Below are 144179 nucleotides of genomic sequence, written 5' to 3' on the forward strand. Positions count from 1 at the left end.
TTGAGATTTCAAATGCCTAAAACTCAATTTTAAACATTTTGAACAATTTTTATTTGGAACCAAATCATTTTCTACAAAGAAAAAAACACAAAAAGCTCTAAAAAACAAACATAAAACACTAATAGTTATAACAGGTGGCGAAGTCAGGGACCAGTAAGGGCCTAAAACGAAATTTTTTTCATTTAGGTTCTTTTATAATTTATAAAATTTTAAATAATAGTAAAATTATACTTTCACCTTTTAAAAATAATAAAATTTAATTTAATTCTTTAAAAATTATAAAAATATAAACTATTAAAATGATAAAATAATATTTTTATTATCATAAAATATACAATTTAATTCTAATCCCAAAAATTTTCTATACTTCTATAACAAAAAACTTAATCTCTATTATCTCAATATTTTATCCAAAAACAATTTTATGATAGCACTAAGGTCTTATGAAGATCTAAATGATTAACATGTGGTCTCATAATACATTAAATAATGAGCCACATATGAGATGACATCTTATTTGTTCCGAATACTTTTTTGAAGCGTGGTCGACGATGAAATCTTTGGTTATCCTAAATGTCTCAATAAAGTTATAATCTAGCTTCCTATAGGAAGCAATTTTATTTGATAATTACATTGTTTGACTTATAAGAGTTCGTGCCATCCATCCATCCATTTATTAGGCTTTATATTTCTGTAGCTTATCATTCAAAACCATTTAGCTGTGTTTTCTATGGGCAGATGCGTGGGGCAACCCTATTTCTTATTATTTTGCTCAATAAAATTTGGTTTAATAGCCAACCATTTTCTCACATGTGGATCTATTCACTCTCTCTCTTCTATTATTTCCATATTTTTGTAAGAAATTGATGAACATTATTGGTTTATTGTATTCCGATTTTGAAGGTTTTTAAACAACTATAATTGAGCTATTTATGAATTCTTTATAGTTGTACATACGTGGCATGTAATTGCAATCCCCCAATAATGCAAACATTAAGCATTAATTTAATATGATTGTTATCCATTAATTGCAACATTTTCTTTTCTTTTATAGTTAAATGAATATATTCGCAAACCTCAAATGAATAGTTTGTGAATGTTAATTAATGGTAAAAGTATCATGGAGGCTCTTGTATTGGGAGTCGGATTATATTTTAGTTTCTCTACTTAAAAAAATGGGCAAATTAGTCGTTGTATGTTAGATCAAAGAGTAAATTAATCATTTTGTTAAAAATTTCATACATTTCTACTGCTAAAAGTTAGTTTTTATATGTCAGCATGAGGTACACGTGACATGCCATATGAAGGGATGAAATTTTTAGTAGAAATAACTAGTTTGCTCTTTGATATAACGTACATGGACTAATTTGTCCATTTTTTAGTAGAGAGGTCAAAATACAATTTGACTCCTAGTATAGGGGCCTTCATGGTACTTTTACCTAAATTAATATGTTGATGTCCATTAATATATTTATAAATGATAAACAAAGGAATAACATTTGATGTGCTGTCGATGCATGAGTCCCATTCAACATTGTGAACAATAACATGATATATCATCGTTAAATTAAATAAAAAATATATGGAGGACTTGTAAATAAATACTAATAATTTTACTTAAACATAATTAAACATTAACCATAACTATTACATAAACAAATACTAATAAATCTTAGCTTTAGGATCTTGGGTTTAAGGGTTTAGGGTCTAGGGTCCCAAGTTTAGGTTTTAGGATTTTAGAGTTTTAGCATTTATTCATAATTAATTATTATTTAGTTATGTTTAAATAAAGTTATTAGTATTTTTTAAGCCTCTATTATTTTTTATTTTATTTAATTATAATGTGTTATGTTATTATTCACTGATGGTGCATGGGATTTATGCACTGACAATACATCAGATATCCTCCCATAAACAAATAAATAATATCTTATTGCTTTAGATATAAAATAGTTGAAGATAAATATTAGTAATTATATTAATTTATAAATATATTTAGCACATAATTATAATAATATTATTTATTATATAATTTAAACAATAAATCAGCTTTAAATTATTTATGTTGGTTTTATTAGGTTGCCAAAATAATAGTAAAACCAACCAATTGGTCTATTCATGACTTATAGTTTTGGTCGGTTCCTTTCATTTTCTTTGGTCAACACCAAAGGCTAAATGAACGATTTACTGATAAATTTTTAGTGACGGAGAACCGTCACTAAATGTCAATGTAAGGCATGGGAATCAAACGTGTCACGTGTTGGGTAGTTGATCTATCTTTAGCCACGATTGAAAATACGACCGTCCCAAAAAACCAAAAGCTATCCTAAATATAGTATAATACAACATTAACACATAGACAAAAAAGAAAAAGGAAAAAGAAAAAGCTGAGTTAGATGAGAAAATGAGTCTTTTGTTTTTTCGTGTAATATATTAATTTATTGATATCTATGTTAATTAGTTTTCAATATACAACAAAACAAAATTACATTAATTTATTAACAAGGATGAATTATTTATCCATCCATTATTAATAAATTCATTGAATACCAAAAAGAAAATTCTTTAAAAATTAAATATTCATAAAATTCTAAAACTTCCTAAAATAAAAAAAGAATATATATATAAATTGAGTTTTTTAAACTATTAAATTCTAAAATATAAAAATGCAGAATATCCATTAAAAACTATAAAAAATTAAAATTCTAATAATTCCTTATAATAGTGAAATTAAAAATTTTAAAAATAAAATTTGCATAAAATTCTAAACAAACATCAAAATTCCAAATCAAATCATAAACTAAAATAAACTAGATGAATACATGATATTAATGTCATATTTTTTTAAAATAAAACTGGAATTATTTATTAATGAAAACGGTAACGTATCATATAAAGATATCGGCAGACTGCAAATAAAACATCAAAGAAAGCCCTAAACTAGAAAAAAGATAATACTTACTACCTACCCACAATCAAGGTAAAACCGAAAGAAAACCCAACCACTTTTGTTGAGTCCCATCCCCTTAAATCAATGAAACTTTTGAAATGCCCGATTTCAAAGTAAAAGAAATCTTGCTATCGTATTCGTTGACAGACGAGTTAAAAATTCATGTCTCTAATGATGGTCCGCTCAAACTGAGCAACGCATCCAACTAAACATCACCCAAATACCTTGATGGTGTAGGAAACGATGTGAAACTAAACATGTTTTCGTCCATATTCATTTTGATTTTATAATTTGATTTGTATTGAACCATATTAATATGTTGATAGGCCCCAAATACTGCATGGGAATAAAATGGTGCACGTGTTTGAAATGTGGTAGGTGATCTTTCTTTAGCCACGATTGCAAATACGACCGTCCCTAAAGCTTTGAGTTAAATGAGAAAATGAGTCTTTTTTTTCTTCATTTGTTTAAGTTTATGTAGATTTATATTAATGTTTTTGACCTGATTAGTTGATTGAATTGGATAAAAAAGAAGAAGATAATAATAGGTTAAATTAGTCTGAAAAAATTAGAAGAAGATTGAATTGACATAAACTGATTGAATTGATAAAAATTAGTTGAATTGGATAAAAATTGGTTGAATCAAATTTAAATTAATTTAAATATTTAATATCATTCTTATAATCTAGAAAATAAGTGTTTCTATTATTATTTATTTGTATTTATTAAATTTTTTCTTATGTTATTATTCTTTTCTTAATTATTTTTGAAATTTTAAATTTTGTAATTATTAAACCGACAATTGAATCGAAAATCGAAAACCTGATCAACCTCTAATCTTATTCTTAAAACATGGTAGGTCTTCCATTTTTAATATACAATAAAATAAAATGACATCATTTTATTAATTTAAATATATATATAAGCACGAGTTTAAAGGAACTTTTGAATTGACCAGAGTAACCTTTGTTGTTAATTATATTACTAAATTGACATTAGGATAATAATTTATTAGTCTTATTATGTGATAATAATAAAATTATTATTAATTAAATATTAATTAATATGATGGTATATTAATGTGGAATTAATTAATTTTATCATATCTTTTAAAAGTTCTACTTAAAAAATATCAGATTATACTATTAATTAATAAAACTATAAATCTATAAAATCATTGAATATAATTGGATAGATTAAAATAATAAAAACCAATTTTTAATTAAATAAATATAAATAAATATAAATAATATTTTATTTAAAATATGAAAATAATTAATAAATATAAAATAAATTTTTACAATTAATAAAAATTAAATGTGTGAGATTAATATTGTATATATAAAAGATAATATTTGGAAATCTAATCTATAATGGATAAATTTATTATTTCTTAAAAAATGTATAAATATTATTAATTTTTTTATTCTCAATGTAATAGTTATTATCACTTAATTAGATTTTGGATCCATAATAAATTAAACTTATTATGTTAAATTAATTCTCACTTAATTAGTGTTACAATTATGTACCAATTAAAATTAATATTTAACACTATAAATATATGCATTACCAAGACATTTCATTATTGCTTAAGATTTTTAGTTATCATTATTTGATTTTAATAAAAACATAATTGTGAATGCAGTTTACCATTGTGTTACTGAAATATTATGTTAAAGGTAATGAAGTATTAAAATAATAGTTTTTATAGGTGAAATTTTAACTCATATTTGAGTGACAAGTTATCTTATTAAAATAATTAATATTTTACTATCGATTGTTTCTCTCTTTTTTTCACTACTTTTAAAATGTTAATTTATTCTCTCAATTATTTTTAAAATTAATAAATTTTATTACAAATTAGAGAAATTCTTATTTAATTAGTAAATATATATTTTAAAAGTATAAAATATATTATTTAATTAATTTAAAAACAAACACATCAAATTATTTAATTCAACTTATTAAGTTTTTTTTGTCAAAGATTAAAACTAATAAATAATATTAGTTTCAATACTGATCTAAAATCCAAATAAAAAAAATTAAATTTGTAGATAATATGACTTTGACACAAATAATGAAGGGAGACAAAACTATTAGAAAATCCCCTTAGCCGACCTTAATTAGTTTCCTAACCTTGGTTACCAAAATTCAACTTCCCCAATGTTAGAGGACGTATATATAATTATCAATCATTGATATACACATGGTCCTACAATTTAAAAAAAAATTGGAATAATAGCCTATCAATTAGGGTTTCGCTGTCATTTCAGCCCGAAATGGGCTTCAGCTCATCTAACACACAATTAATCAATTAAGCATTATTACCAAATGAAATCAAGAAGATACGAAGGGAAAATGACATCTTTTATAGGAAGGATAATAACTCATGCAACTTGGACTGCTTATGATGCCATCTTTCATACTCAGAAATTACATTATTCTCCTAAACCCTTTTTTAATCTTTACTATTTTAAAGAGGAATGTCATACACTCAACATTTATGCTTCATTGGGGAGAACAACAAAAGGGGAAGAGCAAGGAGACACATTTATGGAATCAACTTCTTTGTTGATTTTATGAACTATGGACAATAATTTTTTTGAGTTTATAGTTATTTATCTCATTAATTTCGTCTTTAAAATTTAAACATAAATTCTAATTTTAAAAATGTAATATATTTTATTATTGCACTCAAAATTTTTTTTTTGTCATTTTTAAGAGTGAGAATCACTGCAACTTTTGGAAGTTTTCATGGGAATATGGAAGAGAACGAGATTTTATTAGTTGATTTCTTTATTAGATGGTAGGGCTGGTTTTAAACAGTTAATTTCAATTTTAAAATTTTTTAATTTCAATCTTTTGAGTAAGATTTGGATTTGAGTTGTTTGAAATTTAAGTTATTTTAGATTTGGATTATTTGAGATTATTAGTGAATTTTGTTGAGGATGGTCATTTCGAGTTTTGATAATTTCGACTGTCATTCATGGTTGATATTAATTTTTTTATCGAACTAGTGTTATTTAAATGCTAGACGAGAGTTTTAACCATAATTTTCAATAAGTCCTGACATAATTGACAATTTTTTTTTATGTATGACACGATTGGTACTTGAACTTAGGTTATTTCAAGTTATTTGTTTGAGTCACTTTGAGTTAAAATCATTTTTAATTCATATAATTTTCAGGATAAGTTGATTCGAGTAATTGATTTTATAATCAAATATGATATATTGAATCATATTTGGATTCGTATTAATCACATAAATTTTTATTTTTGATCGTTACTCTCGTTAAATTTTAAAATTCAAGTTAGATTTTACATGTCTATTTATTAGTTTATCAATATGTGTATTTATTAGTTTATGTATTATAAAAGATTGTTTATATTATTATTTAAGCGTGTAACTGCATTAGTATCATAAGTTAACTCGATATAAACTAAGTTAAGAAAATGAACATAATCAAAATAAACAAACTATACGCTGATCGAAAAAGCTCAGTATTGCTTTCATGATTCGAGTCATAAAATGAGCATAATCACAATAAAAATTCAATCAATGTATGCTATGATTCAACCATGTCAATTTACATGTTCATTACTTAAATGTCAATCTCATACACTAGCTTATTTGATAATCAATTGAAACATTCTTTACCATACTTTCTATTAACAAAGATACAATCAATTCCATTACAATTTCACACACACATATATATACACATCTAAAATATGGTATTCAATTCTCATTTTCAACCAATGTCATCTAATCTTTCATTTCACGATTCAATTATCTCTCTCAAGTCTATTGACTCGTTCATATTCAATTTGGCCCCCAGGGCTCGTTTATAACCGGATCACATGATCTTTCACATGTTGTCTTTAGTCGCATTTCACATTTATACACATATGGTACTGTTTCATATTATCATCTCAATTCAATATCATTTATCAAGTTCATATTTTATAATTCCTATTAACCTAACTCAGACTCGGGACAGATATGTGGATCATCCAACCAACACACCAATCTGACACCTAGTGCCTCATCAGAATGTCCCTAGTATACATTGTGCTCAACACTCATTGGTATAACTGAAGTAAAAGTGTGCTCAACACTCATCGGAACATTCGAAGTAAAATGCGCCCAGTGCTTATCGGCATATAACCGAAGTATAACTTGTACACAATCTAATTCTATGACATGCCAACTATATCTGACACTGCTCAAACAATTAATAAAGTACCCATGATCCAATTACATGATATAACTAATTCACATATCGTATCTCATTTCATTTCATCATCAATTCACATAATAAGCCATAATCAATTTCATATCATATTCAATTATGTTATGCACAACTTAACTGAGTTCTTAACACATTATCGTTCAACACCAATCAATTCGTACAACAAGCATAAGTTTACCTTGATAGTTAATCATGCAATCAACATGCATATGCATATAAATATAATGATCTTGAATCATAAAGGTACAAATTGATATTGCCCGCTACTTGACAACGACTCTCAACTTTCCCTTCTTCGATACGACTTGATGTCGTCTTTAGCTACGTTTGATAATTCAATACTAAAAACATTATTAGTTTACACTCAATTCACATCCAAATACAGAGCCACTCATATTTTACATTTTATTCAATTTAGTCCATATACTCGAGATATGTATATTTTTCGATATCTAGCATCAGATCAAAATTCGGTTTCACATTTTTTACTAGGGACCCTATATTTTTCATCTATAGCATAATCTCATGATAGTTTCTGATTTATTCAATTTAGTCTCTAATGTTATAAAGTTATCTAATAAGCTTAATTTAATTTCCAATTTAGTCCTTATCATGATCTAAGCTTATTAACTAACAAATTCAAGCCTACATCAATTTCTCTCTAATGGCAACTTGCTAAAAACTTAACAATTGTACAAATTGATACACGAGTTAGCTAAATCAAACTCCCATGATCATAAATCTATAAAAAAATCAAGAATTTAGCTTTGTTACCTATGTAATTTGCTTGGCCGAATGCAAGCTTTCAAATAGAGTTTTCTCCTTTCTTTTTGGATGGCAAGGAAGAAGATGAAGTGAATTTTCTCTTTCTTTTCCTTAATTAACTTTGTTTAATTAGTTAATTTAAGCATTATTATACTTAATTTTTATTAATTAAACTGAGTGGAATTAACAATCATCATCCACTAATTCATGTTAAAAAATGGTTAAATAATCATTTACATTTTAATCCTTGAGATTTAATTAACTAATTTTCTCGGTTAAATTATTTAACTGAATTTTAATATATTTTCATACTAACTTCATTAATTTTTATATTTCATATTTACGGGTTCAATTTATGGAAATGAGATTTCAAAACAGTATTTGCACCTATAAAAATCGAGTCATTACTCTTTGCCTTCAAGTGGGACTTTGGAAAAGGAAATGAATCCCTAAACCAACATCTGAGATATGCCAGCGGCATGATGAAACTATTAAGCATCTTTTTGGATGTGACTGGGTAAGTTTGATTTGGTTTGAAGCTGTATATAGTCTACAAATTTCTGGGGAAAACATTAGCACCTTTGATTGTTAGCTGCTTTCTACTGCTGGAAACATCGAAAGACTAGAGATCCAGAGAGATGATTTATTGGTTAGAATTTGCTATGCAACTTGGTATATATGGAAAATGAGGTGTGAAAGAGTTATGCAGGGGAAATAGATTGATATTTGGAAGATTATAAGAAAGACACAAATTGCGCCTAAGGCGATGATGGATTGTAGAGAAGGAAATGAGGGTCAGACCAGACTGTCAAAGGCTAACTCAATTGAGGTCACATAGGTGAAACTTGAGGAACATTGGCTGAAACTTAACTGTGATAGGGCTTTTGATATTAAGGTAGGGAAAGCTGGACTTGGGGTTATTATTCGAGATAGTATAGGGACATTGGTTGATAGCACATGTTTGAGTACTCTCTGATTCTCCAAAAATGACTGAAGCATTGACATTAAAATTGGTTGTTGAATTTGCTAAGAAAAGGAACTTCGAAAAGATTATCATGGAAACTAATTATCAAATTGTGCATAATGAGCTTGTGAAGAAGAAAGGGAAGGATAGATGGAAACTAAGGCCTATCATTATCATGTTGGATAGGTTGATCAAAGAGATTCCTCATGAGGGAATCCAACTGATCAGAAGATCTGCTAACCAGGCAGCTGACTGGGTTGCTTCCTACTACAAGAAGGAGATGAGCATAGCAGACTAGGTTGCTCGAACTCCATCTTCTCTGGTTCATATCTTGGGCAATGATGGACTGCCTGCCCCTCCAATATAGATTCCTTCTTTCCTAGATAGTTTATGAGGCAATTGTGAAGTTCCCCTGACTCTTATCTAGGATATAGTTAACCTTTCAAGATAGGATTTTGTTGAGAGTTTTGTTTTATGAGTATGGTTATATTTTTGACTTTGAATCTTTGATGATATGAAATGAGGTATTTGTTGGAAAGAAAGAAAAACCATAATTTTTCTTTAATTATATTGAGAAAAATATATTTAATGCAATTTTAAATTTATTTTATTTATTATGTGTTTGATTGAAATGTTAGGAGTTAATTTAACACTGATTCAAATTATAAAAATATTAAAAAAGTTATAAATTTTAAAATTAACAAATTTTATTATAAAAATATTTATATCTTTTCATAATTTCTTTTTAAATTGAATAGCTTAACTTCATCCTTAAAAAAATAAAATGATTGAGTGGCTATCTTGATATTGATTTTCTATAAATACATCCACCTGCCTTTGCTCTCATTGTGCCACCATCACTCTCTTTTCTCTCCTTCGATCTGCCACCCTTTTCATCTTGAATATCAACCAATGTCCCTTCCTACAACACAAGGGAAAACCCTCCCCGATGCTTGGGACTACAAGGGCCATCCCTCCGAGCGGTCAAAATCCGGTGGCTGGACCAGCGCCGCCATGATTCTAGGTGTTGAGGCATGTGAGAGGTTAACAACTTTAGGTATCGCTGTTAACTTGGTGACATACTTGACGGAAACCATGCATTTAGGCAATGCTACATCAGCCAACATCGTTACCAATTTCTTCGGCACATCTTTCATGCTTTGTCTACTCGGAGGTTTCGTCGCCGACACCTTCCTCGGCAGGTCTCGTCGATATACTTCGATTTCTATTATACTGTACCCATGCGCACACACACTTCTTAGTTCTGTTTATAACATTTTATCTTTAAATCCACAGATATCTCACTATCGGAATCTTCACCGCCGTTCAAGCAACTGTAAGATAATATTCATTTCCCTTTTGACTTAAAATCATCATCTTCACTTTACAATTGAAAATCATTTGCATAATCGTTTGCAGGGTGTCACAATCTTAACAGTTTCCACAATAATCCCAAGCCTAAGGCCACCCAAATGCACCAGGGACAGCACCACAATATGCATCCCAGCAAGTGGCATACAACTCACTGTTTTCTACTTAGCCCTTTACCTCATAGCCCTTGGGACTGGGGGTCTAAAATCGAGTGTTTCCGGGTTCGGGTCTGACCAATTCGATGAGTCGGACCCTGAAGAGAGATCCCAGATGAGCAACTTCTTCAACTGGTTCTTTTTCTTCATAAGCTTAGGTTCACTTTGTTCAGTCACCATTTTAGTTTACATCCAAGACAATTTAGGGCGTGATTGGGGTTATGGCATTATTGCTTGCGCTATTGTGATAGGGTTAATGGTGTTTCTATCGGGTACAAAGAGGTACCGGTTTAAGAAACTAGTGGGGAGTCCATTGACCCAAATTGCTTCAGTGTTCGTAGCTGCTTGGAGAAAGAAGCATTTGGAGTTGCCATCGGATCCATCGTTGCTCTTCAATATTGATGATGTGGCTGAGGGATTAAAGATGAAGACGAAGCAAAAATTGCCCCACACCGAACAGTTCCGGTTAGTCTTCTATTTATTTTACAATATTGGAGAGAAGAGTAGGAGAATAAAAAGGTTTAAACCCGTGTGATTTAAATGTTAGAGAAAGCTTTATCGAGTGCTGCAAGACTAATACAAACACTACTATCAATAATAATAGGAGTTGGAAGAAGGTAAGGTCTAATTTATTTATATTAGATAAAAATGTAAATTAATTCTTTCTATTAAAAAATTATCTATTTGTATTATTAAAAACTGGACGGAATAACCAGATGTTGACATGTGATGTGCCACATCTATGTCATACTAATGTATAGAAACCAATTTTAAATAGTAAAATAGATATAATTTTTAATAGAATGAACTATTTGCTCTTTAATCTAACGTATAATAATTAATTTAACCATTTTGAGTAAAATGAGTAAAATTTAATTTGATTCTTATTACAAGGACTCCATAATACTTTTACATAGTAAACCCAATAATTTTAATTAAAAATGTTGATGTTAAAACCCAATAATTTTAATTAAAAATAATGGAATATGATGGAGATTCAAGATTAAGAACACATGCATCTTAATGCATGTTCTCAAAATAAGGTTAGGTGCTTTCTTGATGGGTCCAATATGATAAATTATTCTTTTATCCTTTTATTAATATTTTATGTCATCTTATTGATTTCAAACAATTAACATAGTCATTGTTTATTTCGAAAAAAAACTCAATATTATTTATTTAACTTTTAATTATTAGTTACTTAAAAGAACTTTTAATTATTAGAATTATCCACTTTTTTTTAAATATTATTATTTCTCAAAATACAAAATCTATATAACAAATATTTTTTGACATAGATATATGAAATATTCTTTAAAAATAGAAAATTTCTATATCAAACACTTATGAAGAAAATTGTATATATAATATTAAAATTTTCTTGTATTTATATTTATTTGGCAACCCTATCTCTCCTCAGGACAAAGATGTATATATATATATGTATATCAATAGTCCAATTCATGAATCCAGAGACAACCCTCTATTTCTTTGGCTTCTTCTTACTTTGCCTTTTAGTCTCAGATTCAAATCAAAGTTAATTTTATGAAACCAGATATGTAATTCGACAAACATGTCTGTCTGTCATTTTTTATGTCCTCGATTGAATTGAAAAACAAAACACAGGCAACGAAATTTATACCATAAAATATTTATGTGGGTGTTAAAGATATTAAAAAACATGGGGGGGGGTCGTGTATATGAATTGGCGGTGAATTTTTTTATTATTATTGGCTTAATTTTTTATTGGTTTTGAATTGTGTACAGTTTCTTGGATAGGGCAGCTATCAAAGACCCATCTGTGATTAAGGCAAATAAATGGAACTTAGCTACTTTAACAGATGTTGAAGAAGTGAAATTGGTGCTAAGAATGTTACCTATATGGGCAACCACTATCATATTTTGGACCGTTTATGCCCAAATGTCAACATTTTCAGTGTCTCAAGCCACAACCATGGACCGTCATATAGGCAAATTTCAAATCCCACCAGCATCACTCACGGTGTTCTTCGTGGGAGCCATTCTCTTAACAGTCCCAATTTACGATAGGCTCATCGTCCCAATCGCTAGAAAAGTACTCAAAAACCCACAGGGCTTAACCCCTTTACAAAGGATCGCTGTTGGCTTGGTGTTATCCATTATAGCAATGGTAGCAGCAGCATTGATCGAGATAAAGCGGATGAGAGTGGCAACCACGAACGGGCTTACGAATAACCCCACCGCTCAAATCCCATTAAGTGTCTTTTGGTTGGTCCCTCAGTTTCTGTTTGTAGGGGCTGGTGAAGCCTTTACATACATAGGTCAACTTGATTTTTTCTTAAGGGAGTGTCCAAAAGGGATGAAAACAATGAGTACGGGTTTATTTCTGAGTACCCTTTCATTAGGGTTTTTCCTTAGTTCTTTGTTGGTTACTATAGTTGACAAGGTCAGTGGAAACAAGCATCCATGGCTGCCAGACAATTTGAACCAAGGGAGACTCTACGATTTCTATTGGCTTTTGGCAATTCTATGTTGTTTAAATTTGGCAATTTATCTGGTTTTTGCTAAATGGTATGTGTATAAGGATAAGAGGCTTGCTGATGAAGGGATTGAATTGGAAGAATTGGAACCTACCTTCCACTAAATTAATTAGGTTTCATTAAGATTTTGTGTTTGTACCTTTGTATAAGTACCATGTTAATTTATTGCTGACAGTTGAGCTGTATATGTTCCAATAAAAAATTGTCTGCATGAGCCATGAAGATGTATATTCGACTTTTATTTTTAGCTTCTTTTAACCCTAACATTTCCCTATCTTGTCTCTACGAAAGCCTTACAATTCAACATTTGTTTTTGAGAGAATATGGTGACCTGAGTTCAGGTCAACAATTGCAAGAAATAGAATTAATATAAGCATAAGTGTCAGTGGAAGTGGGTATTTCTGATCAAACAACCACAATAAAATAGGAGATGTCAAATTGATTATACAATATTCAGTTTTTTACATTTGTGGAACATAGCTCAATGAGAAGAATAAATTATTTTTAAAATAAATACAACAAATGAACCTAGTTTTAATACATCCCCGCAAAGAATCCTTACTCTTGCCATGATAAAGATAAATTACAATCAAGATCCACTAAAATAACCTCATAAAATAAGTAATCAAATAAATCAAATAAGTATACAAATGTTCTCAAAGAGTCGAAAATAAATCAAAGAACTTCAAGATAAGTATTCAAATAAGTCTTAATTCAATCTCCATATTCCATGGGATTTGATTTGCTTGATCTGATTTAATCTAATCTTCAAAGATGAATATTTAAATAAGGGCCAATACACATCCACCGAATCATTTAAATCATTGTGTAACTGATTTGATTGAAAATATTTCCAACTCCAAAAATGACAAATTATGTTGCTTGTGGTTGTGCTAGTCGAGGTGACTACTTCCATGGGCACATCGACAACCACTTAAAAAACACTTTTTTGACCATATACTTCTATCAAGGTTGAACAAGTCTCCATATTTAGAGCATGAATCTATCTAAATAAGGTAACATTTAATATAAGGATACAAAATATCATAAGGTCGGCTCATATCTTCATGGATTGCATATCTCAATATATAAGGTAAGTGGGACATATAAGAATCTTTAAAAAATAATCTTGCTTAATTCAATCTCTTCATTAGTGATAAACACGAAATTAGCTGCACAAAATTCTAAAAAAGATGCAAGGGAATCAAAACATATTTTGGTTAAACATGCTAATGAATAAGGTAAGATATGTGACACAATGATAGTGGAAGTGGCCACTTCCATTAGCACATGGATAGCCATTTCAAAAACTTGGGTCAATAGAATATATGTACTAATGGTAATGGGATTGCGCTTGGGGATATATAAGTTAATGAAATAAAACTACATACTAATGAGTACTAATGCAAATGTTTTCTTTGTGTTAGTACTACTAAGTTGTTGAAAGTACTATTAGGAAGAAGCCCATAAAACAAATAAGGCCTTGTAGAGGAATTGAAAACAATATACAATTATGTAATCCTTATTTATTAAGTTATATTGTTAGAATATTTCATAGTCGGCACATTATTGAGACGGGCATTAGTAATGCACTAGAGACTTCACGCATAGGATACATACAACCACTTTCATATGTTGAAGTATATGAGATACTTCAGGACAACAAAGAGTACTTGTTTTGGAAACAAGTTTATTGTGAGAAATCATTTAAAAGAATCACTTAAAATTTTTGGAAAATATTGTCACCTCAAGTGGTGACAATGTAAATTAATCCATTGGCTTGAGATATTGGGTCATCTTATATGAGGAAGGATGTAATTTGATTCATCATAAAATATGTCCATTATAGATAAAACACGAATCATTTGAAGGTGGGTGAGTGATCCAAAGAGAATCTACCACTTTGAGTGATATTGAAGGCCTATCTCACTTAAATCTAACTATGGATAATTGTTCAAGACTTTAGCCAAAGAGTTATAGATTAAGAGAAGTTGTTTCTCTAAGTCTAAGAGTTAACCATAAGTTGCAAGGTTGATAAGTGCTCATCATGATTATATTTTATATTTCTTATAACTTTCATTTAGCTTGATTCTTAGGTGAATTTACATTAACTCATGCCATTTTAACTAGTTTTGCCTGCTCATGACATTCATTGCATAATTTCTATTTTCAATGTTTTTAGAACTTTTAATTAGTTTTTATTTTTAACAAGTGTTTATCTAGTTTAATGAAGGTTAGGAGGTGTTTAATTGAATATTCATGAATACGAAGTGCAGTTAATCTTGGACAATTGGTTGTCAATAGTTCACAATTCTAGTATCCACAAGAAACTTGCTCGATTGTTGTTTAAAGTGGGAACAATGGTGCCTTTCAGTCTTGGAGAATTGATCTCCAAATAGATAGTTAAGAAAGTTGAATTTAAAACTAGTGATGAATTAATATTGTTTTCATCTCACACCTATCAAAATCCCAAAAAGTAAAAGTAATATACGGAATTTAATAAAAATATTTTTAAGAAATTCTAAAAAGTTAAAAGCTTAATGAGAATTTATGAAACATTTTGAAAAGATTTAATTAATTTTTTTAAAAAATTTGAAAAGTAACTAAATTTTTTTTTAAAGTAGAAGATGACTACAAAAGTTAACGATATATTATTAAGTAACATAACTAATTACAGCATAATGGATTTCCTTGGGTAATCCATTTCGAATAGCTAAGATTAACTTCATTACAAATTATAGTGTAAATAAGATCGGCCACATTATTGCACGACCGATTAGACCAAACTAAGTTGGTGGAAGTAAACAAATTGAGAGATGCTTTACAAGCTTGGAGTCTAGCCCTTATATGGTTATGTCCATATCACCTTCATTCATTTTGTTAACCAGTCCTACATTGTCAGTTTCAAAAATCACATCACCATGAATATTCAATTGGCCCGCAACCTCAATGCTTCTCTTCAAAGCTATACATTCTGCTTCTTGCACCGAAACTCTATCATCACTAAAGCCGCCACCATCCCCGGAAAGTTAACTAATTTAATTTTACTTATTTGCTCACTATCAAAAAGCATAGCGGTTAAATTACTCTAAAAAATAGGGGTATTTATATGTATAATTTATATACAGCCAATCAAATTTATCACATTTTCCCCAAAGTAGTCTATTTTTTTTTTTACCATTTCTTCCGTTAATTATGAGATAAAAGGGTACAAGTTATAGAACTCTTAGGCTAGAAAAGTAATAGTGACTAGAGAGAGGCTATTTTTAAAGAAGATGCATTTTCAAGTTGATCGTGTTGATGCTTGACAAAAACACTAGAAGAAGAAATTATGCAACCAATATTGTAGAGACTTCTAGTCGGCCACATCGCCAACATCAATTGCCTAATCATTTGCAGTACGATGTTGTTAGCAGCGACAACAATCCATTTGATAATGATGATATGATGGCTCACTTTGCGAACTTTTCTCAAAACCCCTCGCATGATCATTATCCTTATAATCATTTAGGCTGACACCTACAAGGCAGTGCTTCCACACCTTCCGAACAGTAATAGTGCAATGGATGTTCAGAGGATTCCCAATGCATAGCGCGTTATACTGCGTTTGGTTTAATGGTGTGAGGCTATAGAAGTTTGGAAAGCACCCAATAGAGGAAGTTGACAACGCTCGTAACACAGGATCAGAAACCCCACCAAAATCCACCATGATGCACCTGCAAGCTATCCAGAAGTTGGGCCCACTCATTGTATTGAGTTGATTTTCGTCGTGAGGGTTGTGAAAGCCAAACTGATAGTTACTAGGCTGCAACCTACGACATAGAAGCAGCCATCGCATCTCGCTATTGCTTGTGGTGCACTTGAACAAAGCGCCGACCACTACCCCTATCACCAATCGAGGAACTTTTGCCTTTCAATCGCCGATGGCACTGACACTACATCCAACCTCTCCACTCCAATTTCCTCCGGCTATCAGAACCCCAACAAAGACTTGAAAAATACAAGGAAAAGCTTGAACTTGCCCTTAATCTAACTCCGGTGAAAGAAACAAGTCCTTCGATCAAAGAGAACATAGTAACGAACAAGATACAACTCAAAGGAAATGCTGAAAGAAGAATTTCAAAGCATAAAAAAGCAAAGATTGCACAATGAGATTTCAAAGAAGAAAAGTTCATAAAATCTAAAAGCTCCAATGATAATATTATAGCTAAAGCTCGAGTATATAAAGACCTTTTGGCCATGGGGCGTATTCATTCACCACCTGGCATGACATTTCGTCGTCCAATCAAAATGTAACAAACGATGCTTTTAAAGGTCTAACAGTAGAAAATATTAACGTTGTTTCCCAATGACACGCGCCCATAAAGATGCATACTAACAATGCGTGGCACTTGGTAATCCAACTCCAAGGTCTGCCAATTATGCGCAAAAAGTTGCCTCTTCAATTTCAAAGCCCTACACAAAAATCGTAAATATCTTCACTCTTCTCAAAACTAGCTCACACTTTTAGGAAGTTCGTTAACTTCAATCTTCACAAAAAAAGGAGCTCATATCCCTCGAAAGTACGATTTAACTTCACTCTTCACAAAAATTAGCCCATATCCTAAGAGTGAAGTTAGAATAAATTTTTAAAGGGTTGAATGAAATTTTAATTTTTTATAATTATATATTTTATAATTTTTAAAAAATTAAATTAAATTTTTATACTTTTAAAATAGTTAAAGTGTAATTTTAATTTTACTAATTTAAAATTTTTTAAAAAATTTAAAGACTTAAATAAAAATTTTACATTTTAAGAGGCCGGGCCATAACTCTTGGAAATACATTTCGTTTAACTCTCCACAACTGTCACGTTAGCACCTCACCTTGCAAAACAACACTCCCGCCCACTTTTTTTGTTTTTGTTTTTGTTTTTTTTTTATTTAGGGAAAATCACTTTATATATTCATTTCAACATGGGGTAATTGTTATACCTCATCAACCTCACCAGGACCGCTCGTAACAAGGTTCCCGAATAGTATGTGCTAGATTCTTGCGAGGACCCTTGGGATAATAGCCAACTTGACAAATGAGCCCACTTGTTAGCTGTCATAACAAAGGGCAATTAGACCAATTTGGACATAGGTTGAACAACACTAGACATACCATAGTGCCAACCTAGCGGAACCTGCAACATTCTTTTGGTCACTAACCTTCGATCCGCCAGCATAGCCCACTACGTAATACCACAAGCCAAGAGATCACCAACCTATATAAGATCATGAGCACGGGTAAAGGGACCAAGGACTCTAATTCATTTGGCCACCTCCCGAAACTAATCCTTAATGGCTCTCCACCTCACCTACCTCACTCTTCATCCACCATCTCCTCATTATTGTTCCTTAGTATCATCACCTACTAAATAAGGTAGAGCTTTCATTTCCTCCCAAATGAGCTTTTATCTCATCTAAACACAATCAATTCAGTATTATTATTAGCAATCAAATCAAAAGGATAAAAAGGAAAAATTATATCTTTGATAGGAAGAATAACTTGTGATGTCATTTTTAATATGCTTATTTAATATGTATTTTGTCCAATTGTGATTTAGTCAATTTTAAAGAATTTCACATATATATATTTTGTACATAATTCTATATAAAATTGCTCGAAAATATATTTATAATTGTTTTGTACTTATCAATGTACATTTATAATAGCCTAGCTTTAAAAAAAATCGAATATAAAATTGGATTATATCTAGATTGGTATTAATAAGTTAAAAATTGTTGAATTTGAATTAGATTTCACGTGTATATTTATTAGTTTATCCATCTGTCTATTTATTACCCTAAAAGAAGTAATATAAAAGGATTATATGACTAATGCGTCATTTTCTTTCCTTGAGAAAAAATATTGTTATTTTAGAAAGTCATCAATCTATATAATCTATATAAACTAATGTGTCCAACTAAGTTTTTTTTTCATTATAAAAAAAGTCAGTTTATCTTTTATTATGCTTAAATTTGATTTAATTTCTCTATTTTTAGTTTTACTATAATTTGGTCTTTATATTTTTATTATATTATTAATTAATCTAAATAGTTAATTATTCGATTAAATTATTGATGTGAATTTTAAATACTATTCTAATTAAAAAATTGATTTCGGCGAAGATTTTATTAGTGAAAAGGGAAAAATAAGACAAATTTCATAAGTAATTGAAAAGATATTTATAACCCTAGGAGCCAAGAGTGCTTTGCTTAGTATCTTAGCGAAATCAGCCTCTGCTGTAGCTTGAGATGGAGGAAAGTGATGGCAACAAAGGGTTACAAAGTGGCGAGGTCTCCCTCTTGGCAGAAGAGCTTATCCAACTATCGATTAAAAGTTCGGCAGTGGAACCAAGTGGTAAGCCAACGCTGATCTGCACTTTATGGACAGAGAAACATTATAATCCGTATAGTTTTAGGGCACAGATGAAAAGTATATAGAAAACAAGGAAAAAATTTGAGATCCAATCGGCAGGACAAAACCTCTTTCTGATCAGTTTTGAGTCTGAAGAAGATTTAGAGACTGTTCTGGAAAGACAACCATGGTTATTTCGAAAGCAACTAAATATCTTTGATCGTTTGGTTAAATCGGTAGAGAAAAGTAAATTTAGACTTATTTCATCCCCGTTCTGGGTCAAAATTGGGCCATGTCTGCCAGAATTTGACAAAAAAGATCTGATACATGCTATCGGGGTGACTTTTGGAGGAATTATTCGGTCTGAAATAACTGGTGAATTCTGTCGTCTTAAAGTGAATTTAGATGTGCAAAAACCCCTTCGTCGAGGTATATTTGTCTCCACGAATGATCAAAGGAATCCCTTTTAAATACGAAAAATTACCAATATTTTGTTTTGGCTGTGGGAGGATGGGACACGCCCTTCCAGACTGTGGTGCACTACAACTTGCAGAAAAAGATAAAATCAGAGAAACCCCACCTTTTTCTTTAGCGCTAAAGGCAAAATTAAATCTACAAGGAAGGGAGAGTTTAAAGATTAATGCCCTCTCAAAGAAGATACAGTCTCAATGTTCGTATACAGGTTTTATGGAGGAAAGTCAGGGGATGAAATCACAAGGAGGGGATGGTAACAACATGAGATTACAATTACTAGCAGTGGAGAAAACGAAGAAACCACAAGTAGAAGGGGTGATCGTAGATGAGGAAGATTATAGGCAATGTGAGATACAGGATGAAATTTTGAAATAAGGAAAAAAGACCAGCTGGAAAAGATTTATTTCGGCTAGAATGATGGATCACTACAGCGATGAAAGTATAACGTGAAAGAGAAAGTTGATTGAATTAAAGGCTGGAAATTGCGATGAAGAACAAGCTTGTGATGATTTAGTAAAAAGAGCGAAATTTGATGGACAAGTTTCAAAAAATAAGGAGGACTCAATATTGTCAGCAGAACATGTAGAAACAGACGATTTTCCCAACCACGATAGATCGGCGGCTGCCAAAAGGCAAGCCTACCGGGTGCAATGAAAATAATTTGTTGGAATGTCCGTGGATTGGGGAACCCACGGACAGTGCGAAGGCTTCGATTCTCACTGAAGTAATATAACCCCGATATGGTCTTCTTTATGGAGACTAAAATTGATGATAAGCGTATGGAGAAGATCAGAAGCAGATGTGGTTTTGTGAACGGAATAGATGTAGGAGCAGAAGGATCGCGAGGTGGGATTTGCCTTGCCTGGAGAGAGGAAATTTTGGTTAATCTTAAAACTTTCTCGAAAAAATCATATTGACGTGTTGATCAAAGAGAACAATGTTAATTTGGAGTGGAGATTTACAGGGTTTTATGGGTCACCTTATGTTAGTAATCAGAGTGCCTCGTGGAATTTGCTAAGAACATTAGGCCAAGAACAATGTTTTCCATGGTTGGTTAGTGGTGATTTTAATGAAATAATATATTCTTTTGAAAAATGTGGAGGTCAACCAAGGGAGGAGAAAATAATGGCAGCCTTTCGCGAGGTTTTGGATGCATGTCAACTAATGGATGTGGGTTTTAAGGGAGTGTGGTTTACATGGAAAATAGGGAATATGCCAGAAACAAATATTAGAGAGAGGTTGGACAGGAGTGTTGTTAATAAACATTGGATGCATTTATTTCCAAAGGGCATTATTCGTTATCTAGTTCACTCGATATCAGACCATTGCCCCCTCCTTATTAGTACGAATAATGAGACAAGTTATAAAAGGAGTCCACGTTTCAAATTTGAGGCATGGTGGACCTTGGAAAAATCGATCAAGAGCGAGATAAAGAAGTCATGCATGGGAGTCATTGTGTGGGTCGATATCTGAGAGGCTGGAAGGGTTGCAAGTTAGCATGACAAGGTGGGCAAGCTCAATTAAAAAAGGTCGAGATCGTTTGAAGAGGAAGCTCACAAAGGAACTGGAAATTTTAATGGAAAGCGGGAGGGATGATGATATAATGTCAAAACTAATTGATACTAGAATTAGACTTAATATGGAGGTTGATAAAGATGAAATATATTGGGAACAAAGAGCTAGAGCTAATTGGCTTCAATTAAGGGATAAAAATTCAGCCTTTTTTCATAAATATGCCTCAACTCGTAGACGAATCAACACAATTAGTAGGCTAGAATCAGCTGAAGGGCAGGAAATTTCTGATGAATTAGCTATTAATGACGAAGCCTCAAACTATTTTCAAAATTTATTTTCGTCTAATGGTGTGGGCAATTTATCCCACCTATTGACAGGAATTGGCACTAATATTTCCGCTGAGATGAATACAATTTTGGTAGCAAAATATACAGCGGAAGAGGTTTACCTAGCGTTAAAAAGCATGGGGCTAACTAAAGCACCAGGTTGTGACGGCTTTCCAGCATTATTTTTCTAGAGATTCTGGCACATTGTGGGTAAAGACGTTGAAGCCTTTTGCCTAGAAATTCTAAATGAAGGTAAAAATTTTGAATCCTTGAATAGTACAGATATTGTGCTTATTTCAAAAATTCCAAATCCCACAAGTCTAGTTCATTTTATACCTATTAGCTTATGTACAGTACTATACAAAATTGTGGCAAAAACAATAGCCAATCGACTTCAAAACTGTATTGATAGGTGCATTGATAATGCTCAAAGTGCTTTCGTTCCAGGTCGATTAATTTCGGATAATGTACTGATAGCTTATGAAATCCTACATACATTACATCAAAAACGTATTGGGAAAAAGGGATTTATGGCAGTAAAGCTGGATATGAGCAAAGCCTATGACAGAGTTAAATGGGATTTTTTAAAGGAAGTAATGCTTCGAATGGGATTCGCAGAGGAATGGGTGACACTTGTTATGAGGTGTATTTCCACAGTCTCTTATGCTGTGAATATTAATGGCAACAGAGGCAGGGTTTTTAGACCAACTAGAGGGCTCCGATAAGGTGATCCACTTAGTCCCTATCTTTTTTTAATATGTAGCGAGGGACTTTCATCTTTGATAAGATTGGCAGCAGGAGAGGGTTTCCTAAAAGGAGTAAAAGCAAGCAGAAATGGACCGGCGATATCACACCTTTTGTTTGCAGATGATTGTATTATGTTTGGGGAAGCCACAAAAGAAGGAGCGACAATTTTAAGGGACATTTTGAAGGAATATGAATGCTGTTCTGGCCAGTGCGTGAATTTTAATAAGTCGACAATTTTCTTTAGCTCTAACACTACAGAGAGAGTTAAAGAAGAAATCTCGAATGCAATGGGTGTACGATGTTCAAAAAATATGGAAAGATATCTAGGGCTTCCCAACGTGGTAGGCAAACGGAAAAAAGAATCGTTTCAACATCTCAAAGATAAGGTTAATCAGAAAATTGGAAATTAGAGCACGAGGTTTTTATCCCAAGGGGGAAAGGAGGTTTTTATAAAATCGGTTCTTCAAGCAATACCAACTTATGCTATGATATGTTTCCTTCTACCAAAGTCTCTATGTGGGGATTTGGAAAACAATTTTGCATTTTGGTGGCAACATGGGAAGAGGAAGAGAGGGATTCACTGGTGCCAATGGAAATTTATGTGCCGATCAAAAGAGGAAGGGGGATTGGGTTTTCGAAATATGTCTCATTTTAATATATCTTTTCTAGCGAAACAAGAATGGAGGATTATAACTAATCAGAATTCTCTTGTTACGCGAGTTCTTAAAGCTAAATATTTTCCAAATGATCATTTTTTAAACTCTAGTTTGAAAAACTTAAGTTCTTATACATGGAAAAGCATCTGGGCGGGTAAAGCTGTATTAGTAAAGAGTTTATGTTAGAGTGTAGGTACGGGCACTCAGATTTCTATTAATGATGATGGTTGGATTCCAGACGCAGTAAATTTTAGGTTGTCTCCAGTAGTTAATTCGATGCAAGATTTACAAGTTAATACGCTGATTGAGAGTACTGAAAGAATGTGGAAAACAGAGCTGATTAAGAATACCTTTGCGGAAGAAGATGCTGAGAAAATCCTCTTGATTCTTTTGACACGCGTACCACACAATGACTTTCTGGTTTGGGGAGGTGAAGCTTCGGGAGACTTTTCGGTTCGCAGTGCCTATAAACTATTACAAATTTTTGATGAGAATCCTAGAGCTTACGCTTTACAAACCATCTACAGGAAATTCTACAAAAAACTATGGCTTCTAAATTTATCAACAAAAATCAAGATTACAATATGGAGATTCTCATGGAACTATTTGCCTACGAAGGTAAATATGCAATGTAGGAAGCTAGCAAATAACTCAAGCTGTCCGCGTTGTGGAGAACGATCTGAAACAATCGACCACCTATTTCGGGAATGCCCTATAACAATGGAAGTTTGGACAATTTTGTCATTTCAGAATATTCTGATTACTGCTAATATGGACTTTGCGCAATGGCTTACCTGGGTTTTTGACCAATTCACCCCTCGTCAATGTCGGATTTTCTGTTGTGCACTCTGGGCCATATGGGGAGACAGAAACTCAAGGATACACAAGAAAAAGATCAGTACGGGTAAAGAAATAGGACACTTCATTCATAATTATATTGCTGAACTTGATGGTCTTGAAAACAGGAAACTAGTAAATACAAAGGATGCCAGGAGTTGGATGTAACACCCCTTACCCGTATCCGAGGCCGGGCTAAGGTACGAGGCGTTACCAGACAAACATACAAACATTAAACTAAAATACGAGCCATAAAATTTTATTCATATTTCAAAGCGTTCATTCTCTTACACAGAGTCCCTTATTTGAGTCTACGGAGCCCAAAACATACTTTAGAAAGGGTTTGGGACTAAACCGAGAACTTACGAAAATCTTGGAAATTTCATGCTTTAAGGCTCCACACGCCTGTCCCAAAGTCGTGTTCCATACACTACCGAGACACATGGTCGTGTCTCTGCTGTGTGGAATATACCTAGGCTATTTTCCAAGCTTTGGTCAACTTTGATCTCTTACACACTTATACAAAATCAAAAGCATATAACATGGTATTCATTTAATGATTAAACATCCTCAATTAAACCACAAACATAGCATTTGTATGTCATCATACATGTGTCTCTCATACTCATTTTACCTTGTTTATTATAGTACCACTTATACATTTATACCAAGATTATCATCTTACCAAATATCTTCAGCTTAATCATCAAGCATTCATATTTAAACCTAGATCATATCTTTATAAAATACCACGATTCGGATCATGAGAATAACATGTTTGTCTGAAACATTTCAATTCAATTCCATACCCAACAAGCATTACATTGAGACTAGTCATATATATATATATATATATATATATATATACATGTCATGATACATAACATTCTCTTTTTGTTTTCTTATAAACACATATCATTTATTTCATTATATCAATATTTCATATACCATAGTTTCCATGTATTCCACATATATTTATTTTCCTCCTCCTCCTCTCCATTCCACATCCTTAAGGTATATAGCATTATTGTAAGTACGATTTCACAATTTACTAATAAATGTTTAAATCAAACTGTCTACACGAGTCATAGTCACTTAATTATTTATAATTCGAGATACAGAGCTCCAAATTAAGATCCGTAAATTTCTCCTGAAACTAGACTCACATATCGTTCCACCATAAAATTTTTATAATTTTTTGTTTAGCCAATTAGTATAGTTTATTCATTAAAATTTCCCTTGTTTCACTTTCTCTCGACGATTCGACCTCTCTTCACTAAAAATAATTATCTCATAGTACGTAACTCGGATAATGTTCTTGTTGATTTATCTTGAAAATAGACTCATTATGGATTTTAAAAATATAATTTTGAGCCTCTAATTATTTTTATCCAAAGTCACAACAGGGGATCACGTAATCATTCTGAATCAGTCTCACAAAACATAAATATCTCAAAATATAGAACTCCTTTTCTTTCTATGTTTCTTTTATATGAAAATACACTCATTAAGCTTTAATTTGATATCTCATTCAGTCTCGATTCAATTTATACTATTTTTGGTGATTTTTCAAAATCACATCATCAAGCATCTTGTCCAAAACAGCTTTTATTGCTAATTCACTCTTTCACACTTTCTTTGTATTAACCTCATTTTAACATTTATATCACAAATCATTTTCACCACATTTCATACATCACAAGTATAGGCCCATGATCACAAGATCACCATAAAATCATCCTCATGTATAACTTACTTGTTTATAACCTTACCACATCCTCGTCACTTAATGAACACATCATTCACATAACCAAGTTCCCGCACATATTCATCACAAAACTCACAAAGCAATACATGAGAGTCTCCGTTGAACACTTGGACCAATCCTCGATACTTGGTGGTTTCAAGACATAGCTCCACCCATCATATAGTTCGGCTCTCTTGTACACATGGTGAACACTTAGTACCACCCATGTGACCTAGTCAGTTTATCTCGTAGCTCTCTTGTCTACATGGTGTCCTTCACTTGGAACCACGCATGCGACCTAGCTACATATATCCCGTAGCTCTCTTGTCTACATGGTGTACACATAGTATCACCCCTAAACTTTTACATATTTATACTTGCTTATTTAATTAATGTACTATTCAAAACAGTCCTTAACTCAAACTTTAAAAAAATTACAATTTTACCCCTAAACTTTTACATATTTATACTTTTGCCCCTAGGCTCGGGAATTAAATTTCATCCCTTATTCTTATGTTTTATGACATGATGATCACTTTTCCCTTCTATGGCAACATCAAATTCTCACTCTAACATATATTTATGACTATTAGGTATTTTTACCGATTAAGCCCTTTTGCTCGTTTTCACTTAAAACCGAGTAGCACAAGTTGTCTAACATAATTTAAAACCTCATATTGTATCATAAAACACCAAAATACACAAATTTTACCTATAGATATTTTTTCAAATATGAACCCTAGGTTGAATTATTACTAGCATAAGCTAAATCAAGTTATCGGGACTCCAAAAACGTAAAAAACTTAAAAAACAGGATTAGAACGGACTTAAAATTGAGCTTGGAAAGCTTGAAAACCCTAACCATAGAATCTCCATTGGTATACACGTTCATGGTGAAGAAGATGAGCAAAATTAGCTTTTAATTTTATATTTTAATTTATTTTACCCCTAAATGACCAAAATACCTTTACTATTAAACTTTTCAAAAATTTCATTAATGTCCAATTTTTGTCTATAACTTAAAAATTGATCAAATTTCTATTTAAGACCTCCTAATTAATATTTTAAATTAATTTCATACTAAAAACTTTTAGAATGCAAATTTTGCAACTTATTCAATTTAATCCCTAACTTCGAATTAAGCACTTTATGCATAAAATTTATTCACGAAATTTTCACACAATTATGCAATCATATCATAGACCTCAAAATAATAATAAAATAATTATTTATATCTCAAATTTTGTGGTTCCGAAACCTCTGTTCCAACTAGAGCCAATTTTGGGCTATTACATTAGAGGTACCCACGTCGGGAGTTTGTCAAGATCAACTTCGACGGGGCGTTTGATTTACCGAATAATCTTTCTGCATCAGGAGTAGTAGTCATGAATGAAGAAGGGCTAGTTATCATATCCTGTTTAGAAACCCACCAAAGGGTCGTCTCCGCCTTCACCGCTGAAGGAGTTGCTTGCCGCAAAGCAGTCCGAATAGGAGTTAAAAATAACTGGACGGCAGTTATAATCGAAGGTGACTCTCTCGCAATAATTAAAAAATGCAATAGCAAGTGTCAAGACAGATCTATGATAGGAGCATATATATCAGATATTCAACAGATGATGAGTCGATCTAAGAATTTTTTGTTTAACCATATTCCGAGAAATGTTAACGCCCTTACTCATAAAATCGCAACAGAAACTTTAAGACGGAGAGAAGAGATGTACCTGGAAGGGGGAGTTCCGGAGTATGCTGAGAATCAAATGTAGGTTGAGTGGGTGAATGAACCAGATTGAAGAGTTTTTGGGAGGATAGTTTTGACAAGGGAAGCTTAAAGAAATGACAAGTTTTTGAATGAATCAGCTTCCCTAAAAGAGTGAAATCATCAAACTGAGGGCAGAGGATAAGATGGACATTTGAGGGGACAGATTTCAGTGTTTCTGATTGGGTTTTTTTCGGTGCATTTATTGCTTTCCAGACTTTTCTGAAGCTATGTTTCTAAAACATCTAGATTTTTTCATTTTGAATTGTGGGCCTATCCACTTTTGGGCCGGTTTTTGAGTTAGTTGTTTTCTTTATTTAGTTTTTAGATTGTGTTTCTTAGGTTTTATGATTGTATAAGCTTTTCTTTACTATTTAAATACAAGCCCAGTCGAAATTTACTTCAAAAAAGAAAATGATTTCGGCTTGATAGATTGGAATAAGTGTTTAAAAAAAATCACGTAAGCTATTAGAATCATTAAGGGTATTAATTGTTCAGATTAACTAATGAGATTATAATATTAAAGGGACCAAATTAGATCAAATGAAAGTACGCAATTTAAATTATAAATTTAAGCATAATAAGGTGATGAATACATAATATAACCCAAGACAATCTATACCTAATGCAATCCTAACTTATAGTCATCGAATGTATAACAAAATTAACGATTCAATTTTTTTTACAGATTTATATATTACATATTTGAATATTAAATTTATTATTTTATATTAATTTATAGTGTATAGGAAATTGAGGCATAGAATAATCATTACATAAATTTGCTTTGATTTTAAATTTGAAGGATAGAGAACTAAATTCTAAAATACAAAGAATACAATAATAATATAGAATATATTGTAATTTTAAATTTTTATTTTATAATGTAGTGAAAAATAATTAATTCAATAAAAGTGTTGGTTCAACATGATATTAGTTTATTTACTAATGAGAAGCCAACTACATTCCCTACAAGAACACATTGTTCTTCTCAAACACTTTTGAACTAATAAATGCAAACAAACTCGAAGTAAATGGTTTGTATTTTAGTTTATAAATTCGTGACATTTAAAGTTATTTTATGTAAAAAAAATTAAACTGTAAAAGAGAAGGAAAAATAAAACTTTTTTATTTTTAACATTTAGTGTAGGAAGTGCAAATAGAGAAGGCTATACAATAACATTTTTAACAACCTAGTGACTTGAATAAAAACTTTCAAATAATTCAATAACAATTATGTAACTTTGAAATTGAATAGCTAAAATATAAATTTACTAATAATTTAATAAGGTTAAGTATAATAGCACACTACATCAAAGCTAAATAATGGATAAGACACTCTGACCACGGCCAATAGCTGCATTCCAAATGGCTTCAACACTTTTACTCCCTAAAGGGTCACTGGATTTCTCGGTAGAACAAGAGATATTCCCTGTACAAGGTCAAATTATGCTATTAGAGCCTCTGCTTTGCAATGTAGTACCTATATTTTAATTTGATTAATTTTAGTTCTTATACTTTTAGAATTTAAAATTTTAGTCCTAACCAAATGATAACTATTAAATTCATTAAGATAAATTATGTTATTTTAAAATTTAATGTGTCAAACATATTATCGCATGTGTAATGTTATATCCATTTTGATATTGTCATATATAAATCGCAAAAAATTAGTTAATGGATTTAACAACTTTCATTTGCATTAATATTGAAAATTTGAAATTTAAAAATATGGCCACTAAAAATTATCCAATTGGTGAACATAGACTAATCAATAACTTTACACATAATACAAGATCAATGACATAATTTAAGCGAGATAGATTTAACTGCTATACCATTGGATGAAGACTAAAATTCTAACATTCAAAAATATAAAAATTAAAATTGATCAAATTAAAATATATGTACTAAATATACAATTCACATAAAATACAAGATTTAATAACATAATTTGACCTATATAATTATCACTTAGGTTTTGCCAAACATACCAAAAAACAACACAACTTAAAAAAATAAAATGCTCTTCTGTTTTCGTGATTTGTGTAACATAGGGGACATAAATCAGAATTAAACCAAGTAATTCCTCTTTTGATAAGCTCAATTATAGTGTGAATTGTACCTCATAATAGTCGCCAAACGAACATCTCAATATTAGGGTGGAACATCCCACATTCCAAATCAAATTTCAGTAGGATTTTCCATCGTCACTAATCCCAAGAACATAATAAAAAAACACACTTTCCATATTTGGATCCATCCGAAGCATTAAACAGAAAAGTGTCGAATGTAAATATTAAAATTTCAAAAGCTTAAAATTTTGTTGTAGAGTAATCTATGTTTTTTTTATATTACTTTTAAATTAAGTATGTTAAGTAATTTTTTGTTGTGTCTCATTAGAAGGGGTAATCGAATATTTATATACATAACTATCGTTCATAAAATTGACGTTCTTAATAAACTTTATGCATGCAAGACAAATATTCTACTCTGGTTGCTTATTGGACTTGGTGACTCCCACATATGAACTCTTTAAATATATGCCACCTGATATTACAAGTTCTTTTGCGAACTTTCGAGTCGCAAGTGGTTGACCCGGAACTTATTTGGTTCTCGGGATGTTCATCATAACTACCTAACAAAATATATTATAGTGATTAAGTAATTCTTTTTTGGGTGTGTAGTTTGTAATTCGTCACTATAAATACATCCATCAACCTTTGCTCTCCTTGTGTCGTCATCACTCTCTTTTCTCTCCGATCTGCCACCCTTTTTCACCTTGTATCAACCAATGACCCTTCCAACAACACAAGGGCAAACCGTCCCCGATGCCTGGGACTACAAGGGCCATCCCGTCGACCGGTCCAAATCCGGCGGTTGGACCAGCGCCGCCATGATTCTAGGTTCATCTTTCATCAACCCTCCTTATTGTCCCTCTTTAGCTTTGGTTTTGGTCTAAACAATGGGATATCAATATATATCCTTTTTTTCTATGTATCTATCTATCTAAGGTGTTGAGGCATGTGAGAGGTTAACAACATTAGGAATCGCTGTTAACTTGGTGACATACTTGACGGAAACCATGCATTTAGGCAATGCTACATCAGCCAACATCGTTACCAATTTCTTCGGCACATCTTTCATGCTTTGTCTACTCGGTGGTTTCATCGCTGACACCTTCCTCGGCAGGTCTCGTCCAATATACTTCGATAATTTCTAGTATACTTTTCCCATGCACGTATCACTTTATAACATTATTCATCTTCAAATCCACAGATATTTCACCATCGGAATCTTCACCGCCGTTCAAGCAACAGTAAGATAATATTCATTTTCCTTTTGACTTAAAATCATCATCTTCACTTAGCAATTGAAAATCATTTGCATAATCGTTTGCAGGGTGTCACCATCTTAACAGTCTCCACAATAATCCCAACCCTAAGGCCACCAAAGTGTAACAGGGAGGATATCACCACGATTTGCACCCCAGCAAGCGGCATACAACTCTCTGTTCTTTACTTAGCCCTATACCTCACAGCCCTTGGGACTGGGGGTCTAAAATCGAGCGTTTCCGGGTTCGGGTCGGACCAATTCGATGATACGGATCCTGAAGAGAGATCCCAGATGAGCAACTTCTTCAATTGGTTCTTTTTCTTCATAAGCTTAGGTTCACTTTGTTCAGTCACCATTTTAGTTTACATCCAAGACAATTTAGGGCGTGATTGGGGTTACTGCATTATTGCTTGCGCTATTGTGATAGGGTTAGTGGTGTTTCTATCGGGTACAAAGCGATACAGGTTTAAGAAACTAGTGGGAAGCCCATTGACCCAAATTGCTGCAGTGTTCGTAGCTGCTTGGAGGAAGAAGCATTTGAAGTTGCCATCGGATCCATCTTCGCTCTTCAATATTGATGATGCAGCTGAGGGATTAATGATGAAGAAGCAGCAAAAATTGCCACACACCAAACAGTTCCGGTTAGTCTTCTATTCAAAAACCAATATTTTTTTATGGTTACAAATATCTCTTTAATGCAGTACTTAAACACTACCATTAAAACTAATAGTCTTGAAATCATTACTATTAGGAAGGTTTATCTTAATATCATCTTATCCGAATAAAATTATTATTAAATTGTAAATCAAACAAGGATACCCACAATTATTAAACAAAATATTACAATTAATCCACTCAGGGCGAAGTTAGGCTTTGTTAGCTAAGGAACATAATATCCCTTTTAGTCCCTTTTGATTATGAGGTATTCAATTTAAGTTTTTTTCAACAAATTTTTTGACTTTCACCTGCCAAACTTTTGCCCCTGAATCAACCATTCTCTACCACCATGCGTCCAAAGGCATCTTAAGCAACGCAAAGACTAGAAAACAGGTTATTGATTTTCAATCTGGAATTAGTTTACCTTAAAAAAGTAGTATACCATAAATCAACGGAAATGGGACAAAAAATATTGATGTTAATTCCCAATAATTTTAATTAGAAAAAATAGAGTAAACCACTCAAATTGTTTTATTTTTGTCACCCAATTTTTTTTTATTAATTTAGTCTCTCCCTTTGAGTTAATTTCCTATTTTAGTCACTCCACTATTAAAATGCATTAGTCGCCATATGAAATGATGACTTGGCTAGCTTTTGATTGATATAATAACATATTTGACCCTTAATATTTTACACTTTTTATCACGTTTTCCTAATTCAAAAAGAATCAACAAATTTAACCTAAATGTTTACACATTCCTTTACTTTAATCTTTATTTTTAAATTCATAAAATTATAATTAAAATAAATAAATATATAAAATACATAAAATTTTCAAAAAAATTAAAAGACTTTATAAAATAGATTAAAATTCTAAAAATAATTCAAAAATAATTTATAAATATAATAAATTTTATATTTTTGTCTATAAATATAAGCTCAAGAAAATTATAATAATTTAAAAATATTTTTACAAAAAGTATAATAATAAATTTAAAAACTGAAAAATAACTAAATTATGAAAAATAAAAGAATATAATAATTTATATATTATAATTTTTAAAAAAATTAAAATTATTTTCTCACAAAATAAAAAATTATAATTTTTAAAAATTTAAAAATAATTTTTAATATAAAGCTTCAAAATTCTATCATGTTAGCACCAGTCAACTACTAGTTAATGCTGGCCAATGACCAGTCAATGATGGTCAATGTAGTCAACAGTTAGTCTCGTTGACCGGCATTGATTGGCTGTTAACCTAAAAATATTTTCAAGCTTCATATTAGAAAATTATTTTGAAAATTTTATGAGGAAAATATTTTTGGATTTTGAAAAAATTCTAATATATAAATTTTATATTCTTTTTATTTTCATAATTCAATTCCTTTTCAATTTTTAAAATTTAGTTATACTTTTTGTATCAAATATTTTTAAATTATTGCAATTTTTAGAGCTTATATATAAAGACAAAAAAAACTAAATTTTATTATGTTTTGATTTTATAAATTATTTTTATATTATTTTTATATTTTTAAGTTTTTAATCTATTTTTTCATGTACTTAAAATTTAAATATTATTTTGAAAATTTTATATATATTTATATAAAATATTTAAAATATAAAATTTATATATCAAACACTTGTAAAGAAAATTATACATAAAATATTATTTTTCTAGTATTTATATTTATTTGGCAACCCTATCTCACTTCAGGACAAAGATATTTATATCAATTGTCCAATTCATGAATCCAAAGACAACCCTCTATTTGTTTTTGGCTTCTTCTATCTTTGCCTTTTTAGTCTCAGATTCAAATCAAAGTTAATTTTATGAAACCAGAAATGTAATTCGACAAACATGTCTGACAGTCATTTTTTATGTCCTCGATTCAATTGAAAAACAAAACACAGGCAACGAATTTTATACCATAAAATATTTATGTGGGTGTTTAAGGAATTAAAAAACAGGGGGGATCATGTATATGAATTGACAATGAATTTATTATTATTATTGGCTACTTTTTTTTTATTGGTTTCGAATTGTGTACAGTTTCTTGGATAGGGCAGCTATCGAGGACCCATCTGTTATAAACGCAAATAAATGGAACTTAGCTACTTTAACAGATGTTGAAGAAGTGAAATTGGTGCTAAGAATGTTACCTATATGGGCAACCACTATCATATTTTGGACCGTTTATGCCCAAATGTCAACATTTTCAGTGTCTCAAGCCACAACCATGGACCGTCATATAGGCAAATTTCAAATCCCACCAGCATCACTCACGGTGTTCTTTGTGGGAGCCATTCTATTGACGGTCCCAATTTACGATAGGCTTATCGTCCCAATCGCTAGAAAAGTACTCAAAAACCCACAAGGCTTAACCCCTTTGCAAAGGATTGCCGTTGGCTTAGTTTTATCCATTATAGCAATGGTAGGAGCAGCATTGACCGAGATAAAGCGGTTGAGAGCGGCAACCAGGAACGGCCTTACGAACAACCCCACGGCTCCAATCCCATTAAGTGTCTTTTGGTTGGTCCCTCAGTTTCTGTTTGTAGGGGCTGGTGAAGCCTTTACATACATAGGTCAACTTGATTTTTTCTTAAGGGAGTGTCCAAAAGGGATGAAAACAATGAGTACGGGTTTATTTCTGAGTACACTTTCATTAGGGTTTTTCCTTAGTTCTTTGTTGGTTACTATAGTTGACAAGGTCACTCGAAACAACCATCCATGGCTGCCAGACAATTTGAACCAAGGGAGACTCTACAATTTCTATTGGCTTTTGGTAATTCTAAGTTGTTTGAATTTGGCAGTTTATTTGATTTTTGCTAAATGGTATGTGTATAAGGATAAGAGACTTGCTGATGAAGGGATTGAATTAGAGGATTCAGAACCTGCCTTCCACTAAATTAAGTAGGTTTCATTAAGACTTTGTGTTTGTAACTTTGTATAATTACTATGTTCATTTCATTGTTGACTCTGTTGGAGAGAATTCTAGAGATGGTGATGGTGAAGGGAAGAGATATTCAAGATGAAATGAAATTTCAATTTTATTTTTTCACGTCATATTCTCTTACAATCTTCTTCTACATTCTCACAATGGCTCATCACTTATAATTGCTACAAGTGACTTAATTTTTTTACGTATGCATCTTAATGTGACTCTTGATCTACTATATTCATGCATCTTAGATAAGTACATTCATGTATATATGTTAATTAAATGACTACTAGATTCCCTAGATTCATCCATCTTATTCACTTTGATTAAATACAGCATTGATGACATCATATTTTCTGACACTGATAGCCAAATTGTAATTATTTCAATAAAAAATGTTTGTATGAGCTTTTCAAATTTCACTTTTGTTAATAATTTTTTGTAACGACCTGGTTTCCAGTTATGTCAAAAAAATACAATTTTGAGATCTTATATTCGTAAACTGAGCCCGTAAAATAATGATATTCACGGAGTTAGGGTATTGATGAATTGAATTTTAGATAAATAATTTAGTCGAATTAGTGATTAGTTAAGGTTTAGGGACTAAATCGTACAAGTTTAATTGCTATAGATTTTTAATTAAAAATGGTTTGGGCACCCAAATTACAATTAACCAAAGGTTCAAAACGAAAATTAGACCATGTTAAAATAAGACTTAATGGACGCTATAATGATGATAGATTAATTAAGTAAACTAATTTAATTAACTAATTTAATTAAGTTTAGTTAAGGAGTAAACCTAGTATAAATAGCAAATCGTGGATGGAAAGATGAAACTTCATCTTCTCTACCGTCCATCACTTAAAACAAAAGGAGAAAAACTCCATGTTTACAACATACATTTGACCATACATTAGGTAAGTAATTCAAGTTCTTTTCTTGTAATTTTATATATTTGAGGTCATAGGAATTTGATTTAGCTTGTCATGTAGTAACTTGTAAAACTATTAAATTTTTAGAATGTTTTCATTGTTGAGAATCGAAAGTTCTAGGTGTTAATTTGATAGAAATTAAGCTTAGTTTAAGAAAAAGACTAAATTGTAAACCATAATTGACAGCTTTGTATATTAGGGATTAAATTGAATAAAATGTAAAATTGTAACACCCCAAACCCAGCCTAGATGTTAAGGTCGGATTATGAAGGTCACAACGTTCGCAAAAACATTGCCAATTAACCTACGTGAAAACTTAATTTTATTTTCAGAGTAGTAAAGTTATTTAATTAATCACAACACAAGTATTCAGAAGATTGTATCTGAACACTTTAACACAAACCTTGTTTTATTAATTTTATAAAAACAATCCTGAACGTTTAATCAATTGAGTTGTATAACATTGTAATTAATTTCAAAACTTTACAACTAGAAAAACTTTAAAAATTCTTATCGCTTAAGATCTTAGGGTTTCATCAGTTATGTTGCCTTGGGTGTATTTACAAGTTATAAATAACACGTCCGCGAAAACAAATACCAAAAACTAAAATGTAACGGTCCCAAACAAATTAAAATTTGAAAGAAGGTAAATTTTGAAATAAAAATCCAAAATGTACTTTTAACAAATTGTGTGAACCAAGCTCCAGAGTCGCCGCCAAGTCCTAAGTCTGAAGGTCACCTGAAACGTATTAAACAAACGGATGAGCGAGAAGCTTAGTGTGTGACTTGGCCCACAAACAGTATATACTTATAACAAACACAAATGTAAAAACCATCACAAAAGTTTTACTTATAATGTACAATTGCCAGAAACATATGTTAGATCGGAATATCATATTTTCATAATAAAAAATCTCAAACTGATTCTCTTATACAAAATGAGATGTATTTCATAACCGGATACAAATGAGATGCATATTAAGATTCTGACACATAATCAAATTCAGATACAAATGCAAACGCAAATTTTGATACAGATGCAATCACAGATCCTACTTCCATCCGCTACACACCAACTCCATCCAGCCATTCACAGCAAATAGGACTAAAATAGTTCATCCATCTAGTCACACCGTGTCGTGGTGAGAACTTAAAGATGATTATAAATAGGCAGCATAGTCGCAACTCCAATGAGGGGTTTTTAAGTGTCTTGTTGGATTGCTTCATTTTGTATTCTTTGTTTCTTAGTTTGAAACTCTCTTTTGTTATTACTTGGAGAGTGATTCTAATAATTGGGTTCAATAATGGGGCTGCAATATCAGTTTTTACAGTGGTAGCTTGGGCTGGAGCAAATAGGTGATCTGTTCAATTATTGAATATAATCATTCTTTGATGGTGTTGTAGGCCAATTTTAGCCCATTTACATCAAAACCCAATTTAGCCTTACCTAACCCACCAAAATTAAACCCAAAACCCAAAATCTTAACTACCCAAAGCCCAATTTACATCAAAACCCCAATCGCCCAAACCCTAAGCCCAAATCAAAATAAAAAAACCTAGCCCACAACTTAAACTTTTCTCAACTAGCCACTCCTTTTCCACCACCAACTCCACTAGCCACACCTTTTCCACCACCAACTCCACTAGCCACTCTTTTTCCACCACCAACTCCACTAGCCACACCTTCTCCACCACCACTTGTACCTACAAATGAAGACATAAACAATAAAAAAATATTTTGTAAATGGCTATATAAGCCTTCTCATATTTTGTATATGGTGGGGTGGATTTTTTTTTTTGGAGAGTTTTTGGGAGAGAAAGTTATTGTAAAGGATTTTTGGAGAGGTTTCTTTTTAAAGTAATCAAGGAGAAGAGTTATTGTGAAGGCTAGTTTTTGGAGAAGCTAGTTTTTTTGGAGATTAATCAAAGATCAAAGCAAAAGAGGTTTCTTTGTCTATTCTCATTTTAAGTTCTTTGTTTACTTATTGTTTTCCTTTCAATCTTATTTTGTTTCTTTTATACGAAAGAAAAAAATAAAAGGAAGAAGATTACCCATTTTTACCGAAAAAGTTTTTTGAGGTCCCATTGTCAGGTATGTGTGGCCATGCATGATCCGACGACCGGACGATGGCCGGCCTTGTGGCCGAAAATCACCCACCCTCTCCCTCTCCCTCTCCCTCTTTTCTTTTTTGTTATTATTATATTTCTTAATATTATATTATATATATTCTTTTAATATATTAGGTATATTTTAAATTTTATATTACGTATATATATATATTATACTATTTTATGTATATATCTTTAATATTATATTATTTATATATTTTTTTTTACATGTTATCTTATGTATATATCTTAACTATATTATGTATGTATTTTAACACTATATTATGTACATATTTTTAATATTATCACGTATTTATTTTTTTATATATGTACGTATTGATGTAGTATTATTAATAGTATTGATTTTAAACATCATTATTATTTCTAATATATATATATATTATATACATTTTTTTATTTCTATTTTATTTTTTATTTGTCAATATTAATTATTATTATTCTAATATTTTGATATTTTAATATTTTATATTTTATATATTTTATTATTCACATCATTATTCGCATTTTTGACAATAATATTCTTGGATTTTTTACTATCATTTTAAAAACTTTTTACATTTTAATTTTAAGAATAAGGCAATGTACCGATTTTAACATTAAGTCATCGATTTCATTGCTATGTTAGGTGAAATTAATCGGCTCGTGTTAAAACGGACGTCTTTCTAAAAACCAAAAAAAACTTGCAACTTCTCATTTCCTTCAATCGGATCACACTTAAATGTCAAATTGAATTCGTATTTTTGAAAATCAAGACAACATGTGTTTAATAAAATACCAATTTTGGGCGTCATGAGGGTGCTAATACCTTCTTCAGCAGAATCCGACTCTCGAACCCTAAATTTTCTCTGGATTTTAACGTAGACCTAAACTTAGCCTTTTATTTGTTTTAATAAGAGATCTAATAGGTGTCCGATCACACCTAGGAAAAAGGATCGGTGGCGACTCCTGCTTATTTCAAAAATCAAACGTCAAATTTCAAACTTTTTTTCAATAAATCGCTACAATTAGCGACCAAGCTAAGCTAAAATTTTTACGTCACATACCGGCGACTCATTGGGGACCTCCATTTTTGAGAGTCGAGTTGAATTAAACGCGTGTTGTCAAAATTTTCAAATTTCCGTGTTCAAATTAATATTTAATCATGATCCTTAAGTTTTGTTTTTTTATCATACATACGTATCTCCTAATTTGTTTTATCTTTCGTTTTAGTTTTGTAGTTTTAAAATAAATGAAAGGATTGCAAGTTTCTCCCACACACCGTGCACTTGCATTTTGCATAACATAAGCTCTCTACCCGGGCTCTGTCCGTTTAAGTGAAAGTAAACGCTATGTCTTCTTGAGTTAACTCATCCCTCCGCACAGGCTAGTGAATACTTTCGGGTTACATATGACTTATGCTTTCGTGAGTTAACTTGTCCCTCCGCATAGGCATAAGTAAATGTAATCCCTCGAATTGAACTCGTGAGCCTGTGATGGGTTATGACCGAGGCTTCGTGCTAATCTTAGCAGATGAAAGTACGAGCAATTCGAGTACCTGTCTAGAACCAAAACCGCATATAGTGAACCTTACGAGCCACCCAACTAGAGCCATGCCGAACCTCCGCTCGTTTAGTAGTCACCGAAATAAGTACACGGGAAAAGCACATCTTACCTTCTATTTCTTTTACATTTGTGCTTTCTAAGCAAGGGAATCAAGTCCACTGGACCAAGTAGCTTAATTTGTTAGATTTTCCACACTTTTTCTCTGTTTATATGTGTTGCGCTAACCAAGGTCGTTTGTTTGTATTTTTATTTTTCATCATGCATCGAAGGCATCTTGTTAGGAAGGTGTTGATTAGAGATTGGTTGCCAAAAACGGGTTTCTAATAGAGGAGTCAATTATACGAGTGACCGAAACGTTGTGTTATACTCCTTTGATTAAGGAAATGCCTAAATAGGGGTTATCTTGAAATTAACACCAAATTTTTGCATATTCATTCATGACTGACATTCATTTGACATTCATGCATTCATTCATGCATTCATTCATACATTGCATATCCCATACTCGGTCGCTGAAGATAAAATATATAATTCGCAGTTGTAATACCACAAGACTGGAACCACGTCATCCGTATAAAACGCGCCGACAAGCTAGAGTAATGGAAGCTGAATTCAATGAGAGAATTGAAAAGATGGAAAGGGTTCAAAAGGAATTACAAGAGCAACTGGCCAAATCGCAACAAGAGACGAGAGACCTAATGGTGAGATCTCGAGAGGAATCACTCGAGCAAAGAGACCAGATGGCTAAAATGATGGAGATGATGACAACTTTGGTCAAAGGAAAAGGACCCATGCAGAACCCCGATGTTATGGAACTTCAGTCAAGAATTCACCACGATCAGGATCCACTCTATCCCCCGGGATTCACTCCACTACCTGCATATACAACACAAAGAGGGTATACTCAAGGGGAACCCACAGTCTTGGAACAACGACCTATGCCACCTGCTCCACCCACTAATCTGGGGCAAGGAATATTCGTGTCGAACCCAGGGGCAAGCCCTGCTGATCCACTAGTTCCAGATCTGGATGACCCAGCGGAGGTAGCCAAGTTGAAATTGGATAACCATGACGCAAAATATAGGAGTCTAGAGGAAAGACTCAAAGCAATAGAAGGCACTGAAGTCTTCTCCGCACTAGGTGCCAAGGAACTCAGTTTGGTACCTGATCTAATTTTGCCTCCGAAGTTCAAAGTGCCTGATTTTGAGAAGTATGATGGGACAAGGTGCCCAAAAGCACATCTCATTATGTTCTGTCAAAAAATGACCTGTTATGTGAACGAGGATAAACTACTCATACATTGCTTTCAAGATAGTCTAACAGGGTCAGCTCTTCGGTGGTACAACCAACTTAGTAGAGAAAAGATTCGATCTTGGAAGGACTTGGCGTCTGCATTCTGCGAGCAGTACAAGCATGTATCAGACACGGTGCCAGACCGGATGACCTTACAAATGATGGAGAAAAAGCCATCAGAGACCTTCAGACAGTATGCGCAGAGATGGAGAGACGTCTCGGCCCAAGTGGAGCCCCCACTAATAAAAACGGAGATAACCGTTCCCTTTATCAACACCTTAAAGGCGCTGTTTTATGACAAACTAGTGGGAAGTGCCACGAAGGAGTTTGCGGATATTGTAATATCTGGTGAGCTCATAGAGAATGCCGTCAAGAGCGATAGAATGGAAGGTTCAGAAGGCTCAAAAGGGGCAGCACCTATGAAGAAGAAAGAACCAGAAGCCCACATGGTGGGAATGGGAAGCCGTTATGCCTCTAATCCGTATCCGAACCAACCCCGACCTCGAAATTATCCACCTCCAAATTTCTATTATCCCCCTCAAAACCCTTACTACCAAGCACCACCTTCTTCCTATCCCGTTTAGGCCACGAACAACCAAAGACCCATCACCTCATTCCCGCAAAACACGATACCCATTCAAAGCCAACCTAAAAATGAACCAAGACCAACAAGGCCCAACCTCGAGAGGCCACAATTTACTCCTATCCCTGTGTCGTATGGGGAATTGTACCCAAAACTCTTGGAGAAGCAATTGATATCTCCCCATTATGGCCCCCCTTAAACCTCCATACCCGAAATGGTACGATCTAAATGCTAGTTGTGCATACCATGCGGGGAACCAGGGGCATTCTACTGAGAACTGTCTTGCTTTCAAAAAGAGAGTTCAAGGGCTCATCGATGCGGGCATTTTGCAATTTGATGGTACTGGCAGTACGACCGGGAATCCATTCCCAAACCACACCAAAGGGAATGTGAGCGCAGTAGGAGAGGAAAATGAATGGAAAAGTAGAAGATGGGTTTCTGAAATAAGAACACCTCTGCAGAAAATCTGGGAGGTACTAGTTGAAAAAGAGTTGCTATATCGTCTTGACGGAGTATTCGAAGGAAAAGATGCAAAAGGTCACAGTTTTTGTGAGTTCTATGGCATTGAAGGGCACGACATTCAGTCCTGCGACGAGTTCAGAGGATTAATGCAAAGTATGATGGATAACAAGGAGATTGGGATCTTTTATAAAAGCGAGGAGGCCGATAGAGGAGAAATATGCACTTCTGACAATCAATCATTGGGTTTCCTATATAGCGCCGACCGACCGTTAATAATTTATTATGACGCGAAGAAAGAGCCGATGAAGCCAAAAATGATAATCGAAGTACCATCTCCTTTCCCTTATAAGAACAATAAAACAGTACCGTGGAGATACGATGTTAATATTTTCACACCGGAAGTTGGAAATTCCAAAGCCATAACTGAAGATGTGGGAGAGGTAGGTCATTTTACCCGAAGTGGACGGTGCTATTCTAAAGAAATTAAACCGGTAAAGAAAAGTAGTGACTCGAAGCAAAAAGGGAAAGCAGTGATGCAAGAAGTCGAAGTCGAGCAAGAAATTCCACCCGTACAAGAAACTAAAAAGCCTGTGAACGAGGAAGACGCTCAGGAATTCTTAAAATTTATCAAGCACAGTGAGTATAGTGTGGTGGAACAATTAAGCAAGCAGCCAGCAAGAATCTCAGTTTTATCTCTACTCTTAAATTCAGAGCCACATCGGAACGCTTTGCTGAAAGTGTTAAATCAAGCTTACGTAGCTAACAACATATCCGTTGAGAAGCTTGATAGATGGGTAAACAATCTGAATGCGGACAATTTCATCTCTTTTAGTGATGATGAGATACCGCCAAATGGTAGAGGCTCGGTGAAAGCGCTGCATATCACGACTCGCTGCAAGGGCTACATAATACCGAAGGTACTCATCAATAATAGGTCAGCGTTAAATGTTATGCCATTGGCCACGCTTTCCAGAATACCGATGGATTTGTCCTACTTAAGGCCCTGTCATTCCACGGTAAGGGCATTCGACGGAACGAGGCGCGAAGTCATGGGAAAGATCGAAATCCCTTTGGAAGTGGGCCCTTACATTTATGATGTCGAGTTTCAAGTCATGGACATTACACCCTCTTATAACTGCCTTTTGGGAAGACCCTGGATCCATTCTGCTGGAGCAGTCCCATCATCCCTCCATCAAAAGGTGAAATTTATCATGGACGGTTGTTTGGTCACTGTTGAGGGAGAAGAAGACATTGTCGCATCTGTCTCTGCCGATGCACCGTACTTGGAAGTGAACAAAGACGCATTGGAATGTTCCTTCCGATCCCTTGAATTCGTCAATGCCACTTTTATTGTTGAGGGAAATAGAATTTCGATGCCAAAACTATCGAGAAATACTAGAATGGGTGTCAAATTGACCGTAGGAAGGGGAGCTCAAGCGAGAAGAGGTTTAAGGAGATATCTGCAAGGAATAGTCAGGGCTTTAAAGCCAGTGCACCACAAAGCCCGATACGGTTTGAGGTTCTAGCCAGACATGCGTCAAAGAAGAAGACAGTGGAAGAAAGATCAGGAAAGAAGGATCGCAAGAACTTTGGGCCGAGAGCCATAATGGGAGCCCATAGAATACCCTCCTTTGTCAAAAACATTTACATCTACGGGAATGATATACCCTGAACAAGATGATCCACGAAACATGCTGGGGTTAATTGAAAGGGGTTTTCAGAATGTCAGTATAAATGTCATTGACAAAGGGGCTGGTGCAAGTAAAGATGTCTCGAGGATACGCCCTTGCCCTCCTGGTTTTATGATGAACAATTGGACTGCCGAGGAGCTTCTTGTAGTTTATAAGTCTTCAGAGTAATGCTAAACATTAAACTTTTATTATGTCCTTAGATATAATAGAATTCTTTTGTAAGAGCTTGCATTCGCTCTTTATCATTTAAATGAATATCAATGAAGATGCATTTTGTCACGATTTTTCGCATTATCACTAATTTCATAATCATTTTCTCATTTCATAGCCTATCCTTACATTTGCCTCATTGCCATGACATAACATTTTGTTTGTTGTTTCCAATACTTGGATGCCCCTCTATAGTTTCCTTTTCTATTCAACTTTCAGGTGCTCAGATAGTGACGACATGAATAAGCCCGTCACGAATTTTGAAATTGATTTTGAGAAGGTTGTTTGCTTAGGAGAATTTGAAGCCAAAGAAAATGCTGAAGATTACGTCTCGTCTCCTGAATTGTTAAGAATGGTGGAGCAAGAGGATAAACAGATTTTGTCTCACGAAGAATCTGTGGAAACAATAAATTTGGGCACTGAAGAGAGGAAACAAGAAGTGAAGATTGGGACTTCTATTTCAGAGAGTACCAGGCATAATTTGATCACTTTACTCCACGAATACAAATATGTTTTCGCATGGTCATACCAGGACATGCCAGGGCTAGATGAAGATTTAGTGGTCCATAAGCTCCCATTAAAGCCAGAATGCAAGCCCATCCAAAGAAAAATTAAGACGGATAAGACCAAATGTTGTTGAAAATAAAAGAGGAAGTCAAGAAGCAATTTGATGTTGGCTTCCTACAAGCCTCAAATATCCGAATGGGTGGCTAACATAGTCCCAGACCAAAGAAAGATGGCAAAGTACGAATGTGCGTGGATTACCGTGACCTGAACCGAGCAAGCCCAAAAGATAATTTTCCCTTGCCACATATTGATACGTTGGTGGACAACACAACAAAACATTCATTGTTTTCTTTCATGGATGGATTCTCGGGGTATAATCAGATCAAGATGGCCCCTGAGGATATGGAGAAAACTACCTTCATAACAATGTGGGGAACGTTCTGCTACAAGGTGATGCCATTCGGGTTAAAGAATACTGGGGCAACATATCAGAGGGCTATAGTGATGTTATTCCATGACATAATGCATAAAGAAATAGAGGTCTACGTTGATGATATGATTGCTAAATCCCGAGGGGAAGAAGAGCATGTAGTGAATCTCAAGAAGTTGTTCGACAGGCTGAGAAAGTTCCAGTTAAAGCTCAATCCAGCCAAATGTACGTTTGGGGCTACCTCGGGAAAGTTGCTAGGCTTCATTGTCAGTGAAAGAGGTATCGAAGTTGATCCAGATAAAATAAAAGCCATCCAAGAATTACCACCTCAAGCATAAAAGGAAGTTAGAGGATTTTAAGGGAGATTAAACTACATTCCCCGATTTATCGCTCAACTTACCAACCAATGCGACCCAATCTTTCGGCTTCTTCGAAAACATAACCCGGGAGAATGGAACGAGGAATGCCAGCTGGCCTTTGATAAGATAAAACAATATTTGTCCATTGATATTGTATTTGACTGTGTTCGAAAGTTCAATAGGTTGCGTACTGGGGCAACACGACGAGTCAGGAAAGAAAGAAAAAGCGATCTACTACCTCAGCAAAAAGTTCTCTGAATATGAGGCAAAATATTCGTCCATTGAGAAATATTGTTGCGCTCTAGTTTGGGTAGCTCGGAGACTCAGACAATATATGTTGTATCACACGACATGGCTAATTTCAAAGCTGGACCCAATAAAATACATGATGGAATCGCCGGCACTATCAGGAAGAATGGCACGATGGCAGATCCTCCTTTCGGAATATGACATTGCCTATGTAAGTCAGAAGTCGATAAAAGGGAGCGCAATAGCTGATTTCTTAGCAACTCGAATGACAGAGGAATATGAGCCTTTAAGATTCGATTTTCCAGACGAAGACTTAATGTGCATCACAAAAATAGAATCTGAGTCATCAAAAGAGAAGTCATGGAAGATGTGCTTTGATGGTGCGTCAAATGCTTTAGGGCATGGAATTGGAGCAATCCTGGTATCACCAGACGGGAATCATTATCCGTTCACTGCAAGACTGAACTTCTTCTGTACCAATAATATCGCAGAATATGAGGCCTGTATCATGGGGCTTCGTGCAGCTATCGAACGAAACATCGAGATCTTAGAGGTGTACGGGGACTCAGCCCTAGTGATTTACCAAATCCGTGGAGAGTGGGAAGTGAGGGACTCAAAATTAATTAAGTACAGCGATTTAGTGGCTGGATTGATCAAGGAATTCAAAGAAATAACTTTTCATTACTTCCCACGAGAAGAGAACCAACTGGCTGATGCCCTGGCCACTTTGGCTTCAATGTTCAAAGCAAGTAGAGAAGCAGAAATAATGCCCCTCAAAATGAGCATATACGAGGTCCCTGCACACTGTTGTAGCATTGAGAAAGAAGTAGACGGACGGCCTTGGTTCCATGATATTTTAGAATATATCAAGAATCAAAGGTATTCCGAACAAGCGAATGAGAACGATAAAAGAACAATTAGAAGAATGGCAGCGGGATTTGTTCTTGATAAGGATATCCTGTATAAAAGAGGAAAGGATCAGATGCTTTTGAGATGTGTGGATGATGTTGAAGCCAGAAAAATACTTGAAGAGGTCCATGAGGGAATTTGCGGAACGCATGCCAATGGTTTCAATATGGCCAGAAAGATCATGAGTCTCGGTTATTATTGGCTGACAATGGAAAGTGACTGCATCAATTTTGCCAGAAAATACCACAAATGTCAAATCTACGGCGATAAAATTCATGTAGCCCCTTCACCCCTTCATGTCATGACTTCTCCGTGGCCTTTTTCTATGTGGGGCATGGATGTCATAGGGCCAATTTCTCCAAAAGCTTCAAATGGACATCAATTCATTTTTGTGGTTATCGATTACTTCACAAAATGGATTGAAGCAGGTTCGTTTGCCAATGTGACGAAGACTGCAGTGTGCAAGTTTTTGAAAAAGGAAATCATTTGCCGATATGGTTTGCCTGAAAGAATTATTTCAGATAATGCCATGAATCTGAACAATAAGATGATGGAAGAAGTGTGCAAGCAATTCCAAATAAAGCATCATAACTCCTCGCCCTATCGCCCAAAGATGAACGGGGCTGTGGAAGCAGCCAACAAAAATATTAAGAGGATCATTGGGAAAATGACTGAGACATATAAAGATTGGCACGAGAAACTACCATTTGCTTTGTATGCATATCGCACATCTGTGCGAACATCTACAGGAGCAACTCCTTTCTCTCTGGTTTATGGAATGGAAGCTGTGCTACCTATTGAGGTTGGGATCCCCTCTCTGCGAGTCTTAATGGAATCAAAGTTAGAAGAAGCAGAATGAGTAAAAGCTCGATATGATCAACTGAACCTCATTGAAGAAAAGCGTCTCAGGGCAATTTGTCATGGACAAATGTACCAGAAAAGAATGATCACAGTCCATGACAAGAAGGTACGGCCAAGAGAATTCCATAAAACTCGTGCTGAGGAAAATTCTCCCAATACAAAAAGACCTGCGAGGAAAATGGGCACCAAATTGGGAAGGACCATATGTCGTAAAGAAGGCATTCTCAGGAGGAGCTTTGATCCTTACCGAGATGGATGGGAAAGAGTTGTCGAATCCAGTGAACTCAGATGTTGTGAAGAAATATTATGCTTAAGACGAAAACCTGAAAAAGGCATCTTAAAAAAAAAAAAAGGGATCAAGGCGAAAACCCGAAAAGGGCGTCTTGATTAGTACAAAAAGATTAGGATGAAAACCCGAGTGGGCGTTCTAATGAAACAAACCTGGCGGTCAAACGATAGGTTAAGCAGTAAGGCTACAGTATTTGAAGCATTTTTGAAAGCTCGAAATCTTCTACGCAAGAAGCCGCGCTCGAAAAGATTTTTGATTGAGGAACGAGGAAGAGTTTATGTGTTGAATATCTAGAGCATTTGTATCCGTTGAATACGATCCTTTCTTTCTTTTTGACATTTTTTTACTCTCATTGGTTAACTTGCTTTGTTTGCCACATTTGAAATAGATGAATATGAAATATCATTTTTTTCCCTATCTGACCTTTTTCATGCATCTCATTATGTGTTTATTTACATGATAAATGGTGAAATGACATACTCTAAACAAAAGAAATGTTAAGCATTACCTGGATGAAAATTTGATAAGCACAAGAGTCTCAAAGTAAGAACAAAGTTCAATCGAGGCGAAGAGTGATATCTGAGAAACGTCGATTACTCGTGAAGCTTGAAGACAGGTATAAGGCCTGAAGAGAAAGTCGAGAATCAAAGCAATGAACACAGATCCTCAACAATCGTGGCTAAATGGACATCCGACAAATATGCTTAAGGAGCACTGCATAATCATGTAGGCATAAAAGCATTTAAGACAAACATGTGCATATCATGATAACATTATACATGGCATATACAGGTACTCCAGCAGAGCAAGAAATCTTGAATGAGAGTCGCACTGAATCAAAGGAAAAGACACCCGAGTTCTACCAAAGGACAGGTTTTGGTATTTTGATGTTTTTAATTCATGCTTTTCAAGAGAAATCAACTCATATTGCGAGAGATGAGTTGAGCCTCAAGACACGTTGAGGTATTTTTAATTTTTGTTTTCAAAATCAACTCATATTGCAAGAAGTGAGTTGAGCCTCGGGGCACGCTGAGGTATTTTTAGTTTATGTTTTAAATTGACTCATATTGCGAGAGGTGAGTTAAGCCTTTTAATTTTGTTTTTCAAAATCAACTCATATTGCTAGAGGTGAGTTGAGCCTCGGGCACGCTTGAGGTATTTTCAATTTTTGTGTTTTAATTTCAACTCATATTGCGAGAGGTGAGTTGAGCCTCAGGTCACGCTGAGGTATTTTTAATTTCTATTTTCAATTTACGTTGTTCAAGAATCAACTCATATTGCGAGAGGTGGGTTGAACCTTTTAATTTCTACTTTTCAAAATCAGCTCATATTGCGAGAGGTGAGTTGAGCCTCGAGTCACGTTGAGGTATTTTCAATTTCTGTTTTCAATTTACGTTGTTCAAGAATCAACTCATATTGCGAGAGGTGGGTTGAACCTTTTAATTTCTACTTTTTCAAAATCAGCTCATATTGCGAGAGGTGAGTTGAGCCTCAGGTCACGCTAAGGTATTTTCAATTTCTATTTTCAATTTACGTTGTTCAAGAATCAACTCATATTGCGAGAAGTGGGTTGAACCTTTTAATTTCTACTTTTTCAAAATCAGCTCATATTGCGAGAGGTGAGTTGAGCCTCAGGTCACGCTGAGGTATTTTCAATTCTGGTTTTCAATTTATGTTGTTCAAGAATCAACTCATATTGCGAGAGGTGGGTTGAACCTTTTAATTTCTACTTTTTCAAAATCAGCTCATATTGCGAGAGGTGAGTTAAGCCTTGGTTCACATGCTGAGGTATTTTCAATTTCTATCTTTCAAAAAAAAAATTCAACTCATATTGCAAGAAATGAGTTGAGCCTCAAGACATGTTGAGGTAATTTCAATTTCTGTTTTCAAAATTCAACTCATATTGCGAGAAATGAGTTGAGCCTCAAGACACGTTGAGGTAATTTCAATTTCTGTTCAAAATGAGTTGAGCCTCAAGACACGCTGAGGTAATTTCAATTTCTGTTTTCAAAATTCAACTCATATTGCTAGAAATTAGTTGAGCCTCAAGACATGCTGAGGTATTTTCAATTTCTGTTTTTCAAAAAAAAAATCAACTCATATTGTGAGAAATGAGTTGAGCCTCAAGACATGCTGAGGTATTTTCAATTTCTTTTCAAAAAATTAACTCATATTGCGAGAGGTGAGTTGAGCCTCGTGACACGCCGAGGTAATTTCAATTCTGTTGTCAAAAAAATCAACTCATATTGCGAGAGGCGAGTTGAGCCTCAGGTCACACGCCGAGGTATTTTCAATTTCCGTTTTTCAATTTCTGCCTTTCAAAAAAAAATCAACTCATATTGCGAGAGGTGAGTTGAGCCTTGGCTCACGCGCTGAGCTATTTTCAATTTCTGTCTTTCAAAAAAATCAACTCATATTGCGAGAGGTGAGTTGAGCTTCAGATCACACACTGAGGTATTTTTTCAATTTATATTTTTCAAAAAAATCAACTCACATTGCGAGATGTGAGTTGAGCCTCGGGTCACATGTCGAGGTATTTTCAAAATCTGTTTTTCAGATTCTGTTTTCAAAAATCAACTCATATTGCGAGAAGTGAGTTGAGCCTTGGCTCACGTGCTGAGCTATTTTCAATTTTTTTTCTCTTCAAAAAAATTCAACTCATATTGCGAGAGGTGAGTTGAGCTTTTTAATTTCTGCGAGAGTTGAGTTGAGTCTTTTAATTTCTGTTTTTCAAAAATCAACTCATATTGCGAGAGGTGAGTTGAACCTTCAGTCATATATCGAGGTATTTTCAAAATCTGCTTTTCAAGTTAAGTTTCAAAAAATCAACTCATATTGCGAGAGGTGAGTTGAGCCTTTGCTCACGTGCTGAGCTATTTTCAATTTCTGCTTTTCAAAAGAATCAACACATATTGTGAGAGGTGAGTTGAGCCTTTGCTCACGTGCTGAGCTATTTTCAATTTCTGCTTTTCAAAAGAATCAACTCATATTGCAAGAGGTGAGTTGAGCCTCGGGTCACACGCTGAGGCGTTTTCAATTTCTGCTTTTCAAAAATCAACTCATATTGCGAGAGGTGAGTTGAGTCTCGGCTCACATGCTGAGGTCTTTTTAATTTCTGCTTTTCAATTTCTGTTTTTTCAATTTATATTTTTCAAAAATCAACTCATATTGCAAGATGTGAGTTGAGCCTTGGGTTCACATGTCGAGGTATTTTCAAAATCTACTTTTGCAAGAGGTGAGTTGAGCCTTGCCTCACGTGCTGAGCTATTTTCAATTTCTGTTTTTAATGTCTAGTTTTACAGAGTCAATTCATATTGCGAGAAATGAGTTGAGCTCAGGATCACATGCCGAGTAAAGAATCACTATTAGAGCTGATTGAAGACACCAGATTTTGTCTCCCTGAAGTTGCAGTAGAGTTAATCGAGGATATCAGATCTTGCCTTTCTAAAGTGGCAGAAGAGAAGACCCAAAAGCTTATCTCACTAAAGCGATAGAAGAGCATATTAAATTACATTGGAACAGATTGAAGCTACAAGGCATATCTCCGAATTTGCAGTGGATTGAACCAAAGCTACAAGATGCGATGGACTGGAAAGAGACTACCTGAATGAGAAGAGCACCAAAGAAGTCCATACTTAGCAAGACCGGGCAAAATTGGCCTTTCTTTATATCTTTGCTCTATTCTCATTACACGATAATAAGCAAAGAGGGGCAGCTGTTGTAGGCCAATTTTAGCCCATTTACATCAAAACCCAATTTAGCCTTACCTAACCCACCAAAATTAAACCCAAAACCCAAAATCTTAACTACCCAAAGCCCAATTTACATCAAAACCCCAATCGCCCAAACCCTAAGCCCAAATCAAAATAAAAAAACCTAGCCCACAACTTAAACTTTTCTCAACTAGCCACTCATTTTCCACCACCAACTCCACTAGCCACACCTTTTCCACCACCAACTCCACCACTCTTTTTCCACCACCAACTCCACTAGCCACACCTTTTCCACCATCAACTCCACTAGCCACTCTTTTTCCACCACCAACTCCACTAGTCACACCTTCTCCACCACCACTTGTACCTACAAATGAAGACATAAACAATAAAAAAATATTTTGTAAATGGTTATATAAGCCTTCTCATATTTTGTATATGGTGGGGGGATTTTTTTTTTTGAGAGTTTTTGGGAAAGAAAGTTATTGTAAAGGATTTTTTAAGAGGTTTCTTTTTAAAGTAATCAAGGAGAAGAGTTATTGTGAAGGCTAGTTTTTGGAGAAGCTAGTTTTTTTGGAGATTAATCAAAGATCAAAGCAAAAGAGGTTTCTTTGTCTATTCTCATTTTAAGTTTTTTGTTTACTTATTGTTTTCCTTTCAATCTTATTTTGTTTCTTTTATACGAAAGAAAAAAATAAAAGGAAAAAGCTTACCCATTTTTACCTAAAGAGTTTTTGAGGTCCCATTGCAGTATGCAATGGCGCTTTACGGCATGATCCCATGACCGGACGATGGCCGGCCTTGTGGCCGAAAATCACCCACCCTCTCCCTCTTTTCTTTTTTGTTATTATTATATTTCTTAATATTATATTATATATATTCTTTTAATATATTAGGTATATTTTAAATTCTATATTACGTATATATATATTATACTATTTTATGTATATATCTTTAATATTATATTATTTATATATATATATATATATTTTTTTACATGTTATCTTATTTATATATCTTAACTATATTATGTATGTATTTTTAACACTATATTATGTACATATTTTTAATATTATCACGTATTTATTTTTTATATATGTACATATTGATGTAGTATTATTAATAGTATTGATTTTTAAACATCATTATTATTTCTAATATATATATATTATATACATTTTTTATTTCTATTTTATTTTTATTTATCAATATTAATTATTATTATTCTAATATTTTGATATTTTAATATTTTATATTTTATATATTTTATTATTCACATCATTATTCGCATTTTTGACAATAATATTCTTGGATTTTTTACTATCATTTTAAAACTTTTACATTTTAATTTTAAGAATAAGGCAATGTACCAATTTAACATTAAGTCATCGATTTCATCGCTATGTTGGGTGAAGTTAATCGGCTCGTGTTAAAAACGGGACATCCTTCTAAAAAACAAAAAAAACTTGCAACTTCTCATTTCCTTCAATCGGATCACACTTAAATGTCAAATTGAATTCGTATTTTTGAAAATCAAGACAACATGTGTTTAATAAAATACCAATTTTGGGCGTCGCGAGGGTGCTTATACCTTCCTCGCGCGTAACCGACTCCCGAACCCTAAATTTTCTCTGGATTTTAACGTAGACCTAAACTTAGCCTTTTATTTGTTTTAATAAGAGATCTAATAGGTGTCTGATCACACCTAGGAAAAAGGATCGGTGGCGACTCCCTATTTATTTCAAAAATCAAACGTCAAATTTCAAACTTTTTTTCAATAAATCGCCACAATTAGCGACCAAGCTAAGCTAAAATTTTTACGTCGCTACAGAGGGAAGCTCCATAGAGTAAGATTGATGAATATGAACCGCGTTAATAAATATTGCGTGTTAATCTTTATTCTCTCATTACTTTGCTCCTTACTTCACTTTATCACAAATTGTTTTGTCCAACTATATGTTTCAATTCTAACAATCTAAACATTAAATTGGAACAACTATAAACCAAAGCTTTTTCACAATTATGAATTTTTAACTAAAAAAATAGACATTATATAATGGAAACCAGCAACTTATATTGACTTAAATCAAGTGATTTTACACATTTCCATAATTTTTTAAAAATAATTTATATTTTAATAATCAAACCATTAAATTTATCAAGATATTTATACTTGTTATATATTAATTTTTTTAATCAATCCGATATATATATACCATATCGATATAAAAATTGTCTATATTAATATATATTTAATGGTTGAATTTTTTATTTAAAACAAATAGTTAAAATTCTAAATTTATTCTAAACTTAACATGTATAAAATCTACCTCAATAGATAATAAAATATTAAAATTAAATTATTAAATTATTAAAAAATACGAAGTAATATAAAACAACTTTTAAGTTTACATTCATGTAGGAGGAAAAACTAATCACCTTTATCACTTTTTTTCCCCAAAAGTTCCCCTATTCTCTTTTTGGCATTACATTCACATGTTTATTTTTCTATTTCCCTTGATGGTGGCGAAAAGTAAGAAAAAAGAAATAATATTAATTTTCTTTGTGCACTCCACTTTCTCTTGTTCATCCCTTTCCGGCTTTAACAACAATAAACCTCAATTGTGGATTTGAAAAGGGATTAATTGGTATGATTTTAAAATGTGATGAACCAGTACATTCCCAACACTTGGGATCATGCTTAATTATTCACAAAATTGTAATGATGCAAGTGATTTTAAAACGACTTTTGAAATTTTGTGCCAACATGATTTAACCCAAATAATATTATTTATTTTACTCGAATTTATGTTTTTTTATTAATAATAATATTATTATCAATTAATTTAAAATTCAATCGATTTATAGCTATAAATCTAGCAACATAACAAAATTGGTTCTTTGACCATATAAATGAGTTAGCATGCCATCTGCTAATCAATCAAAAGAAGTCGATAAGCATGTTGGTTTAATTGCCACATCAAAGATGACATATTATTTGTCCCCAAAGAATTTTGATACGTGGACGTGGTGGATGATGAAATCTTTGGTTATCCTAAATGTCCCAATAGTATTTGGTTGACTTATAACAATTTTTGCCGACCATTCATGGATTAAGCTTTATATTCTTTCAATGGGGCAGATACATGCAACCTTATTTCTTAAAAAAATTGGTTTAATTTCTAAACATTTTCTTCTATTATCGAAATAATTTATGAGGAATCAAGTCGCCTGATGAGGTTTCTAAATAGGAGAAAGGATTATATGAACCTGTAATTCCACATCATCCCTATCTCTTTCTAATAGGAGAATGACAAATCAATTTTTTTCTCCTGAATTTCAGCTTTTTTCCTCATGGAAAAATTCAAATCCAATTATAAAAATGCTAAAAATAAAGAGGAAAAATCTGATTTGTCAGAAAAATCTGATTTGTCATTCTCCTATTAAAAAGGGATAGAGATGATGTAGAATCACAGTTTAATACAATCCCTTCTCTGTAAACAGTTATAGTTGAGCCACTTGTCATATCTCATCGAGCCTATTGGCTCTTGAAACTTTTTAGGATAAACTACTAACAAAACTTTTAGTAAGTTTGATCAATCAATTTGACAAAGTTATAAAATGTCATTGAACTATTCAAAATTTTTTATTTAAGTCACCATATGATTCAAAAGTTTTTATTTAATTCATTGGGCTATTAAGTTTTTGTTTTTTTAATCCGGTTACCAAGCTCTAAACAGTGATTTGACAATAGGTACAATTGATCAATACCCATGATAAGTAAAAGAAAATACCCTAAATCAAGTCAATCTAATGATCGGTGTTGGAGATTGGAAAAGAAAACTATTTGAATTTTTGTTCGCATATTCATGCCATTCAAAGTTGTTAATTTCATTTAAAAAAATAAACTACAATTCGCAAATTCATGCTATATTCAAAGTTGTTAATTTCATTAAAAAAATGAACTACAAAAGATGAGAATAGGATCTTTCGATTAATGCAAAAGATACAAACAAAAAAGGCCATACAATAGCGATTTTGATAGCCCGATGACTTAAATGAAAGCTTTTGAATAATTCAATAAACATTTTATAACTTCTTAAAATTAAATGATCAAAATATAAATTTTTTAATAATTTAATAATTTTTAATAACAAAACAAGTTATTCGGATTTTAACCCTATTAATGGAAATTTTAAGTCAACAAAAATCTTTTCACACTCACCATTATTTAATTGACGGCTCTTTAAGAACTTAATATAATCATATAAATCTACTCACGTTTGTCACATTTTTCCAAATACGTCCAATTATTTTCTGCCATTTCTTCCATATGTTTATTTTTTCTAATTTCCTTTGATTGTGGCGGAGGGTAAGAAAAAACAATAATATTATTAATTTCTCTTTCAAAAATTAAATCCTTAATGCGTAGATTATTATTTTAATAATATGTAGATTTTCAACACAATGCGATCAACTTTGTCATCTTAGATAATATAAAATTAAAGAAAGGTAAAAAATCAAAAAAGTAGTATCCGAATCGAAAGACTAAACATTCCCCACACTTGGAATCATTCTTAATTATTGTGGACCTTTTCAAATATTATCCCTAATTGTGCATTTCATGATATATTTATGTCTCGTTTGGTTACAATAATATAATATAAGGGAAAAAATATTTATTACATGTGTATTATAATGGTTAGACATAAGGTATCTTGTAAAAGATGAGTCAAAACTCTTATAAAAAATAAGATCTATTCAAAATAAGTAAAAAAATTTCTTCTCTTTACTTAAAATAAGTAGTCGGGGTGATTAAATATTACCAATTAAATTAGTTTATTACTAATTCATATACTAAAACAAGCGTAAAAATAATACTACAACTAAACGTAGTATTAGTTATTAAGTTGAGCGGTATCTTCTTTTGAAATGGTTCCCAAGCTTTGTGTTGGATTGTTTATTTTTTAGGTTAATTTGTAAAGTAAAATTTTAAATGGTACCTATACTTTATGTTTCTATACTTTTTGTATATTTGGACTTTAGTTATTATACTTTTATTTTTAAAATTTTACTTTATCAATTTTTTAATTTAAAATTCAGGTTCAATTATCAATACCATTAAAATTCTTCTGTTAAATTCGTTGATGTGACATTTTGTAAAAACCTCACTTGATATCAAAAATGACATTGTAATGAACTTGAATTTAACAAAGAATTTAAACAGAGTTAGCAATTCTTAAAATTTACATAAGTATTTTAACGAATATAATTAATGATATTATAAAAGTTGAGGTATCAAATCATGTTAAAAATTAAAGTATACTGATTAAATCTCAAATTTAAGTGTAATATAAGAACCAAATTATATCATCTCAAAAAGTAGAAGGATTAGAATTGAAAATTAACCATTACCTTATAATTTAAAAAGAAAAGAAGAAGAGAAGAGAAATATAGTACAAAAACATTATTAAAATTTTAACATTATTTATTTAGTTATACTTTGCTACTTAAGTGAGTATTTTTAAATTTCAGATTTCAAAATTATGTTAACATTATTAAAATGGAAGATTATTTTGTTAAATTTCACGTTCATTACATCATTTATTTAGTTACATTGCTATCAAATGTGTATTTTTATTTCAAAATATTTAACAATGTTAACAATTAGACCTAAATTTTGAAATTTAAAAAGTAAAGGGACTAAATTCTTAGAAATAAAAGTGTAGGGGCTAAAATTTCAAATCTATAAAAATAGATGGACCTATGGCTTATTTTAACCTCGATTATAACATAATGTCTGTCTGAAGAGAAGTTGTTGCTTCTTCCTCAAAAGGGAAGGGAAGACGCGCTAAGAAAAGTATTCTAAAGCCTATAAATACCAATTAGAAGAAGACATAAAGGGGCAATCAGAGAAGATCGAAGAGCGCCATCGGAATCAACTCAGAAGTGGATCTCCCTCAAGATCGAAGATCTCTATTTAATTTCTTTCGAAGTTTTATTGAGTTTATTTATGTCTTGTGGTTATCCTAACTTTGAGATGTTTTTATTCAAGATTATGAACTAAATTCCCTAGATACCTAAGGGAAGATGAAACTTATGATGAATCTTATTATTTGACTTCTGATTTACACAATAAATATTTTATTCTTGTCCTCAATAATGTATGATTATTTATTGTTTTAATATTTCTCGGGATATTAATTCATGTTTAATGTGCATAATTGAGTGCAGTTGCATGCAATACTAGAAATAGGACGACATAAATTTACCGGATTAGAGTCAAATCTAATAAAAGAATCCATAGATCGAGTTAATGTGACAATAAGGATTTTAATTAGAAAGAGGTTTCAATTAATCAACCTAGAGTCAGTTGTTCTTACTCTCAAAAGAGGTATTAACATAATTTAGGGATTTCTACGGATCAAGACACAAGTGAATAAATCGTTTAATTCATATTTATAGTAATAGGTGAAGTCGAGGTGGATTCTTTCCTGGGTATTGTCGATCTCATTGGTTATCTTAGATTATTTTCCTATTTCATTCTCTGTTGCAGTCTTAGTTTGATTAGTTTAGTAATTTTAGATTAAAAAAAATCACTCCAATTTGTCGGCTAAATAATAGAAAAATGGTAATTACTAGTACTTTTAGTCCTCATGGATACGATATTCCCTACTCACCATAACTATACTATTGTTCGATAGGTGTGATTGCCTTAGCCGTACTTATAGTTAATTTAGTGACCATTAGTTACATTGCTAACTTCACTGTGGAAGGCCAAATGTGAGGTATGAAAAAACTATGGCACTATAACAGTGCGAATATAGCTAAATCCCTAAGAAACCAAATAAAGATAAAACACATTGATAGAAAGTAGCATAAGAGAGACGATAGTTTTTGACGGAATAGTGTTTGAAAAAACACGGATACGATCTTTAACTACAAGTGTGAAGACAACCTAAGAACCCTGCACTTCCTCTATTTTGGTGAAGGACACATTTTCTGCAAACCATCTCGTGAAATACAATTCTTCTTAAAAAACAGTTGTTCTTGAACGAGGGTTATTATGACATGTTCATAATGTGAGTTGTTTTCAACATGGTTGTTCCAAACAAGAGCTATTACGTGGTGATGCTTTTTTTGAGAGAGTCTATCCCGAATAATAGCTCTTCTAGAAAAAAGAAAACACAATTGTTTCAAATAGAAGTTGTTCTTAACAATAGTCTTCTAAACATAGTTGTTCTTGCAACATAATTATTCTAAACAAGAGTTGTTCTCAACATGAGCTATTCTCAAATGACAATTACATCAGATGAAAACAGTTTTAAACTAGAGCCTTGATTTGAACATAGCTATTCCAAACATAACTATTCTCAAACAAAAGTTGTTCTAAGCAACAACTATTCTAAACAAGAGTTATTCTTCCAAGAGAGAAATTAAGTGAAACAACATTGCTACTTATTTCGACTTAATTTTGTTATTAATCTTGGAAGCGCAATTTTCTAAAACATGATTTTATTCATCTTTAAAAATAGATAAAATATTAATAATCAAAATCAATATCCAAGGAGGGAAAGAACATACTAAAATTTATAAAGTTGAATAATTCGCCACTCATCAGGTATTGCAACAAAAAGATAACTTCACTATCTCCAAATAAATTATTAATTAATTAAAAGAATTTTCAAACTTTTACCAAAGGAATAGGAAATTTTGGGATGGAAAACAAAAGAGCCAAGCCTCTTATAATAATTTGCCTATCACCCTATACATCATATAAACAAATGACCATGAGTTTAAAGTTCCACATATCTTGCAAATAACAAATGTGTGATTATAAAACAAAGCGAAATTCAATGTGTCAATTTTTCTTTTTCTTTTGCTTAAACTCCACTATCAATATACATGATAATATTTATCCTTAAACTTGTCTCTATTATCTCAATATTATTTCCATGAAAGAAAATATTATGATAGCATTAAAATAAAATTTTGATGTTATGAGCATCTAAATGAGTTAGCATGTAATGTTATAAAAAGAGTGACACCATATCATTTATATCCCTTTTTAATAATTTAATGTCACATTAGTATTTTTATTCTGAATTTCAGCATTTTCAGCTTAAAAACATAAAATTCAAATGAAAATATTGAAATTCAGGACAAAATTGCTGATATGACATTAAACTATTAAAAAATGATAATATATTTGTTTCATACAATACTTTCTCGTAGAAAGAACTTGATAAACATGTCGATTTATCTTCCACATCAGAGATGACAAATCATTTGCTCCAAAAGAATTTTAATGCATGATGGATGATGAAATCTTTGGTTACAATCTAACTTCCTCTAGTTAGCATATTTATTTTATCATAATCGCCGTCCATTCATGGATTAAGCTTTATATATTTAGCTTACAATACAAAACCCCTTACGTATGTTTTCAATGGACAAAGCCTTGGGGAAACCCTATTTATTATTATTTTGGCCCAACAAAAATTTGTTTAATATCCAATCATTTTATTACAAGTCGACTAATTCACTCTCTCTCTTCTATTATATATGGAACTGTTTTAGTGAGAACTCAATGTAACCTAAGTGGTTTATTATATTCCAATTTTTCGAGGGTTTAAACAGCTATAATTGAGCCACTTGTCATGTCTTGTCGAGATTTATATACATATATATTTATTTAAAACTTGTAGAGTCTACTGGCTCTTGGAGAACTTGAAGCAATACATTCAACGAATTCTTTACAATTATAATATTCTACATTCCGTGGCAAGCCATTGCATTCCTTAAGAGTGCCAACATTAATACATTATAGTATGTTTATCCAAAAAAATTATATTATAGTATGATTGTCATCTATTAGTTCCGACCTTTTCATTATATATCTTTTTTGGGTTGGGTTCTTTGGTCAACAAAATACCAAAATAATTGGCTTAGGGTTTCCAATATAATACTTTTCTTCTTTAGATTTCTTCTAGGCCACAATTATTATTTCGATTTCCGATATCAATTAAAATTTTATTTTAATGAAAGTTCTTCACTATTAAATTATAAGTTTGATTGATAATATAGTTTTTTTATAGGAATTCCTCATAATTCCATTATAATTTTTAAATAAGGAGATAAATCATACTTGAAAGCGTTTATATCTACATCTTCTTATACTGACAATAATATAACTATTAACATTGCTCGGACTCAATCCACATAAAATTTAATCAATTTACTTCTTAATAAATTCACTCCAAATCGAACGGATGAAGTTAGTGGTAAAGAATGCTTAAGTTAATGAGTAATTAGGGAAGACAATTCTTCCCTTTTATATGATTTTTTAAGATTGCATTAATTTCATTAAAATCAATCAAGCACTGAATTTTATAATTAAGTTAACAATTAATTCAATTTAGATTAATTAACTAATCAGAATAAATTTAGAGAACTTATATATTTACATAATAAGACTTAAATTTGGGATATTAAAATTCTCGCTGCTTCAACTTTACTGTTAAGTTACGGCTTCATTTACCCCTTTTATTTGATTATTGAAAGACATTCCCATTTGCATGTAATTATTGATAAATATTACATTTAATTTATTGAAAACGAAGATATATAATTACCATATTTCTTACATAGGCTATAGGAGACAATCTCTTGTAGTGCATGAATTTGGGGTAGCTGGAGGCACAAAATTTTTATTATCATATCCTTCCAAGCAAATTTGGTTAGGAACCCCAAGTGGGGTGACTGATCGATCACCTTACAATTTGATTCTTGCATTCTAATGGTTCATGAATTGGTTGACTTTTTTACACATAATTATGAACATCCTTATAAATGAGTATATAGACCCACTCATATGCATCATATTATTGAGAAACAAAAGGTTTTTATTGTAAATCCTTAAATTAGCAAAATTTGCTCAAAAGAAATAGCAAGTAAAGCATCTCTCATTTGTTTATTATAATTACGATTTAATTTAAATCTATTAATTTTGATCTAAACAAGAAAATCTGATTCCATTAATATAAATATGAGATTAAATCCAGTTTCACTATAAAAAGTTAATTCGATTCTGTCCATCTCAAACTCGAAATGATAAATAAAAGTTATCAAACTTAGAATTATTTGAATCTGCAATGACCGAATAACTTAACTCATAAAGTCAAATGATTCGAATAAAAAATAATTTAAATTTGAAATGATTTAATCCCAAAATTATTAGAACATGAAATATTTCAAAAAAATTAAAGCTCAAATTGATTCAATTTGAATTTGATCTTACTAATCTAATTCCATCAAATAATAAAATAATAATAATCATAAAAGGTCCAATTGGGTTATTTCTTGACTTAATTTTTTAGGCCGATTCCCTTCCATTGTTGTTTTCTTGGTAACTCCTTTGGCCAAAGAAGTTCTTTATTGAGAAATTTTTCGTGGCTGAAAATCGTTCCCAAAATGCTAATGCAAGGCATTGGAATCAAACATGTCACGTGTTTGAATTGTCAGTCTAGGTAGGTGATCTCTTTCTTTAGCCACGATTGCAAATTCAACCATCACTAAACCCCAAAAGCCATTACTAGAGAAATAAATATATATTTATATAGTCTAATGGAACAATTAGACAGAGACAAAAAGAAGAAGAAGAAAAAGCTAAGTTAGATGAGAGAATGAGTCTTACATTGATATCAATGTTTGTGTAGATCTTTCGTTTTCAATAATTACATCATTTTATTAATTAATTATCAAAAAGTAGGGGAGGAGTCGCAGATGAACCTGGACATTTGATTTACTTAGATTGTTCTGATTTATGATTTAATTTGAGTTTTGAGCAACATCATTTGAGTTTAATCGTATTAAAATGAGGTTATGTGAAAAAATATCTGATAAATTTCTTTCCCCTTCAAATTAAAGATGTGTTGGTTGTGTTTTGGACAAATATGGTTTAGTCTTAGTTTTTTTTATAGAATTTTTAGATTATTTGAATATTTATAATTTTCAAAGAATTTGTGCTTTTTATAATTTAAAAATATAACAATTTTAAAAGAAATCTCAATTTTTAGATTATTTTGGAATTTTAAATTTTTTAGAATTTTATGAATTTTATTTTTCTCATAATTACGAGCTCTAATATCTATTTTTTAATATATATAATGCTTAAAATCCTCAACCCATAAATAGGAGGATAATGCGCTTAAATACACTCCAACCAACCTATATTGATAATAATATTTATACTAATTAAATTAATACTCATTAATTTAATTTTTATTTAGTTGGAATCAATGATTTATTTCCTTGGTCTGATAGAACCCGTAACGTCCATGCACGACAAACTCCTTACGTAACAGGTTTACTAAATATAATATATATTTTGCAAAAGCATGTGAAATATAAACTTTCATAGGGATTATTTATAATATTTATATTTGATGTATTAAAATATTCTACATAATATATTGTTAATGAATCAAATTAATTACGTAAAATAAATCTGGAAGAGAATCTACCATCCATTTCTATTTAGGCGGGGATTTGAATTTAATATCTCAAATTTCTTTAGGATTTATCATTTAGCTAAAACTTTATTGATGTATAATTTTATTTAGGAATAAGTATCAAAATTATACATGAAATTTGTTTTAGTGCAATTATGTACACGAAATTTTGGTTGTGATTCAATTGTATATATTAAACTTTGATTTTGATTCAATTGTATATATTTAAAAATAAATATATATCTATTTATTTTTATATTGAATTAATATAATTGTTTGTGTGTGCTATAGATAAACTAAAATGTGCTACCTAGATAAAGTTGTTAATGATTTGTAAAAATTGAATCAAAGAAAAATTTCATGTATAAAATTGCATGAAATCAAAATTCATATATAAATTTACACACTGAAATAAAGTTCATGTGTAGTTTTATCGATTTTATTTAACAACTTTACTTGCAGGATGCTATATAAGTTTTGTTAAAAATAATAAACATCATTATAACCATATATTTATATTTGATGTATTGTCGGTGTACAATTTTATGCACCATCATTAATAATAAAATGACACATCGTTATTAATATAAAACCCAAAAAATATTTAAGGGTTTAAAAGAAATATAATTATATTATTTTAAAATAAATATTAATTATATTTATTAAACATAAAAATCAAATCCCAAACTCGAAATCTCAAAAAAAACTAGAAAGAGAAACAAAATAATTAAACTTAAATTTTAATTATATTTAAATAATTTTAATAGTATTTATTTTTAAGTCTTTTAATATTTTTATTTTACACCAATAATATTGTATCATCTTATTAATAACTGATGTACATATGACCTATGTACCAAGCAATGTATCAAATATTAATTGATAAAAAAGGAGAGATCTACTTACAAAGAATGTAAAATTAAAGTGGTTTTACACCTTTTAAAATTTCTAACTATTTGTTTTATATAAAAAAATTTAATCGTTAAATATATAATAATTATATCAATATAATATAGCTATTGAATCGGTTCAAAATTTTACATGCATTTTAAATACAAAAATAATAATAAATTTAACAATTAAATTATTAAAATATTAATCATATAAAAATTATAAAAATAAAATTATTTTGATTTTATAATGATATCAATAAATTTATAAAAGAAAAATATAGCATTTAAAACCATTGCACACGTTGTTTGAAATATTTGCCTTATACGGCGAAGTCGAATAGTTGATTTGTGTTATATCCAATGGCGATATACCATGTTGAAGCTTTTCCCTTTTTCGCATTAAAGTCTAATATGATGACACTAAAACTGCAAACCGCATAAACGTGTCTCTACATATATATACGTGTGCCAAACGCATCAACTTAAAGCAATATGCATCTGATATGGTGAGACTAAAACTGCAGAAAATCAATGACATATGGGAAAGCTTGGTAACACTATCACATGGAAGGGAAGAATATATATATGTCTATATGTCGCAAGTTTAAAACTTGGTATTTCAATAACCATTCATTTTGATATGAAAGAAAAAGCAAAATACTCAGAACATGTGGCACTGTAAAGTCTGCCATTACTCATTTCAAGAATTTTCGATGAACTGATATGCTATGTAGCGATGGAGTCAAAAAAAATTTTAAGAAGAGGTCAGAATAAAGTTGCATATTTTATAATAACAAAAGTGAAATTTTATTATTTTAATAGTCTATTTAAAACTTGACATTTCGATAACCATTCATTTTGCTATGAAAGAAAAAGTAAAATACTCAGAGCATGTGGCATTGTCAAGTCTGTTATTACTCATTTCAAGAATTTTCAATGAACTGATATGCCATGTAGCGGTAGAGTAAAAAAACTTTTAAGAGGAGGCGAATAAAGTTGCATATATTATAATAACAAAAGTGAAATTTTATTATTTTAATAGTCTATATCTTTATAATTTTTGAAAAATTAAATTAATTTTTTCTCATTCTTGGGGCCAAAGTGTAATTTATTATATACTAATTTAAATTTTTTAAAATTATAAAAGACTAAAGGTAAAATTTTTTATTTTAAGAGAGGTCGGGACCACTGCCAACCCTTTTAACTCCACCCTGCCACTATATGGTTGGTTTACTAAAAAAATGTATAAAGAAATTTTCACTTTGACTTTTGTATTTCTATTAATGAAAGAAGGAAAGTGCTTTTTCATCCCTAAGTGGTTAGAAAATTGGGAGGTGTTCATATTATTAGGGAATAGGTGATAAAAATAAATGTTGCTTTTAGTGTGATTGCTTTTTAATAATTATAATATTGATAGGCCAGAAAATATGAGTAATTTGGTATTTAATTTTTTTCAATTTTTTAAATAAAAATAAAAAGAAGAAACCTTAGACAATTAATTTATAGTTGTTGAGTTCTAATTTTCTACTTTTAGTACCTTGGAAAACAATTGAAAACATTATATTCATGTGGACATCAAGGCTTTCAAACTTTTGGTGTGCTAGGTTAATTCCCACAAAAAAAAGGGAAAAAGACTAGCAAATTAAGGAGTAGATGCAAAATTATTATTATAATTAATAGCATTTATACTAACTATTAAGTTTTTTTTTAATGTACTAATTATTAAGTTAAAATGATCGTAGACCAACTTCCATGCAAGTACAAATGCTTGTTGTTAGAGAGCAAGAGGAAAAAATTACTTTATTTCGTGGCTAGGAGGAGAAGATTTAGATTTTATTAATATTTATAATGTAAAACTTCAAAATATATTTATAATGTAAAATACTTAAAATTAAATAACCATTTTTATTAATTCATTCGTTTAAATAAAACCAAGATTAAACTTTTGTCGGATTCTTAAATAATACAGATTTAAACTTTATCATCTTTTTTCAGTATTATAACGATAAATAAAATTAAAAATAAAATTATATATTTAAAATAAAGTAAGTATTAAATTTTTTTCAAAATATATTATTATTCAATGCTTTAAAATTTTATTTTAAAATAAAACTCAAATTTCTAGATAAGATGACGTGGACACAAATAATGAAGGGTACCTCTTAGAAAATCCCTCAACTCACCTTAATTTATTTCTTAACCATGGTTTCCAAATTTCAACTTCCCAAGTGTTGATGGAAGTTTATATAATTACCAATCATTGATACAAACATGGTCCTACAAAAGTCTATAATGTAGGGTAGAGCTGTCATTTCCTCCTAAATGGGATTTCATCTCATCTAAACACAATTAATCAGCCAAGTATTATTAGCAATAGAATTCAAGAAGATAAAGAAAAGGAAATTTACATTAGAATTTGATTAAAATTTGTTGCTGGGAATTCTTCCTTTTCAACTTAAAATTTTACTTCGTAATATGAGAATAGTTAAATTAAATTGATAAATTTTAATTAAAATACTTACCGTTTTAATGTTTGGATTGAAATTTTAAATAAAAATAGAATTTGAATTTTTAATTATACATACTAAACTCTCAAATTTTGTAAAAGTTCAAAGACTAATAACATATTTTAATCTTGTAATTTCTTTTAGAGAGGATGGGATTATTTTTGAATTTAGACTATTAAGCTTTCAATCATATTTGAGTTTTTTTTATTGTTTTGGATTTAAGTTATTTTGGTTTAAACTAGTCGAGGTTTTCAATTAAATTATTTTAAACTTTGAGTTATTTTGATTTTAGATTATTTCGAGTTAAATAGTTTTTAATTCGTTTTATTTTCAATTCAGATTGAATAGATTAAGTTATTACATCAAATTCATGTTCGAATTTATATTAATTAATAGATTAGTTTTTGGATTGAGGTTAAAGTTCACATACATGAAAAAGTTTTATATTAATTTCATGAAAAGAATATTTTATTAAATGCAATTTTGAGTAGTTTGTAATCCGTGTCTAATTAATTAAAGCCTCTTCAATGTTCACTCGTTACTATAAATACACCTACCACCACCCTTTGCTCTCATTGTGCCACCATCACCACCACCACTCTCTTTTTCTCTCCTTTGATCTTCAACCCATTTTCACCTTATATATAAACCAATGTCCCTCCCTATAACACAAGGGAAAACCCTCCCCGATGCTTGGGACTATAAGGGCCATCCCGCCGAGAGGTCCACCACCGGTGGCTGGACCAGCGCCGCCATGATTCTAGGTTCATCTTTCATCATCATCGTTCATTTGAGTCTTTTTATGGCTTTAGTTTTAGACAATAAACAAACAAACAATTTGTAATTGTCTTTTTCTGTCTCACAGGTGTGGAAGCATGTGAGAGGTTAACAACTTTAGGTATAGCTGTTAACTTAGTGACGTACTTAACGGAAACCATGCATTTAGGCAATGCTACCTCGGCCACCACCGTCACCAACTTCCTCGGCACATCTTTCATGCTTTGTTTACTCGGTGGTTTCATCGCCGATACATTCCTTGGAAGGTACCTCACCATCGGAATCTTCGCCACCGTTCAAGCAACAGTAAGATCATTATCATCATTTTACTTTACAAGTGAAGCAAAACAATTATAAGTTCAATTATTTAAAGTATTAGTATCGTATGAATTATGTACGCAGGGTGTAACCGTCTTAACAATCTCAACAATAATCCCAAGCCTAAGGCCACCAAAATGCACAAGGGACAACGCCACAATATGTACCCCAGCAAGTGGCATCCAACTCACTGTTCTTTACTTAGCCCTTTACCTTACAGCTCTTGGGACTGGGGGTCTAAAATCGAGTGTTTCCGGGTTTGGATCCGATCAATTCGATGATTCGGACCCCGAAGAAAAATCCCAGATGACCAACTTCTTCAATTGGTTCTTTTTCTTCATAAACATAGGTTCACTTGGTTCAGTGACCATTTTGGTTTACATCCAAGACAATTTAGGACGTGAATGGGGCTATGGCATTTGTGCTTGTGCTATTGTGATAGGGTTAGTGGTGTTTCTATCGGGTACAAAGAGGTACCGGTTTAAGAAACTGGTGGGGAGCCCATTGACCCAAATTGCTACAGTGTTCGTAGCTGCCTGGAAAAAGAAGCATTTGGAGTTTCCATTGGATCCATCGTTGCTTTTCAATATTGATGATGCAGCTGAGGGGTTGAAGATGAAGAAGAAACAAAAATTGCCCCACACCAAACAGTTCCGGTTAGTCTTCTATTTAAAAACTCGTTTAACAGTTCATGTTGATTAACAGATACCATATGTTATTTGACGAAGGATTCATTAAAAAGGAAAAGAAAAAAAAATAACGTAAAAGGAGTTTATTTTGTAATCTAACCTAAAAGAATAATATGTCTATTTTTCATATAAAAATAAAATATAATCTGATTTTAATATAAGACTTTCCATAATACTTTTATTAAAATAATTAAAAAATATACATAAAGTTGAGTATATATATGGGAATAATTAAATACTTTTTATTAATCTTTCTTTTCATACAAACAAATAATTTTTTTAACGTAATACTAAAAACACTACAATTAATCAACCTATACCTTTCCACCATGCATCCAAAGGGATGCTAAATAATGAAAAGACTAAAGATTAAGTTAATGATTTTCAACATTGAATCTATTTAGGGTAACGTATCTAAAAGATAGAGTAGCATAATGCATAGAGTAGTGAACCAAGGATTAGGGGAATGGGGACCACTAATAATAAGATTACAAAGTAATGGAATATGATAAAGATTCAAAATATTATAGTTAATTAATTAATAGTAGCATTAATGTTAATGTTCCCAAAAAAAAATTAGGTGGCAAGCATCTACCTTATGGTAGGGTCCAATATGATAGATTATCCTCAATCAGTTGGGTATATGAAATCAATCAAAGAGTAGAATTATTGAAATTTCATAGGGTTTGTGGATATATAAATGACAACCCTATCTCAATCCCCCCCCCCCAACCTGCTCAGGATACTTTATAGTCTCATTCATGAATCCAAATTAGGTGACAATTAATTGGATAAATAGTCAATGTAAGTTAGATTAAGGAGTAGAAAATTTTTTAATTAAAAATTTTATCTATTTTACTGTTAAAAATAGTCATTGTACATCAACATGTGGTACATGTGATATACTATATGTAATTATTTAATTATTTTGTTAACCACACGAATTTTAATAGTAGAAATAATTAAAAATTTTAACGAAAGATGTTATTTACTTTTTAATTTAACGTATATAAATAATTTACTAATTTTAAATAAAAATATAATTTAACTTAATTCTTAATACAAAAATATTTATAAAACTTTTACTTTGGAAAACATATTTGTGTGTCATGTTTCATGTCCAAAAACAGACAATAAATTTTATATCATGAAAAATATATCATTATTGATGAAATGAATTTACTTAAATATCACTTCAACTTAATCTCGTAAAACTATTGAAGACATACGATTATATAAAATAAAAAGAGATCACGGGACATTAAGCCAGACTGTCCCCCAATTAATCCTTACCAATAAACCTTCCCCAGTTAAAATACTTTAAAGACACGTTGGCTTTAGTTGTCCGAAACCTGTTCACTTGCCTTCCATCACACTTTTTTTATTTCTCACATTAAACTAAAATAATAAACAATAAAAAAATTAATTAAATCAAAGAGTAAATTAATTATTTTTATTAAAAATTTCACCCATTTATACAATTAAAATTGATGTAGTTAATAAAATAACAAAAAATAACATATAACATGTCACGAATCCACAATACTTTTACATGTTATAAACATATTATATGTTATACAATTAATTCTTGATTTGGTCTATCAAGAAAATTTCTTGATTTTTGTAGGTTTATTTCCATAGCCAAACATACACGTTTCCTCACCATTTTAATGAGACTAGTAATGAAGCTTTTAAGTCTTCAACAATCAAAATCAAACCCAAATGACAAGAAACAATGACATTTCATGATATCTGAAAAATAAAATTTTCTAAACGTGTTTGGTTGGAAATGGGAAATAATTGATCAATTCCGGCTGGTTGTGTAATAATTGATAAAGTTGATAAGAACCCTTTTTTTTTTGTTTTTTTCTTTTTTTCATTGGCTGATTATTTTTTCATTGGTTTCAAATTGTCTATATACAGTTTCTTGGATAGGGCAGCTATCAAGGACCCATCTCTTAATGAGGCAAATAAATGGAACTTGGCTACATTAACAGATGTTGAAGAAGTGAAATTGGTACTAAGGATGTTACCCATATGGGCAACCACTGTAATATTTTGGACCGTATATGCCCAAATGACAACATTTTCAGTATCACAAGCCACAACCATGAACCGTCACATAGGGAAATTTCAAATCCCACCAGCGTCACTCACCGTATTCTTCGTCGGAAGCATTCTCTTGACAGTTCCGATTTACGACAGGCTTATCGTTCCAATCGCTAGAAAATTACTTAAAAACCCACAAGGGTTAACCCCTTTACAAAGGATCGCCGTTGGTTTAGTTTTATCCATTATAGCAATGGTAGCAGCAGCATTGACCGAAATAAAACGATTGAGAGCAGCAACTACGAATGGTCTTGCGAATAACCCATCCGCTCAAATCCCATTAAGTGTCTTTTGGTTGGTCCCTCAATTTTTGCTTGTAGGGGCTGGTGAAGCCTTTACATACATAGGACAACTTGATTTTTTCTTAAGGGAGTGCCCAAAAGGGATGAAAACAATGAGTACGGGTTTATTTTTAAGTACACTTTCATTAGGGTTTTTCGTTAGTTCATTATTAGTTACTATAGTTCATAAGGTGACTGGAAACAAGCATCCATGGCTGCCAGATAATTTGAACCAAGGGAGACTCTATGATTTCTATTGGCTTTTAGCAATTTTGAGTTGTTTGAATTTGGCGATTTACCTGGTTTTTGCTAAATGGTATGTGTATAAGGATAAGAGACTTGCTGATGAAGGGATTGAATTGGAAGAATCAGAAACTGCTTTCCATTAAACGAAAGTAATTTTCATTTAAGATTTTGTGTTTATGTAACTTTGTATAATTAGTTGCCAAGTCCTTCGAGCTTTCAATAAGTTTGACCTCCCTTTTTGATGTACAAAAAGAATATGGGAAAGGAATTAGCAAAAGTAGAATTCCAAGCAAAAATTATGAGAGTTTCTTTCCTTTTTATGATTAGCAAAAAATGTTGAAAATTTCAACTTTCTAACAATGATATATGTTGAGTATCAAAAATCAAGCTGACCACACATAAAATTATTTAATTTGTAAAATTATATCTGCAAATTTTGATTCGAATATAAATTTTGAATAGATTAAATCAAATGACTCGTTTGACTCACACAATAATTTTAACCAAAATCATATAATCAAGTATTAATCCAGCTCCACATGTTAACAAGCTGATAATCATCGAATCAAGGTTTCAAGGAGCAATTTGGTACTATGATGTCAAAAAGACAATTGATATGAAAGTTGACGAATTGGCACCTTATACTTCGGAAAAAGAAGTAAAGACATTGCACCTACTATGCAAAGACTAGCAAATTCAAATGTCGGTAAAGGTGACTAATAAAAGGGGGAAAAAGAACGTGATGAATCTCTTTCGTTGATCGGGTTTTTAAAATTTAATTTTCATAGTTTTAATTTAATTAGTATCGATAGTGTTATTAATATAAAAAATTTAAGTTTTTTTATTTAAGAATTAAAGAGAGGCTATAAATAATTTTAAGCTTATATAAAAGAAATAGATATAATAATAATCTATAATGAATTTAATGTTCAATAAAAATTATAATCGTGAGCTTTTAACTTTATTAATATTGTTGTTATTGCAGTGATCAAAAGAATAAATGTGTTTAAATATATATTTTTCAATTTAAAATTTTAAGAAAAATTATAATTAAAAGTAAATATTGCATAAAAATAGAATAAATTAAATAAATTTTAGTAATAATCGAATAAAACAAAATAAAAATTATTTCAATAGATTTTCGATTTTACAGATTTTTTTTTCAATCCTAGGTTTTGGGTTCGGCCTAGAATTGGTAATTGAATTTGGCTTGTGTGTGTTTTTGTTTGCAAAGAAACTACTGTCACCGTCATCTTTGAAAAGGCAAAAAGCTTTTGTCATGTGAATGGTTTTGGTTGTTGCTTAGCTATTATTAAACGCATTATTGATTAATCAGCATATTAATAGAGTAATAAAATTTCATGTGCCATCCACCATATGATTTCAAGTGATTTTAGGGAAATGGACATTGAAAAATAGAGCACTAGCTTTGACCCGAGGCTCAATATTATGAGTAAAAATTGTCAAAATATGAAAAATTAATCAATCCGTGAACCCCCATTGGGGGTAATAGTTTAACATCAATTTGTAAGCCAAAACAATTAATTAAATCATGATGTTTAACGTTTTACATCAAACGAATGCATTGCTCAAGATTGTTAACTCTAATATAGGTAAAACATGTATCGGGTTTAATTGCATTTTATTTTTTTTTATTTAAGAAATGATAAATTAATTTATGTAGGTCAGATTAAAGAATAAATTGATTTTTTTAATTAAAACTTAATCTATTTCTACTATTAAAAACTAGTGTGATTGACGGAATAACTAAATAGTTATATATGACGTACTACGTGTACCTCATGTTAATGTACAGGGATTAGGTTTTAATACTAATAATGAATAAAATTTTTAACAAAATGACTCGCTTACTCTTTAATTCAACATGTAGAAACTAATTTATCTATTTTTTTAATAGAATGATCAAAATACAATTCGACTCTCAATATAAAGACCTCCATAATACATTTACTCTCTAGCTAATATCACAAACAAACAAATCAAGATAGGATAAGATCAATTAATAAGTTCCATTTAATTTTAGTTAAATTCGTAAGTGAGAGCTCTTTGGTCTTGTGCATTTAATTTTGTAGAGGGGTAAAATTTTAAACATCTAAACATTATAAATATTGATTTGTCATGTTCAAAATCACATAGAAAAAAGAGAGAATCAAAATTTAGTATTTTTAAAATACAGTCAAGCCCAACAATGAAAACTAAACCTACAATCTTACCTATTAAAACCATTAAATAATTTAACTCATTTAATTTAAAAATGAAATCTTGACACAATTGGTAAAAGTGAAAATCTTAAGTTTTAAGTATCTAAGTTTAATATCTACTATATGTAATTAAATATATGAGTCTCTCAGTTCTATCATATGTTGTTGTTATGTGTGAATTTTAATCCGGATAATTAATTAGTAGTTTATTTGTATTATATTAGTTTGATTTTTGCTCTAATTATTACAAAGATATATATTTATATTTATACTTTAATTGTATTTGTATTGTACTTATAAACTTTCAAAACAATTAAATTCAATTGATAATATAAAATTAGTAAATCACAAACAATCCAAAATCTAATAGATAACGTTACTGAACACTTAGTTTAGTTAGTATTGTTGTTAGATCTAAAAATAAGAGTAATATAATTTTTTCCACAAGAATACATGATTCTTTTGATTGGGAATTTGTTTACAAGTAGAATCAAATGAAACATTGCAAACAACGAGGTCGGGAACATGTTCGTGAACGTGTAACAGTTAGCAAGGAATGGCCTTTGGTTGATCTGAAAAGTGAGAAATATTTGGATATTCTTTTTGTCAGAGAATCAAAGTTAAATTAAAAAGATTGTTAAAACCTTCAAATTATTGTTTTTTAAGTAATGGAGATTATGGTATTTGTCTAATCATATCCATCGACCTCATCAACTTGCATGATTCTCTCAAATATGCAGAATGACAGCACAAAAATCCACGACATGGTGCTCTTTCCTTTTCACTTAAAAATGCTTTAAAATTAAAGGTAAATTATTATTTAAGTTTACGTTTTTATCATTTAACTTTAAAAATTTTATAAAATGGTCATTAAACTATTTGAAAGATTTTTCTTAAGTTAATGGAATGTTAAAATTGTTGTGGTATGGCCTTCTGTGTTTACATCACCTGCTTCAATTGAAAAATCCTTTCCACTTCTCTTATACAATCTAGTTTTTTATTAAACAGGTTTGAACATCACGAATCTTTAAATTAAAATTCAAATAGATTTCTTCTCTAATCTCCAATACTAGCCATCAAACCAACTTGGATTTAAGGTATGTTCTTCTACTCATTGATGGGTACTGATTCATCGTACCGATAGTCAAATCGTCACTTAGAGCTCGCTAGCTAGACTTTTTTTAAAGAGTAAAAAATTTAATAGTCCAGTAACTTAAATAAAGTTTTCGAAAATTTTAGTGAGTTAAATGAAAATTTTTGAATAGTTCAATGACTATTTTATAATTTTTTAAAGTTGAATGACCAAAATGTAAATTTACCAATAGTTTAATAATTTTGGGAGCAATTTACCCTAAAATTAATTGCAGCCCAAAATTCCATATGATTGGAATATGGCGAGGGGTATAATTGAATCGATGCTACTTGCAAGCAATCAATCACGTGGAAACCCTTTGCTTGACATTATCTGCTCCCTCTTATCGGCTAGTTGGGCAGCAAATTGGATGCTGCCCCATTTGTGGTGCTTTTGTCTCAACCTTGGGATTCAATTGAATTATTTTATTATTAATTACAAAGAGGTCCCATATGCTAAAAAATATCTTTCAGATTAGTCCAAAATTTCCCTTTCTCTTTCTAATAATTTAAGGGTTGCTGTCTTTTGAGGCTGTAATGGATTAGTGGGTTTGTCTTCGGAAGCAAGTGGGTGGTTTCATTGAACTGCAATTATACCTATTAATTCTGATTGGTATTTGAAAATTCAATTCCATCCATCTAAATTCAGATTTCATCTAATCTAATTTAATTATAAAAATTAATACTTTTGGATTCATCCAACTTAAATTTGAATGTACTAAACATAAATAAAACTCAACTTGAAATGGCACAAATAAATAATTTAAAATTATCAAAACTCGAAATAACAAAATATAACCTAAAATAAACTCATAATGAACCAAATTGAAAAATCCAAGCTTCAAACTTAAATGGTTCAAACTCAAAACAACTTGAAACTGAAATTGACCCAAACCTAAAATGATATAAAAAAGTTAAAACTCGAATTGACTTGATTTAGATTTACTTAATCCAAAGACCACCCCAGTATCTAACCTGCCAAAATAATAGGTCTACATGCAATGCTATTCAATTTTCCTGAACTTGACTTTTATTTTTTTGCCAACAAAATACTTTTGCCACTAGAATAAGAGGTCGTTAGCTAAAAAAAATATTTTTTAATCAATCGAGTTTTTTCGAGAAAGTGTCATCTAATTTACATGTTATTAGAGATTATGGATTTGAATCTTAGTAATTAGTTTTAAATATTTTTCAAGTTTTTGTTACTTATCAAGTTGTTGAATATGTCTCGTTAAAAAATCATTCTTCTATGACAAAAAGTGAAAAAAGAGTGCATTTATAGAGGTTATTCATAATCAAGATTATTAGTACATAACTAATGACAAGTACAAATGTGTGGATGTTGTAACCGAATAAGACTATTACCATTACCTATCATAACAATCAACTAGGTGGTGAGCTCATTGATTCTTATCCAAAGAACATGTTTAAAGGTAATCACTCGAAAGCTAGCACAAAGATACCTAAGATCACTTGCTAAGTGCCTAGGCTTGACACTAAATCACTAGTGCTTGTTAGATACCTAATGACAACTAAAGAATCACTCTCAATTTCTACATGCCTAACATGTAATTCCGAAAACCACTTAACACCAAGCAATATTTCATTCTCCTCTAAGATAAATCTATCCACACAATCTATTTGCATTTAACACCTTAATGCTACAATTTTCATACCTGATTTTCATTAAAGTCCCGAATTTAAAGGAGAGTTAGGAGTTAATTGAATAAAATAGTAAGTTGGTAGGCTCTACTGGAAAACTTGGAAATTGTTGTGGTTGATTGGTAATTAGTTGAGACCTAATTTTGGTTCAATTAGGATGAAACCGATTGGTTCCTTAGTGGGAGACAAAATGATTGTCGATGGATGGCTTAATTGGGGCTTTGGTGACTATGCGAGAAGGGTTATATATATAGGTGATAAGCCTTATTTAGCAAAGGAAAAATTCTTCCCAATTTCGTTTATATTTTTTTTCATCTGCATCATCTTCTTCGGTTGCTACAAAGAAGAAAAATTTAAGGAAAGCTTTGCATGGGGCGGTAAATGTGAGGCTCGAGTCTAGAAAGTAGAGAATCTAGTAAGCTAGTAGGCTCCTAAGTTTCTCTATACTAGTGCATTAGAGGGAAATAAAAGTAAAGATTCCTGAAAAACTTCTGTATAATAATGGATTCGAGGTTTTAAGGTTTGAACACATTTGGTTTAACTGATATATATATATATATATATATATATATATATATATATATGGTTGTCATGCTTAGTTGCCAAGACGAAAGAGGCTCTAGCGTTTGGACAAGCTAAGATGGCGAGGATTTAAGGTGAGTTTCTGCACTCCAATTAGGTGTTTTGTTATTGATGTGTTGAAATGTTTTACTTGTGTGTCTGCTATGAGTTCAATATGAATCCCATGGTTGTGTATGATCATGGTGAATGAGTATGCCATGCATGCATAATGTTGTGAAAATATATGGATGTTTGCAAGAATGTTCTCTGGATGTCAAATGGTTGTAAATTGATGTATTGATAAGTGGTGTATTACATGTTATGGTAATAAGTACAACGCCTTGCATGAATTGTATGTTTATAAAATGTGGAGTACAGAGAGAGTTATTTTGACAAGTTAGTGAAGATAAGAAATTGGCATAATAGAGGAATGGACGGATTGATAGGGGATTCAAGGGACTTTGGCAGCATTGTGGAATGGATATCTACTGGTTTTTTGGGGTGACACCATGTTAACGATTATCTACTGGTCCTTCAGGACAACACCGTATTAACAGTTATCTACTGGTCCTTCGGAGTGACACCTCAAAAAGGGTTTACTGTTATTTGGAATCAAAAGTCCATGGTTAGCCATGGCATGATCCAGTTGTGAAAAAGGTACACCTTATGGCGATATTGAGTCTGCCAATATAGTAAACAGGGAAACCTGTCAAGGCATAGAAAAAGAAGTCATTGTATGACTCACGTGGCGAGTAGTTTGACATGATGATCATGACGCTAGCTAGCATGTTGATAAGAGAATCTGCCAAAAATGCAAAGCTAGGAGAAATTGGTTGAAGGGTTTTAAACGCAGGTATTTGTGAGAAGAAGGGGAATTTCCTTCAAAGTATTGGCAAATAAGTATATGCCATTAAGAGTCTGCCAAAGTTGGCGTATAAACCATCATTAGCGATAATGTAACAAATAGATTCTTCAAGGTTTAATCCTAAGTGTTCAGGGGCAAAGAGGTTGCCAGAAGAGGGTGGGAAGTTCACCAAGGACTCTCTTAAAAGGGAAGTCCGCCAAGGACTATCTTGGGTGGAAATTTCATCAGGAATTAACTAAATATGAGGTTGTTTGTCAAGGATATTTAACACCGCGAAGTCCACTTGGGACTATCAGATGTGGAAGTCCGCTAAGGGAAATTTGAAAAAGAGATAATCTGTCGAGAACTATTTACTATTGGGAGTGTCTTAGTAGAATGGTCTAAAGTGGAAAAATCAAACGGGACTATTTTGTGAGTACAAGTTCCGCAAAGAATGGGGTGTTTATGTATTTGCCAAATCTCATAATCAATACCGCAAATGAGGAAGTTAGAATGAGTCTTCTTTTAAAGAAGGGTCTATGCAAAGGCTAAGTCAAAAGAAGATAATCATCAATGTAATATGGTAAATATATATTGAGTTCAGTGTGGAATGAATGGATCAAGGTAAGGATTTGTTGTTATGGCAAAAACAATTGCAAGTTCGCCAGTAGTAGTATTAGTAGTCGAAAATCCGCATATTTGCATGTCTGGTTATCTTTGATGAGCTGAGCCCTGAAGGTAAAATAGAAGCATGAGATGTAGCCAAACAAGGTTAAGTCCTAGAAAAGAGTTGCTTGAAAGAGTACACCTATGATTAAGTCAACAATATGTCCACCAACTATTAGTACAGAGAACGCATGGGTGTCAACCATACTAGTCAAACTGCAGAATCTTCTATGTCAACGAGGGAGTCTTAATTATGTACTCTTATTCTTATTTATCCAAAAATTTAAAGTTTTTTATGACTAACACTGCACAGAATCTCACTAAGTTCACCCGAACTTATGTGTGTTTTATCTTGAATGTAAGGTCAAGGGATGACTTAGGGATTGTATAGAGGGACCTAGCCAGACATCACCAAGACCATGCATATAGTGATAGTTGTATCATGCATATAGAGAGGCACTCTTAGAGACTATGTCTCGAGGGATTAAACTAGCGTATGGTGTGGAATTAAATCTGAAGTCGTAGTAAGTGTAAATATTTGGGCTTAGTACGACAAAAATTATTGTAAAATTTTAAGTACTTGTATAATAGGAAATTTATTTAAAGTTGATTTTTGAAAGATGTTAATCACAGTTTTGAAATAAATTGTATGGTAAATGTGGGTTCACAATCCAGTGTTGTCTAAGTTTATAATTAAAACAAATTCGAAAGATAAATTTCGTAACTTGGATTAATTGTAACACTTGGTACCCACACCCAGTGATCGGGTCGAGTAAAGGGTGTTACAACAATAGTCTCGTTTGCATCTCTTAACATTGCCCTAAAACCATTTCGGACATCCTAGTAGTCTATTAGTAGCACCGATGGTAGAAAGGGTAGTAAGGTTTCTCCTCCATCATTGAGTTGACATGGTAGAGTGATTGGTTATGAGGGTTTGGTGTGAAGGTATGATGGTTTTTTTTCTTATCTTTTTCGATATGGTTTTCTTCTATTTTGATGCTTGGCTTTTACAGTTTTCACTAGAGTAGGTTGATCACGACATTAAGAAGCTTAGTTCTTAAGATTATAGACATATTGGCTACGATTTTAGGTCTAATAAAAAGTTTAGTTTCAATTAGTGGTGACAAGCAAAAGGTGTTTATGGTGGTTTGCAAGTGGTTTTGGTGGTTAAGAATAGTTAGACAATTATGTAGGATAATGTGTATTAACACATAAATGTTGATGGAAGCATAAGGGTGCCACTCCCTTGTGAGTGTGCTTAAACAACTCCTTATTTGTGGCCTTCTATTTTATTTGTTACCTTATTTTGCTTCGAGTTGACTTTTATTGGTGGAAAGTCTTATCTTTCCTAACTTGTCCATTGTAAGTTCACCTTGTTAATTTGGTAATTTTCTCAAAGCTTGTTTTTGTTCCCTTCTTACTTGAGTAAAGGAAAGATGTCAATTTTGAGAAATTTGTCTCCCTTTTTTGTGCTATGGTTTGTTGTGATGTTCTTGAACATGGAAAACAAGATTAACAAACTTCTGAATGAACTCCTACTTGCGGATGTTAAAGAAATAGATATTGAAGATATTCTCAAAAAGGATGAATCACCAATAAAAGGGTTAAAAAACAAAAAGGATTGTTGATAAACAGATAACTAAGAAAAGTTTCAATAGGGAAGCTTTATTTTGAGTGTTCAGAAATGCATGGTACATTGGAAAAGAAGTAATTTAATAGGTTGGATAAGGGAAAGGGATCACAAAACTATTTTTCCATAGACAAGCCAACCATAAGGAGAAGAAAGTAGTGGATTAATAGGTTGAGACAGAGTTAGGAATCCAAGATACTGTTATTAGGTATTTTTGCAAACTTGTCTCAAACTCAAAAGGGAGGTACTTTGGAGTTAATTATTAATGCCATCCCTCCTTGTGTTACTTTGCCTATGAATGAAGGTCTATGGGCTGAACTTATTGCCAATGAAGTATCTACCACTTACTTTTAGATCAATACTTGGTTTATTCTTTGCAGTTTTTGGGATGTTATTGGGAATGATGTCATTTCTCTATGTTTAGATTTGTTGAATGAGGTTGGGGATATTAATTCTGTAAATCACATCGTGCTACACCTATTAGCCTTTAGATAGTTATCTATAATGGTGTTTAAAGTGCCATTTAATAGATTGAACACTATTCTCCTACTACATTACTGATAATCATGATTTTAATATTGTACCAATGATTGAATTGATCAGATCATTAATTTTTATTTAATTAGTTTAATCGGTTCAATCAATTCATTTATTTAATTAATTAAATTATTAAAAATTTAAAAATATATCATAAATTACCCTTTTATCAACTTAGTAATTAAGCTTTTGGAATCGAGAGGTTTATACAGGGAAATCAATGAAAAGTAAACGAAACTTTTATCACCTTAATAGTTATGAACTATGAAGGCTAACATGATGACGGGCTCTAAAGTGTGATGTGAAATTTCAACTGATATATATTTTCCATCAATAATTCATATTCTAACATAGATTGACATCAAAGTTTCATGCATGAGATTTTCAAGCATCTGATCACTTTAATGTCACTTTATATATGGATATATATATATATATATATATATATATATTTGTGTTATATGGATAACTTTTTTATTTTTAATTTTACATTTCAATTAAAAAATTGTATTGAATTATAATGGAATAAATATCAAGAAAGTTTTTGTATCATAAGGTATGAAGTAATTTAATCTCTCTCAAATTAAAAATAATAATTTAATCCTCATATTATTCAAAAATTTGCAAATAAAGACAATTATAAATTATATTAACTGTTTCCGTTGATAAACCAATGAATTAGGAGCAATTTAGTTTATTCCAAAATATGGCCTATGAAAACATGGACACATGTCAATCTTCGATTTGTGAAATTTAAAAAAAATTACTTAATATTTTACTTGATGGAATTTTGTAATTTTTAATTGGAATTTTAAAATTTCAAGAAATTGTAAAAAATAGAAATAACAAATATTTAGATATTTTACTTGAAAGAATTTTGTAATTTTTTTCCAAAATTTTGGAATTCTTTTTGAATATTTTATAAGATTTTGAAGTTTTTATGTATTTTTTTAATATTATAGTTTTAAATTTTTGAAAGTTTCTATACAGTTTTGATTTTTTATTAAATTTTAAAGAATTTTTTTTAAGTTTTGGGGTCTTTTTATTTTTCTAATTTTGTGAATTTTAAAATATTTAATATTTTTATTAATATTATATCATTTTAAATTTTTATTTTCATTAATTTTTTTAAAATTCAAATCAGTTGTGGATTCACACATGGTGATTTCTAGAGCTATATTTGTTTTTTCTTTTGGTGACACCATCTTTAATTATTCTAATTTAATTAATTTCGAATAATGTAAAAGAATAAATTATTCTATTTAATTTGAAAATGATTAAATTGTTCCTTACCCTTTATTTGTTGGCTTTCAATCAATAAAGGAATTAAATTGTCCTTTTATTTTGAAAGTGATTCATAAATTATTTCTAACCTTACCATATAAACACCTCTTCAATATTTATTCCAAATAAAATGGTGTGAATAAATTATGGGATAGTAGTCTATGCCCAATTCTTTGAATTTTATTAACCATCTATAAATACTTCAATTATTTACTCAGTTCAACAATTCATGTTGGTTTTTGGTCAGGATAAATTTGAATTTAAGAAATCTTTTGATTAATTTAAATGTTAAAAAATTTTAATTTTGAGTTATGATTATTTAAATTTATTTGAATTAAGTTTTTTTAAATTCAAAATTAACACTAAGCTTATATCATTTTTAATTATTTATTTGGATAGAATTTTGATTAATTAAATTAAATTTTCAAACTTTATGCATGCGACGTAAATTTGGAATAAAAATTAAAATTATATATGAATTTTGATTCAATGTATAATATTATAAACAAACTTTAATTTTATATGATTTTATATATAAAATTTTGATTTAATTCAAATTTCACAAATCATTAACATCATCATCAAATTAACACCATTTTATTGCATACACAAACAATTATAGTAATCCAGTATGAAAATATATGCATATATTTATTTCTTTAAAATGTATACAATTAAATTAAAATCCAAGTTCAATATGTACATATAAACCACAATTCAAATTTAATTTATATAATTGCACGAAATCAAAATTGTATATAAATTTAATATTTATCTCTAAAATTTATTAGAATTTTAATTTAATAATAAATAATCCATAACCATATTCCAATCGATTATTGGAATATATGAACAAGTATGATACAATATTTTGGAACATGTTAAGCCGATGCCAAGAATGCACCTTTTTTTTTTTTTTTTCTCATTTATTAATTTCCTTGGATGAAAACACAGATAATTACGAAATGTAAAATTTTTCAGCTCGATCGGATCATTCAGTTGAAGGAGCAGCTATAGAATAAATGAACTATGGAGAGACTGAGAGAGATTACATTACACAAACAATTCCCACACTACATATATATATATATTATAATTGTTACATTAAACTTTTACACTTTGACCTTTCCATTATCTACCCCCACCAAATGATCCACCTTGAATGTCTCCTGGAAAGACCATCTCAATATTGATCTGCCATTAAAAAGATTGGTAGCTCCATTATTTAAGTAATTGTACCAATTAATTCCATCAAAACAACAATGAACGCTAAGATATATTTTACTAAGATACCACTCAAGGGCAAAAGGCACATCCTAGGTGCTATAACCCTAATTTGGTGTGGTTCGGGGAAGAGGGACAGCAATAAATCAATGGTAAAAATACTGTACAAAGCCATTTCAAATTGCATTTTCCCCCATTTACTAAAAAAATTGATAAATTAATCCATAAACATTAGATCAGACAACAAGCTGATCTTTTCTGTTAAAATTCCATCCATCTCTATTATTACAAACTAATGTAAATGACGGAATAACCAAATAATTACACGTTACAAGTCACATGTACCTCATGTTGACATACAAAGACCAGTTTTAATAATAAAATAAATAAATTTTTAACAAAAAACTAGTTTATTCATTTTTTAATTAAGAGAGAAAAATACAATTCAACTTTTACTACGAGATCCATCAACATACTTTTACTAAAAATAAATAGAACAGTATAGGATTGAAAAAAGTCTGAGAGGATAATAATAACAACCGTGACAATGCTGGCCGTAAAGTTAACAGCTTATTTATATTATATTTTTTCTTGTAAATAAAGTTTATAACCCTAGATAATACTAGCCATAGTCCTTAGATTTAAACCCTAAAAATATCTTAATGAATCAATTCCACAACTAATGCTCATCTTTAAAACTAAATATTTTTATTATATTTATTATTGGAGGAATTAATGCAGAATGGCTTTTCATTATATTTATTATTTTTCTTCGAATTAATAGACAAACTAAATATTTTTATAACCCTACATTTTCAAGAGTCTCAACTTCTTGTTTTTCAGCCCTAATTCTTTTATTGTTGCTATTTTCTCCTAAACCACACCATCTTTCCCGGGCGCGCACTCACCCGAGTAGGTAAAGTGCAATATGAATATAAATAACATAATAAACTGTAAGGAGTGGTCTAGTTTATCTTAAAGACATAAATTCTTTTTTCTGGTCAATTTGCATGATTTCCTTACGTTCCATGTCTTTTGCAGGCTTTTCTTTTTAATGCCTATTGCCTTACTGAAAAGCTTGCCTAGGCGCACCGGGCAAGTAATATGCCTCATCAAATGAGTCTCACCTGAAAGGGTCTAAGGCGCGGGTGCACCTACGCCTATACACACACCATGATATCATCATATGTAGCACAAAAAAAAAGAAAGTATTCAGAAGTAAATGCAACAACTCACCTAAAATTGAAATCAGGATCATTCAGAGGAATCAACAAATTCTTCATTGAATACACCAAATATATTTGGACATCCATCCCATTTTCCTTGTTCTCTTGCTTCCCAATACCCGCCCGTGTAGCGGAAGGATCCATTTTCACTATCTTGATGGAACCATCTAGGCTTCCACCCATTTTCTTGTAGTTTTCTTGACTGTGCAAAAATGATCAGAAGCGGTGTGAAGATCAGCAGTAAAAATCAATAATCTAAATTTACTCCCTACATAGAAGCAGAAATTATTGCCACTATCCAAACAAAAAGAAAATGAACTTATTGCCACTATGCACAACACTGGTTAGGGGATTCATTTCTCATTGCAGTAAGAATTGCTAATCAGGTCAAATTGTATGCTTAAACTATGTCATTATCTATACAACACGATTTATTAAAATTTATATATATGCATGTATATGACACCTTATGATTATGATAAAAAAATAAATTCAAACACAACACTAATAACTTAAGGTGGGAAAAAGATGTTGATTTACCCCATAAATTTACAGGATTTCCTTACCAACTTTTTATCCACCAAATAACTACTGACCGAAGTAAATGATTATTTGTTTGAATCAGCAGTACTGAAATTGACATATCACTGTTTAAATTTGTGGCCTGAAAGATATTCTGAGAAACACACGTTTAGTTTTAATGATGGTCTTTCACTGCATAGGGCCACTTGATATCATCACCTATGTTTAAATTTTAAGCTTAATGACAAATTTAACAACTAATATTTATTGTTTTGTTAAAATGGTCCTAATTGTATTATTGAACTTTTTTTTGCCATCAACTTTTATTCTTTTTCAAATTATTTTTTTAAAAATATTTGATAAAAGTACTATTAATAAAGTTAACGGGATGATATGAAATTTCAATTCATGAAGTTAAAAAATAAACATAATTATCTAAAATAGTTTCAAAATGAATGCACACATTCAGTATTTTCGATTTGTTTTATTAATTATCTTTTGAAACCTCTCAATAAACAAACATATGTATTCATTTTGAAACCTTTTTAGATAATTATGTTTATTTTCTTTAAACTAAGAGTTATTTTTCAATTTCATGTATGACTTATTTAATTTATTATTTTTCACATGTAAGTTAAAAATACTTTCATCAAATATGTTAGAAAAAGTAATTTGAAAAAGTAATTTCAAAACATATAAACATTAGTGGCTAAATTTGTTATTAAGCCTAAATTTTGCTGAATTAACTTTTGATACCATTGATTGTTCTCGCAATTCCAAAACAAACTGATTTTTAACATAGGCATTTTATCTTAAACAAATTAAAATATTAAGTTCGACTTAAATTTAAAATATTGGGAAGGCGTAGAAGCCCCAAAACGCATAAAACCAAACAACAAAGGAGATTTTTCTTGAGGGAACAACAAATTGACAAAGCATTGGCTCAACACTATTTATTAGCAAATGACTGCATGAGCATAGATGCATGAGATTGTCCAAAAACAATATACATGAAAATGAAGGATATGAAAACATACCATTCTCTGCCTCCTTTCCAACCGTTGTTTCTCAGCATTTGCTCTATCATATTCTCCATTCTCCAGATGACGTTGGTCTGGTCTAAGCCTAGAATCCGTGGGTGGGAGCTTCTCCTTAATCCGTGATCAAATACCCGGGATCAGACAACGCTATAGAAAACAATTAGATATGCATAAGAGGAACATGAAAATGGTTTTGAGAAAGTGATGCAATACATCATCTCTACCTGCAATCCTGGCGTTAGCTCATTTAGTGTGATCGCAAATGATGTTAAGTTGTAGCGAGTCAGGTTAGGAGGTGGCTTGTCCCTCTTCCATAACAAGGAGGCATTTGATGGATTGCAGTCCTTCAGCTTACCACTGAAATCACCACTTATATAATACATGCTGTCATCCCATTTGCCAGTTAATGTTGCAACCTTTTTACCCGAAAGGTCTTCAACGGAACCATGGACCTAATAAATGTAGGATAGGATAAACAATTTACTACAGAAAATAACAGTTTTAAAGACAGAAGATAGACTAATAAATATATTAGGCAATCAAGCCTGGATAACCCATTTCACGGATTGGGAGAACAATAACTGAAATGGGCTACTAAAATAAAACTTAAGAAACAATTACATCACCAACTAACCTGGTGTGGGGTGCGGTCAAGAATAGATTGCTCTTTGAATTTGAGTTTGCAAGAATATTCACGATTCCCGCGAATGTGCATCAATCCATGGTGATCACAATACAATTTACCGAGGATAATATTATAAATAGTAGTTGTCACCTGAAAATAATGAAGTTCAAAACTTCAAATAATTTATACCATGCAAGTAGAAATAGAAGCTAAGAATATGGAAACACCTAAATAGCACATGCAGTAAATATAATATTCACGATTCCCGCAAATGAGCATCAATCCATGGTGATCATAATACAATTTAACAAGGATAATATCATAAAGAGTAGTTGTTACCTGAAAATAATGAAGTTCAAAATATACCATGCAAGTAGAAATAGAAGCTAAGAATATGGAAACACCTAAATAGCACATGCAGTAAATATACAGCCAATTGTGCATACCTTGCTCCACTGAAATATTTCACCATCATCGAACTCTAGTGTCAAAACTCCAACAGGATCAAGCTGAATCGACCGCCCCCAAAACTTTGTGCGAAGGTTACTGTCACCCCAGAATTTCCAACCATTACCTTCACAATGACATGCAATAAGGGTTGGGTGGTGACTAACCTGTTTCAACTTGGAAGGTAAGTCCTCTATGCTATGGAATGCAAATATTTGCTTCAAGATAAACAGAAGTAACAACTAGGAAAGGTAAGTACTGCAAAGGCCTATAGAACTAGTATAATTTGCATTTGCTTCCAAAGTTCTCGAAGAACACTTTTGTACTGTTTCTATTCACTGTTTTGATAACCTAAAATTGATAATTGTTTGAAGCTGAAACATTCCTTCCTGGAACTATCCAAGGAATTGTTGTTTTCCAGATAAATGGTTCAAAAGATTACCCAAGACACTTTCTCTCACAACATTATCCACAATAAAAAGATGACAGCGCTTTCCACTTTCTTCTTCTTAAAAGAAGAAAATAAACCCTTTGTTTTGTGGTTTAAAAACATCTACTCCACTTCAAGATATCTCATTTACTTCTCAAGGCTGTTTAATTTCATTTATCAGAGAGCATGCGAAAGTGAAGCACTGAGTTGTATCTCCAGACTATTGAGAATTGAAAAACCTTAATTTAACAAATAAATAAATAAGGTTTCCCAGTTTATCCATTTAAGTTCATTATAAAGGTTGCACCATTCTAATATGAAGTTAACTGTACTGAAAGATCTTGAAGACTGACCTTCTCGGAGAAGAAACGAACTCCTTTGTCAGGAAAGTCTGCTTCATAAGTTTCTCCTAGTAAAGGATTGAAAGGCTTACAGTGTCGACCTTCAGAGGAAGCATACCCAGAAACAGCAAATGCTGCAACATTAAGAATCCGCTGGAGACTGTTCCCCTGAAAATTTAACAAAAAATCCAAACAGAGGATACAATTAGATTGTAGAGGCATAAAAGCAAGAGCACCATCTTTTGTTGACAAAACCTTAATAAGCATTGTAATAAATCCAAAATTTTGAGCACAGGATATGTTAAGATTTCAAGAATTGTCACAAAGCACACAAACCCAAGGGGTACACTCAGAAATGAACTAACAACATCTCCCTCAAGAAGGGAGCAAGGGACAACTCGCTAAAATGGCTTATACATACTTTTCATGATATTGTTTATACAAGGTGATAATATGTGTATAAAACTTTTTAAAAGGAAAACCTTGGTCCAATCATAAAAGAGTCAATTAATTAGCTCCAAATATTATGTCCTGACCAGAAAAATATAAGTGCATATGGTATAAAACTGTCTGCTTCTACAGACCAAAAGAACAGCCACAAATTCAGCCCAACATAAGGCAAAACACAGAGGGGATGATAAGCCTTTTCATACTGAGTTAAAACAGTAGACGTTTCTGCACTAGGTAACCATTTTCTTAACACTCCTACCCATCCAATAAGAGAGATAAGATCCATGTTTAGAGAGTGGCAAGTGGAGATCCTGAAGTATCTTCAGTAACATTTTGACAGATTTGCAGTGTCACTCTTGAAATATCAGCCAAGAGCAAACAGCAATTTCTAAAATCCTAGAAGTCCGTGATGTTGAAAATTGTTGAAAAGAAGATAAAATTTTGGTTTTACCCTAAGAAAACAGTGCATATATCAAGAGAGCCATCAAATATTAAAGATGAAATGTATCAAAAACGTACTTCTTTTCCATACTTGTATGCTCGGTCTAAAAGATAAGAATATTCTAGGTCCTCAAAACATTTCTGAAGGGATGATATTGGTTCATTAAAGTAAACAGGGAGACAAACTCGTGTAAGATCCTTTCCCACGTTGTCTTTGATCATAGACCAAAGGCTAACCCCTTTCTCTTTTTCAACTGGATCTGGAAGCTTTTTTCTCCTTTCAATTTGAGCATATCTGGAAAAACAATCTTCTTTATCAGCATGCATCCTTTCCACATCATCTAATTGATTTTCATTTTCTTTCTGATTATCTGCATGATCAGCCACCCCTCTTACAGACCCACAAATAACAGCGGGTTCAGTAAAATGCTCTTTTGTGTCATGGAAGGAGGTTTCATCTTCATCAGACACATCCTCAAGCTCTTGTTTCTCAATATCACCGGATGATTCTGTTGTGCTGCCTTCTGAAAACCCAAACAAGATGCCAGACTATAAGAGAACTTGGCAAGAAAATATTAAAAGGAAACAAATCTTAACACTAAGATAATAACTCAATACAACCAATGATGTTAAGGTGTGTGTGACGTAGCATCAAACAGAACAACCTCTACACACTCTTTCAGGTGAGGCACATTTGATAATGCACACATCTGGTGTGTCTAAGCAGACTTTTTGAGGGCGGTAGGTGCAAATAAAGCAAGTCTGCTCAAAGTTCTCTTTAATTTCTAAGGGTTTTTTCCATTAATTGTACTTTCAACAGCATATATATATATATATATATATATAAAGACAATATCAAACCCTCTACTTATCAATATTTGAGAATTCATGGGATTACAAGGAAATCAAGCATATTAGCCAACAAAAGAAGATGAAAATTTTGCATGTTTTGTATGATAAGTTCAATCACTCTTTAGAATTTAGCAAAATTGTATAAGCTTATACACACTCACTCAGAAAAAAATACATGTAAATACATCTTGCATCATACTTTAATCAGGCAAGGGATTTTTGCACTTTATGCCTTGAACAAATGCAACAGTTCTAGAGCATATAGTGCGCCTTGCACCCTTAACAACAATAGTTGAAACATTTCTAAACCTAAAATTTAAGTAAAACGAGAATGGTGATGATCAATAAGAGCAAAATGGCAGAAAATTGCCATTAAAACATCGGATAATCAAAGGGTATTTCTTACTCAAGAAAGCATGATGAAACTGTATGACATTAGTTTATCCATGAAGTGCTACCATCATATGACTATAGGTGTGTACAAAATGACTAAGATTACCTTCCTTGACTAACATAATTTAAACAATATAGTTGAGTATGTACCACTATATTTTCCACGCCCTATACCAGAATATTCATGCTTTGACAACTGGTAGTCTCCATCATGAATTCCAGAGCTTTCAGCTTCAATATTAGCTGCCTGCACATGCAACAAAAAAACAATCTCAGTTTACCTTTAACATTAAACAATAAAGCTTAGTACCATTATGTGTACAGTGAACCACAAAGAAATGACGTTTTTATGCAATTTCATATAAGAACCAACAATACCTAAAATCAACATTAATTAAGACAACAATTTAAGAGATGAGATGATAAAAGACACTCCTTAGAAATTCCCCGCCCCCCCAATTATATTTATTAGGAATTTAGGAATTTGTTGATCAACTTGGGCTTCCATTTATAATTAAGATTAAGGGAAGTCCATCTACCATGAGAAATAGTTGTTATTATTAGTAACTTCACATTACCTCCAATTGCCTTAATGTGTCAAGCAAAATAGATCTTTCTTCACAAAGTACTTTAAGTTGTCCTTGTATCTCCGAGAACTCTGAGAGCATAATCTGCTCACAGTCCTTCACAAGGTTATCACTGATTCCCTCCTCAAGCAACCGTTTCTTGAGCCTATCAGTTGATATAGACAAATCACGGGGGACAAGAGAGAGATTATCATTTAACGGTCGCAGTGGAAAGAGGCTCCTGGTTGATACCAAAGCTTGTATCCAAGCGACCCGATCTTTCTTAGAATCGGTTCTCAAATGAAGGGTCTTTGTTGCAGTGAAAATGTAAAACCGTCTGTCATCAGATTTGCTCTCCCGAAATGACGAGATCTGCTACAAGAATCCAATTAACAGCCCCATTAGTTATGCAAGAGTTCCCTTAAAGAGGCATGATCACATTGATCAAGATGAATTTATATGCATGAGTCAAAACATGTCTAAAAAGCCCATTTTAAGAAACAAAGAAAGGAGAAGAAATGCAATCAATTCAAGATAATGCAAGTTGAAAAGCTCAATTAAATCCTTGTATCCCTCACCAAGATAGGATCATTACTGCTGGAAATTTTCTGGAATCACCCGAAGAAAAACAACATATCAGTAGCTTAGACAACCAAGAACCAACCTTTAGGCTATCAAGGTGTAACCTCAGCAGAAGCCAAACCCAATTACCATCAAACGCCAGATGGATACAAAACGAAAAGGGGGACTGTAAGTTTCTAAGAAAAACTTGTTTTAGCAACAAACAAACAAGCTCTTAGCTACAGAAAAACAAAACCCAAACTTCATCACCTAAGCCCATGCTACTTTTTGAGGATTACAACTGTCTAGGGACAAAACAAAGATGAAGAATCGCCATTTGGATCTACTCGACCATAGGAGAATATACTTAAAACAAATTCAAAATAAATATTACTATTATATTATCGTTTGAGTTTTCCCGTTTCTAAACGTTGTTCTGTCCAACCATAAAATTCTTTATAAACTTAACCAGTCAAGCCCCACCTAAAAGTCTCAAGTCCCCACGCTTATTTTTTTCCTTTTCTTTTTCTCATTGTTTATTTCACTAAAAACTAAAACCCATAAAAACTATGAAATAAAACAATGTAAAATGTTAAAAAGTAAAGAAGTTACCTCCCTATTACGAGACAAAATATGCAAAACTCAAAAAAAGGACGGCAACAAACAAAAACCCACTTCGACATTTCAGAGAAATACTCCATCCTCATCACCGTTTTTTTCTACAACATTACATCAATTTTTTTCCTTTAAAAAGAGAAAGGAAAAAAAAATAAAGAAACCCTCTTCACACTTCCCTCATCACCTTGAAAGAAAGAAAACTAGAGCGGCTGGCAAGCAAAGGGAATGCACTTTGCTGAAGAGAAAGAGTAGGCATGATTAAACGTGGGAAGTGAGGGGGAAAACCAAAAAGATGAAATAATAAAGGAACGAAAAGGGAAGGATCACATTTCAAGTTTGTTGAATCGTTGGTGATGGCTTTGAAAACTTCAATCATCTATCGATAACCGATTAAACGATGATGTGACCACAGCTTAAATCCTAGACCTACACCATACCCTATCACAGCCCTCCAAGCCCACCTGCTGATGTGACCCACTCTACATAAACAACCAGTTAAAACTGTAAAAATATACATTAAAAATAATTATTCTACTTTTTTCATCAGTTAAACATGAAAATTGAAAATCACAAAACAACATAGAAAGAAAGAGAGAGAAAAAGAAGGTCCACGGCAAAATTGTTTTGAAGATCCTTTGAACAAATTATGCAGAACTTCATGCCGAACAATGCAAGCAACCTACGGTTCTTGCTCTTCAATTTTCTTTTTCTTTTCTGGTTATTTAATTAGCTCAGTTTTCAATGCCTGCTAATTTAATATCTTCAGATGCAAAAACCCAAAATTAGTATAAAATGACATAATTGCTAGATGGTAACAGATCGGTTCAGTATGTTGAATCAAAATATATTAAAACTATGTTCCGAAAAACAAGTTATATTACCGCCAAAACGGATCACTTTGATCATCTATATTCTTTTGGCTCAATTCTATATTTCTTTTGGAATTTTTGAAAGTCGATTTTCTTTTTTTTCTGATATATATACCTTTAAATGAACAATGCCAACGGTTTTCTGGTGTTTCCGTCTACCGCTACAACTATCCATCCTCGAAAGCCGATTGCTCGAGACATCACCGATCAATCTGACATCATCGGTCGGAGAGATGAGGTTAAGAGCTTCAGGCCGACGAACTTTCGAGTAAGATAACATTCCATTCCGAAGCAAAAACCACCTGGATCTCCATCCTTTCCCGTAATTAGTCCACTTATAAAGAATCCCAGCGACAGTCCCTTCGGATCCTCCCGCCTTCAACCTCGCAGTCGCATTACCTATTTCAGATCCGGATAAACTCCCTGCCGGCATGCTCCTAGCTCGAGTCAACGAAACTTCCGGTGACTGGTCACCGACGCCGGGACTCTCTAACGATATACAACACAACGGATGCATTTCCTTCACCCGCATTTTTGCTTTCCTCTCTTGATCTCGATCACAATCCACTTCTTTCCATCGAAAAAAAAAACGAATCGATAGCTGCAACGACAAAAGAAAATATTATAACAACATATCAAAAATGGAGAGAAGTAAAATTAATTTTTCTATAATAAAAATTGTAAGTGAAATTTGATTTAGGGTTTAAAGAAGATACATTTCTTTGGGTTGTAAAGGTGATTTCGAGGGAGTTTTGAGTTTTTTAGATTTGTGAAGTGAGCTTTTGGTTTTAAAGCTCTGAAACTGAGAGATTTGTAAATGAAAGAGAAGGTTTGGATTACTAAAATAAGGAGCCTCTTTTCTTTATTTAATTAAGCGTGAAACTATCGCATTTTTAATAATAATTTAGTTCTTTTTTTTTTATGTTTTTCTTTTTCTTTTTCTTGAGTAATTAAGACTGGGGTATTCTTGTAATTCAACGTAGTAAGATTTAATAACAAATTTGGATTACTCGATTAGACAGGTTAAATCAAGAATCAATCCAGATATTGATCTAGGATAAAGGGTTGGGTTGGTTAAACCCATCAGTCTAATCGATTAAAACAAACAAAAAGATTTATTGAAACGATGATCGAGTTGGTTGAATTAATATTTTCTTTCTTTTTTAATAATTCATTCAATTGAACCAGATAACATGAGATAAATCAAAATTAATGGTCTAATTAATTTGACTATTGATCCAATTCTAAAAATATTTAATATTGGTAAGTTATTTAAAAATAGTAACAAGAGGTTTTTTTATTGATATAATTTTTTATACATTTGTAATTAAGCGTATCAAGATTGAATAACATAAGCGAGTAGTGATTATATCCCACGTTAACACTTTAAAGATTTATAATAATAATAAAATAAGAGTTCAAACTGTGTTTTGTATCCTACAAGATTAGTACTATTTTGTAGAACTAGATTGGTTGGATCGAGAATCGATCAAGGTATGAATAAAAGGTTGGATCAATTGATCTACAAACCAATTGAATCCATGAATCAAACTAATTAAATTGGACTAAAAATAAGTTGAAACAACGACTTAACCAATTTTTTTTCTATTTTTATAATTTATTCAGTTGAAATTAAACAAAATCAACAAAACTGAAAACAAGTGATCTAACCAGTTCGATTATCAATTTGGTTCTAAAAGCCCTTGAAAATAAATAGGTTAATTAAAAATTAGTAACAATATTTTTTTAATTGATGTAATTTTTATACAATATTTACATCCACTCATAATTTTTTTCAAGGAGAAAATATTCTACATGATTCAATTTAACTTATTTATTTATCATTTTTACATTAGAAGTTTATGAAAGGGATGTTTGGTCTAATTATCATTTTAGCTACTCTACTATGTTCAAATTTAATATTTAGTTCATCTACATTAATATGATATAATTTAATGTCTATTTTATAATATTACTTATTAGTAAATTTAATTAACTGTTTATTTAAAAGTATTTTTACATATTTTTTAAACTATTGAATCTCATTATTAGATTTTAACTCTAGTTACACACTTTAATAATAATAAGACAAAAGTCTATAAAAATAAAATAAAAAATTAAATGTTATTTTTAACGATGAATCCGTTCTTTTTTTTTTTTGAATTACAATAACAAAATAAAGCTCGAACAACCAACTTAACTAGTATGACTTGAACCCGGGCCACACTTAGAGCAGTGAACACCCTTGACCATTAGGTCATCACATATCTATCTTTTTTAATACAATACCCACAACTACCCATAGTCCTACCTTAACCTATAAACAGGAGGATAGTATATTTCAACGCACTCGAACCCACATCTTTCCGTATTGACAATAATACTCATACTAATCGAATTAAGATTAAAAATTAAATTTTAACAGAGAGAAAGACTGAGGAGACTAGGGAAGTAATTACTGCGTCATCAAGAATTTTATCCGTAGTCTTTTTATCCTTGTTTTCAACCTTTTGCGTTTTAACTTTTGTCAGCATTGGTATATTTAACCTCAAGGTTTGACTATGACAAAAACCAGAGAAAGCAATAATAGATAATACCCTTTCTTTGACTAAAACTGAAAACTATGTATTTGCGGATGAGTCCTTAGCTTGTTGGTGAAGGTAAATATTCGATGTTTTAAGTATTGGGTTTGAAGTTTATCGTGTGTAATTATATGTATAAATTTTAAATTTTTATAATGTATTAATATCATATGTGTATTTTAATCGAGTTAATCAATTTTGTATAGATATTTTTAACTTTTAGTCTGTTTTTATACTCGATTATACTGTAATAATTCCATTCTATTACTTCAAAATCTATAGTTGTATTTGTGTGTTGATTGTACTAAAAAACTATATACTTATGCTTTGGTAAATATAATTACGTAAATACACCCTTAATCTACACCACTTATAACATTAATTTTTAAGTTAATTTTAATACTAAAAACTTAAATTTTAACTTTCAAAACACAATTTCATGAAATTTATTAAAATTCTTATCTAGTAAAATATAGGTTTTTACTTTGTGTATATATATATATATATATATATATATATATATATAATATTTATAGGATAAATAAAACTTTTGATTAAATTAATCTCACAAATTAATCGAGCGCCTACTCAATTAAAAATAATTGAAATCTTTCTTTATATTAGAGGTGATCATGGACCAATTCAGTTGGGTTTGGGCCTAGCTATAACAAAATTTTAAGCCAATTTGATAGGTTCAAGCTTGACCCGACTCAAAAAATGAGCCTAAAATTTTGTCCAAACTCAGCCCGAATAAAAAGGCTAAAACCCAAATCTAGCCCGCCCGCATACAATAACAATAGTAGCAAAAATAACAATAAAACAAAAGTTATATAATATCCAAACAATAATAACAAAATAGTTGTAATATAATAGTGAAATAGAAACAAAATTGTGGAAAAACAACAACAATTTTTTTTTAAAAATTCGGGCCGGGCTAGGCCTAACCCTGGCCAAATTGGCCAGTTTTTTAAATGGGCCTTTTTTCTAAGCTCGTTTTTAGGCCTATTTTTTGCCCAAACCTTTCCACTCTCTTAGCCTGACCCATGATCAGGTCTACTTTATACAAAGTAAACTATATTATTATGTGGATACTTTTGTCTTTTATATTTCTATATAAAATCAACAAAATTCCTATATGATATTTGGATCTAGAACATTACAATTTTTAAACCAACTTTACCATTTCAACCAAAGAATGATTTGGTTTTAAATAAATCTTATATAAATATATATTTTGTTCATATATTTTTCATGGCATTATAAATGTGTCATGATCACTATATATAATAATAGTAGATGAAGCCAATAAGGGTTTGGCATTTTTAGTTAAGGTGAACCTTTTGTTCTTGACTCAAGCTCAAGTCTCACCATTCGCAATTAAGATGTGTGGGTCTTCAGTCTTAACATTTGCATATGCCATGGATGAGTTTTGTCTGATTTTTTTTTAAATTTTTGTTCGTTGTATTTTGTGTTGGCTTGATCATGCGTTGTAGTTGCTCAACTTATTTTTTACGTGTATAATATTTGTGAGTATATCGTATATTTATAATAGTTGTTGGTAGTAATTACAAGGGCTAGATGCAACTCAAGTTGCAACCTAACAAACATTTGACAAACCATTGTAACTTATCTTGTTTGGTTGGCATATCATGACCAAAATTGTTAGAACTTTTAATTGAACATATTTGAGGATTTTTAATAGCACATTATTGAAGACAAAATGTGGATAAACACAATTCAAGTAAGGATATATTAAATATTTTTAATTGATTTAGTTTCCTTATTGAAGAGATTTATTTTCCTTAAAAAGACTACATTAAAATGATATTGGCAATTTCATTTCATATTTAAGACTTATTCGAAGGTTATTTTGAGGAGATAGATATCCAAATTGATTGTACTTTTGCAAGCCATTAAACACCTATTTAACATAAGGCTAGTTATAGTTTATGATGAGTTGAAAAGTCCATTTTTTTCTATTTAAGCAAGGAACTTATTATAGTGCATGTTTGTTGTAAGTAAATAATTATTGTTGTTCAGTTTACAACTAAGCTTTCAAGGGAAAAGACTTTGTGTGGAAGGTGATCTAGATTGAGTATATGAATGATATTGCAACTTGGTGAGCGAACTGAACTTAATAATACATTATACTTGTTGATCTATAGTGGATTACTCTCTGGGAAATGCCCTATAGATGTAGGAAGTTTCAAAACTATGTAACCAAAATTATGTTTCCATCCCTATTTTATAACTACTAGTAAGCCCGTCTAGTTGCAACTAAACAAAAATCTAAAAGAAAAATTCAACGAACTCATAATTGGTATTAAAGCTAGACATTTGAAGTACTAAGTGAAGATCTTATCATTGATTATCAATTGAGATGGAAGGATAATTAGTCTTAAGCCCACTCCATGCTGAACAAAATGAATTATGCCTACTAGGAAGCAGAGATGTGAGCTTTTATCAAGTCTATGGAAGAAAAGTTTGGCACTCAATTCTGATTGGTTGAGAACCATCAACTACTGATGTAGTTGGTGTAAGGACTCTCAAACCTTAAGTAACTTGGGACTCGTGATGAAGAAAAACTGCCTAATGTAAACTTACAATCCATTAATGCAATTTTACGCAAAGTTGATCATCATGAGTTCAGGCAAACCTCCAAATGCACAACTACTAGATAAGCTTAGACTATTCTCAAAACTTCCCATAAATTGACCAATATTTTTAAGCGGTCCACTGTTTAGATGTTGACAACAAGATTAGGGACTCTAAGAATGCAAAACATTGACATTTTATCTGAATTCTATGCAAAGCTTGTAACATCTCAAATCAGGCTTTTTCCTTTGGTGAAAAATACTCAAACTCGAAGCTTGTCAAAAAGGTGATTCAATCTTGCTTGCTTGGAAATTTGTAATCGAAGTGATTTCTATTGATGATGTAAATGATATTGATAGAAAATAAATATAATGAAACTTGAACCTAGGCCCTCAATGTCCAACTTTAAATTTACGATTAAACTAATTTGAGTAAAATAATATATAAAAATATACTTGATAGAAAATAATGCAATAAATACATTTTTTAAGTAACAAGTATAGTTACTTTAAAAGCATTCAGTTTGCTTCTTGTTTAATCCAATCTAATGTTCATACATAAGTTTGAACAAGACTGTGAACAAGACTTGATAGACGACATTTGCTTATAGAGAAAACAACCATGAAGGTCCAAGTAAAAAATGTCAACATCCAATATCATTTAAGCTACCCCGAAGTCTAGTCTAGATTGTTGTTCAAAATTTTGTCTAGATAGCTTATTTAAACATGGAGTTGTTGTCAAATTGTTTAAATAGGGAGTGATCTGTCGTAATTTGATACATAAAATTAGGCTATTTAGGACACTTAATGAGTTTGTTCTCAAGCAATTTACGAGTATTTTCTATACTTTCTGTTGGTTTTTAGTTTTCTATACTAATAATATTTTTTATTTAGTTTTACTCCTTTTGATACTCAAATTGGCTAAATGGTACCATTAGGAATCTAACGGTGTGCTTGAGTTGTGCAGGGAGACGACAATGACTAAACCTTGAGGATAACTACATTTGACATGGGTGTCGCGACACTGAGCCTCCACTACCTCAAAGATGCAATACTTCAACAAGAAATCAACCTAGAGCTGACTGTTAAGAGTGTTGCAACACTATGGGTGTTGTGTCATGACATCGAACCTAAAGCCGCGACACCAAGCCTCCAAGGGCGTGATATCACTAAAGGTTGTTGAAGTGAAGAAGTCATGGACACTACCGAGGATGCCGCGTAACCAACCAATCAATATTGTGAATTTGAGAAACCATACAGCCAAGAGTGTGCCACAATCAAGGGTGTTGCGACACTAAAGCTTGGATGCCGCGACACCACTACTTGACAGGGTAAAAAAATACTATAGAGGTAATCTTTTGTCCAACACAAACCCAAGTCAACCTATGTATTTTAAGGTTATTTTTGTCAATTTTAAGGTTTAAAATTTGTTTGTATTAAAGATGTTTTGGCTATCAAACTTAAATGAACCACCTTTTTTATCATCTTTTTAGCTTAGTAGTTAGCTTCTCCACCATTTTTACATTTTAGTTCTGTACTTTTTTGAGCTTAGTGGTTGTAGTGGTAGTTTTATCATTTTTTATTGTAGCTTTTCTTTTCTTTTTCTTTTTTTTTTGCATATAGATACTCAAATTTTACTTTGTATTTTGATTTCTCTTAAAGTTATTTAATATATTTCAGCTTTGTCCACCTTTAAAAATGTAAAAATCCTGACTTTAGATGTGATTTCTTCTCCATTGTTGCTGCTATCATCTTCTCCAAAAAACTCATTAAGAGCCCTTAAAATCTCTTTAACCTTGCTTTTATGTTTTCTTCAATGAATCATTTGAGTATGTATTTGGTTGATATTGTTGTGTTGGTGATGGATGATAACTAAATTTTATGGTGGTTGGTTGATGGAAATGTAACATATTTAGTTTTTGAATCAAAAACTAAATCGTAAAAATTGGACTAAATTGAATAAACTTCAAAACCTAGAATTGACACCTTTAGGTGAATAATTAGATAGGTAAGGTCAAGAGGAGAACCTATTGGGAATCAATTAGATCGTCCCAATTTAATTTAGTGATGTCGAGAGATAAACCAAACTGAATTGTCTAATTTGGTAAAATGGTGATAGAAAGGTGAAATTTTATCAATTAGGAGTTTGAACACTTTAGATCCCTAATCCAAGAATTAATTAGCAACATGGAAGTCAACTGACAGTTTAGCTCTTTGAATTGATTTTTGTGCACTTTTGATTGTTTTGCAATTTAGTCATTTTAGGTATTAGATAGTGTAATTAACCATTGATAATGATTTTTCGTAATATAATACTTAGTGAGTAGCTAGTTAGACTTCTTGTTTGCATGCATTTTCATTGTTAATCACCTTATCACCCGAACTTTCCTAGGTCTGATCCTTGAAACACTTCGTGTTCTGTTGTAACACAAAAATATTCTCACTAGCCTGTGGCACTTTCAAATAGCCACTATATTTCTGATTCTATTTGTGTTGATTACATAGCCTCGATGCATGCACGCCATGGCGCAGTCAGAGAGTTGTTTAAACAACTCAAGAATGGAAACATCAACACTGTGCAGCTCTGGTCCCAACATTCAATTGCAAAAAATTTACATTCAGATTATTAACACTAGAATAAATATGTACAACGCATAACCAAATTGATAACTCATATATATTCGAGCCTAGGCAAAATCACTTTTAAGCCCACACATGGTTTAGGTTAAACCAAAACAAAATACAAACTAAAAATCTACACCATAATTTACATAAGGTGATATTCGAACCTAAAAAGTTAAAGTCACAAAGCCTCAACTACCCATAACTCCTTCACAATCTTTAAATAGGAGGATAAAATACACTTGAACATGCTCGAATCCGTGTTCTCATATATAAACTATATGTCAACAAATTAATTATTTAGTTCAGTATTTATAACAATCGGTTTGAAAATAAATGAAAAAAAAAAACTTGAAAGTAATAAGTGGTTTCATTTTTGTTGTTGTCATGGGATTGATTTTACGAGTAATGAAAGTGATGCAACAAAGCAAAGATTATGACAATCAGCATTGATAATGCAAAAATAAAAGAAAATAAAAGTTTGTTTTAAAATATGGAAAGCTAAAGAACCGACTCCTTGTGGAAGCAATACATTGAACTGTGCAAGTCCGGACCATGGGAAAGAGTGGACCGCCGAGTCAGCTTGTAGGGGCCGGATTTTGGATCTGGTCCTGGTTTGTCTATCCGACACGTGTTATTCATCCCCCTTAATTTTGTTTTTGTCAAATTCTGATTTTGGTCCAATTTAATCATTATACTTTACTGTTTTATAATTTAATTTTTAATTATTATTAAATTATCTAAACTATTAATATTAATTATTTCTTTTAAAATTTCTCTAAAACCCATAATGCTAGATATAGATTTCTCTTTCTGTTTTTGTTTTAATTGAGAAATTAGTGTATAACCACAAATTATAGGACCGAAACTACAATTTGACCTTTTCCTTTCTTCTGTCCAGATCTATTTTCGATTTCACTGTTACACTCTCGCTTGGGCGCGTGCAACCAACTATCATTTTGTCTTTTTTTGGAAAATATTTTTGTATTTTATACAAATTTTACTTCTATTTGTATTTTTTCAAATTTTTAAATTAAAAAGAAACGTGTTTAAACATATTTTAATTTATGTCGTGTAATAATAAAGTTTTAACTTTCCACTATATTACGAAGTGTTTTTGTATTGTTTTGAAAAATTATAGATTAGAAAATTATAATTAAAGCAAGACAAAAATTATATATTATATATAACATTAAATAGTTAAAATTAAATAATTCTTTTAAATATAAATATAATCACTAGATTGGTTAGGAAAATATATATATAAAGTATAATTACAATAATATCTATAATCAATAGATTGAATATCACTATCCAATAGTCCAATTTCTACAAATATTGTTGATCCTATGGACCACCACCAAAAGTGGTTTGATACTGAACTCGAAATCGAATAGCTTGATTTATCATTTAAAAAATGGTATATCTATAATTTTTAAAATTATTTTATTTGTTAAATTGTAACGTATTTAGAATATCTTTTAAGTCAATTAATTTGATATATCAAGATTGAGTAAGATTTCAACCCTCAAGATATGGAATTTAGAATATTTGTCCAAATGATAAAAAATATCACCTAAAGGACTCTTCGGATAATTTCTATTACTACATTTTTCATTTAAAAATTTTATCTATGAATGAGGAAACTCATTGATATATAAATCAATACATAGGAAAAGGATTACAAGAACTAATTTGAATGCTTGACTAAAATTAAGCCATACTAAACGAAAAGTATCTAATCTTAAGAAATAACGTGCGAACAATCTCGACCATCACAAATATAAGCCACATTATTTGATATCCAACCACCTTTTTAAATATCTTAAATTAGTGCATTGAATTTGACACCAACAATCTCTTCCTTCCAACTCCACCAAATACTTCATTAATATCCAACACATAAAAATATATTTTTTGAGTTAATGTCGAAGGTGAGATCTTATTATAGTAAGATTTTTTTTTAAATCAACGACTGTGATTAAAAGAAAAAAATGAGAAAATTATAGCCGTTTGATCAAGCCACATCACGTCAAAAAGTAGAGAATTGTGCTGGTGACCTAGAACATGTTAATTGATCAATAACAATTTGATATTTCTTTCTTCCTTTTTTTTTTTTTAATTTCAATTGTTGATTTCAAAGAAATTCATATAATCTCTTTGGAATTGAATCTTTAAATAGATGCCACCAATTTTTTTATATAAATATTTTATGGTTGAGAGTTTGATCCCGTTCATGGAAACGGAGAATATTTCATGACTAGCTATTTAGCTCTTTAAAAAATATCTTCAATGAAGAAATTAATTACTGCTATCCGTGATGGGTACCCTAATTACTAAAATATATATAGAAATTAGACTATTTTGGTTTGGGGTTTGATTTTTAGTAATAATAATAATAGAATTATAGTTTTGACCCTCATTGTTGGTTCAACACATGATGAGAAATGGATAAATTGTCAGTGCTGACTAGTGAAGAAATGTATAACTGAGCCAATTCGAGTCAGGCACTCAGGCCGACCTGACTCACGTTCTGCCATTGTTGTAAAAGGCCTTACTTTTTGCAACTTTTAGCTGCAAATCTTATATGGCCAATTAAATCCCACACCAAAATTTATCTTCACCCACCTGGTTTATTATTATACCAATTTTTGTTTTTTTTTAATTTAAAGCAGTAAAACAGTGAGGTGAAATATTCATATCTATATAATTTTTGAAAAATATTTTCATAAAATAAAAGGGTTAATTAGACTAGAAGTTTTTAAACTCTAAATATTACATTCCAATCTAGTTTTTTCATCTATTTAGCCATCAGCTTGGTGTTAAATGATAGGTTGAATTTAAAGTAGAGTGTATTTATTAAATATCAAATTTGAAACCCCGACCTGATTAACTTGAATTAATGTGATTTGACTTTAAAAAATAACAACAAATAATCGCTAACTTGAATCCAAATTAGACCCAAAAAAAACAATTTGAAACGATCCAAAACCCGAAATAATCCAACTTGAAAAATTAAGTCTCAAATTCGAATTACTTGAACCCAAAACAATCTAAATCTAAAATATCTCAAACATCGAGGGCATAGCTAAATAGGGCTTGGGAGAGGTACAATTTCATTTATTCTATTCTAAAAAAAATCTAAAAATAGAATAAAAAGGAAAAAGAATTGCATAATTTTATCCAACGATATAGCTTAATACGGATGGTACAGTTTCGTTTAGCGCTTACTCGACTATAATTGGGGGAGTAATTAGAGATGCTGATGGTAATTGGTTATGTGGTTACTCAATGACATTAGAGAAAGATGAAGTGTTTAGGATTGAAGCGAGATCGATGTTAGAAGGGCTTGGACTAGCTTGGGACAAGGGTTATCGACAATTTGAGCTCGAGTTTGATAACGCTCTATTAGTGGAATTAATGTTAGCAGGTGAATCTATTGATAGTCATATTGTAGAATTACGAGCTATTTATAAGCTGTTACTTAGGAATTGGAAGGTTCGTATGATGTTACGTAGGAATTGGAAAGTTCGTATCTGTCACACTTTTAGAGCTCATAATGAAAGTGCAAATTTTATGGCTAAACATGCTACTATAGGATTCACAAGTATTAAGGTGTTTTCCATACCTCCTCAAGTTGTGCAGGGTTTAATTCAAAAAGATATATTAAACCTTTAATTTTATGTTTTTTTATTGTAACCACTTAGTGCTGATCTTGTTTAAAAAAAAAAAGTTACATCAAATTGTTTGATGAATTTAACAAACAAAAATGGCCACTTAGCAAAATATATATTTTGAAAAAGTAGATAATACATTATCAAATTATAGTAGAAGAATTAAAGCTCTAAAAAATGCATAGTATTATAGAGATCTAGAGGTGTGCATGGGCCTGGCTACTCGGCTCGGCCTGAAGGCCCGCCCGAAATGTGAGAGGGTTTGAGCAAAAATATAGGTCCGAAAAATGGGCTTGGACAAAAAAAATAAGGCCCGTTTAAAAAATAAATCGGGCCTCGGGTAAGGTATTTTTAGCCCGGCCCAACCCGGCCCGGCCCGGCCTGAATCACTAAAGGACAAAAAAAATCTGCATATTTTTTTTTGAATGTTATTTTCTTGTTGTTTTCTCCCTATTTTGTTACCATTTTACTATTATGTTGCTATTATTTTGTTGTTATTGTTCGGATATTGTATAAAATTTATTTTATTGTCAATTTCCTTATTATTTTAAAGGCATTTGTTAATTTTTTTATTATTTTAGAAGTATTTGCTTGTTAAGTTGCATTTATCTTAGTATTATTTAAGTCTATATATTTTTAAAATTTATTTTTAATTTGTTGGGAAATATTTATTTTGATATTTTTGTATTTTAGATGTATTATATATATTTAAAAATAATATAAATAATTAATACGGGCGAGCCGGGCCGGGCCGGACCCGGGTTTTAGTATTTTTATCTAGGTCGGGCTTGGACAAAATTTTAGGCCCATTTTTTGGGCCTGGCCCGAGCCCAATAAATGGGCATGATTTTTTAGTTGAGCCCGGCCCGGTCCATAAACATCTCTATAGAGACCTTCTATGCAATTTATCCTTTTTTTTTTATGAGATTGGTAATGTTTTTATAAGAGTGGGTGATTGTTTTATAACATAGTGATGTTAGTACATAAACCCCTTATAATAATATTTTTAATTTTAATTTTTAATATTTTTAACTGTATTAGTGTCACTTTTAACTCATATGACATACATAAAATTGATTTTTATAATAGTATAAATATATTAGTTTTAAACTTTAAAATATTATAATTGAATAGTTAAAGTATCGATATTATATAATTGAGTAGTTAAAGTATCGATATTATATTAATTATGCTCTTTCATTGGTTTAGCTATCAACTTTGACATTCAATGCTGGATCAAAATTTAATATGAAGAGTATTTAAAATATTAGATCAGCTTTTAGTATCAAATTTGAAAATCCAATTTGATTAATTTGATTTAACTATAAAATTAACAATAAATAACCACATGCTTGAATTCAAATTAGACTCAAACAAGTAATCTGAAATAAATTAAAATCTAAAATAAGTCAATTTAAAAAACTAAATCTCAAATATGAATGGCTCAAACCTACGTGAAATGTCTCAAACCTAAAATTAACTCAAACTAGAAATTGATTCAATTCAAAATACCAAAAAAAAATTTAAAATTAAAATTGAATGAATCCAAATTCAACCAAATCAAAACTAATAGCTTTTTACCCACTATACGAGAGACAACAAAATCTTATGTTGAAATCAATCATGTGAATGGAAAAAAAAATTATGGGTGGCAAAAAGCAAAGGCTATGTGCTTTTCAAAAACAGTGAGGTGAGATATTTATATCATATAATTAGATAATTAAGAAAAGAAAAGGGAATTGGAAAAAGAATGGGTTGGGCAAGAAGCCATATATTCCATAAGCAGCCCGCATTGAATCAACATGGATCAATAAAAGTAGTCATATCATAAAAACAGTGCAGACGATGAAGAAAAGTGGTGGAGTCCCGCACCCTTACAATTTATGGTTGAATTAACGACGTACCGGTGGAACTATATTTCAAGAAAAATGCTGAAACAAGAGAGAAAATGGCTCTACCACATAATATATAGCAACATTGAAGGTTTGTGGGTCCAATATTCCCCTACCTCCTTTTCTTTCTCGATTAGAACTCATTGAAAGCTACGTTTATATTTATTTATGCCATCAAGGTTTTAGTACCTTTAGTGTCTTGAATTTTCAAATTCGAGATTCTTATAAATAAATTTATGAATTTTTGAGGCTCGTTATGAGTTGTTTTTATGTGTAAATTTTATTTCTGTCAGTTTATAGTATGGATTTATCTAATTCATAGCTTGTTTGTGCTATAATAGTTTAATTCTATAATTAAACGTTTGCTAATACCTTGTAAGCTGAGGAGCAAAAGGAGGAATCCACCGAGGAAATGCTCGCATTTGATTAGCTAGTTAGTGAGGCAATAGTTTACCAAGGCAATGATCAATAGCTGGTCTGAAATGATGATCAGTCACACTGGGACTGAGACACGACCCAGACTCCCATAGGAGGCAGCAATGGGGAATTTTTCGTAATTGGCAAAAGCTTGATGGAGCAATATCGCGTGGAGATAGAAAGCCCATGGGTTGTGAACTTCTTTTCCAGGAGAAGAAGCAATGATAGTTGTCGAAATCATTTTTTTTATATTTCAAAGTAAAAATGATTGATCGACTTTTTGGAAAGCGAAAATGGAGTCGCCACCAATCTTTTCTTGTTTAGGTGTGATCGGATCACCTAGAAAATTGGGTTGTTTTAATAAAACATTTTGGTTTACTAAAACAATGATTTTGGTCTACGAAAATATGAGAAAATAGGCTCGGGAGTCGGTTACGTATGAGGAAGGATTAGCACCCTCATTACGCCCAAAATTGGTACCAAATCGATTAAATAATGTCCTTTTGTCTAAAATTAAAAATGTTTTTGAAATGTGGTTCTTTTTAATAACATTTGAATACCCGAATCTTTTGCCAAAAATCTTCTTGTTTCGACGCTCGAAAATTTATAATTCAAAATAACAAAAGGATGCCCAACTATTTGGTCCAACGAAAAATCGATACCCAAAGACAAGAAGGCATGATTCCTCGAATTTCCAAACATTGACCATTGCCTCACCTTAGAAGATACGAGTGAAATTCCGAAGAGACATTCGATTATTTTGAACAAACGGGAGATTGCAACCCAACATGATAGGGCACTATTCCCCGAATTGCCAAACATCGAACATTTCTTTCATTTTAAAGAGTTTTTAGAAAACGTGAGTGAAATTCTAAAGGGATCTTCGATCGTTTTGAGCAAATGAAAAAGCGCAACCCGGCACGATAGGACACAACATTTCAAATCCTCGATACAAGATCATTTTATAATTTCCAAAACTCATGCATTTGAAATTTCAAAAGGATATTTAGTTATTTAGGTTAAACAAGAAAAATTGAAACCTAGTAAGTTAGGGTACTATTTTCTTGAATTTCCTAAATTCGAAATATTGCCTTATTTTTAATTTAAAGAAACATGGACGAAATCTCGAGAGAATATTTATTTGGTCAAATAGAAAATCGAAACCCAACACGTTAGGGCACAATTTCTCGAATTACCAAACACGAAATATTACCTCGCTTTGAAATTTTATTTTTATTTTTATTTTTAAAAGGAGTGATTATGGAAACAAACTTGCAACGTATTTATTCGATTCATTTGAAGCAAAGAAAATGAAATGAATAATTTCAGCAAATAGGTTGATTTCGTGCAAATAGGTTGGCAATCTCAATCATAATATAATACATGGGGATGCAAAACAAAGTAACAAATATGGAAAACATATATCAATAATATATTATACAAATTTTGAAAAGTGCAAACATGAAAATCAAACATGCCCAATGATAATAATCTTACCACATACACTATTTAACGTTTCTAACTAATGGTTAAATAAAAATCTATTTTAAGAAAAATATTTTAAAAGGTAATAAAACTGTTAAAACAAATAAACTTGAAATGAACAATTTAAAAGTAGGTAAATTATATATAAATATATATATATATATATATATATATATATATATATACATAAACAGATAATACATGCAAAAATTTACAATAGATTGTAAAATAAATAATAAATAAAAATAAATAATACATAAAGCATATAAAGTTTAACATATAAATGAGCTTCAAAATAAGTATTATAAGAGGAAATTTAAAGTTAGTGTTATGCAAAATAATTTAAAAACAAGATTTAAAAAATGTATATATATATATATATATATATAATATATTATGTGCATAGCAATAGTAATGTGTACCTATATAAAATTTTAAAACGAATAATGTACATATTAGCAAGTTGTAACATAAATGAATTATATAAATGCAACCATGTAAGAATATACAAAAGAATATACGAATGACATACTATATAATATAAATCAATAATTATACAAAATATTTTGAAACAAGATTTACTTACCAACAATTAACAAGATACATAAAGCATAAAACTTAATATAAACATTGTATATAAAAAAATAGTAATATAGGCAAGTGTTTGAAATAAACCAAGTATAATTTAAAATTGGGGAACAAATGGTATACATAAATAGATTTAAAGGGAAAAATATAAACATGTTTGCAAGGGAATTCAAATAAGTAATTCAATTAAATTATGTATATATATATATGTATATAAAATAAAGAAAATAAAATAAAATAACAAAATGAAAAATGAACAAAGGGAATACAAGAAATTAAAATCAACCCTTTTTTTTTTGCTTTGAATTTTTGATCTCTATGTGAAAATACAATATTTTTTTTCTTTTCCTCCTCCCCCTCTTTATATTTGGTTTTATGATGCCTTTTATAGTCTTGTTACAACATTTTTATTATTATTTACTATCTTTTCTTTTTACAAGTGGTAGACAAAAGAGGACTAGGGCGGCGTTTAGGGTGGCACATAGGGTGAAGAGGTTAAGTTTTTTTTCTTTTTCTTCATTTTTTTTCTTTTTTTTCTTTTTTATTTTGGGTTGTATTTGGGCTTGAGGTATTTTGGGTTTTAGTTGAGTTTTGGTATTTGGGCTGTGATTTTATTGGGCCCCGGGCAAAATTTAGGTCTTACAATAATATCTAGGGAATAAGCATCAGCTAACTTTGTGCCAGCAATCACGGTAATATAAAGGATGTAAGCATTATCTGGAATGATTGGGCGTAAAGCGTCTCTAGGTGGCTCTTTAAGTTCCTTGTCAAATCCTAGGGCTCAACCCTGGACAGGCGATGAAAATTATCAAGTTGGAGTATAGTAAGGGCAAAGAATATTTCTAGTGGGGAGGTGAAATGCATAGAGTTATGATCTGTGTACTTATAAAATTTTAAAATTATATTTATATATATAATTAGAAAACTATTAAATTATAATAGGTAAAAAGTACAATGGAGGCCCTTATACTAGGAGTTAGATTGTATTTTGCCCCATTTACTTAACAAATGGGCTAATTAGTCTCTGTATGTTAAATAAAAAATAAATTGGTTATTTTGTTAAAAATTTATCTATTTTATTGTTAAAAATAGTTCATGCATGCTAGTATAGATACATGTTGCATGTCCCGTAAAACTGCTTAGTTTATTCATCAATCACATTAAATTTTACATTAAAAATAAATAAAATTTTAACAGAAAAGATTAATTTACTTATTTTTGAATAAAAAATAATATGTAATTTAACTCTGTAATATAATGATATTCAAGATAATATAATATATTTATATATATAGTTTAGGGAAATAAAGAAGATCCCAAAGGGAATATGATGGATGCTTTAATTGATTGTTTCATTAGCTGCAGTATTCAAAGGTAAGTGACGATTCACAAACTGTGTGCTGAAGGAACCTTTAATTGGAAAAAGCCAAGGAAAGAGTATGTTTCAAATTGTTCTTCCGGATAAATATAAAAATCACTATGTATACTATTTTCAAACTCGAAATTCCAAGGAGATTTCTTACAGATTTGTTGAATTTGACGAAGATAAAGACATAGTAGTAAATCAAAGGATGGGATTTAATTTTTAATTTGATTGATTGATGTGATATTTCAAATTATTTTATTTGTCAAAAATAGTAATTAATTATGTTACAATTAAGAGGAGATGATATCTACAAGGGATTAAAAGTTTTGTGTTCGGCATTAAAATTCAAAGGTTCATATTTTGGCATTTATTGTCTCTATTTGTAGTGTATCAAAAATTGGTAATAGTAATAGTTAAATGTTTACGAATATTGTTTTCCTAAATAAAATCCAACTTTTGAACCAAATTTTTTTTTCACTCGATCAAGATCATACAAAAAACCAAAACACTAAGAAAAAAACAATCAACAGAAGGCATACCACCCCCACGAAGTGCTCACACCTAATACAAAGACCATGCTCAAAATTAAAATACAGTATAAAAACAACAAAAAACTGTCACTCCCTCACAAAACACTATCCTCAAAATCAGAGCCAAAAACAAAAACTAGCATTAACAAGCCATGCCAGCTCCATAACCCAGCAATTCTCAAACCAGGTCTTCTAATACCTGCAACTGCCAAAGTAAACGCCAACTCGATACTCTTCTTATCAGCAGTCGCAAAACTAACATTGCCTAATCTAACCAACCTAGAATCGATTTCATTTAAACAAGGGTACAGCTCCCACGGTCTCAACCCTTTGTTCTCAATCGATTTTCTAAGATTGTAAAAAAGTCTATTTATAAGCTAAATTCATAGGTCAAATAATAATAAAACAATCTAGAATAATTAGAGTTTGACTGGAACAAATAAATAGAGTTTAATTGAGAAATTATCTCTCAAATTTGACTGAAATATGAATCATACTCAACAAATCTTCCCCTTGACTCGTATTTCTACAACACTATCTTTGCCAATACCTGCCAATAGCCTATCTTGAACTATGCAGGGAATTAACTGAGTCTAATTTGTGTTTAGAAGCCGGAAGACTTTTAGCCTTCGACTTGTGCACTGCCAAATCAAAAGTAACTCAGGTCTGATTTTTACGAATACAGTGCCTTAACTTTTCAAAACCTACATTTTAAAGAGAACCTCTCTTCAACGAAACAGTTATACATTTTTCCCTCCTATGACCAAGTTGCGTCCGCTCCAAACAAGTTCACTTCGCTCCGTAATGGATGAGGGACGTCCAGTTTCACTGGTCACTGTAGAACCTTCCAGAATATAAAGACCGTCAGTCTTTTTATCTTTTAACAAAATAAGTGCCCCACGAGACACCTTAATGCCACTCAACTCGATGTTGATTTTGCAACCTTTAGAGTTTAAAATACTCAAGGAGATGAGATTCTTTCGTAAATCAAGTATATAGCTGATATCTAAGAGTGCCCTAATTGTCCTATCGTGCATCTTAATTTTAACAGTACCAATATTGATTACCTTACTGGATGAATCATTTACCATACGCACAACTCCACCTTCAATCGAATTGTATGTAGAGAACCATTCTCTATTGGGACACACGTGGAAAGAATATCCAAAATCTAGGATCCACTCGGAACTATCGTTCATTGACACTAACAAGAAATTATCATCGATTTCTTCGGCCAAATTAGCATCATCTACGTTTTCTTTGTTACTCTCAATACCCCTTTTATTTTGCAGTTTATAATAATATGCTTTGACGTGACCTAATTTCTTGCAATAGTGATACATTTTGTCTCACTTCTTTGATGTTACCAAATCGAAAATTTGTCTAATTGCTTTGCTATCTGATTCAAACTTATTGTCGAGTTTGTCTTTAATCAACAAATGACCCTTCACATCCTCGAATAAGAGTTTGTATCTACCATAAATCAGGGTCTCCCTAAAAGACTTGTATGAAGATGGTAAAGAGCATAATAATAACATAGCTTGATCTTCATCGTCAATCTTAACCTCAACATTTTTAAATCATTCAAATGAGTAATAAATTAACTAATGTGATATCTAAAAAGCTCACATTAGTTCATGCGAAATGTAAACATACATTGTTTCAACACTAAACTGTTAGCTAGAGACTCAATCGCATAAAGAGTTTATGTCGCGTGTGAAATAGAATGTGAATTGTGCAAGCGTACACGTCGAATCAAGTAATAAAGTGATAAGTGAGATCGTCTTCACAAGGATCAGATTAGGTATAGAAATGGTCAAGTTATGATAATGATTAATGTTACGGCAAAACCAAGTTAAGTACGCAATGGTAAATTAAAATAATAAGGATAAATGCAAAATGTATATTGACTAATACTGGAAAATGTTATGGCAAAATAAGAGTAAAAATGCAATGGCAATTAAGAGAATAATAACGTGAATAAAATTCGAGCGATTAAATAAATAACTAAGAATGCTATGGCAAAGATACTACGACAAATGATAAAAGTTCTATAATGTTGACTAGAAGGTTGGGATTACTAAGAATCTACCATTACTTCCAATAATGCCTCAGCAAAATTGTACTTAATCTACTACTTAGAAGAGACTTAAAGTGACCTACTTCTTTCGAGAGCAAGATCTCAAGTTGCCTGGCCTATGTCTATAGGCCTTAACACGACACCCTACACTGTTTTGTCTTCATTCTATACAAACGCTACTCTATGTCTAGAGTTTGCTGTAGGTATTCAGTCGAGTACCCACTTGCATTATTCAATTTTAGTAAGCTAATCCAACCTTTTAAGAATTAGATTCAATTTATGTGCATACTGCACACCCATCTATGTCTAGGGAATGTATGTATACAATTAGGAAATAAAAGCAATTGAATGAAACAATAGATTAAATAAAATATACGCTTCAACCATTAAAGGAAATAAAAGTTTCATCATGTAATCCTAACCCTATGAGATTTAATTCATGGGTTGATGATTTAAATTCAAGTTCAAAATAACAACCAACATCTTTCGATAAATTCAATTCAAGGGAGAACAAATTAAGAAATTTAGGAAGATGGTTTTCGCCAAACCAATTTGTAATCCAGCAGTACAGTGTCTTGTGGTGGCTGAGAGGGATCACCTTCAGCTTCCTCTTTCCGTCTATACTCAACCGCTACCCTCTATTGTTGCCTCCGGATCTCCACACCCTCCAGGTTTTCCTATTTTGACTTTTAATAAGCATTTCTTCCTAGGATAGCTCCAACAGCCCTCGATAATTTTTTTGGTGCAAGTAGAGTTGTGGCGGATGAGGTTTTTTCCATCAATACCTCCTGCAATACCCTATTAGCAATACCCTATTAGCGAGGCACAATTTGATTGCAGACAGGGCCTTTTCATTAAGCTCTTCCCATTCTGTCTAACGTAGATTCTTAAGTTTTTTCACAGTAACGACCTTTTTCAGGCTGGTTTGAACTAAAATTGTTATCATCCGAAATTTCCATAGGTTGAAATTTGTGATACCATCGAACTTCTCAATAAAAACCTTGTTGCTGTCATCTCTGAATAGGCTAATCTATAAAAATTGAACTAGCTTTGATATCACTTGTTGGGGATCAACTCATTAAGCAACGAACAAGTAAAAAATAACGGAAGAAATTGAGGAATTGAATACACAAATTTAAGGTAGAAAAATCCCTCCAAAGAGGATAAAAAACCTCAGGCAAAGAAAAATTTACTATAATAACAAAAGAATAAAGATTATAAAAGATGGAGATAAAACTAAACCCCGAAACCCGAGAATAAAGAACCCTCAAAATGTAAACACAAAATTCTCCAAAAGTGTTATGAGTTCTAATCTTTTAATGGGTGTATTTTCTAAGGTTGTAAAATAGTATACTTATAGGCTAAATTCGTAGGTCAAATCATAATAAAACAATCTACATTAATTAGAGTTTGACTGAAACAAATAAACAGAGTTTAACTGGTAAATTATCTCTCAAATTTGACTGAAATATGAGTCATATTTAACATAAGCTTTTATTATTGATTGATTATTTTGTTTTAAAATTGCTTTGCTAATTTTTATTTACTAGAGTTAGTTTGAAAAATTCTATTATCAATTTATTTAGATAGGTTATAAAATAATAATTAATGATTAGCATCATAATTAGTAATAGATCTCCGTGAGAACGATTTATTTATAATACTTATCATAACATATATACTTGTGTGTGCAATATTTGTCCATCACAAATTTTGATTTTGGGTTCCTCTATTATACTCAAATTTGAGATCTAATCATTTTACTATAATTTGGCATGATTTTTAATCCTCTACTTTCATAAACACTATTAATATAAGAAGAAACACCATTAAGCATTATGACTAAAATATTATCATGATTTTTCTTAAAATCCCTCTTGTATTATAATCCATGATGAGTTGGAAGGGTTCCAATGAAAAATATTACTTAACGTTGTAATTGAAGTAGTTAAAGTTGATACCTAATTGAACTAACTAACGACATTATAAAATTAAGGGATAAATATCAAAATTATACATAAATTATGATTCAATTGACACATAAAATTTATTTTGGTGCAATTATACACATGAAACTTAAATTATGGTTCATATATATACATGAAACTTTGATTTTAATTTGATTGTACACATTTAAAGAAATGAATATAGATATTTATTATCATATTGGATCAATATAATTGTTTATGTATGCAACATATCAATATAAAATAGTGTTAATTCGATAATGTTATTAGTGATTTATGAAAATTCAATCAAATCAAAATTTCATATATAAAATTGTATAAAATCAAAGTTCACATATAACATTATACATTAAATTAAAGTTCATATAAAATAATTTTGATATTTATTCTAAAATTAAATAATTAAATTATGTAAAATTAAAAGATAGAACTAAATCTTAAATTTAAATATAAAAAAGGCAAAATTATAATTTGAATTTTTTAATAAAACTAGAATCCCACTTACCCAATTTGATTTTCTTTAAAACAAACATAGTAGAAACAAAATATCAAACCATGGGTTTATTCAAATAATTAAGCAAGTAAAATAGTGGTATGAAAGATGGGGGCAATGCAAGAAATCAAATCACAAACACTCAATCCCAAAAATAATGGTGTCAAATCTTTGTGAGACCAAAATTATCTATGTTATCCCCAACCCATGTGTCTTCATTAAGGGTGTGTTAAAACCCCAATTGTTATGACCCCACGTTAAATGAAGCTTAACCAAGTCCCAATCACAAGTCTCTTCTAGGCATCATAATCATCATCATCTTTAATAAATAGGGCAAAAAGTGCTCTAAGCCTCTAGATATGTCATATTGTTAAGGGAGCACTCTAAAATCTTAACTCCACTTTACAACACATTTAAATTGAATTATTAAATGTGTATAACATTTCTTTTCTTATCTTATCCTTTTGTTATATATGCACTTTTGAAATATATGCAATTTAGGGTTTTTTTTTAAATTTTATTTTAAAGTTTGGTTTATTCTGTTTAAAGGATATAACTTCAGCAGTGATGGAAATGGGCAAAGTTTGTTTTATGCAAATCTAGGTGAGCTTCGTAAAGAGAATTTTAAAATAGTAATAATAATAATAAAGAAGGCTTTGTTTAAGGGTGGGGATCCACATGCATGGGCATGAGGGGACGATGCCTTGACGCTAGGTTTTTGATTTAATGCATGTAATGTCTAACATTTATGTCGTAATTATCAATATTTTCTCTCCCTCATTGTAAAAGATATACTTTTTCGGTCTTGAAATTCGAATTTTAAAAATTTAAAATACTAATTTTTTTAATATTTGTATCAATTAATTTGGTTTAATTTAAAATATATTTGTTAATTAAGTCTTAATTTAGTTGGTATTGATGTCGTTGTCAAGAAAAGAAAATATAGATTTAATCTGCGGTGAAGCACGTTTATCTTCTTATTTAAAGACGAAGAAAGACTATTAGTAATTCTAAATATTATATAAAAAATTCAAAATATATTACTTTCATTTTAAAAGTAAAGATTTATAGAAGATAGAAAGTATTCTAATATATTTATTTGAACATGTAATGTTTTACCTTAATCCTTGTATTTAATTTGGAGGTTGTGAGCCCAAATACATTTAAGTATATAATTCTTCCAATTTAATTAATCGAAATTTGAGGAGTTTAAGAGTAATTTAAAAGGTTTAAATTAAATAAATATTTTAAAAACAGATAAGAGGTTAATAGATGAGGCTTTCAATTATCAATTTAATAAATTTGATTCGTCTAATTAATTAAATCGACTGATTGTACTAAAAAAATTGAAATGTTTTTATTAAAAGTTACAAATTTAAAATAAAATTCAAGGGATTAAATGTTCCCAATCTCATCCCATACAATAATTCTTTTTCAATAAAAAATTAAGTTGAAAAACCAATTATTGAATTTTTTACCAATTCAAAAGATTCTTGATTTAATAATATATATCAAGCTAAATAAATCATTAATTCTTAATTTAATTCATTCAATCTATCAATCTAAGAATTAAAATTAAATGAGCTTTTTCTAAAAAAGTGTGATTTATTCTTGATGTGTGAGCATCTTGGGCATAAAAACTCTTTAAGCACATTCTTTAATTTGTTCGTACATATTTCAGTGGTTAAAAGCGAGGATCATCATTTCCAAGTTATATAGGATGGTGTACTCTAATAAAATAATCTTTTAATATTATATGGGAAGAAATTAAGCTTTTTATGCATGATGTTTGTTGTTGCCTTTATCTAATGGTGTTATATGGTGCTTCAAAACTTCAACAAGGAAACCAAGACTTGCTTAAGAGGAAATGTAGGAAAAAATTATTAAAAAGAAAAACTCATATGACCAATTTTTAATAAAATATTCATGTATTTTGATATTTTTATACATGAAAAGTGGTGAATGTACCTGAAATATTCTTTTATTATAAGGGTATGATCAAATTAGTTATTCTATTATTAAATAGATTATTTTAATTTTGTACTATTAAAATGAATCAAATAATGTCGTATTGTAATATAAGAGTAAGGATTCTATGAATCAAATCTAACTAAAAATGTTAAAAATCGAAAGAAAAATTTAATTTGTCATGTTCTTATTAAAAAGGATAGGGATGAATTGAAATCACAATTTCATATAATTCTTAATTTCATACAATTCTTTCTCTGAATATAATTAACATATGTTGTTTAACAAAGTTAAATATTTTTTAAAGTTTTTATGGGTTTGTAAACAAAGGTGGACTGCAATGGTGCCCCCCAAATTTTGCAAAAATTTCATTTTTCTTTCAAACTTTTTAGAAAATTTTAATTAGTCCCTCATATTTTAAAACTTTTAATTAAGCTCTCTTAAAATTTTAAAATTTCTCATTAATCTCAAAAATTTTAAAAATATAATTAGACCCCAATTTTTTTTTAAATTTTTTCATTAAACTCCTAAAAATTTTAAAAATTTTACTAGGCTCCCCCCAAAAAAAAAACTTAGTGCCAATATTTTCCATTATTTGTAAATGAAATTTTATGTTTGAAATTGAACTGCAATTGAAAAATAATAATTTTCAAGACAATGTTTATACAGTAAATGTTAACACTATTATAATTTTGATTTATTTGATTCTTTTTAATAGTATAGAGACTAAATTAATCTATTTAATAATAAAAAACTAATTTAATCTAGTCCCTATGATACACGAACCTGCCAAGTACTTTTAACCTAACAAAAATTAGCTAGAGATGGAGACATTCTTCCGATCATTGTACATCTAAATCAATTAAATGGATTTCTTTTCTTTCTCTTTTGCTGGGGAATAAAAAGAAACGTCGTCGTAGCCATTGTAGGCAAGGCAAAGAGCTTGAATGGATATTTTAGCCATGTATCTTTAAAGTCCTGCAAGTGGTACCGTTCTGCAATGTAGGGTAAAGGTAAACTATGATGATGGTAAAATAAAATGATTTCATGTATGCATGTGTATATATATAGTAAAATAGGGTAAAAGTATCATGGAAGCCTTTAAATTACGAGTCTGATTGCATTTACCATCTCTACTCAAGAAATAGGTAAATTAGTCTATGTACATTAGATTAAAGAGCAAATTAGTCATTTTGTTAAAAATTTCATCTATTTCCACGGTTAAAAATTAGTCCCTGTAAGTTAGAATGAGGTACAAGTGGCACGTGATATGTAATTGTCTAATTATTTTGTCAGCCATATTAATTTTTAACAATCTAACTCCTAAAATAGGGGTCTCCATAATACTTTTATCCAAGTTAAGAAAATATATGTGCTAGAGAGCATCTGTTAGTAATTTGAAGATATTGTCCTCCCTAGATACCATGAGCAACGCATCACCAAAATTGTCCTCTTTCTCTGAAAAACCCTAGGAACATCTCTTGATACTTCAACAGGTTAAATCATGACTCCTAAATAACTTTGCCCATGAAGACTCGTAGGATATATAGATCATGGGTGCAAGGATATTATACTTGAACTAGCTAAATTCTTAAGTGTATGCCACTCACAACACAAAAATCTGTTCATATTGTTAGTACGACGCTTTAGCAATATGTAAATTATAGAGATATTTAAAGACATATAGATCAACATGATCAAATAGATTTTTTATTTTTTTTTATCTTTTGTGTTTTTTCATGGTGGGACTTGCTGTAAAAGCCTGCAATTTCGCTTAAATATTTGATGGGAAATTTGAATCAAACACGACTTTAAAAAAATGAGCATATATATGTATAAGAAAAAAAAATTGATAATTGTAATGAATTATATAGGGAAGAGAGGTGGGGGAGGGTGGTGGGTGGGTGGAAAAAAATTTGCAAAGAAAGCAGCAACTTTTCAATCAAATCCATGTTTCACAAGTACTAAACATTGAACAAATTTTGTTTTGAAATGGGAAAGAAAATAAGCAAAAACCACCAGTTGGGAAACAACTCATTGGAGCACTAACAGCTGGCCCCGCTCGGCTGCCTCAGCATATGTCCTATTATTGTATATTATGCATGGACCAATTTACTTCGATGCTTCTTCCTCCATCATTTCATAATTTTTATATCATATATCATATACCATCTCTCACCAGCACAACATGTGCCTGCCCATACTATACATGCTTATATCCTCAATTCGAGGCAAATTTTTGTTTTGAATCTCACTTCACATGAGATGGTCATATTTTTAATTTATATATTAGATAGGTTTCAATTAAATATTCCTTCCAATTTATGCTTTCTTGACAATAATATAGAAAATTCATCTGAATTTTGTTGCCGATTAACTTTTGTTTTGGACAAGTTTTTTAGGGGTTTATTTATTTATTTTACAAAAGCGGAAGATGGGAGTTTGAGGACAAAAGAAAAACAAATTATAGATATTGAGATTAGGGATGGTAAAAATCCTTAAAATAATTTGGTTTAAATTGGTCTTTAAAATTTTAGATTTTAAAAAGATTAACGATTCATATAGACATATCCCATTTGTTACAAGTGTCGAGGTTGAGTTGTGTACACTTAAAAGATGAATTTTACTTCACTACCCAATTAAACATTCAACAATTAATTGGAAATTGAAACTGATGCAAAAACTGTGAAGAATTGTATTGAAAATATCATACTAGTAGGTTTCTTACCATGCTTATAAATGATTGCAGGTTGCTTATATCTAGATTAGGAAAAGCCCTGTTTGAACATATTTATTGGTTAGAAAGCAGGTTTCAATAACAAGGGACAGTAAACACGAGACTTTGTATGTTTGCCTGTATGGCGTGTTCTGTTAGGTCTATGTGGCATGAACTGTCAAAAATGTCTGGTAAGAGTCGAATATGAATGTCTATCTTTATTATAAGATATAAGTAAATTTTTTAGTTCTGTAATAAGTAAGGCTAAGTTGAAGTATTGATACGTTCTGGGTTAAGAGTGAATTAAGTCTTAAGGGTTTCCGTGAAAAAGAGATGTGTATGTTTGTTAAGAATGGCATCCGTCATAATAATCTGTAAATATGAAAAGTGAGTGATATTATATCATCTTCTAAAATTATTCTGAATCTCAGTTAATGTTATCTTGAGATATGAGATTCCGATATAATATGATATGGAATTCGTCAAAATGGACTATGTAGTGATTTATCAGTATGGATATGTGTGATACTGAATCAGGGTATGTTTGAGTATGAATTGGTGGTATTAAATTCTGCGTAAGTATTCGCCAAACATATATGTATCCGCCTGTGATAAATGTCAGTGAACAACAATTTGAATAAGAGTATGGGTTAAGGCAATGATTGTTGGAAGTGGTCTCTGAGGGTATGTTTTGTTAAAAAATTATTATGGGACAAGAGATTTATGAAATGTTTAGAAGGATTCCTTAGTTAGTTAGATAAGGAATATTGAATATGACAAGAGCATGGTGGTATTCACTGAAATAAATGATGCAGAATAATTGGCACCTAGTAGTTCATACAAGATTGTAAAGTATCCATCAAGGTATTGTTATAATGAGCTCACTAAGTACTCACGTACTTACAAGATTTGTTATTGCTTTTTAGGTGTTTGAGAAAAGACTTCTCCAGGAGGGACAACGCCAGAAGTATGCCAATTTGGTGGTGGAGAGGGCTATTATGCATACAGTAGAGATGTGGCATGGTCTAGGAATACGCCTTTTGAGTCTGTCTTAAATAAACTTCCATTTTGCAAGGATTTGTATCGAGTCTGTTGTAATAAAATTATTTTAAGTTACTTCCCTTGTTTTCATGCAATAAATTTCTAATTAAAATGTCAAATAACAAGTTTAAAGAAATGAGAAATTGTAACTGTTTTCGTTAATGGTTAAGCTTTGTGTAAAGAAATGAGAAATTGTAACTGTTTTCGTTAATGGTTAAGCTTTGTGCAGTAACACCCGAAATCCGGACCCGGTGAATCCGGTTAGGTTTGGAACTTTACAATCTTTTCCTTTGCGTGCTTGGGAAGTTGGCATTGTCCTCAATTATCTTCTTTTCCTATCAAACCACTTCTTATGCTATTAAACATTCTAATTCCTTTAAAGAGATCTGAGGTGGGAATTCATCATGGTGTATGTTTGCTCCCTATGTCTTGGCTTCTTTATGTGCCCGTCATGATGTTACTTTGTTTGGTGCTAGTGAAAAGTCTCTGATTGTCCCTAAGAGCATAGTGTATCGAGCTATTCCAGGTTGGTTTCTTCCTACAAAGCTTATACACATTTTTCTTTGATAAGTATATCATTTTCATCCTATCCTTTGACCACATTCACCCATTTACTTAAAAACATTATTTCAGTTCAAGAAAAATGGTGGGTTGGCTTACTTAGGCAATAAATTGACCTTGGAGGGAGCTTAATCACCTTTCCCCTCCTTCCATCTTTGTTCTTTTAAAGGGTTGTTCATCGTTGGTTAGCATCCTAAAACCATCCATTCTTTTACACCAATACTCTAAAACTCCTAAGACTTATTTTTATTGATATACCCCTCTCATTCTTTCTTTTAAAGAGTGTGGTCTTTGCTATACAAACCTTTCCAATTGCTCTTCCTTTATTGCAACTTCAATGGCATTTTTCAAGTTGGTGCAATCATTGGTGGCATGGCCTATATCATTTTGGTATAAGCACTCATCTATAAGCTTCCTCCTTCAAGGATTAGACCATATAGATAGTGGAGTTCCTAATATTCCTTTTTCTATAAAAATTTCTCATTGAGAGGTGTTTAAAGGAGTGTAATGATGGAAGGGTGTCGACGACACCCTTTTCAGGTGTTTTGGGCGTCGATAGTTTCAATGCCTTATTACAACTTCATCTTTTCTCCATAGGATAGAGTAATGATTCAGTTGCCCCACCCAGAGACAGGTAATATTAATTTCTTAAAGATTGTCTTTAACTCCAAGTAGACTCTCTTCCTTTCTTTTTTTAATTGCTCCCTATCCCTTTAAGCTCCTTCTTACACATACTCTAAAAGTTGAGTTCAAAGAAACTCATTTTGGGCTTGCAACTCCTGACATTATCAGGATTAAGTAAAGAATCCTTTTTCGCTCTTAGACCTTGGTAATATTATTCCTTCTAACAATTTGCCAATGAGTCAAAAGAAAATTGATGGTGTTGTAACAGCCCGTATTTAGGTCAAATTGGAATAGTGGTTTCGGGACCACAAATTTGAAGTAAAAATATTTATTTTATTATTTTAATAAGGTCTACAACATGATATAATTATTATATGAAAGTTTCGTTAAGAAATTTTACTGTTTAAATGCTTAATTAGGTAAAAAGGACTAAATCGCGTAACACATAAAAGTTGAGTTCTATTGTTTAAAAGTATTAAATAGCTATGGTTTAATAATAAAGAAGTCCTTATTATGTAATTATTCCATTTATAATGTAAGTGGACAATCTTGGACATTGATTATATGATATATTAATGTATAATAATAAGGTTATAAGTGTAATTTAGTTAATTATGTTAATTTTCAACAAAACAAAAACCATTTTCATGCTATATCTTCTTCAATAGCCGAATGTGAGAAATAAAATAAGGGTTTTAAAGCTTTGAAGGTTCGGCCATTTTTGTTCAAGCCTGTAAGTCCATTTTGGCTCGATTTTTGATGATTTTTACGTTTTTGAGACCGTTGCTTCGTATTCTAGCTAGCCCGTAACCTAGATTTTGTAATTGTTGAAGATTTTTCATGTTTCCATTGTTGAATGCTTGAGATTTTAAATGTTTAATGATATATTATGAAGGTTTAATGATAGATATACAAGTTTTATAAAGTGATTTTTGACAAAAATGCAAAATAGGGATTTAATTGTGAAATTGTAAAATGTGGTAGTTAAAAGTGTGAAATAATGAAAGATATGGGCTGCTAGTAATACATAGTAAATTCGGCTAGATATGGGTTGGTACTAAATTGCATGAATTTTCAATTTTAGGTGATAAGGACTAAATTGTAAAAATTGAAAAGTATATGGCTAATATGCAAATTTGCCAAAATATGAATTATGGACTAAATTGAATAGATTGAAGGCTAAATGTATTGCATTTGATAATATATAGATCAAGATAAGCAGAAATCGAGTTTAGATTGGGGAAAAGGAAAGATCGATGAACAGCCGATAGTTTTATCCGAGGATACGAGGTAAGTTCGTATAATTAGAATCAAACTTTTATATACTTGTAATTATTGAAATGAATGTGTATAATGGAAATATTTGAAGTATAAATGCCTTATTGATATAATATATTTGTTACTAAGCCCTGTTTGAACTGTATGAATTCATTGGATACGAGTGACATGTTACTGGGATTACCGTTTTCGTCGAGCTCCTACATTTGTTGCAGACTCACCACAGCTCGTAAGAGCTTACTGATATATCAGCTCGTAAGAGCTTACTGTTTTCAGCTCATTGGAGCTTACCGTTTCAGGTCGTATGAGCTTACTGTTTAGCTCGATAGAGCTTACCGTTTCACCTCATTAGACCTTACTATTCATTAGCTCAGGAGGAGCTTACCGATCATGGCTCGAAAGAGCATATATGATAATGAATTGACGGATTACTGACATTGTTCACTCGAGTATCCTTTGAGGTTCTAATAGATTCAATGGGCCTAAATACTATTTATACGGATAAATTACGGATTATAAATGTTACTAATGTTATATATATGACATATGAATTTTGGAATGATGTAAAGTTTTGTATTAAAGGATGATTTTTATGTATTTTCCAAATGACTAACATGTGATGGATACTTGTGATTAGGTATTGGTTAATTGAATTGTTGATATTTTAATGTTGCTTTGATTATGTACAAATAGTAAGTTTAATTCTGCATTATACGGGCTTACTAAGCTATAAAGCTTACGCTGTTTCTTTTTCCATGTTTTATAGAGGCTCGATAGATCGCTCGTTTCGGACAAGTCAAACTTGCACATCACACTATCCAATTTTTGATTGGTACTTTTGAACTTGTGGATATGTAAATATGGCATGTATAGGCTAATTTAAATGATGTTAGTTATGTTACTTGATATCATGGTTTTGGTATATTTTGTATATGTGTTAAGCCATGTGATTTGGCTTATTTTGGTACCATGTTTTGGTTGAATTAAGTGTTCAATTATGGTATGTTTTCGTAAAGTAGTGTTTGAATGAAAATATGCAAATAAGGTATTGATATGTATCTGTTAGATGAACGGATTATGTTTTGTATTAAATAGGTAATTGAATAACAAGTTGAATTGGTAATAATGTGTATTGAAATGGTTATCTTGGCTGCCTATTGAGTTGTAAAATTATGGTTATCTATGCTTATGAATGCTTGTGTTTTTAAGGTGGCAAAATGGCTTCACAAATTGCCTATTTTTGTCCACACGGGCAGAGACACAGGCGTGTATCTCAGCCATGTGTGACACACGGTCATGCTGCACGGCCGTGTGTCCCTTGGGGTACCCTTTCAAATTAAGTCAGTATACCCTATAGGTTTGGCACGGCCTAGACACACGGGCGTCTCTACTGGCCATGTGTAACACACGGGTTGGTACATGGGCGTGTGGCCGGCTGTGTAACCCAAGTCAGTAACCTCTCTAGTTTTCCCACGGGCATGGCACATGGGAGTGTCCTCAGTCGTGTGACACAAGTCAGTATGTATGCCCTGTTTCCACACGGTTTAAGACACGGGTGTGTCTATCAGCCGTGTAAGGCACACGGCCTGTTCACACGGGCGTGTGATACTTGAAATGTTGAAATTTTTTCTAAGTTTCCAAAATCTTAATATGTTACCGATTTAGACCCGAATGCATGTTTTAAGCTTCGTATGCTCATTTTAAGTACATATTGAATGTGATTGAATAATAGTTACTGAAATGAGATGATAATTGATAAATGATTGTTCTGAATTGAGTTACAAGTCCGGTAATGCCTCTTAACCTATTCCGGTGACAATTACGGGTTAGGTGTGTTATAGGTGTACTCATTATCCCTTATTGAAATGTGAATAACAAGGATGATAAACCTCTACCATATCATTTTCATCTCAGTATCTAGATCTAACCTAGTGTTGGTCTTAGAAGGCATCTTGGTATTTTTGCTTCTAGTTTTAGCTTCTTAAGGCTAGATAATAGCTTTTTGTTTGATTCTCAGAGATAATGCCAACTTTTATAACAATTAAGTTATACAAAATGTAAAACAATACAAGGGTGGTAGTTTACATCGTAGGAGGTGTGGAAAGCTACTAAGATGGAGGTGGTTCACACTAAAGGTAGTGCAGAGAGCCACTAGGGGTGGTGGTTTAGAGGTGTTGAGGATGTGTTTGAGAAGAATGTAGTTTATATCTTTTATCTTGTGTTAAGTCTTCTTATGTATCCTTCTTTCCTTGGTGCTAAACTTGGGTAGTTATAGAGGGAGACTGGCTTAGCGTGGGTCTCAGACATTAAGCACTTTATTTCATTGGTGCAAATGGTAAAGTGGCGGATATTAGCTAAGGACACTACTAGAGCCGATGTGAGGGGACCATATAAGATCATCGGACGGGCGCCGTCAAGCCTAGGTAAGTGATGGATTAACGAATATTGTTAGGAATTGTTCCTCACATATCGTCCGACGATGACTTGATCTTGCCTTACGTGATTTGGTGATCTGGCTAGGCAAGGCTATGACAATAACTATTTTTCTTGCGAGGCCATAAAATCGAATTTTGTCATACTTTCCCTTGAAATTACCAAATAATTCAATGAAGGGTGTTTTGGCGAGAGTACAACAAATATTAAAAAAATAAATCATAAAAAAAATTCTAATCAACCCAATCTCGCAAGTAATTGTTTGCATGAAGTTTAATTTCTCCTGAATCATGAATATCAACATGGCCAAAAGAAAGATACAAGGCGACAAAATGCTATTATTATTTCCCCATTTACAAGTTAAAATAATAGTAGGATGTATCATCATATATGTTTACTATTAAGAACTGGTACTTAGATTCAAATCTTCTTATCTATCTAAGAAATGGTGCAAATGTTCAAACATTGTTGAAAAATAATTTTGTTCCATGATTATTGTAGGTTGAAATATGTGATAATTAAACACGTGAATTCTATAACTTTACATATATAGATACAACAAATTAATGAGATGAGATGCCCAATATTAAAGTGTTTTTTCCTTCTTTTATTTTCTTTGTACCATTGGAATGAAGAGGTGATTAGTCAACTAAGTGAAACCCCACAAAGCAGAATTATTGAGTCCATTGATTTGTGTTTAGGGTTGAGAAAGCATGCAACATATAATGGTACTAATATCTTGGTTTGATTTGGGGGGCTTGAGGGGTGTTTTGGTAATTTCCGTTTGTGCTGATGTGTAAGCAACAATTCAATTGTGCCACACATAGGGAAGCATATCTGTTTTCGATTTCTTTTTTGTTTTAATTTTTACAACACTTGTAGAGTAGTTTCGATGAGATTAATTACTTATTATAACAATAAAATTGAGTATTACAGTATTTAAAAATAAAATTGAATCTCAAGTTACAATCTATTATTGGTAGGGTGCTCTATTTTCAATAATAGTTTGAGTTCGAATTATAGTTGTACCAAAAATAAAATAAAATCAATGGTAAAATATATGTTTAAGTTTAACATAAATGTATAATAATAAGATGAAAATAAAAATGATTATCGAGGATATTAGACCAAATTTTGTATATAATAGATTTTAAATTATTTCATTTAATGAGATTATTTAAAATATATTTGTATTAATATAATAACCATATGCATCATATATATATATATATATATATATTATTGATGTAGTTATTTATTAACATCAATCCAAATGTATTTCTAATTATTTTATGAGTAATTTTAAAGATGTTCAACATCCGAATATTGGATTCATTTATTGAATGTATGATTTGCAAATCATCCAAATAAGAAATTATTCAAACATTTTAAAATCCAAATGGATAATCACAAATTAATATAATAAAATTGTTTGTTAATATTTTTAAAAAATTATTTATTTTATCCCTAAAACAATTTTCTAACATCACTCGCACCCATTGGAGTGCAAAACCAAAACCCTAATTAAGATAAAAAAAATAAAAAAAAATAAAAAAAAAAGAGGATTAATCGGCCAGCCTGAACGAGCATTCAAAAGACATTGCATGTGCTTTAAAAGAATCAGCCGGTGGACTGGTGAGGTTGATTGAAAACCCATAAAGAACACCATCACAACTGCATTCACCGTGAAGCAAGCCGTTCAGCATGGCTGGTTCCCAATGAATGGGTTAGCTTAGCAGCATTGTCAAAATCCAACAACAGTTATCAAATATCAAAAACAAGTTAACCAAAGGTGTTTTTCATTTTTAGACACTACAATTATATTACTTATTTCCCAAGATATCAATTTACTATTTCCTAACTTGCAAAAAGAAAAGGGTTTAGCAAAAGGTTAAATTATGTTGTTAGTTCTATATTATGCATAAGTTATGAATTCAGTACTTATATTTTAGAGTTAATTATTATTTGGGGCTTGAACTTGGCAACAACTTTTATATTGGGACCTAAACCTTTTTTGTCTAAGTTAGTCTTTAAACTTGGTAATTGTTTCCACATTAGGGCCTGAACTAGGCAATTGTTCCCATATTGGGACTTGAACTTTTTTTTGTCCTAGCCCTTGATCTTGATAATTGTTCTCATATTGGGGTGGGGCCGAAGCCAGAAATTTTTTTTAGGGGGGGCTGGATGAAATTTTAATTTTTTATTGTTTATATCTTTATAATTTGTAAAGGATTAAATCAAATTTTTATAATTTTAGGGGGCCAAAGTGCAATTTTACCTTTACTAATTTAAAATTTTTAAAAAAATTTAAGGGCCTAAAAAATAATTTTACCACGCTAGCCCCCTAGCTTCCCCCTGTATTGGGGCCTGAAAAACTTGCTAATTGTTCCCATATTAGGACTTAAACTTTAGGGTTTTCGAGAAAATATTAGGAACTAACTTGGACAAAAAAAAGTTCAGCCCCCAATGTAGGAACAATTGTCAAGTTCAGGGACTAACGTAGATAAAAAAAAAGTTGAGGCCGCAACGTGCGAGTAATTGCCAAGTTCAGGCCTTAGAAAGTGATTTAGTCTTATACTTTAATTTGATCTTTTTTAGTCCTTATACTTTTCGTATTTTAAATTACAGTCCTTACCAAAGGGTAGTTGCTAAACTCATTAAGTTCTATTACTTCCAAAATTTGACTCAACGAACCTTGTTGATTAAACGTTAAATTTGATTTTAATGGGTTTAATTTAGAAGTTTTTTTTTTTAGGAAAATAAAAGGTCAAGAGTCATTAGTTTATGGCTATTATTAGATTTTAATATTTTCAGTTTTTCTTAGGGCAATAGTCTATAAATAGTTTGTAAGCATTTGATATAATATAGAGAAAAAAGAAAAAATAAGAAAGTTTAGAAGTTAAAAAAAAAAATTGGTTCTGTTTTAAGCAATTTTTCAATTTGGTATCCCAACTATGGAGAGTGTGACTAGTAATGTGCCGCTGCCTCGACTAACAAAGGCGAGCTACGAGAATTGGAGCATCCAAATGAAAGCTCTTCTCGGTTCGCAAGATGGTTGGGAGGTGATCCAAGAAGATTTTGTAGAACCAACAACTACTGCAGTATTACAACTGCTCAAAACAAGACGTTGAAAGAGATGCGATTGAAAAATAAGGCGACATTGTACATGTTGTTCCGAGCTGTTAATGAGTCAGGCTTTGAGAAGATTGCGAGTGCGACAACTTTAAAAGAAGTGTGGGACATTTTGGCGAAGGTGTACAAAGGAGTCGACAGGGTTAAACAAGTCTACCTTCAAACTCTTTGCGGCGAGTTGGAAGGCATAAGGATGAAGGAATCGGAACGTGTCTCCGACTACATTACGCGTGTTCAAACCGTGGTAAACCAACTCAACCAAAATGGAAAAGCGTTAACCAATACACGAGTTGTGGAGAAGATTTTAAGGTCGTTAACTGACAGTTTCGAGAATGTCATATATGCCATAAAAGAGTCAAAAGATCTAGCAACGCTCATAGTTGACGAGCTCGTCGGTTCTCTCGAGATACATGAACAACGTAAGAAGAAGAAGAAAGAGGAGACACTCGAGCAAGCACTTCAAACCAAGGAAGATGAGGAGGCGAAAAAAGGTTTTCTCTTGATGGCACACAACGAAGTCAACACCAACAACAACATGGTGTGGTACCTTGACACGGGTGCAAGTAACCATATGTGCGGGCACAAGTACCTATTCAAAGAGATGCGAAAGGTTGAAATGGGACATGTGTTGTTTGAAAATGCATCGAAAGTTGAGGTAAAAGGCTAAGGTACCGTTTATTATTTACAAAAGGATGGGTTAGTTGGGTCTATCCAAGATGTGTATTACGTACCAGACCTCAAGAGCAACATTTTGAGTATGGGGCAACTCATGGAAAAAGTTTGTTCGGTACTTATGAAAGACCGGGTGTTACACTTGAAAGATAAGCAAGGGTGTTTGGTTGCTCGAGTTGAAATGGGGAGAAATCACATGTACAAGTTGAATTTGAGAAGCGTTCGAGAAAAATGTTTGCAAGTCGATGTAGAAGACAAGGCGTTGCTGTGGCATCTCCGTTTTGGTCACCTATATTATGGTGGTCTAAACGAGTAGGCCAAGAAGAACATGGTGCATGGGCTACCAGACATGGACTACGAGGGAAAATTTTGTGAAGAGTGTGTGCTCGGCAAGCATGCAAGAACTTCGTTTCAAAAAAAGGCAGAATATCAGGCTAAGCAACCTCTCAAATTGATTCATATCAACATATGTGGACCAATCACCTCCGAATCTTTTAACGGTAAAAGGTACTTCATTTCCTTTATCGATGATTTCTCACGAAAAACTTGGGTTTATTTTCTGAAAGAAAAATTCGAGGCGTTCAAGGTGTTCAAAAAGTTCAAAGTGATGGTGGAAAAGGCAACGGTAGACACATCAAATCTGCACGATCCGATAGAAGTAACGAGTATACTTCGACGGCTTTCATGGAGTATTGTGAGGAGCAAGGCATAAGACGATTCCTAACCGCACTGTACTCTCTCCAACAAAATGGTGTGGCGAGAGGAAGAACCGGACTGCTCTCGACATGGCTCGGTCAATGCTCAAGAGTAAGAAGATGCCGAAAGAATTTTGGGCGAAAGCCGTGCAATGTGCCATCTATATGCAAAATCGGTGTCCACATGCGAAGTTGAATGATCAAACACCACATGAGGCATGGAGCGGACAAAAATCGATAGTTTATCATCTCAAAGTATTCGGTAGTGAGGCCTATGCACATGTGCCGGATAGCTAAGAACGAAGCTCAAAGACAAAAGTAAAAGGTTTATTTTTATTAGGTATGATAAGAAAACAAAAGGATACAAGCTACTCGACCCGATAAGCAAGAAGGTTGTGATGAGTCGTGATGTACAAGTTAATGAAGCAAGCGAATGGGATTGGAATAACTCAACGGAGGTCATCATTAAAGATGGAGAATCATCAACCACTACAGCAACAATCATACCGAAAAATCTTGAAACTATCGATGATGAAGATGGACCGCAACAATCCAAAATGCGAAGTTTGCAAGATTTGTATGATTCAACAAATGAGGTACACATTGTATGTCTTTTGGTAGATTTCGAGAATATAAGTTTTGAAGAGGCGGTGCGAGATAAGAAGTGGCAAATTGCCATGGACAAGGAGATTAAAGAAATTGACCGCAACAACACATGGGAGTTAACGGAATTGCCGAAAAGAAGTCAGCCCATTGGTGTGAAATGGGTGTTCAAGAGAAAGATGAATGCTCAAGGTGAGATAGAACGGTACAACGCGCGACTTGTTGCAAAGGGATACAAACAAAAGGAGGGAATCGATTATGACGAGGTGTTTGCTCCCATTGTAAGAATGGAGACAATCTGATTGCTCTTTTTACAAGCGGCTCAATTCAAATGGCCGATATTTCAAATGGATGTCAAGTCGGCATTCTTGAATGGTGTGCTCGAAGAAGAAGTCTACATCGAACAACCACCCGGGTACATAAAAAGTGGAGAAGAGAAGAATGTGCTAAAATTGAAGAAGGCACTTTACGGGTTGAAGTATACACCGCGGGCATGGAATACTCGTATTGATACATACTTCAAGGAGAACGGGTTCAAACAATGTCCCTATGAACATGCCTTTTACATGAAGAAGAATGGAGGTAATATGTTATTTGTTGCTCTTTATGTTGATGATCTCATTTTTATGGGGAACAATGGTGAGATGATATAAGATTTTAAGAGCACAATGACACAGGAATTTGAGATGATAGATTTAGGTTTGATGAAGTTTTTCCTTGGTTTGGAGGTAAGACAAGAAGAGATAGGTGTTTTTGTGTCACAGGAGGCATATGCAAAGGAAATTTTGAAGAAATACAAGATGGTATATTGCAAACCGGTATCAACACCAATGGAACCATATGTAAAACTCTCGAAATTCGATAGAGGAGAAAGAGTCGACGCAAGTAAATACCGGAGTTTGGTGGGAAGTCTTCACTATCTCACTTGTACAAGGCCTGGTCTTTCACTAAGTGTTGGCATTGTAAGTCGGTTCATGGAGGAGCTGGTTTATTCACATTGGAAGGCGTTGAAGCGAATCCTACGGTACATCTAAGGAATGGTGTCACTTGAGTTATTCTATTCAAATGTGGAAGATTACAAGTTGATTGAGTACTCTGACAGTGATTGGTGCAGAGATTTAGACGATCGGAAAAGTACATAGGGATATGTGTTCTTTATGGGTAACACGACATTTACTTGGCTTTCAAAAAAGTAACTAATCGTGACACTCTCGACATGTGAAGCTGAATATGTGACAGCGCCTTGGTGTGTGTGTCATGCTATATGGCTCAGAAATTTGTTGGACGAGTTGGAGCAACAACAACTCAGTGCGACTGAGATATGAGTTGACAATAAATCAACAATTGAGTTAGCAAAGAACCCAGTGAATCATGAGAGAAGCAAACACATTAGACATTCGTTCACTTCATCCGAGATCATGTAAAGGAAGTGTGAAATTAGTGCACATGGCAAGCCAGGACCAAGTCGCAGATATCTTCACGAAACCGCTATAAATGGTACTTCTTGACAACTGCAAGAAATTAATCGGCATGAAGGATGGCAGAAGCATTTAAGCTTACGAGGGAGTTTTGTTGATTAAACGTTAAATGTGATTTTAATGGGTTTAATTTAGAATTTTTTTTTTAGGAAAGTGAAAGGTCAAGAGTCAATGGTTTATGGCTATTATTAGATTTTAACATTTTCAGTTTTTTTTAGAGCTATTGTCTATAAATAGTTTGTAAGCATTTGATATAATATAGAAAAAAAGTAAAAAGTTTAGAAGTTAAAAATAAAAGTTTTTTGGTTCTGTCTTAAGCAATTTTTCAAACCTACTAGCACATGTAAAAATCTTGTATCACCTTACTATTTTCAATATTACTTATAAAAAATTATTAGTTAATGGATTTAATTGCTATTTTTGTGTAAAGATAAAATTTCAAAATTTTAAAATTATCAATATAAAAATGATCTAATTGAAGAATATAAATTAAATATAAAATAAATAACAACATTTAACCAACTAAATTTAACTATTAATATTTGAATTAAGACCGAATTTTCATAGATTATAATTCACCAATGCAAAAGAAAATAAGAATTAAATACACACCTTACCCATAATATATCACTTATGGTAAAATTTAACCATAAGCAAAACAGTAGTGTTTTTTTAGCTTGAAAAGCTGAAAGGTTGGCAATAATATAAAAAGAGGAAGAGCTAAAAAGTTAGTGCAAGCTGCCAAGTTCATGATGACACTAGTAGGGTAAAAAAAGATGACAGTGGGTTTCCAAAATGATGCATTGCCTTTAAATCTCTGCAAATGTTTTTCTTTGAAAACTCTTCAAAGGAGCATTGGTTTTTTGGGGGTTTATTTGAATTGTTTATTATTAGTAGTAGTAGTTGAGAAATGGTATATGAGTTAAAGTCAGCTGTGGGGGGTAATGGCAGTGATGGTGATGATGAAGAATTGGAGAGTACCTTTAAAGTAAAAATAAAATACAACAGACAGGTTAGTCCACATTTCACCTCCAATTCTCAGATCTCCAAAATCCCAATTTGGCTCAGTGGTCCTAGTCCTCGAGAAAAGGGGCAATCAGAAAAATACCCAAATCTCAGCCTCATCACAATGTGTCCAAACTCAGATTTTTTTTAGTTTTTTTCTTTTGAAGTGACAACATAGCAAATGCCAAATCTGATAAATATTGGGTTCAAATTACAAAAAGGAAAAAAGAAAAACAAGTTATGCCTATCACATGTGTTGCATTAATTTCTCTATAGCCGGACTCACAAGTTGGTAGAGAAAGTATATCATTTGTGTTAGTCAGATGCTTTCGGATGGAATTAATTTCGGTGGAGAAAATTTGAGTTTTAAAATTTTTGAGATATTTTGAATTTAGGTTATTTTAGGTTTTTGAGCAATTTTAAGTTTGAATATGTTTGTTAGATGAATTTAATATTCAAATTAGATACTTTAAATTGGTATAATAATAAATTTAGTTTTTAATATTTATATATTTTAATTAAATTTAATTATTATTTTAAAAAAGAAAAAAGTCAAATTGCTTTCCTTTAATAGAAAATGTTAACTAAAACATTATTTTTTTAACGATAGTGGTATAATAGCCAGCATGATAATTTACGTGCACTTCAAGCTGACATGACACTATTTATTTTGTTATATGCTACGTCAACAAATAATTTAAAAGTTATGAAAAATATTTAGAAAAAACACAAAACTCAAACAAAATTGTAAAAATTTCATAAAATTTTAATAAATAGCGTGAGGCACACGTGGATTGCCATATGGGCAACCATGTTTAAAAATTTAACATTTTAGTCAATATTTTTATTAAAAAAATCAATTCGACTCTTTTAAAAAAAGCGAACATGACAAAATATATAAATGTTAATAGTTAAATTCTTAACATTTTATCTTTCTTATTCATGTCATTTTAAATTTAAATTATTTCTTATTCAAATCATTTTAACTTTCTAATCAATTTTCGTTGGAATTATTAATATTTTTTTTGATGAAATAAGTTTGATAAAATTTGGATTTGGGTTATACTTGAATTCAACAACAAAACCTTTGTCGTAAGTTGGGTCACAATCGTAAGGCTTTGACTGTTCTACGCTTTGTTCAGGAGGACTCGGATTCAGCAGAAGATACAACAAAATGGAGTTGAGACCACTTAAACGAAGTATGGAGGACGTGCTTGTCTTTCAAGTATAGGAAAATTGTTTTTTTCTTTTCTTTTTTCATTCAACGTTTTACCAAGAAAAATAGGGCAGCAATTCGATGAAAAGGTTCCAAATACTATCATCCCAATTATATATAATATATGAATTTATATTTATATTTGATAGAACCCTTCATCAACCATGCAAGCTTACTCTTCTTCAAATCATGTACTACCCATTCATGGACTTTTCTTTATTCCATCAAAATCCATCATTATAAACCACCATACATGGAAGAATATGATGTGACCGGTAAAGCATCACAATAATTTCATTATTCGGTACTCGAACAAAATCCGATTTATCTTTAAAAAGTGATGTTTAACATGTTAAAGTTACCAAAAACACTAATCTTTTTTAAAGAAAGAACTTGAGTTTAATTTGGGGAGGAGAGGGGCAGCACTAAAGCAAGTAGCCACCTTGATTCCAAAAATGGTAAAATCATATTTTGACTTTCAAAATTTATTCTTTAATTCAAATATTTTAAAAAAATTTTAACTTCACCTTTAAAAGGAGTCATAAAATTAATCATGAACCGTTAAACGGATATAAAATATACAAATATATATATATAATAAATAAACATGTCAATTTTTACGTAAACATTAAAATCTATTTTAGTTAACTCAAATTTCGACTACCCAAATTCGCTTAATCTAAATTTAAAATATTTAAATTCAAAATAATTCAATCAAATAATCTAAAATTGCCCAACCAAAGTACTTTTCAATTTCTGTGAATCACCCAATCCAACATACACACATACTAAACCTGATCACCTAGAAATGATTGAGAGACTGATGCTTGGTCCAAAAAGGCTTCAGGCTTTGTTTTCCACCAAAGATGGCTTTTTAAGGGATCAAACTCAGATCATTGAAAGCTCAGTTAAAAAAAAGAAACTCAAAAAGCACACATATGCAAATGTCCCGCAACTCGACAAACGCCAATAACAGCGATAACTTCAAAGGAAAGGAAAGCCAGTCTATCATATTCAACAGCAACCTCCAATCTCTAGTCAACCACACATCTTGAAACCGGCCATCATCAGTTCAATCCTAAATGCAGGCGTTGTAATAACATTGTCCATGAAATCGACCATCTTAATTTCTATGGTAGGACCCTTAAAAAGGAAGTGGGTTTGAGCTAGACTTGTCAATGCGTGTGTCAGGCTAGTTTTAGATCATGTCAATTTAGATAGGTTCATTTTCAATTATTTGAGTTCTTTAGGTTTAGGATTGTGTTGGATTCACATTTTTAATGTTTTAAGGTTTGAAGTTTTTTAAGTCCATCATTTTAAGTTTTTTGTCTAAATTATTTTGAAATCAAGTTGTTTAGAGTTTAGATCATTTTAAGTTTAGAGTCATGTCGTTTTAGATTTTTTTTTATTTGAATCATTTCAAAATTAGATTATTTAGAGTCTAAATCATTTTGAGTTTGTACTGCTTTGATCATTTTTCTATTTTTAGTTGGAGTCTATTTAGGTCGGATAGGATAAATTTGATTATTGACATTTTATAATTAAATTGAATTTAAATTGATCAGATTAAATTTCAAAATCAAATTAAAATTATCTTAATTTAATGCTTTGGTACTATAAAGTGAAAATAGTTGTACATAGTAAAGCATATTAGAAAGAGCAATGTGATTGCCATTTCATTGAATAGTAAAAGCATATTAAGAACATGGAAACAATAATGATAAGAATCACTTTAAGACTTACCAATCCAATGTTTTACTTTGAGCCTCAATCAAATCTTCTATCTACCCCACAAAGAGCTCTATAAATCAAAAGAAGAGGCATTAGACCTGTTTCTATCAAGGCAAGTTATATAAATTCATCAATAGACACAACATCAATGTTGCAACTAACAATTTTTATAGCCGAAGTCAGCATTAGTCCACTAAGTAGTATGATGTTACAGTTAGTTCTCTAGTGACTGAGGCCTTTTTAGAATGAGTGGTAAGGAATTTGATAATTAAATAAAGTAAAAAGTTTAAGTCTTGTGGATAGAGAATATAATGTTGATGAGTTTTATTTTCTATTTAAGAGTTTGACTCGACTCAATTTCAAATTTAATTAAGATTTAATGTAATTATTAAATACAAAAAATTTCAAAAAAAAATAAAAGAAAACAGTCGGCTAGACAACAAACACTACACCACCCTATAAGATAAGCTTCTTGACAAGCAAAAAGAAAATCTTGGGTGAATGATTGAGCTATAACCCACTTTAGAATTGTTTTTTTTTTCTTTTCCATCTCTAAGTTTAGCAACTTTTTAATATGGAAGCATCAAAGAAGATTTGTTTAATGGATATAAAAGCCAGTGGGAAATCAATGAAGCATGAAGAAACAATAGTGAGCTTTGTACCATATGTGCAAACAAACCCTTTTCTTTGATTGACCAAATCATTAACTTTTTCACCTTTCCTTTTTTTGTCTTTGCTCTTTCCCTTTTGGCTAATCAATCATTAGAGAACAATTTATCTCCTTAAATTATGAACCTATTAAACACTAGGAAGTGTCCTCCAAGCTTTAATCTAATATAATATCTAATAGCATGGTCCCTAATAATAGCAGCATTGCCTTCCCAACTATGCCAAAGTCAAACATGTATACCTAAAAAGATCATCGTTGTTCAACCAAAAATCAATCCATGATTGGAATTAGAGAGTAATTACTTTGTCAACATTGTTTTGATACAATTAAATTTAGAATCAAGTTAGATTGAAATTTTAAATTGGGGGTAAAATTCTTTTTGGCTCTATTTTTTCAATCCACAAAACTTCAACTCAAAACTTTATTTAAAAGGCATCGAACTTTGTACCACTCACCCCACCATCATTAATGGAAATTGTTTCCTTTTTGCATTAGTATCCTCAATTTAGAATAGAAAAAGTAAATCATAGTCCTAGGTAATCTCTACATAAAAAATGCATCGTGCAAATTAAAACAAGTTGACCAATCGTGCATTAAGAATAGGGAAAGATGATTAAACAGCTAAGATTCAAATTTCAGTTTCTTTGATAATAAGGGCACCAATCACGCCAACATTTTCTTGGCATCACTATCCAAAGATCAGGATGCAATCAAGATGTATTAGATTCTTTTGAGCATATGAATAGTTATATGCTTTTACCCTCCAATCCAAGAAAAAGGCTTTGGAAAGAAGTATCACCTAATAATCACATTTCAACAAAAACTTTGACTTTCACCTAAAGCAATCTCCAAAAAATCTTTGAGGTCATTATTGAATGATCCAATGGTTTATTAAAAAAATTCCTAGTACTTTATTCATTTGTTTATAAGAATTGACAACATCATAGCAACGTGATTCTGCCTATGCAGATAGACAATGTCATTGAAATTTAACAATATGTAGGCAGAAACTTAGAGCAATCTCCATCATTTTGTCAGTCCTAAAACATAAAAACCTATGCTGAAGACATTTGATATCATGAGATCAATGGAAAGTTCATTCTTCGATACGAAGAATGGGCTTAATTGAACTTTTAGATAAAACCTTTACAATGTGCACTTGTAGTTGACTATCTTCTGCGTTAGCATTGGCCCAAGGATAGCCCAATATATTAGTGATTCTTTTTGCAAGGCCCATGAGTAACTTTTACATGTCTATTTGCATAAATGAGCTGAAAGTTGAGAATAGAAAAAAGAAAATTTAGGTATAAAGTACTATAAAATTCTTGAATTTTGTAATTTTTCAATTTGGTCCCTGAATTTTTTTGTCCACATTAATATTAAAACTTGATAAATTTTATATGATACTATCAGAAATTGAGAGGAAGAAAAAAAATGAAAACTTTCGTATATTAAGTTTTGTAGTTGAAAACAAGAGAAATCTATGTCTTCGGAAATTTCAAAAAAGAAACGAACAAAAGAGCGAACTTTTTCTTTCAAGGAAAAAGACCAAAACATTTTTTGTGTGGGGATGAAAGAGTGTTTCTTCAAATATGGGAAGAGAGAAGACGAAGCTCTACCTTTTTTTATGGGGTAACTGAACTTTTTAATTAAGGAGGAATAAATGTGGTTTCAACATAATATTGTAATAGGAAAGACAAAGAGGTTAGAAGTTTGATTACTACTCAAAAGGCATGAATTACATTTCATGATTATTCGTTTATCTTTTCGAAATGCATCCATAATGAAGAAAACAGATACTACTACTGCTGATGAATACATTAATTTGATCCAGAAGATAAAAGCGATGAATTGCTTAATCATATTAGAGATAAAAGTTTATACTAATAACGAAAAAGGCCCACATTTAACCGAAGTTGGCACTGGTTTATTGGTAAGAATGGTTTGTGTTCACTGCATGATTATTGGATTGAGTTCCTTTAGTCACTCTTTTAACGAGCCCATAATTGCATATGGACCAAATGTGCCAATAAATTTTTTCTAAATTCTGTATTTTAAACTCACTACTTATTGATAGATTTATCTAAGGGCTAAATAATTTACTCAATAGTCCCGGTCTGATAAAGGGTTGGACTTGAATAATGATTTTTATATTTTAAATTCGGTTACTCTGACCCGAATTCAATTTGAATAATAAAATATATTTTTAAAATTTAAATTTAATTATAAAATATATAACTTAAAAAATATAATTTTTAATATCTTATTATTTTTTAAAATAGTTAAATGAACTTTTTGGATACATTGAGTCCATCCAAAAATAAACTTGGGTATGAACCAACCCTACATGACCCATCACACTAAATAAACTCATTTGAAAAGGGGGGCTCATTGCTTGTGGACCAAACGGGCCAATAAACTCACTCCAATTTTTGTATCTTATACTAACTAGCCAACTCATTTGGGCAAAACAGACCTAAAATTTGATTTTGAAGAAATGGAGAAACAAACAAGAAAAGAGAAGGATATTTAGGTTAAAGGATGATAAACCCTTCCCAACTCACCCTTAGCCTTTTTACAGAACATTGTTATAATAGTCTCGTTCTTAACATTTTTGGACCCTAGGTAAAATAATAAAATGGAGTTTTAGATTACTTAAAAATTAGAGAAAAAAATTTAGGTCCTTTAAAAATTAGTAAAAATAAAATTAGCCCCTAAAAGCTAAAAAAAAAATTTTTGAGACTTTGAGCGGCCGCACCTTCAGATGACCCCAAAAGCGGACCTGATTAAAAAGCTAGTTTATTTTCTTAATATCCCTTTGCTCCAAAAGCTATTCTATTTTTATCCATTGCTATGTCATGGTGACACAAGATAGATACAAGAAAATGAGTTGAAAATTGGCAAGCAATCACTACAAATAATTATCTAAAACACACAAAAGCAGACCTTATCTTCCACTTCATTGCTAATATTATGGTCACATTAGGCCGTAGTAGCAATGAAGCAACTGAAATATTATAAGATCAATACACCTTGCAACATGTGTGCCATGCAATGATCTGGAGGGACAGCAAATCATGTTTAACTAAACCCCAAGTTACCAACAACATTGAACAAATTATTATATAAAAGCATATTTGTCACGCAAAGGTAATGGAACTAAAACCAACCATTTTAACTCCTTAAATCCAAACTCCATCATGTGGGAAACAATATTTGATTACATACACATTTATGACCTGATTCTTAAATAAAATAATGCTTAGGAATTATATGTGCTTTGGTATTATTTCAAGTTCAGGTCATTTGAGTTTTTTGATGAAGTTTTTTGAGTTAGGTCATTTCAAGTTTTAATTATTTTAAGTTTATTTGTTCGGGTTATTTTAGGTTTAAATTGGACATGCATGTTGGAGTTATTGACTTTTTTTTATGATCAAAATGAGTTAGAATGATTCAAATTAATTGAGTTGAATTTTAGGGGTTGAGTCAACATTGACAAGTCTAAGCATATATATATCTATTTAGTGAATCATATAATGTAACATTATTAAAAATAAAGTTATTTTTATATAGGGATAAATCTCAAAGCTACACATGAACTTTGGTCAAATGTGCAATGTTATACATAAACTTTGATTTTATGCAATTCTATACATGAAATTTTGATTTAATTTAATTTCCACAAAACATTAACACAATTATCGATATAATACTATTTTATGTTTACATATTGCATATAAAATAATTATATTTATCAAATATACAAACAAATCGATATATTTATTTATTTAAAATGCATAACTGAATCAAAGTTAAAGTTTTGTGTATATATTTGAACCACAATCCGAGTTTTATGTATATAATTGCACCAAATTAAAGTTCATGTATAAAATTACTCATTGAACCGAAGTTTGTATATAATTTTAATATTTTATCTTGGATTTTAAAACTATAATTTAGTGACATCACAAAAAAAACTTTGACGATATGGATATATACAGTATTTTAAACCTTAAAAACATAATTATTTTTTTTATTTAGATAATCAAACCATGATTTTAAATTTGAAATATTTTATGATGTTTTCATCTCAAAATGTATGCCAATATATAGAAATGCTAAACAATATTTGTGCAAAACGATAGTTTTGTTTTTATAAAGACAAAAGAACACAACCTTGTGTAAAATGTAAGGCCAATATCAACCAAAAAAGAAAGGCAAAGTCTAGGACAAAATTAAAGGACGACCATATATGGCTAAGGAGGGGATGTGATGGGACCATCAAGCTTAGTGTGTGTGTTTTTGTAATAAGTAAGGACCAATCAATGATTTTTCTCAATCCTATTTCCCATAAGATAAATCACATGATTTCATCAAACGTTGGGTCATTGTCTGCTTCTTGTTTCTTTCTTCACTGTCAAAACAAAAACGAAAGCAGAATAGTGAAAGTATTCGTTGGTCGATTGTCTTAAAAAATTTAGTTTCTCCCACATTGAATGCTGGCCTTTTTTATGGTTCAAAAGCCCTGCAGCATTCATTTTTCAGCCAACTTAACTATATTCAATGTGATTCATTCAATAATACGATTCTTACATCTCGCAATCCCACCAACCTCGTAGAGTATTCTGTAAATTAGAGACCTACGATAATCAAATCCTGTCAACCAAAACTAGGGACCTTCTATCTTATTGTTATATCTCTTGATAAGATAACCAATAGTAAAGAGAAAATGATATCAATAGGGCGGTTAAGCTTTAGAGAATATGGAACCAACAAAAGACTAACATATGGCACCTCGAGAAGGGCCATTAACACCCTTTATAAATATTTAGATACTATTTATATTTAGATATTACAATTATTTTAACTTTATTTTTATCAAAATAATATTTAAATACTAACCCCTAAATTTGCACATGCTTTATAAAATTCCCTAAGATCAAGACTTTAGAATATCCCCCTCTCTCACACATTCTCAAATACTTTTCTCTCTTAAAAATCCATATTATCTCTTACACAATGGAATGAACCATGACCAACCACTGTAATCCTAATTTGATATCTATACATGTGAAACAGACCTATGGTTGAACTGAAATGGTAGTATTTGCAATTCCAAATTGTTGCCAGTATATGATGGTTACTGAGAGAGCAGGTGATCACCATTAAAGGCAAAACTTGCACATCAAATTCAATGGACTCATGTGATTTGACTTTAATTCTAATTCTAATTTTAATTATAATCATCATACACCTTTCTTTTACTTTTATATTCCTTAGTTATCGTTTGTTTATATATCAATTATGAATGGAAGTTCCTTTCAAAAAGAAATAAAAATTATGAATGGAAGCTAGTCAAAGATTGTTTAGTCACACTTTATAATTTGCACCATAAATATATATATATATATATATATATATATATATTTTTCACACCATGTGAAAGAAAGAAAAATATATATAAAAATAGTATCTGTTTTTTTATTTAAATTAATGACATGTTTTTTTAAGAAGAAAGTAATGCTATAGTTTCTAAAAGGTAATGATAATTTTTTTAATTCGTAATGACTAATTTTGTTTTTAATATTTATATTTTTTGTTAAACCAGTCTAAATTTTTAAGTTAAATTTAGTCATTAATTTTTAAAAATAAGCATATCGCTTGTTTGTTGATCAAAACATTTTTTAAAAAATGTTGGCGTGGTAACTTTCGTGTCTATCTGAATATGCTTCATGCTGATGTGGTATTATTTTGTCTTATATGTTATATTAAAAATATTTTAAAATTTAAATTTAAAATATTTATAATAAAAAAATCAAAAAGTTTAGCATGACATGCACGTGAAATCGTGGATTGTTACACGGGCTACCATGCTTAAAACTTTAGTACTTTAGTCAATATTTCCATTAAGAAAAAGATTTTAACTCCTCTTAAAAGATTGATGGTTAAATTCAACATTTTTTAAAAGGTTGAGAGACAAATTTAACTCAAAAATAATAATGGTACTCAAATAAATAATAATGTAAACATTAAGGATTAAATTTATTATTATACTTTTTTAAGAATAGGTTTTAAATGATGTAGTTATTTTAGGGTAGTTTTTTAAATATATCATTTTATTAAAACATATTATATAAATAATTTAAAAGACAAAATTATATTATGTATATTTAAGGCCCTTATGTTTAGCATTTTGTTTGGTTCTTAAGGAAATGTTGCATCTTAGTTTACTTAGTATGATTAATGTCCCATTTGCATTTGTTTAAGTTTTTATTTAATATTTTTTAAAACAAAGTTTTTTATTTAATTATGTTTGATTTTTATATGCTTTTAGTATTTGATAATTAATTGATTATTTTGTAACTTGGATTAGGTTCATGAGAGCTTAAGGTTTGAGTCTGAGGACTGTAGGCAAAGAAATGGAGCATGGAAAACAAGCCGAGTGCCCCAACGTGTGATTGCATGACACTCCGTCGGCGCCCTTGCACCCCAAACATTGAAGCCCAATCTCTCAATCGGTGCACCTACGCAAATCCCAGTGCTAGCATGCATATTCTGTCTACAGTTTATTCAACTTTTAGGGGTATTTTAGTCCTTTAATGAGTTCTACAACTTCGAGCAAGCTCTTCTAACCTAATATAGGTTAATTAGACAATATAAATAGGATATTTGGAGATAAAATTAGGGACCTTTTGCTAATTTCTAGCATTATAACTCTTTTATTTTTTATTGCGTTTTTTGCCTTTATGGATTTCTATACTCCCTTTTCTAGTAAAAAATTTATCGAAGTTTAAATCTATAAATTCATGAGATTTAATTTGTACTTAATTCTTCTTTACTTTTTAGTATTTATACATCTTCTTTTTAAATTACAATTGTTCAGATTTGTTAAATATATGGTTAGTATTTGATAACTTAAAATGATTGTCTTGTCAATTAGAATAATTAAATTTAAAATTGTTTAATTCATTCTAGTATTTGTGACGAACAGCACAATTGCGAAGTATATGATTGTGTGGCATGGATGCAGGGGCGAAGTCAGAAATTTTTTTTAGGGGGGGCCGGATGAAATTTTAATTTTTTATAGTTTATATTTTTATAATTTGTAAAGGATTAAATTGAATTTTTATAATTTTAGGGGGGCCAAAGTGCAATTTTACCTTTACTAATTTAAAATTTTTAAAAAATTTCAAGGGCCTAAAATGAAATTTTCCATTTTAAGGGGGCTGGGGCCCATGCCAGCCCCCCTGGCTATGCCCCTGCATGGATGTGTGATCTAGCTTAGATAAACCTCATTAAGATAAGTTCGTTGGTTAGAATTAAGTCTCTCTCTCGTTCTTAATGTTCTCGGTAAGTTAAATATTGAGCGTTGAGTTACAAGGTTATTTATTGATAAGGGAAGTAATTTCAAACGAGTTCTCTCTTAGTTATCAAATAGGTAGGGAGAGATTGGTTGACCAGCGTTGAGTTAGCAACTAGAATTAATTTATTAAAGGCATTGAATATTGTGGAGTGTGCCTCACATTTTTGGACTCTTTCAACCACTTATCGTTACCCGTATCGCTACACAAGGACGTCAAAATCACAACACCTCTAACAAATGACAACGACGCAATGAGGAGTTTCCTGAGGTCACAACAATGGACAACATCATGACAAGACGATTTGGGACATTGCGACATGGCGACGTGTTCTCACATAAATCGGGTTTCTTTTCCTAGTTAAACTTTGCTATCTTTTCCCAGTTAATATTTAATTATTCTTCGGATATTTTAATCATATATTCACACGAATTTCAACCTATAAAAGGGCCTTTATAACCTTATAATTGACATGGCGACGTGTTCTCACATAAATCGGGTTTCTTTTCCTAATTAAACTTTGGTATCTTTTCCCAGTTAATATTTAATTATTCTACGGATATTTTAATCATATATTCACACGAATTTCAACCTATAAAAGGGCCTTTATAACCTTATAATTGATATCTTCATCACATTTAGATTAATAGAGTTTTGAGAGAGCTATAAGAGAATTTCATGTCTTAGTCGGAGAGCTTTGTTTCCGAGGTTTAATGTTTATTTATTTTTAGTTATCTCCATCCTGCACTCAGTCAAATTATTTGTCGTTTTAATGAAGTTTTCTTTACATGTGGTTTTTATCCTCTTTGGAAGAGTTTTCTATGTAAAATATTTGTGTTCGATCTTCTCTATCTTTTTCTATTTCGTTGTTTATATGGGTTGATCCCCAACAAATATATAATTGCACCGATGATCAAATTTTGTGAATCAAATGGAGAATTTACATTTGGCTAGAGCTTTTCCTTATTGATTTTCCTAATCTTTTAATTATTGTTTTCTTCGTGAGTTTTTAATTTTAATTTAATTTTTGTTTCTCTAAAAAAAACCTTCATATTTATTTTACTTGTTTTATTCAAGAGATAAAATTATTATCAATAGATATGAATACGACCCTACTTGCTCGTATCTACTAATTTTATATTTTCAAATAAATTTTAATTTTTAATTCTCCATATTGCAGCAATATTTTTCAAATTCATTTAAAATATAACATCTACTAAATTTGAAACTTGAATTCACTTCCTATTTTCCATCTTCAAACAGAGACTTTTTATGTAAGAAAAACACTTTTTTTAATTTCATCCTAATTACTCCAAATGCATTCAAATTTTCTTGCTATCTACATCAACACATTTTTTATACATCCAATCATGAAATCTCTATAATCTTAATTTTATATTTTAAATCAATAATTTTATAGTTATGGGGCCTAATAAGGGAATAAACTATATTCAAATCTCAATGTTGTCCCCTCCATTTCCAAGGGCCACTATCCCAATGGTTGCACCAAACTTTGTGAATAGAGAAAGAGAGAGACTCACTACCAAGAAAAAACATGTAGCAAAGTGGTAAAATATTGAAGTTTTTTAAGTTTAAATTTCAGTGCTTTTTGATGCTTTATATATATTTTTATATAATATATATTTATATATAACTTACCTGTTTTCCCTTCAAAGTTTAGACTCCTATAAAAAGATTCCAACCCCATGATCCCT

General features: G+C 31.3%; 4 protein-coding genes and 2 long non-coding RNA genes across 17 annotated transcripts; 3 read left to right on the top strand and 3 right to left on the bottom strand.

Annotated features, from left to right (window-relative positions):
• Positions 1 to 9746: 9746 nt before the first annotated feature.
• LOC108465514 (protein NRT1/ PTR FAMILY 6.3-like) lies at positions 9747 to 13099 on the top strand. The gene is made up of 4 exons (XM_017765844.2): positions 9747 to 10137; positions 10232 to 10271; positions 10355 to 10926; positions 12229 to 13099. The coding sequence occupies exons 1-4, from the start codon at positions 9848 to 9850 to the stop codon at positions 13082 to 13084; spliced, it is 1758 nt and encodes a 585-aa protein (XP_017621333.1). The 5' UTR covers positions 9747 to 9847; the 3' UTR covers positions 13085 to 13099.
• A 6022-nt stretch (positions 13100 to 19121) lies between these two features.
• LOC128290427 (uncharacterized) lies at positions 19122 to 24010 on the bottom strand. The gene is made up of 3 exons (XR_008280268.1): positions 23877 to 24010; positions 23433 to 23794; positions 19122 to 19383 (listed from the first exon to the last, which is right to left on the bottom strand). It is a non-coding gene; the product is annotated as an uncharacterized LOC128290427 (long non-coding RNA).
• A 2828-nt stretch (positions 24011 to 26838) lies between these two features.
• On the bottom strand, positions 26839 to 27633 carry LOC108465511 (uncharacterized). The gene is made up of 2 exons (XR_008280271.1): positions 27388 to 27633; positions 26839 to 27170 (listed from the first exon to the last, which is right to left on the bottom strand). It is a non-coding gene; the product is annotated as an uncharacterized LOC108465511 (long non-coding RNA).
• A 2583-nt stretch (positions 27634 to 30216) lies between these two features.
• LOC108465515 (protein NRT1/ PTR FAMILY 6.3-like) lies at positions 30217 to 34338 on the top strand. Its single transcript, XM_017765845.2, has 5 exons — positions 30217 to 30328; positions 30437 to 30614; positions 30702 to 30741; positions 30825 to 31399; positions 33467 to 34338. The coding sequence occupies exons 1-5, from the start codon at positions 30217 to 30219 to the stop codon at positions 34320 to 34322; spliced, it is 1761 nt and encodes a 586-aa protein (XP_017621334.1). The 3' UTR covers positions 34323 to 34338.
• A 31623-nt stretch (positions 34339 to 65961) lies between these two features.
• LOC108480477 (protein NRT1/ PTR FAMILY 6.3-like) lies at positions 65962 to 70144 on the top strand. The gene is made up of 4 exons (XM_017783494.2): positions 65962 to 66192; positions 66294 to 66511; positions 66608 to 67179; positions 69136 to 70144. Exons 1-4 carry the CDS (start codon positions 66081 to 66083, stop codon positions 69989 to 69991), a joined length of 1758 nt encoding a protein of 585 aa, XP_017638983.1. The 5' UTR covers positions 65962 to 66080; the 3' UTR covers positions 69992 to 70144.
• Positions 70145 to 81254: 11110 nt separating this feature from the next.
• LOC108483282 (oxysterol-binding protein-related protein 2A) lies at positions 81255 to 92040 on the bottom strand. Of its 12 annotated transcripts, none has more exons than XM_017786576.2 (12): positions 91707 to 91896; positions 91106 to 91591; positions 88955 to 89314; positions 88527 to 88623; positions 87210 to 87655; positions 86253 to 86408; positions 85469 to 85636; positions 85032 to 85172; positions 84622 to 84849; positions 84395 to 84514; positions 82846 to 83037; positions 81255 to 81579 (listed from the first exon to the last, which is right to left on the bottom strand). In XM_017786576.2, exons 2-11 carry the CDS (start codon positions 91520 to 91522, stop codon positions 82864 to 82866), a joined length of 2307 nt encoding a protein of 768 aa, XP_017642065.1. In that variant the 5' UTR covers positions 91523 to 91591; positions 91707 to 91896; the 3' UTR covers positions 81255 to 81579; positions 82846 to 82863. The 12 variants fall into 12 exon arrangements, 11 of the variants coding, with proteins under 11 accessions (XP_017642065.1, XP_017642063.1, XP_017642068.1 ...); XM_017786574.2 differs by having other exon boundaries at positions 88955 to 89317; XM_017786579.2 differs by having other exon boundaries at positions 84395 to 84508; positions 91707 to 91894.
• Positions 92041 to 144179: the final 52139 nt, after the last annotated feature.

Source organism: Gossypium arboreum, chromosome 1, assembly GCF_025698485.1.
Source record: "Gossypium arboreum isolate Shixiya-1 chromosome 1, ASM2569848v2, whole genome shotgun sequence".
Taxonomy (NCBI): Eukaryota; Viridiplantae; Streptophyta; class Magnoliopsida; order Malvales; family Malvaceae; genus Gossypium; species Gossypium arboreum.

Coding starts and splice junctions, on each gene's coding strand:
- LOC108465514 (XM_017765844.2), top strand. CDS start 9,848: ATGTCCCTTCCTACAACACAAGGGAAAACCCTCCCCGATGCTTGGGAC. Junction 10,138..10,231: donor GCCGACACCTTCCTCGGCAG/GTCTCGTCGATA, acceptor TTAAATCCACAG/ATATCTCACTATCGGAATCT. Junction 10,927..12,228: donor CCCCACACCGAACAGTTCCG/GTTAGTCTTCTA, acceptor AATTGTGTACAG/TTTCTTGGATAGGGCAGCTA.
- LOC108465515 (XM_017765845.2), top strand. CDS start 30,217: ATGACCCTTCCAACAACACAAGGGCAAACCGTCCCCGATGCCTGGGAC. Junction 30,615..30,701: donor GCTGACACCTTCCTCGGCAG/GTCTCGTCCAAT, acceptor TCAAATCCACAG/ATATTTCACCATCGGAATCT. Junction 31,400..33,466: donor CCACACACCAAACAGTTCCG/GTTAGTCTTCTA, acceptor AATTGTGTACAG/TTTCTTGGATAGGGCAGCTA.
- LOC108483282 (XM_017786574.2), bottom strand. CDS start 91,522: ATGCGGGTGAAGGAAATGCATCCGTTGTGTTGTATATCGTTAGAGAGT. Junction 87,656..88,526: donor AGGGCGTGGAAAATATAGTG/GTACATACTCAA, acceptor TTGGGTTTTCAG/AAGGCAGCACAACAGAATCA. Junction 86,409..87,209: donor CATACAAGTATGGAAAAGAA/GTACGTTTTTGA, acceptor TTAAATTTTCAG/GGGAACAGTCTCCAGCGGAT.
- LOC108480477 (XM_017783494.2), top strand. CDS start 66,081: ATGTCCCTCCCTATAACACAAGGGAAAACCCTCCCCGATGCTTGGGAC. Junction 66,193..66,293: donor CAGCGCCGCCATGATTCTAG/GTTCATCTTTCA, acceptor TCTGTCTCACAG/GTGTGGAAGCATGTGAGAGG. Junction 67,180..69,135: donor CCCCACACCAAACAGTTCCG/GTTAGTCTTCTA, acceptor GTCTATATACAG/TTTCTTGGATAGGGCAGCTA.